Source organism: Chelmon rostratus, chromosome 16 (genome assembly GCF_017976325.1).
Source record: "Chelmon rostratus isolate fCheRos1 chromosome 16, fCheRos1.pri, whole genome shotgun sequence".
In the NCBI taxonomy this organism is placed as follows: Eukaryota; Metazoa; Chordata; class Actinopteri; order Chaetodontiformes; family Chaetodontidae; genus Chelmon; species Chelmon rostratus.
Window position 1 is genome coordinate 8,043,613 of NC_055673.1, and position 107,854 is coordinate 8,151,466.

The window sequence follows — 107,854 nt, forward strand, 5'->3', positions numbered from 1 at the left end:
TGCGAATGTTGAGGCGTGAAATTCCTGATTTATGGAAAACGCCGTCAGTCATTAGTGCACCACAGCTCCTCAGTGAGCAGCATGCCTGAAGCTCACTGACCTTTCACGACTGTAACTGTGTGCAGAATGGATTCAATGCAGCAGCAGGAGTTCATCGCATCTTTCATTGTGCACATGCAGCAATAAAGCATTCTGGTGACAGTATGGCATTGTTCCTGAGCTTGGTTGTCACTGAGACCATGCTTTCTTAAACATCTCTTTGAGAAAGTGTTATTAATTAGCACAGTAAACCAATCTATGTTTAATATGGAATACTGTGGTCTGACTGTTTGTGCATATAGAACGTATTTGTGAATCGAATAAGCTAGAATTGTTTGGGAGTGAGATGTATCTATTAACCACGCCTGAACTTCTACCTGTATTTCAAACAGGTACTGTACAGCAGTGGTACAGTATGCCAGCACAATAAAGACATGAAACCACTCATGGTGCACATTTTATTTTTGTCAAATCACAAAAAAGTCAGCATAAAATTGTGAAAAAGGTGATTTTTTTGTTTCATTTTTACATTCATGGTTTCCCGACCTAGCAAAGAAACAAAACATGTACAAACAGGTTTCTTTAGCACAACTCTGATTAAGTGCAAAATATCTAAAAAGAATGCTGGCATCACATAAAGCCAAGCACATTTTGTCCTTTTTCCTCTTACATGCAACTGTTGACTATTTTTATACCATGACACATTTTATAACAATGAGCCATTATCACGAGAAAATGCATTCAATCTCTTCTATTCAAACTTTTGAGTTTTCAGTTGCATCAGAGCCATTTCCTTCTGCACCGTGGCTTCCAGTAAGAGCATCTTTCCACCTGCTCTTCCCTCCAAGTCTTCCCCAGAGAAGGGGCTCTCAGCTGGGGTCAGTTAATGCTGATCATCCCCCTCTACTTCCACACCTCCGAAACTTTCCCTCCTCAGTCTTTGGATCTCTGTGTTGAGCCCCAGTAGTGTCTGAGCCAGCTGGAGGTCCTGTGAGCGCATCTCCAGCTGCATGACAACAGTAAAAGAACTGAATCAGCACGTTGGAGGCAGCATGTATACACTACACAAGGTGCATTACTGCATTAATGAACTGACATCAACAACAGATTAATCAGAGTCATATCTGGAGATGTCAACTGCTGTAAACTGTTGTAAACTATAGAGAAAAAGCATTAAATGTGAACTTACCAGTTCAGACCTCAGCCAGGTTATTGCTCCATCTATCTGCGCCCTCCGCAGCTCTTCGTTGGCTTGGTAACTCCTGCCGATGCTGACTGGTCTGACAGTGGAGCCAGACTCTTGAGGATCTTCTCTGGACTCTCCTGTGGTCCTGAAGGCATGAATCAGTTTGTTTTTAATGTTCTCCAGAACCATGGTGGACAGAGTGTCCTCGCTGTGGCTGTCTCGGTCCATGCCGGGAGGGTGTGAATGTGTGCCCCCCTCACGTGTTGCCTCCCAGCACTTTCTTTGACAGACTTTGTACACTCTCTTGTAAAACTTTGGGAATCTTCTCTTCTTCAGATCTGCACTTTACAGATCCTCTCCGAACTGGTCTTCCTCCTTCCTCCTGTGAGTGCAGAACAAGTGTGTGTGCTTCTGCTCTGCAGCTGCACTCATCCCTTTTGCCTGCCTGGTGTTGAACTGGCTTGTTTTGTCATCGTTACTATGGAGAAACTGCCCTCCGCCTGCATGCCCTCCTCCTCCTCCTCCTCGTTTCGGTAACCTTAATAAGAATGGTGGAAGATCTCGGACAAAGACTATTGTTGCCTCCAAAAAGCACTGAAAAGACCCCCCCAACCACCGCCACCACACCCTCCCCCCTTTTCTTCCCCCTGTCTTTCTTTCTTTTTCCCAGTCAGTCCCGCCCCCATACAATTCCAGTGTGAGAAATGTGTTGTGAGTGAGCTCTCATTTGGACAAAGTGTAAACCTCTGTGTGTGTGTGTGTGTGTGTGTGTGTACTTCTATTACTCATGTTGCGGGGACATAAATCTGTTTACACAGTCACATTGTGGGGGCTTGCTTTCTTATGGGGACAAAACATAAATCCCCATAACGTAAATCATTACTTTTAATGTTAAGACAGGGTTTAAGATCAGGTCAGTGTTATACTTGCCTAACACTGCACAAATTCACACCCTCCCGGCATGGACCGAGACATAACTACTATAGTAGTTATGGTTACGGGTGAGTAAGTGTCCAAGAAGTCTATGTATGTCCCCAAAAGTGATGGAAGCCAGTCCTCTAGCCAGTCCTCACTTCCAGACAGACCTTCAAATGGCTGTTTGAGGATCCAGACTTGGTTTTAAGGGTTAAATTGAATCAGGTTTAGGGTAATGGTTGGGGTTAGGGTACGGAGCCAGGGAATGCAGTGTCCTCACAACGATGGAAGTACAAGTGTGTGTGCCCGCATGTACCGCGCACACAAAATCCATCAAACCCCCGGCGGACTTCTTCAGTGCGTCTCCCTAAATAAGACCTGCTTGTCAGCTTAGGAGACAGACAGGTTGGGCGAGGAGGGAGACACAGCCTCAGTGTTAGCCGATTCAGAGGCACAAAGGCCAGCCTACGGTGAAATATAACCAGGCCTTTTGTGCCAAAGTTAAGTCCATTCCCTGTGGGGTTTGTGGGATGGTTTTTTGGCTGCAGTGAGCGTTTTTTTTTCCCTGACTTCTGCACAGAGATGAGACAGGGGTCCAGTATTTCGCCCTGCCTGACTTATGGGCCTGGCTGTGAGAAGTGAGAGGGCACATTTGGAGGGGACATCACACCCAGTCAATGCTTTCAAGCGTTTCCCCAAGGTAATTCTTCACTTTGAGGAAATGTTTTGCTTGTTTTCAGTGCTATGTCATAGGAAACAAAGAGAAGTGGTGTGTGTGTGTGTGTTAGTGTGTGTGAGACCTTGCGATGTCCAACAGCCTATAAAAAAACTCTCAGCCAAGTTCTGCTCCACACATCGGCCGTTAAATAAATGGCTTTGATTTGCAATCCTGTCATACAGCGGCGTGTAAAGACGGATGGATGAGGTTGTGGAGAGAGAGAGCACTTGTCAGAGCTCATAAGATGTGAGCTATGGCTCCATCTGTGCAGAGGTCCGTGGAGCGTGAGAAGAAGTCGGAGGGATCGGGCCGTCAGTCTTGAAGGTCAAGGAAGCAGGGCGATGCGTGACAACAGCAACAGCGACAAACAAGCTGCCAAATACTCACACTGAGCCTCAGGTGGAGGGATGGCCTTATGTTTCCTAAATATTATGTTTGCATTTACTAAATTGTCTCCTTGTTTATGTTAGGATGGCAAACAAAATCACTGCCTGGATTATGATCAGAGGAAATGTTTTTTTGAGTGAATCAACCACACAGAAGCTGCAGGGAGGTGGTCAGGAACTCGAGTCCAGTCTGTGGTTCGGTTTGGGAAACTAGGAAATATTGAGATTTTGGTTAAAAGTTAATAAACATGTTGTGATTCCAGTTACTGTGGACGTTTTGGGATGTCTAAACAGTGGTGAAGCAGTACTCAGATCCTTTACTTAAGTAAAAGTAGAAATACAGTAGTCTGAAAATCAACAAAATGTACTCACTAATTATGCATAATTGTCTCCTTTCAAAGTATTATAATGTAATGCAATATACTATTTTTCTGTTTTTATTGGCAACATGAGTATTTTAATGCTGCAGTCAGAGAATGTGGAGCCAATTTTATACACTTTGTGTACAACTGGGTAGATTAGTAGAATAGTACTGCACCATATCATATAGAAGCACATCTGTTATATATGTAAACAGTAACTTCTATGTCAAAAAATGTAGTGGAGTAAAAAGTATGACATACAAAATATAGAGGACAAGTACAGTATAAAGTAGCATATAAATGGAAATACTCAAGTAACGTACAAGTATGTCAAAATTGTATTTAAGTATAGTACTTAACAGAGTAAATGTACTTGGCTACATTCCACCACTCGCCTACACGTATGAGAGGAAAACATCAAGGAAGCTCATAGAACAGTGGAAACATGGGATGCATCCACGTTCTGAGCAGGGAGGAGTTCAGCTCAAGGGTTAGATGAGACAAACGGACTTGAAACCATTTCTGTTGAGTCCACAGGTGTATGCTTGTTCTCAAATCACGGAATTAGTTTACAAAAAAGAGGAAATTTATTCATAGGTTAAGAGGGGTTAAGATAAAAGATTGCATTTGCTAAATAATATTGTGAAAAGGTGATTGTGATCCCATGCCTAAGAATAAAGTCCAAGTGGAGTCACAAGTCACTGGTGTTAAAGTTAAGATGGAAGTCTTGATTTTGTCCTGTCAAGCCTAAAGTCATCAGGTTAATCAGATTTATTTATCCAGTCTGCCTAAAGTCCAAGTCATGTGACTCAAATCCACAGCTCATTGTTAACTCAATTTGTGAGTGATGTAGAGATAAATCCAATCACAATACACACAAGGTCATTCCCAGCTCTATCACAACATTTAGACAAATATTTTTTCCCATTTTATATAGATATATAAAATAAATAGATTCAGCCTGAAGTATAACACAAAACTCATCTTTATTTCCATTTGGGGAAGCACAAGGTCAGATTCCAGGGATGTTTGATGAAAAATAAGCTTCCTCTCCACTGAAACTATTGTAATTACACAAATGGAAAATAATGCAGTATGGTAAATCAAACTTTTAAACATTAGGTAACTATTATTGTCTCAAAAGGAATTATTTTAGCCGGCTTTGCTGCCCCCTGGTGGTACTTTCAACTATTTGCAGAACGTCACAAGAACAGTTCTTGCAGTTGCTTGTTTTTAATCATGTGATGTACACACTCCAAGTTGTCATAAAGCTATTTTTCTCTCCTTTAGATGGGCAGTCAGTTCAATCAGTCCACTATTAATAGGACTGCTGGAGGGTAGCGAGGCAGAGGGAGTACAGAGGACAGAGTTTAAAAGAAACTGTGTCTGTTCTGAGGAAAATATAACAATTTAACGCAAGCACAGCAATTTATACTCCACTGCATTAAGTAGTGGAATAAAAAGTCCTCCATTTAAAACCTTGCTTAAGTAAAAGCATGTAAGTAGTATGAAGTATGAAAAGTAAAAATACTCATTGTGCAGTAAAATGGTCCCTGTCAGTGTGTTACTATTACACATGATGTTTTTGGATGAATATTACTGCTGCGTGTATGAACTGTGCTATACAAATAAAGTTTAAAATTAGTGGTATTATTATCATATGTTTGTAGTGTTGCTGTCCTGTGAGAACACATATCTCCAAAAAGAGTAATGAGCTCAGCAAAAAAACTGTCTGTTTTCAGCTTTGTGACAATGCATTTTTTGGATAATGCAAGGCTTTTAAGTAGTTTATTTATCTTACGACCTGAGAGAATTTTCTTAACCCATAGAGGAAAACTTAATCCTTTTGTTTATCATCATTATAAATCTAATTGAGAGTCACCAAATTCGGAGATATGTGGTTTTCACAGTTCACAGGAAGGGTGTGAAAAAGTGGAATCAGAAAAGTAACTAGTAATTTAAGCTGTCAGACAAATGTAGTGGAGTAAAAAGTGCAGTATTTGCCTTTTGGAGTGCACGTATGAAGTTGCATAAAACGGAAATACTTAAAGTACTTCAAATTTGTACTTGTGTTTGTACAGTACTTGAGTAAAAGTACTCAGTGACTTTCCATCACTTGCACAAAGGTAAACAGATGAGTGCGCACAGGTGCACGGCTCAGCATCCCTCCCTCTCTCCCTCATCAGCACCACTCTGCATCCTGCCACAGTTTAAGTAACAATACCACAGTTTCTTCGTTTAAGAAAAGGACAGAAGTACTAGCATCAAAATGTGCTTAAAGTAAAAGTCATTCATTCAGTCATTATGCAGAATGGCCAGTTTTAGAATCATGTGTATCATATTATTGGATTATAGTGATTAAAGCATTAACATGTACATTACCTTAATATTGTAGCTGGTAAAGATGGACCCTGTCAGTGTGTTACTATTACACATGATGTTTTTGGATTAATATTACTGCTGCGTGTATGAACTGTGCTATACAAATAAAGTTTAAAATTAGTGGTATTATTATCATATGTTTGTAGTGTTGCAAACAGTAAAAGTGCTCAGTGACTTTCCATCACTTGCACACAGGTAAACAGATGAGTGCGCACAGGTGCACGGCTCAGCATCCCTCCCTCTCTCCCTCATCAGCACCACTCTGCATCCTGCAGGTTTCCGGCCCGTCCAGGGGGGCAGAGGCAGGACGCCATCTTGTTTGTTTTAGTCGGAGGAGGGGTGGAGGCGAAACAGCCGCCACCGGCAGCGACACCACGGGAAGACGCGAGGGAAGCACGAAACGTGTGAGCGGTGAGTCGCGCAGGTTTATGTGCGATGTGAACGCGTGACTGTGTGAGTTAAACGTGTCGGGGTAACGTGTTCGCGGTGTTTTGACTGACGGCGGCTAACGCTAGCTCGGCTGCAGTATCACCTGTTGGGAGCATCTAACGGTTGATGCGGTTTAATGTCACTGTAACGTGTGCGGGGATCTAAAGGTCACCTCCTGTCAGCCGCACTAACGTTCAGGAAATCCTGCCTGACGTACAGAAAACACCGCAGGTTTACCTGTGGGCAACGTTACTGAACCAGTATGTTTTGTAGTGGGAGTTACGCAGTAATATGTGCGGTGTAGCAGGAGCAGGTACATGAACGATAGCTTCAGTGCTACAGGTATAGCTGCCTGTTATGCTGAAGTACCTGGCAGGTATTTCACAGTAGTGGAAAGTAATTAAGTACTCAATTACTGCACTTTAGTACAAATTTCATTTGACTTGAACGTTTCTTCTCATGTCACTTTGTACTTAGTTACTGTACAAAAGATGTAAAAGTACAGGTGACATGAGAAGAAACGTTCAAGTCAAATGCTTCTTCACAATTTTGGGTTTCGTGAGGGGCCTGAGGGCTGCCATGGTGACCGCCGATGTAAATCCAAAAGGGACTCCGGCAACGGCGGAAGGGAAGAAAAGGACTTCCGTGACACTAATGATCAAAGCATTAACGTGTACATTACCTTAATATTGTAGCTGGTAAAGATGGAGCTAATTTTAACTACTTATACTCAAGACAGCTTAATCTATGATAATATATTACAATTTCTTAGTTGATTGTTGTTATTATAGTTTGTATTCATCTGAACTGATGTTAATGTGCATCTCTAATATGTATATTGAATTGTATACTTGCTTGTTAACGAATTTCACATTTTTGTATGTTGCACTGACTAAAAACATTTAGATTTTGCTAAATATTATTTCAAATTGATTAATTAGGAGTGATGTTCAAACTCTGAGTTTTCATCCATGTTGGCTTAAAAGTTGAGCTTGACAGTTTTTACTTTGAAAGCAGTTGACAAATCACTTTCATCTCAAACTCATTACTTATTCACTTAATTAATTATTTTGACTAGTGTGCAGATAGTGTGCAGCACAGTACTGAGATGATGGGACCCTCACCAATATCGGCAGGGCTATGTGGTCCTGATGGGATTTGTTGCTATACCAGACAATGGTTTGGAAAAGTATTAAGTAATCTGCTTGTGCCCTGCTATGAACTGCTGTCAGTACTCTTATTTAGCGAGACAGCCATAACTGCGTCCTCAGAGCATCTGCAGAAGCTTAGACAACACACTGAATGTGTCCTTATAAGCTTTGTTTATCTCTTCAGAGTTGTGATTTCAATCATATATAGTATGTTGTGTTTCTCCCTTTGTGTTTTTCCTCTCTCCAGGCCTGACGTCTCCCCCTTTCCCCTGTGATGAGAAGGCGCTGAGACGATGTTTTATGCCCACTTTGTCCTCAGCAAACGTGGGCCGCTGGCCAAAATCTGGCTGGCGGCCCACTGGGACAAGAAACTGACCAAAGCACATGTGTTTGAGTGCAATCTGGAGAGCAGCGTGGAGAGCATCATCTCACCCAAGGTAATGTCTCAGGGTCTTACTTTCACAGGAAATTATGATTTTAATCGTTTTTTGTGTTGATCTACAACCTGTCATCCTGTACATGCAAACTTCTGTTTATGCATTTTGGAGACCTGATTTTCTATTTCAGACTCAACACTCAAAATCTGATTAAAAAAAGTTCATATATAACAAAGTTCTGGCTGCCTCTTTTGATATTAGTTGATGTATTTACAAAGTTGACCCCAGAACTGATGTATTTTAAACATTTACTGTTGTAAATCACATCTAACAACATATCACATGATGTGTCATCTACATTTGAAAGAATAGGAATGTAGCACTGACATTTACTTACTGATATTTACTACTTTACTTACTCAAGATTACAAAGAGTGTTTTGTATAATTTGGTGCCGAAATGCTTTTATTGATTTTGTCTAACAGAGTATTATTCTCAATTTTTGGTGTTCATTAAGTAAAAGTACCAAGTAGTTGCTTATATTGCAATTGCTTTAATTTCATATCTTTCTAACTTTAATATTTTGAGTTTTGTTCCTGCTGGTTAGACTTAAGTAGGCAATTTTTATGCATAATTTTGGACCTTTGTTATTGTGATGGCCATTTGTCGCTGGTTTTAGAGTATTGGCACAAAGGTTTATTCCGCAGTGTCATTACTGATGTCTGCACACCCTTTTTTAATCATGATTTTTACAGGTGAAAATGGCTTTACGAACATCAGGACATCTGCTGCTGGGGGTGGTGAGGATCTACCACAGGAAGGCCAAGTACCTGCTGGCAGACTGTAACGAGGCCTTCATCAAGATCAAGATGGCGTTTAGACCAGGTCGGGGACAAAATGTAACTTATACATCAAAACTGGACTCCCTAAAACCACCAGCAATGACTGAGTCGCTGCTTTACTCTAGCTGTTCATGTTACATGCAGTGTCAGAGATTGAGAAAGACAGTATGCAGCTTTGTTAATGTAATAGCTTTATCTGTGTCAGTACACTTTAAACAGACACAAACACAGGCACACGTGCCATTATTTGATATTTTCTACAGTATAATTAAGACATTGTACAGCTAGCAAGGTCTTCTGATGTGCATTGGCTGTTAAAGAAACAGAGAGAAAACGTATGTATGTATGTACACTAAATACTCATACTGACTCTTTGACCTTCCCTCTATGTACGCAAAAATATTCCAGTTATGTTCAGATAGGCAGTCGAAATTATATATTGTTAAATTGTTGTCAGCAGTGTGCCCCCTTTGTTTTCTCTATTTCTTCCACCCATCTTAGGATCTTTCTTAAAACTGTAACTCTTTTCTTTAATTCTGGTGTTTCAGGTGTGGTGGATCTTCCAGAGGAGAACAGAGAGGCGGCCTACAATGCTATCACACTGCCTGAGGAGTTCCATGATTTTGATCAGCCACTTCCAGACCTAGAGTGAGTCCTCTGTGTGTCCAGACTGTTTCAGGGCTTCAGGTGTAACCAACAGATATCCGTTATCTGGATTCTACATTCATATGCAAATATCTGTCAACAGAGATTAATATATTTTAGCAGCATTTCATCTTTTCCACTGCTCGCAAAAAATGACACTTGAAGAGACGTGCTGTAAATACAAATAGATATGTGACTGCGTGGTGTGTTTTGCACAGTGATATTGACGTTGCTCAGCAGTTCAACTTGAACCAGAGTAGAGTGGAGGAGATCACCATGAGAGAGGAGGTGGGCAACCTCAACCTGCTGCAGGACAATGACTTCGGTGGGCATCCTTCTTCTCGGCTTGCATGCTTTTGTTCAGTAATATTATGCTTCAGTCATATTTTTAAAGATTTAGGACAGTTTGAACACAAACACGGAATACTTCGTGTTGTTCGTGGACAGTGTTACTCCTTCCACTTGCCCACATCCCTCGCTACATACTGTAAAGACGCATTTCTGTTGTGCAGCTGACTTCGGTATGGACGACCGGGAGATGATGCGGGAGGAGAGTGCGTTCGAGGTGGACATCATGGGAGCGTCCGCTTCCAACCTGCTGCTGGAGGCCGAGGGTGGAACTAACCAGATGGCTGACAAGACTAACCACCTGGAGTATGATGACCAGTACAAGGACGACTTCGGAGACAACCCAATGGAGAGCAACGAGGGAGGCATGCTGGGTAGGATCCTGTCAGTGATGTAGGCATGACATGTACTGTGAACTTTTTCAAAAACATTTTGATTTCCGACAAGCTGTTAATTGATGTGAATTATCTCGATTGTAATAACTGAATGACTTTATCTCCCCGTGTAGTGGACAAGCTGCTGAGTAACGAGGATGGAGGCGGCATCTTTGACGACCCTCCAGCCATCACAGAGAGTGTGATGATGCCTCAGGACCACGGAGACGATGACGACGACTTTGACGCTCTCTCGGGTCAGTTCCACAGTTAATCTCAGCATTAGAGCCTGAAACGAAGTGCTGCTGTTGTGTTTCAATAGCTTTGGTTCTTTACAATTGGAAATATAACACAGTTTCCTACATATCATGAAGTCTATATCCAGCCTTGTTATTGTGTGTTGTTAGCGGGTGCCCCAGATAGTCCAGACTCAGGCCCAACAGAGCCCCTACCAGCCATGGCAGACCAGGCAGAACAGACCACCCTGGTTCACAATGAGGAAGAAACCTTCGCTCTGGAGCCTATCGACATCACAGGTAATGCAGCTGGATTCAGCGGACAGATTCAGCATTCCTCGATCCTGTTATTTCCATTTTTGTGTGGAAACCTCAGTCTGAATTTCCTTCACAGCACCATTAGCATGCACAGTTCCACTTCATTTTTAATGGGCTTCCTTCTCCTTTCCATGAACAAGATCATGTCTTGAACATAGATCTGTAATAAAAGTACCATACCAGATAGCATTGGCATTGGTGGCAGAGGGTTAGAAAAATTAGAGACAAGCAGCAGATAGAAAAAGCTAACATGAACCTATTGAAAATGATGAATTTGGTTAATAGTTGAAGTGCACAGTACAGAGCTACATATTGTTGTCGACGCAGGAACAATGTGTTTATATAAAAATACCATTTTGCTGCAAATATCAGGGCTATTTTGGTTTACTGAGCTGATTCATCTCTGTCTCCCTATGGCATGTGCAGTGAAGGAGACCAAGGCAAAGCGTAAGAGGAAGCTGATTGTGGACAGCGTGAAGGAGCTGGACAGTAAAACCATCCGTGCACAGCTGTCTGATTACTCTGACATTGTCACCACACTCGACCTGGCACCCCCCACCAAGAAGCTGATGATGTGGAAGGAGACCGGCGGAGTCGAGAAGCTTTTCTCTCTCCCTGCTCAGCCTCTCTGGAACGCTAGGCTGCTTAAGGTACTGTAGAGATGCAAAGTTATTCTGGGATAATTGTACAAAGTTACACTGTGGTAAGAATTTAACTACTGTGTCTTCCTGCGTGTTCTCTCTATCTGTCTCTTTGCTTTGTCTAATTTGCTCTCTCTAGATGTTTACAAGGTGTCTGACACCACTGGTACCAGACGAGCTTAGGAAGAGGAGGAAAGGTGGAGAGGCTGACAGTCTGGTTGAATTCCTCAAGGACCTGGAGAACCCGGAGGTGCCCAGAGAGGAAACAACAGCACACCAGCAGAGAGACATCATGGGTAAGAAACGGGTGTTTGTGTACATTATGTTTGAGTCATTTGTGGAAATCATAATAAAAACCAGTGTTTCCCACGCCATTATATTGGTATATTTATCGTATTAGCTGTTATTAGCTCTCTTTTTAGCTATCCTTGAATGAAAATGTGTATCATGCACCCCATTTTGTCCATGTGAGTTTTTCTAATATGTTCAGAACGCCCTTCTCTTTTCTAGACCAGACCATCATGGAGGAGGCCAATGCTCTGCAGACTTCAGCTGTGGAAGGCAGCAGGACCACGCTGGACGAGTCGGTCATGCCGCCGCCGTCCTCCCAACGTGGCCTCAAACGCAAAGCCCAGGACACAGAACCAGCCCTGCCTGTGAGTCCAGGCGTCTCACAGAGAAACACTCGTCACCCACCCTTTTCTGTATCGGATGTCACCCCATATTTAGATGTCAGGACTCCAATAACTACTCTTTTTGTTCTTGTTTTATTCTCTCTCTGTCCACTCTTTTCTGTAGATGGGAGCTTTGGAACAGCAGCAACAGCCACAAGAGCCGCAGGGGTCCAGAGGCTCTAATGTGTCCCAGCAGCTGGAGCCGTCCAATGTGGATCTTCCCCCAGAGGAAACCACTAACATCAGCCAGCTGATAGAGTTGGACCTGCTTGGTGACAAGGACAAGAAAAAGAATGATGACGACTCTGATGAAGAGGTGAGATAAAGATCCACTTGTACTGCACACTTCTACTTGTGTGATTTTGTTTGCTGTTTTTTTAGTTTTTCACATCTGTTTGATTTATTTATTCAGAGTAAGCGAACAGAGAATGAGCACAGACACATTTTGTTTAGGACTTTACAGTAGGTAGCCTGTATTAGTATTTATAACTGTGTTTTTGTGTGTCAGGAGGAGGCACAGGGAGGAGATCAGGACCAGGAGGAGAGGAGGTGGAACAAAAGAACCCAGCAGATGCTCCATGGCCTCCAGGTATGTGTTTGTTCACATCTTATTTGGTGAAGCAGAAGAATAAGATGCATCTTATTGCTACAACTTAGAGGAGTTTATGTTTTGATCACTCCCAAAATAATTTTTATATCAGCTAAAATAAACAAACTGCAACACCTTGAACTATGGGTTTGCCATCAGATCCAGAATAAGCAGATATTTACATCACTTTTGTGTTTCTATGGCTTAAACAGTGCAAGAGACTGGATTTCTGTATGCGGTGTTGTATTTGCACAGAGATATGTTGCATAACTTTGACTGTTACAGCTTTAGCTTATCACCTGCTGCTTGAAGTCAGAGCAGCAGGTGACGAACAACACATGCAGCGATACAGTAGTTAATATTAATAGTAGAGGACACAGCCCCCTGTCAATAGATGCACCAAAGCCACTTGGATGAGTTAAAATACATTTTTGAATGTAAAACACCTTCCCATCCTCACTCTCTCTCCCATGTTGCCACAGAGGGTGATGACCAAAACAGGTGCCCAGTCGGTCAGCCTGCTGGATCTGTGCAGGAACAACAACAAGAAGCAGGCAGCTGCTAAGTTCTACAGCTTCCTGGTTCTGAAGAAGCAGCAGGCGGTGGAGCTCGTCCAGGAGGAGCCGTACAGCGACATCATCGCTACGCCCGGACCTCGCTTCCACATCATCTAGAAAACTCTACTCTGTACTCTCTGCAACACAACAGTCTGTCTGGTAATTTTCTTTGTTGCTGTTGAGTTTATCGACTTCATGTTGTGTATAATGTGGAGTTTTATGTTCTGTCTGCAATATCTTAATACCAAGCAGTCGTGGGAGGACAGAGGTCTGAATGACATGGTTGAATTCAAGGTTTTTTCCTTGAAAAAATTCAAAAACAACAGACACTTTTCCTGTTTATTATTTATCATTTATTGGACGTTTTATTATTAAGACCCATCTTACAACTAAGTAAGTATTAAGTAACTTAAAAAAAGTGAGTTTGGAGTTTCTGTATTCTCATTTTTGGACTTTTTCCATGCAGATGTCAGTAACAAAGCATGATAAAACACTGTTGTGTTACATCGGCACCAAAGTTAAAAGGGATCTATTTTTAAGATGTTTACAGTGGGAGACAACTGTGTGTTTACACATTGAGAACTCAATCAACCATGTTACTCTGAGGCTCATCTGTCCCACTACTGCAAGAAAAAGTTCTCATCTGACGGTTCTCGTATACACTGACTTTAGCCAAAAGGAGCATGCACTATATCCAGTCTCTGCAAGAGGACATTTAAGGTTACTACAGTAGTGATGTGCGGACTCAACCAGCAGTTAATCATTATACAACCGTAGTGTCCCATTTTAAGCATTACAAACTCCAAACTTGTTGTTTTTGAAAATGCTTTGCTTGCATTATGGACCGTTTCCACTTCACAGTCAGCAAAACTAAAGTTGTGTATCAAATCCATACTGCACATTCATATTCAAGCAGGATTTGAGTTTGTAGTGTGCTGAGCTCAAACTGGAAAAGTGACAAAGTATGCACAAAACAATTAGCATGCTTACTAAAAAGCACCGACTAAAGGAATACCAAGTTATCACATGGGATATTGGAATCGGGGTTATATCTAAGAGTAATGATGAGAACAGGTATCATCTGTATAGTGACTTCTTTTATTTAAACTGCAAAAGCTATATAAGATTAGTACATACTAATAAGTTAATTAGTCTGGACTGTGGAATTGGGACACAGCTTATAAAAAGAGATTCAGAATTTTAACCTATAGATGATGTAAACATCAGTGGTCAGCCATACTTGCATGTTCTGTCCTGAAATATTTTATATGGGTGGACTTCCTCCAGAAACCATTTTTTATTTCTGTGACTTCTAGCAGTGTCAATCCAGTAGACTCTCTGTTCAGTGTTCATTTATTGATGGAATGAGTGGATAAGATAATCAAGTGAGGTCTCAATGGACATATTTGATGTCAATGTCGTGGTTTGGACTCTAAACTACAGGCTGAATTTAGCAGATATCAAAAATCACACAACATACAGTAAAAACAAGCAGACCACCAAGCCGCTGTGACCACACTTCTTCCTCGTGCTTCTGCAAAGACACCTGAATGCATCATATGTATATCATGTCTGAGTGCATCTTAAAATTTAAACTATGTGCCTGTAAACCTGCTTTTTTATTTTATATAAAAGCTGAGGCAAATCTCAATTTAAAAAATGTTGAAGTATTGGTATGTTTGTGAACAGTTTCGGTCCCCTGCCTGTAAGTCCTGAGTGCTGGAAACTGTTACAGAATTTTTCAAAATAAAACAAATACGATAACCAGTATTTTCAAATGGTATTTTGTGTAATAAACACTGATTTATTCTATGTGGTAACATCAGGACTGCATCAGACCAGAAGTGAATGTGCACATTTAAATTATTTTGGATTGAGGTTATATTAATCCTGAACATCTTTGACATGTTCAAATATGTATGCAAGAAACAAAATGGCGAAGTCTCTGTCTTCCGGCTGTACTATGTATTTGTAACAGCAGGAGTGGACGTGTTGTCTCTGTGTTTCTTGTGTCGACTTCTTTTCCTCTTCTCCCCCTGCTCCGTCTTCTTCGGTGGTGTCGGAACGCCTTTCTTCTTCTTCTTCAGGCAGCTCAGAGGGTTAGGATGGCTCTGTTTCCTCTTCCTCTTCTTCCCCCGCCTCTCTCCGTCCTTGTGGGCAATGCCCTGCTCCTCCTTCAGGCTACGGATGCTCTGCTGCTGGGCCGGGCTGACCAGCTCTCCCAGCTGGACGGCCTGGACGTGGTCCAGGGACGTCTGGCAGGGCTTGTCCAGCACAATGGTGTTGGAGATGATGTAGAGCAGAGGAACGCCAGGAATCTTCTTCAGGCCTGCGGTGACTGTGTGGTCCTGGAGAACATGCAGATACACCAGGAGATTTATGTAAGGGGACACCAGATTTATACACAAGTCCTAAGGAACTTCCCCTTCTTTGCAAATAATTATATGACAATTCCTTATCTGATATTTAATTGGCTTCCCAGATGGGTAACCACTGCTGTAAATACCACTGCTGAAGCAAAACAAATAAACATCCACAAGCTGAAGATTTACAGATATGGACCCTCAACACAGTCCCAAGATCCCTATTCTTAAACTTAATTTCTCTCTATCTGAATGCCATTATTCTGAAAATGATGGCTCAAAGTACCACAAGTTTCATTTAGTTTATTTCTTACCAGACTGTGCTGAAAGTGCAAGCTTTAAGATCAAAATTAATTTAAATAATGCTTTATTAAGGGACCACGTGCTGCAGAGGTCAACATGTTAAGCTTACACACACTCATTTGGCAGTTTATTAGGTAAACTTATGTAAATTAATAACTAGGTATACTGTAATACAGCATCCCAGCAATAAATCCTCCCTTCATGTAGGTTATAATGTTCAGTTTTTGCTGAAGCTTCTACAGAGGTGCGGATTCAGCTGTATGGTCATTATGGAGCCTGTGTATTTCCACCACCAGCCTCTAAAATGACCATACAGCTGAATCAGCACCTCTCTACATACAGTTGTCTCGTTTCATATTTCCTCTGCGTGTTTACCTGCGTAGCAACAAAGTAGTGGTGTGGGTTCGTCTCCTCCAGCATGGACAGCAGACACTCTGAGGCCGGGACAGGGCTCTTGAAGTGCGGACATCTCCTCACCTGATACCGCTGCAGGATGATTTTGGCTCCGTACAGCTCTTTTCCCAGAGTCTCCAGTTCTTTCAGCGCGCAGCTGAGGATGAACACGGGTAAATAGTGAGATATTAGACAAGACAAAGTGTTTGCATTTTAACCTGGACGTACAGTTAAAGACATGTCCTCACTTTGTCGTGCACAGCTGCACCTCCCCCATCAGGTATTTGGGCATTTGCTCTTTGATCTGAATCTTGTTTTTCAAAGCCGCCTGGCAGAAAGTGCCGTCGATGAGGATCTGGAAGGGTTCCCTGAAGCTGAAGTTGTATTTGTAGAAACTTATGGTTTTCTTGGCTTGTTTCTGTCGCTTGATCTTCATGGTGGCTGGCAGGTAAAGTCAAAAGAATGGCTGTTTTTTTCTTTTTATCGTCCTCGGAAAATACGAACAACCGTTAGTTACGCACGTTAAAATGTCCGTTGAAGCCGGTTCTTCTGGCTAGATCCTTGATTCGTTATATGGAGGACTTTCATACAAATTTTCAAATGACTGTTTCCATACAGTTCAGCATGGACATTTCTAGTATACACAACATGCTTGCAGTACCTACTTCTTATGACTCCGGGTGGAAACAATGTATACAACGAAGGTTCCGGCTGTTATAGAGAATCTCCGACCGTTTCTTTCGGCAAAGAAATGCAACCTGTAGCCACAAATAACCGTTTTAAAATACTGAATATGATATTTAGGCTATGTTTTTTTAAATTAACATGATAAAAACTTAAGTATCTTTCAAAGCTATGTTGTGATGTTGTGAATTATTGAAGCCCATTTTCAAAGTTATGGAATGGAAATTATGAGCTGCTTAATAATCAAAATTATATAGTACATTAGAATTGTGAGACAACTCAGAATTATAAGATAGTAAGTCACAAATATGAGTTACAAAGTACAGTTTGCCAAGTACATATATCTCATAATTTGATTTAAAATAAGAATTTCATCTGATCATCTCATAACTCGTACTTACTGTAACATATCAGAATTTTGACCTCAATATTTGATTGAACACAACAATACAACACACACAAGTAAACACACCTCTAACATGGTCAGCATAGTAGGATGCACGACTGAAGCACAGTATCAACTAACACCATAAGGGCCTCAGAGGATAGATAGCAAAACAATAGCTAGGTAACCATATGAACACTGAAACAGGGTTTGCTTGCTGTAATAATTTCTTCTGTTCATATTGGCCATTGAAAGAGCCCCTACTATCATGGTCTGTTGGTCTTTACAGAAATACATTCCAAAGTTAATTTGACACGAATATGAGGCTTCAGCAGTAAGAGTTCATCAGATCAAGTGCTTATCTTCCAAGTTACTGTGTTTTTGCATGAATAAGAAATTGATTTGGGAACAGATCTCTTCACAAATAATTACAGCAAGCAAAGCTTGTTTTAATGTTCATATGGGCACCTGACTTTTGTTTGAGGACAGTCTTAAAAAATTGTGAACCTATCCTTTAAGGTGGGTTCTTCTTTATTACCTGATCCAAATACCCTGTCTTGAGAGAGTCCTTGTGTCAGAATATAAACATAGCACAAAAAGTAAGGAAATTTGTGTTTGGTAGATTATGGCATTCTTGTAACAATGACTCATGGCAATAAATCTTATGCCACTGGAAAGTCTGTTTATTTCCCTTTTAAATGCTACCACAATTGTAAGGAACATGCATTTGTGGGATGAGCTTCTGGTACCCCCCAGATGGAGACCTATTCTCACTAGAAAAACTAGATTTGCCATCATTAGAGGCAATCTCAATGCAGAGAGATATTAAGATGAGATTTTGCAACCAGTGGCATCCCATGTCTCCACAGTCTGGGACCAAACTCTATCCTCCAAGATGACAACGCTCGCCCCCCACAGAGCGAGGTTTATCAGAGACTACCTCCAGAATTTGGGAGTGGACAGGATGGAATGGCCTGCCATCAGTCCTGTCATCAACCCCAGTGAACATTTGTGGGATCAGCTTGGGTGTGCTGTTGGGCGTGGTTGTCGCCAACAACCATGTTGGCTGACTTGCAGCAAATGCTGGTTGAAGAATTGGATGCCATCCCACAGCAGTGTGTGACCAGGGGGAGTTGCCAGGCTGTTGTGGCTGTGTACGGTTCTCCCACACGCTACTGAGGCTCCTGTTTGTTAAATGAATAAACTGTTAAATTGCCAATATGTTTTGTTTCTTCAGACTTTAATCAACCAATCCACCAAACAATACGAAACAAGAGTCAATAGCAGAATAACATGTTTGGCACTGACAGAGAAGATTTGGCACAACCCACACACTCAGCTCTGCTGCTCATCCCACAAATGCATATTCCTTACAAATGTAGCTGCATTTACAAGGGAAATAAACAGACTTTCCAGTGGTAGATTTATTGCCATGAAGCAGTGTTACAACAATGAAATAACCTACCAAACACAATTTTCCTTACTTTTTGTGCTATGTTTATTTTTATGAATTGGATTATTCCAAATGTTTGCTTCCTGAATGAATTATTAGTTGTGTTATTGAATTCAGGTTAAGACTACCTGTGACATTTTTTTTTTTTTTTTTGCCTACAGGGGATATGACAATATGACCATGAATTTAAGAAGGTAGTAAACTGTAATTCTAATTGCATTTTATTTTATTAAATTAGTTGATTATGCTCGTCTTAATAGCTTTATTACGGAATGTGGCTTTCTTGTTTTTTAGCTATAGTTTTCTGTATATCTATTTCAACTGTATTATTATTATTATTATTATTATTATTATTATTATTATTATTATTATTATTATTATTATTATTAGGGGGTGGGTGTTTATATTCCGCCCGCCCCTCGCCTCTGTTTTTCCCGGAAACGGAAGTGCTCATTCAGGTAGAGCGACAGCAGCAGCCTCGGTCCGTTGACACTTGTCGTCGCCTCTGACTCACGGCTAACGTTAGCTCGGCTCGGGCCCGTGTGGGTTGGGTTGGTGCGTTACCTTCCTATCTTGTACAGAAAGTATTATGGCGGCCGCGGATCCCCGGTCCTCGAGTGACGGCGGGCCGGCCAGCAGAGGAGGATTCCCGGCCGGGGAGAGCAGCAACGACCGCGACGGACCGGGCGGCAGCAGCAGCGGCGGCAGCGGGGAGGGCGAACGGGAGCGGGACCGCGCCACCTTCGAGTGCAACATTTGTTTGGACACTGCCAGGGACGCTGTCATCAGTATGTGCGGCCACTTGTTCTGGTACGAGACGAGGCGGGAGGAAGGGGGGGTTGTTTTGATGTGTGGAGACGGTTGTTGTTGTTTCGGTTCAGCCCACCGAACCGGAGTGTAGTTTCTCTGTCTGTGCGGCCTCTATTTACCGTCATTTTGACTTCTTTCACGGCGGTATCACGCCCAGCAGTTCAGCACCAGTCGGCTGCCTCCGCATTGTGTTGAAGATGACAGCGGCCAAGATGGCTTGCTAGATGTTACTGAAGAGGGTGTTGGTTTGCTGTCAGCGCTGTTGTAGCCGTAAATGAAGTGTGCCTGAACTCCAACCCTCATTATAAACCGTTTTTCTACTGTCTGATGGGTCGGATCAAAGCCGATCACTACATTTGCATACTGCACATGTGATCTGCTCTGATCTTGTGAGGAGTTAAGCGGTCCGGGCTGATCATATCATACGGTTTGTTGTAGGTCGGAGGTCACGGTAGCAGCCGGTGATCACACGCCCTGCACTCATACACTGTGACACATTAACTTCCAAAGTCTGCTGATGTTTTGCAGCTTTGAGATCTGGGCCAGACTGACAGCAGCACTGGTGCAAACATGCCACTTAACTTGGGCTCGGGGAACTTGTGGGGGTCATTTTCTCCACTTTTCTGACAAAACACAACTAAACAAAAACGATTAATTGAGAAAATAATAATCAAGTTAATCAATAATGAAAATAACTTATTTGTAGGTCTGGCAATACAATATTATGTGCTACAAATGAAACTTATGATTTATTTCCTTTATTTCCTCATTGCAGTTGTGTTGGTATCTGTGTGTGTGTCAGCCAATGAGTAAAGAAAAGGTACAGAAATGATGCATTTGAGGTGCTTCAGAAACTGTATATTTAGTCTACCGGACAGATGTTCATACTTGTAAAATGTCCTGCTCTGAATCCTGAAGGTTGCACTTCTCGTCTCCTTTTCCCGTCTTGGTTTTAATCAGGGCTCAACCTTCAGACGACTTTGTGTTGGAAACCTGTATTTTCACACAGTGACGTCACGTTCGAGGCTCATTCATGAGCTGTGCGTTGACTGGCGGCCGTGCTCGCTCGCAGGTCGAGGCCAGAGTGAGATTAGAGCCAGGAGTGTGGGCTCGCAGTCCGACCTAAAGGGCATTAAAACCAGCAGTGAAGGCACACAGGAGAAAGTGGAACTTCTCTTTACCTGCGTTTGTGCTTTAAATGATAATGATCTGTGTAGGCGTGCACGTGTTTTGGCTACAGGAACTTCGTAAGCAGTGATTAGAGATGGGATCTCCTCGTCAGCAGTGAGGTTTTTACCGAGAAAATGACGCCGACAAAATGTTTTGAGCTGCTCAAGACTATCATAGACAAGATGTCACATTCAGTCACCTAAAGCAGGGGTTTTAACTGCATTTAGAGGTTATTGTTACACACCCAGCCTGCAAACTAATAACTTATTTTGTCCTTTTTTAGAAAATTATAGTTCAATTGCAGCAAAATTAAAGCAAAAATCATCATTTGGTCTTTTCATATTGAATTCTTGAGCAGCTTTTGTTGTTTGGTTTTTTAATCCTCTGCCTGTTTTTATTTTTTTGTCCTTCTCGCTCTTTTGTTTTTTCCTCTGCGGTTTAAGGTCGGACCATTTCTTTTACATTGCAGCTGCAGTTCAGTCTTTCTGCCACACCTTGTTCACTGCAGCGGCGACACACTTCCAGGCTGCGTGTTTGCCAGCCCGCCGCTTAGTCCGCCGAATGATTCGCGTTTCCCGGCTTCACTCTCCTCCACCATCGCCGTGATGTCATCTTCCAAAAAGTTCGCTTTTCCCCTTTGATCCACGGCTCCTCCTGAATAAATCCTCACTCGTGCTGGCGTTATGTAAGAGGAAATCTCAAGGCAGGCGCTGGCAATTTTAGTTGATTTGAGATTTATAGATCACAGGTGCGGAAGTTACAACCTGATTAAGCAAGTTTTTTTTATGCCCAACACAGAATCGAACATAATCACACCATAAACATTTTAATAAATGAGGCCCGGGACACCAGAGTCTCTCTTTCTGAACCTAAAGTAAAGGCTGACCTGGTGGACAGACAGTTTTGAGAGGTGGACAGTTGATGTTGTGGGGAATATGAGCGACTTTCTTTAGCAAACATGCAGAGCAGTAAGCCAGGCATGAAGGAAATGAAGTGTTGCTCAGCTCTGCAGTGTGTTTTATTTAAATTAAGTGTTAAAGAAAAATCAATACTTCATTCTTTTAAGTGCACCTGTAAACACTTTACGTAAAATTTCCACCCAGTCCAGTTACATGCACAGTTGCCACACAACCATGCATTGCAGCTTCTGTGTTGTGTTATGGGCCTGATGTAACTCGGTTGCCATGTTACCCCCCCCCCAGCCTCGTCTCTCTAGCCTTCTGTGTAACGTGATGAAACTGTGATGATGAAACCGTCAGCAAGGATGAAAGGTGTTGACGCCAGATCACCTGCTGCAACTTCAAATCACAATTGCACCTTAATTGCGATGTGTCTCATTTCTATTAGAAATTCTTAAATAGATGCAGTTTTAAATCACAGTCCGTCACATCCACTTTGTGTGTTGGATGGGTTAGCAGCCCTGCTAGCACGCTGTGCAGAGTCCAGAGGGGTGATTTGTGTGAAAGAGGCGTTAATGCCACTTAAATACTTTGAGGTTAATTAGCGACATCTTTGCAGCCTGTGAGCGAGAGTCCACTCGAGTAGACTCGCTGCAGCGCCAGTGAATTTCTCCACCGGGACTGAATGAGAGCTCGTCATGATCGAATCAGAAATAGAGAAACGTGAGCATCACGGCATGTTAACACCATCCAGCAAGTCTCTGACTGCAGGGTTTAGGAAAAGGAGCCCAGGTTGAAGTCTAAGTGTGCTCAGTGAGGGTGTTTGATTTGTAAAACCTACAAGATACAGTAATCTAAGTAAGTCTTAAAGCCCTACATATGAAGTGGTTTAACGTGGGGTGGCGTACGTACGTCCGTTGTGAGCAGAGTGATTTTATTTTCTTAAATTATTTAACTGGAATCATTTTTAGAGGATTAAAAAGCTAAAACTGTCTGATATTCCACAAGAAAGAAACAAAATCAGATCAGGGAAAAGTCAGAAAACTACATAGTTTTGTTTTTTTCCCTCTTTCCTGACCTGTTAATCACCCTGACCCCCCCAGGTTTGGAACCACTGATTTGAACAAAATAATGCACGTTTTCAGACTAATGTTGTTTTTAGCGTCTTGGCCAGACTTCATCAGATTTTTCAGATCATCAGATCGAAATAATCTCAAAGTCTACTTTCAAGCTTTTTTTTTTTTTTTAGTGCTTCAGACAAGGACTACAACGATTATCTGCCAATTTATATTCTAGATTGGACTGGAAAATGCTCATCATATCGTCAAATCGTGTCAAATCACTGACCAACGATTTAAATCTGTAAAATATTCAGTTTACCATCACAGAAGCAGCAAATCCTCACAGCTGAGAGGCTGAAACTAAAACCCTTGTTTGCCTTTTTTATTTTGAGCAAAACTGTCAAACAGTCTGTGCTGTCGGCGTCTCCAGTGTGAGGATTTGCTGCTTTTCTCTGCTTTATAGGCCTGTAAACCGAATATTTCTGGGTTTTAGACTGTTGGTTAGACGAACAAGACAATTAAAGAAGTCCAAGAGATTAATCTATTAATCCAAAAGTGATGATCAGACAGTAGTTACTGTACATGCAGCTGGATTCTTCCATCCAGAACAACCAACAACAGTGTTTACTGCAACGTTCCAGCAGTGTGTGTGTAAACACCTCGTGAAGATCAGAGCAGAGCAACTAGGCTGCAATCCAGTATAGGCTTATGTTCTTGTTCTCATTTAATGGTCCAAAAATAAGATTCTGTGTCAGTATAAAGGTACCTTATCGAAGAACCCGCCCCCTGTTGAATTCATACTCCAGTCTATTTGTTGGCACCAGAAAATTGCGGTGTCCACACCTATCGTAAGAAACGAGGAAATGCATATGGTTCTTTCAACAAACAGCCAATGCTGACAGTAGCGTTACGCAATTCGCTATTGCTAAATAGCCAACGTTAGCATTACCGGCTGTTTTGCTCACCAGTCTAGAAGAAACATTGCAAGTTCAGCATCAAACGGCGTCCGCTTACTCGCCAAGAGCTGTGTGCAGTGGTGAAAAATCAGCGCCAGTGTTAACTCTTGTCTGTGAAGGCCGTCAGTCGTCCCGCTCATGGTTATCAAAGGAGGGTTGAATCCAGGGCAGCTGGAAAATGTTTCCAGGTATTTCGCCTCTGTGGGGTCGTTATCACGGCCACTGATACCACCTGGTCGTTCGTGCTCCTGGCTGTGGAACTGGAGTCACTTGAGGCCAGCTGTGAATGACAGATGTTGCATGCTAATTTACGTAGATCTCTCTGCAAAACAACACACAGACGTCTTTGACATAAGTTCAGAATTGTTTCATATCTGATAATTTTAAGTAAATTCTGAATGTCTAAGGTGAAATTCTTACATGTGGCTCCTTTAAAGGCTCCAGTGGGATCACATAATAGAGTCTGTGCAAACACCCTCCAGTGGAAATTAAGCAGTTATTGTCAAGTCACAAGAGCTCAGATGTGCGTGTGGCCACATGTTAAATCGGAGTTGAATAGGTTGTTATGTTAACTTGGGCCTTTCGCTTTGTTCAGCTGTTTGTATCCACAGGAATTCCTTTCTCAGCAGCAACCTGATAGCTGGTATTACTCTAATACTGTACACACTGAGCCGTGCCATGAACCATCAGCCGTGTGTGTAAAAGCCTGCGGATTGACGCATGGTCATGTTTTGCTGTATGGTTTGTTTGGCTCAGCTGGTTAGTTCGGTCGCGTTCATGTTGAGGCGTTTGGTCGGGCCCACCCGAGGAGCTGAGGTTTCGAATGTTTTGTTTAGAACTGTAAGTGTCGAAACAGGTCCTGCCTGTTCCTCTGCGTGATCTGAGCTGAGGAATGTCTGACAGATGCATTTATACAGAAGAGAAACTTTACGGAAACAGAAAAATAGCAGCATATGTTTCTACATAGGATGCATTTTCTGCATCGGCATATGCCTCAAACAGCTTTCTCAGTCAAAAACATCCCTTCAGGACAGGAACATGTCGTCTTAGCTAATGGAAAGAGCTCTGCTTGCCTCATGGAAACCCTAAATTTAGAGATTTCCTGTAGTGGATGAACTGCTGCATCTGCAGCGTGCTTTAATTAAGTGAGGTCTTAGGGCAAAACTAAGCTCTGAAAACATTCTACATTTCTAATGCACCGTAGACTATGGTGCAGGATTAAGTTATTGAAAGCTTTCATATTTGCAGATTAGTTTGGTAAAATTAAAAACCACAAGGCAGACACTGCATAAACTCTGTGTAAAAGGGTAAACTAAGAAAAGACGAGTCAGAGAACTTTACTGTAGGTACTTTTGAACTGATGAAATATGTATTAAATCCCTGGCTGAAGTTGCTGAGGAGTAGATGAAGCTTGTGGTCGTATCAGGGTTGGAAGGGGGCTTGTAAAAGGCTTCGTTGGCACAAGGGAGAACATTTCATTGCACACTGATTTCTGTTTGCAGTCTAGAGCTACAAGTTGTAAGAGGAAAACATTTTCACCACTGTGTCATTGTCCATTTCCTGAAAAACTGGTGTGGCGTTTCCCCCCCAAAATCTTGCATCCTGCACTCCCACAACGCGGCGGCAGGTCGGCCTGGCCAGCAGCCACCCGGGCAAGACTCTGCTCACTGCCGACAACAGATGGAGCCAATTAATACTAACGACGGGGAGCAGGGATGAGTTTAATCAGCCACCTCGTTAGTAGCAGGTTGTTCTAGCCGGGTGGGCTTCCTAAGGTGGAATATTCACAGTTAGCAAAGAAAAATCTGACCAGTTTGACAAAACACACTGTAGGCATCACATTCACTCAATCCAGCGAAATGGATTTGATCCATGTAATAAATCGGCTTCAGGAACGCTGGCGCTGTTACTGAAGCAAGCAGCTGGCATCATAAGAGCAAGGAGCTGTTGTGAGAATGCAAATTAATCTCTCTTTTCTTCCTGTCTCCACAGCTGGCCGTGTCTTCATCAAGTGAGTATTTCCTCTGTCATGCCATCCTTTGCTTTGTGATACTTGTTAAAGTCCCTGCAGGTGTTTTCGGTGTACCGACTGATTGCACTTGTGCTTCGGTTGAAGTTGGGACAACTGTGAGGTCATCAGACTCGACGTATGAATAAATGGTGGATGAAATGAGTATTTGGTCGACAAAATGTTAATCAGCAGGTTTTAATGTCAGATTTATTGTCATTTAGCTTGCAAAAAAGGCCCAAAATTCACAGCTTCCATGTTTTCTCTGCTCTATGCTCCTGTAGTTTAAACATCTGGATTTTGGACCGTTGGGCAGTCGATTGGCAGGAAAATCATCTGCAGCTATTTTGCTCAAATTAATCGTTTGTGTCGCTTTCCCTTTCCTCTCTTTAATGTGACTGGACATCTGGGTTTTTGGGGGTCTGACGTCGCTTCCAACTCTGGAAATATGCTCATTTTCATCTAGTTTCTGACATTGTTTGAATTGAGAAGCCATCAGTAGATTAATCGATAACAGTAATTGTTCATTTTATCCCCAGAAAGATTGAAAGCATCAGGTTTGTTTCTGGGAAATTGAATATGACTGAAAATAACTGTCTTTTGTGTCAGTTCCTGAGAGTCTAAACCTCATTCGCTTCCATCGAAGCACATAAACCTGACAGATTCAAGAATGTGTTCTTGCTTGTTGGTGTGTGAGCTGCTGCCAGCTCACGCGGTTTCATTCCTCCAAACGTAGCTGCTGAACTGCCGCCTGCAACCTGGAATCTAGTTGATGCGTGATGCGTTGTGAGCACAGACACGGTCTCATCAGCCCGTTTCATACAGCACCACACAGCCAGACGGCAGCAAAGCTCTCACTGTGCAAGCTAACACGCCGCTTTGCTGCACGGCGCCGGCCCGTGTGGCCTGTCAAACGGGGTCTGCGCACGCCCACGCAGCCCTGAGGGGACGCATGCGAAAAACACCTGCGCGAGTGGGCCGATGCCGAGCAGGGCATTAAACGTGGCCTCCGGCACTCAGCGAGTTCACCTAATCGCCGTGATGTAACGTCGTCGTGGAAACTACACCTGTCAGTTGACTTAGTGCAGCTTAAACATGCTAATGCACTTAATGCCTCTGTTTACTGCAGCTCTTTAACATGCAGGGCTGCACATTGCTCTCAGTATAGCAGCATAAGCACTACATAGATTCAGTTTTTGTTTTTATTGTGAATGTGCTGCTGAGCAAGGAATCAATGTGATGTTCTTCAGGTAACATTTGCTACGTTAAATCGAGTTTTAGACTGTTGCAGCACTTTTCTTACTGTATTATTTGGCTTTTTGTTATTTAGACAGCACGGCTTGGTTTGCCTCAGGAACACAACAGAGCCTGATGTGTATCATTAACATTTTCCATCTTTCGTCCTCCTCCCAGTGGCTGGAGACCCGGCCCAGCAGGCAGCAGTGTCCCGTCTGTAAAGCGGGCATCAGCAGAGAGAAAGTCATCCCGCTGTACGGCCGAGGGAGCTCCAGCCAAGAGGACCCCAGGTACCGCGGCAGCGTTTGCAGCTGTGTGTGAATGTTGTGCCGTAGCCTTGTGGTGGCCTTCTGACTGACTTTCTGTCGCTGTTCAGGTTGAAAACTCCCCCTCGGCCTCAGGGACAGAGAACAGAGCCGGAGAGTCGAGGCGGGGTGAGCGACTCGACCCTTTTCTCGTTGCTCATGAGCACAACCTTCTCTTTTATGCTCATCTGCTGTTTAAACTCCGTTCTCCTTCACAGATGTTCCAGGGTTTCGGGGACACCGGCTTTCACATGTCTTTCGGCATCGGCGCCTTCCCCTTCGGCTTCTTCACCACAGTCTTCAACACCAACGACCCCTTTCACAGAACAGGTAAACGCACGAAACAGACTCGAACGTTTTCTTAGTGGATGAAATCAATCTTAGGAGACACAATTTGCAACCAGACCTGAACAAATCATGTCTCCACAGTTTGACTACAAAATCAGCCCTTGAGGGTCTGATTGCCCCTGAAGGTCCCATGTTGTCTGTGCAAATTTGTGGCCATTTAATTAACAGTTTGTTAATGTGCACCATTAAAGCACAGTTCTAAACTGAAAGGGTAACCGTGCTAAGGTTGCTCCTGCATTTGTACCCGATTTTAAGGCCCTGTCTTGTGGAGGTTTGCTGTGTCAAAATCTAGTTTTCGTGTATGAAAACTACATGAAAAAGTCTGCTCCCTAGCAACAAGAAGAGATGTAGAAGTCTCATCCCATTGGATGAATTTAAACTTCACATTTTGGTCCTTTATAGATTGTTTGTGCTTGCAAGTCTTTTCTCTGTTCTAATTTCCTCTGCAGTGATCAGCTCTCTCTCACAAAAGAGACATTACCTATTAAAATAAAAAGTAGAGTAACACCATAAGTCTTCTAGATGATATTACATGATACATATCGGCACAGCAAACCTGGAGCAGGGTAGCACATAAAGAAATACCGGTGGCTCATGGGACTTTGAACAGGGGCATCAAAGTTTTGTTTACGTCCTTGTTGACGTCCAGATTCACACAAATACAAAATGCACGTCTGACTCGATTGTCAGGATCCCCACAGAGAAGCTATCACTCATTCTGGCAGCGGTTAGACAAATAACCCGACCTCAAAGCTCTGCAGCTGAGCCCCTTTACCTGCTGCTGCCTTTACCTGCAGCTTAATACTGGGACAGTTACAAACCTCCACACAGGTCTCTGGTTAAACTCTTCCAGCTAATCAGAATCAGTTCATCAATCAGTTTTCTGCGGCCATGGTGTTAATGTCATTAAATTCATGTATTTGATAAATAATTCTGGGGCTTTTTGTGGCTGCTTGTGGCCGTGATCGGAATGTTCTGGTCATTAGTGGGTAAGAGCTCCATCTAAACACAGCTGTTGCCTTCAGGCGACATCATTACAGCACAGATGCAAACACACTGTCCCCTGAGACACTGGTGTAATAACTTTCCCCATCTGTCCCGCCCCCGCCAGACCAGTATGCAGGTGATCACCAAGGCAACGGTAACCTCAACAACGGCAATAACAACTGGCAAGACTCCCTCTTCCTGTTTGTGGCCATCTTCTTCTTCTTCTGGCTGCTGAGCGTGTGATGGAGACCGGACGGGATGGATGGATGGATGGATGGACGAGTGGATCGATGACTGGGAGGGAGGAGCACAAAAAAAAGCAAAAAAAAAAAGAAACCCTTACACACTTAACTCGAGCCACAGACACACACTCATTCTACATCCCCGAGCAGGTACTAACTTGGGAGAGAAAGCAAATCTTTATTTTTTTGTGTTTGATTCCGAAACGAGAAATACAGGAAGTAGTTTTTTTCTCCTCCTGGCAAAGGCAGATTCGCTTTAAGAAAGTCAGCCCCAACCACCTGCTTCTTTGATTTTGTTTATGCAAGAAACGCTCGCTGGAAAGAAGCGTAATCCCAGAATAAGTCACGTTAGCCCTCCCTGTCTCCATGCACCTGTAGATGTACGCACACAGACAACTAAAGGTGGACACTGAAAGATTAAGGGGCTCACTGCTGGGGTTCGGAGACAGTATTAAGGGATCAGGGTGAGCTTTGTAAAGGATCTTTATTTTATTTTATGTGTCGAGCTGCAGAAAGAGTCGGGTGGAGGATAATTCGGGGCTGTGAGTAGTTATGTTTTGGTTTCTCACATTCCTCTTGAAGGAGTCACTGGTGTATTCTTTAAACAGAGAGCTGGAGGCATGTTGTGGAGAGTTTAAGTGGGGTTAAAAACGGGGAAGCGAGGGAAGGGTGTGAGATAAGGTGGTGTTTGCTATGGCAACTCTTTCTTACTCCAACAGGCCAAAGAATAGCGGATCAGTCACGTAAGGTGTCGGGGTGAAAAGCATGTTCCTGTTTACAGTTTCCTCATGAAATGAGCTAAGTACTCCTAGAATTTGCGGCTTCCTCTTGAAAGCAGACAGACAGATAGCACAGATGGATGCATTTTTTTAATATACATTTGTCTTAAAAACTGCCATTGCACTGTGAAGTCATTTGTAGACGGAGCTGTCCTTAAGATTGGTGTGTGTGTGTGCTGGTGTTGAACCGCTTGTCGCGTCTTTCCCCACAAAGCTTTACAAACACGTGTGCGCCGTTTAAAGGGCCAGTTTGGGAGATTTCCGCATTAACACGAGCAACTCTAGAGTGAAAAATCCAATCTGACGCACGCGGTTTGTTAATTACAGAGCCAATTTGTCAAGAAGAGAGAGAGTCCGGCAAATAAAGTTGCTCGTTAAGATACATCGACAGGAAGTAGAATTGATGCAGCGCAACCAATCAGAAGAGCCCTTTCAGTGCAGCAGCACATGAAGGGGTTCCAGGAATGACAAGCAGCAACTCAATAAACTTTCTGTCAGTTGTTTTTCCCCCCTGACTGTATGTGTCTGTCTGAGTGAGTGTGTTCTACATTATATATTTGTATATATGAATATTGTAAATGCTGTTTTTACGTCTTTTCTGAGTGGACGACCAGCCATGGAGAGCGAGAGAGGACGAGATGGCCTCAATGTGCTTTTGTAAAGCGACGAGAGATCTGGTTCCTGGTTTTCAGAAATCCCTTCCCTTTTACTAACTCGAGAAGAAAAAAAAAAAACGCTTGCAGCCCAAGTTCGTAACTCTTCTGCCAACCTCTCTCATTAATTTAAATAAATATAACGAGTGCAAAAAGAAGTTTGTCCTTCCCTGCTTATGTGAACTGATATGTGCTGGCATGTATGGTTTGGCTAATTTTCTGATGGTGCACATTAAAGATCTGACTTTTACTGTAAAAAGTAACACAGTCATCTATTATCTGACAACTGTGAAGCAAAAAGTGCTAAAAAAGACTGAGATTCAGCCTCATCTCAATTGGGAAATGTTAGCGTTGACCTAAAAAGGGTATCAAAATATCAAAATCAATGCTGCCGAACCAGAGATACCATCTTTTTATACCTTATCCAAACAGAGTGACTACATTACCCACAGTGCAACTGGACTGCTGACCATTGGTTGGCTAGCTAGGCTACATTAGCTGCAGCTAATGTAGCCTCAAGCAGAGAGGAGGAGCAGGCCTCAGAGGTCTGATAAATGCCTCTATTTCTAGACCTTTTTCATCTTCCAAATGTAGTCCAGCACCAAGAGAGGAGGCAGTTTGTCAGATGTCACGCAGCCTTTTTCACATGTTCAGCGCAAACGTTACTCCACAACATTAGTAAACAGACTTTCAGTGTGCAAAATCACAGCCTGTTTCCCTTTCCAACCTGTGTTCAGCTGAACTAGCAGATCTAATGAGTCAGGTTTTTGGCACTTTGTTAGTTAAACATTGACTCCAGGGTGGGAGATGAAACTCTGCGTCCTCTGCTCAATGGACAAGATGGCTGCCAGGGCTCTCCATTTCTTCCATAGCTGTCTGTTGGAGCTACACTTTATTTCAAGGCTTATGTGACACTAAAACAAGTGATAGAGGTCCTGATATGCAAGGCTTCTGACTTTAAACTAAACCTGGAGACATTGTGCAAAACCAGATGGTTTAGGAGATTAAAGCTTGATTAAAACATTGACTCGTTTTGTGTCGTCATTATCTAGATTTTATCAAAGGACTGGATTCTCGTTGGGTTGATCAACAGAAAATTCATTGGCAATTATTTGGATAATCATTTAGTCATTTTGTGTTGAACGTTTACTGGTTCTAGCTTCTCAAATGTGGCTTCATATGATAGCAAACTAAATATCTTTAGGTTTTGTCGTGTTAGTCGGACAAAACGTCAGGCTGGATTGGCCATAGTTCATTGTTTTCTGGTGTTTCACTGACCAAAACATAAAACTAATTGTTGACCCAGTGGGTATAAGAGGGAGTATGAGAGAAGAAGTATGCAAGTCCTAAATAACAATTATGGAAAACTACCTTTTATTTAAACATTAATCCCCTCAAATAGCTCAACAGGTTACCAGCAGTTTAACATGAAACTCAGCGAGTCATTTGTGCACATTACTTGAACGTGATGAGTTCACATGACTGTAGGTCCTTCAAGGCAAAATAAATCACTCAGGCTTTTCTGTGGATTGATGCATCACAGTTGGCTTGTCACACTGGAAAAACTGAGAGATCAGCGTGAAGAATTTTCTGCTGCATTGAAAATGTTTTCACAGGATTGAATAAAAAAAGATAGCAGTAGGACAGCCAGCAGAATGAAAGCTGACTTCCTGTGTGTCTGGAGAGGCTGGTTTTAAATGTGAGAGCTGATCTCCAGCTCAGGTGCTGGATCATCTAAACCAACATGGCTGCTCACAGGTGGAGGGGACTGTACACAAGGATGAGAAACTGAAAAGGGTTGATGGCATCCAAACACAGTAGACTGCAAACACCGGGTCATGTACAGTCACATTTAAAACTTTATTACATTATATTCAATATAATCAACAATGTGGTCATAAAAATGTTTAGTTATAAAACAACCTTTTTTATACAAATAATATCTAAAAATATGACGTTTAAGAATATTTATTTTGCAATTGTTGCAATTTGTTTTGTTCCCTCTGAAGAAATCACATTATAGGAGTCCTCTACAAAAGATTCTCAGCTAAAATAGAAAAGAAACCTTAATCTTCACATGCATTAAAAGTCATTCAACTGGATTAGGTGTCACGTGTTAAATCAGTCTAAAACTCCGAAACAGAAATGTTGTGCAGCGTTAATGCCGAGCCGTATGAACAGAAAGAAAACAGCCGGTATGAGCTAAATCAAACATTTTAACAAACGTAGAAACGTGTCATGTAGGATGCAAATCTGGACTCACATGCGCAGTCCTTCCATGTGTACAGTCATTAATACTACATATGCACATACACAAAATAAAAAAAAAATATATTTAAAAAGTGCAAAATCAGCAAAATTGTTTTGGTAAACTTCTTCTGGAAAAAGATGCAAATAAAGATATCCTAAAAACCTGTGACTCAGTGTTTGCGCAGGTTTATGAGCTGAGAGGTAAAAGGACCTTCAGTCCGTCCCTCTATCTCTTCTTGGTGCTTTGTTGGATTTGTTGAGGATTTTCATCAGGTTTTTGGACATAAAGTATGGCTTCTGTAGAGATCCGTCATTGCGCTCCAAGTCCTCCACTGTGAGGATGAAAGACACTGTTCAAAGTGATGTTCCTGTGTGTACTGTAGTGTTATTCAATGCAAAATTATCCCGGTTTTAGCTTTTTAGCATGAAACTAAAATGTTAACTAGAAATTATTTGAGGACACAGCATACGCATGTTCCACAAGCTTTCCCTACAAAAATATAAATTCTCCATCTTGGTCGTCTCCATGCAAAAGATGCATGTGGGGAAAGATGTAGTTATCAGTCCACGGTGACTTTTATTTTACCCAGTGTCCCCAGGTTTATAACGCTTATAAGAGTGTGAATACAATCAGCACTGAGTAAAGTGTAAACATCTACTCACAGAAGCAGAGGAAGAGCGTGTCGACACACATGTTGTACACACTGAAGAATCCATGAGCGATGAGGTAGCTGCCGAACACCACCGTCTGCACAGCGAGACAAACATTTAGAATAAACGCCAGTGAGTGGGCATATGTGGATGACTGCTATCAGGAGCAGAGAAGGATGACTTGTAACTCACAATGATTGGCATCCAGTAGTAGTTGAGGGCTTCGGAGCGGAAGGTGGTGCCTGGTAGCAGTATTCGACCAGAGAAGAAAAAGAAGGACAATATGCCTGGAAAAAGATTCAGATTTCAGGGTCTCTTGTCTCTCCTGATGCATTCATGTAAATGCTTATTGGGCTTCATTGGAAGAATGCATCTTTATTTGTTTTCTTTAATGTTCTCTTTAGTGTCTCTTGTTCTAGTATAGTATAATTATTACTATTGTCAAAGATTAGAGTTCTCACTATTGCACATGTATAATTGATGAATTTCATTAATGTCAAAGTATATTTAAAAAAAGAGAGAATTCAGTGTTGGACAAAAATAACCAGAAATACTTCACATCGTCTCTAAATGTGAGGGAATGTTTGATTTTATGTAACCTAATACAAGAAAACCTTCCTAATCCAGCTATAAGCTAATTAAAGCTGACAGTATTACTATTACTGACATTATTAACTAATAAAAATACAGAAATCTCTGAGAACTCTCTTAATTAAATATTGGCTAAAATACTTTTTTCAGGAGATTTCAGAAGGCTGTTAAACTGTTGAGTTTCATTGTTCCTTAATTGTGTAAATCCCTGCTAGATAATAAAACCCATGTAAATATTAGCATTGTGTCCAAATTCAAACCTGCACTGATCAATATTTTTACACTAATGATGATTTTGTGGTAGATCTAATATGAAACTCCGTTGCTCATAGTGATAAGGTATCACCTGACTCTGCGGCCCTCCTCATCTCTACAGAGCATTTTACTGTCTTTCAGCTCATTGTTTTGTCTTTTTACATCTCGTAGATTTACTGATTTAGTTCTGTGTCTTCACTGCTCTCATCAATCATATTCTCAGCCAAGAGTTCCCACTGTACACAACCTGCCTGGCAACAAAAGCCTAACAACTTGCTGGTGAGCACAGTGGATCATTTATCGTATTTTCCCATAAACAGAGCTAAAAGGAGAGTGAATACTGGACATATAATCACTAGGTGGCCAGGAAAATAACTCCAAATGAATGCTAATGTTGCTCCGTATCTCTATTTTCTATCAATTAAACCCACCACATATATTTACTGTGAATGTATATAGTCAACCAGTCCTTACCAACTCCTCCGACCACCAGGAGCTTCCCAAAGAACAAGAGGAGGTCTGTCACTTTATCGAGCACCACCACTCTGAGGAGGACACGCAGTCAGACAAACAGGACACTCCTCACTCGCACATATTCAACATTATGCACAGGTCAGACAACATGTCCCCAGCAAGCATTGTAAAGACTGAAACTCCTTCAGAGAAGAAAACACGACTTCAGCACAAACCTTACTACATTCCTCATGAGCAGCAAGAAAGCATTTTTGGCCGAGACGCAGAAGTTTTTCCCGTAAATGGCAATCTGTTGAGAAAAAAATTAAACATCAGTTTAGTGAATGTGACTCTATAAACTGATGGTAAAAATTGACATGTGATGCTCTGTAGGATTTTAATGGAGTCAGCAGAAAAAGTCTATTTATAGCAAAGCACATTTTCCCCTTCCGATGGTACTTTGTACGATGTAACATGAGAGCTACACTAATGTTAATTATTACTAAGATAGGAGGGACTGACAACTGTACAGTAATGTGTTGTTCTCACCATGATGTAAGCGTTCCTGTTGAGGAACTTGATGAACTTCTCCAGACACCAGAAGCAGCACTTCAAGCAGCATAATAAGAACCGAGCACATGGATTCTGCGCCGCTGCAGATGAGAAGCAGTTTAAACAGCCTGCCATTTATTTGATGCCATTCACTTCTAACGCTGTTGCTTTGACAAATTACGTGTTTCCACTCGTACGCAGCCTGCGCGTTTTAGTATACAATGAACCAAGGAGACAGAACTGGAGGTAAAGTAAAGAGAAAGAAAAGTTGTAACTGGGTTCAATCTCAAGCCTGCAGAGTCACAAATAAAACTGAATCAGCACTGAAGAAAATGTAATTTGGTCCATTTTCATTATTAATTAGGGCTTCAGATGTTCTATTCACACTGAAGCACAAAAATAAACCAAGCAGATTTAACGCAGACAGTGAATTGAAGATCAGCTTTACCTCTTGTTTTGTGGTCGATATACTCCAGAATGATCCTCACTAGCTGCACCAGGGTCAGGATCAAAGCTCCAAATGCCAAGGAGCCCACATGGTACCTGAAATGATCATGTCTCACTGCTTATTTATGTATTTAAAACTATGTAACATCAAGTGAATCCCAAACATTAGTCAAATGACAGATGTCTATCATTCTCAATGGGGCTGGTGAACTTTGATGTGTAGGTCTACTACATCCTCTAGGGGCCAGAGGGGGAACTGCAGCCAGCACATATGTCCTCTAATGTTCTCTATTCTGAGGGGTCAAACAGTTTATCCAAACTACTCTTCATATTTAGGTAAAAAATCAGGACATAATGTAAATTGTAACTTGAAATACTGGACAAAAAAAATCCAGAAATGGCATCCTGAGAGACTGCAGGCATTTTGAACACCTTTGTTAAGGGAATTTAATCGATGTGACAGCAGCTCATTAACCTACCTGAGTGAGCGTATGAAGCTCGCAGAGAGGGGAAACATGGGGATGTCGTCTGGCTTGGTGAAGGCCCAGTAGTAGGAGGCGAAGGCCCCCGCCAGCGTGCACTGCCCCAAGGCGATGACGAAGTTCACGCACCAGAGGAAAGCCACAACGTTGTAGATCTGCAGGTTGAAGAGGTTCCTCTGGAAGAGACCCTCGTCGTTGTATTTGATGAAGATGCAGCTGGCTAAGGGGCAGCTTGAGTATTCTGATGAGTTGAAGTCCTGAGAGGAGACGGAAAGATGAGTGGATAAATGGAGAAAACAGTGGAGTGAACAATGTCTGACTTTTTATCCTACTCATCATATCTGACATTGTCACTGTGACTGGAAATGTTATATTTACCTTTTCTAGATGGATCATTCAGTTTTACAAGAGAAGCACTTTTATATTACTAAATTACAGTTGTGTCCTGATGATCTGACAGCCGAATTCCTTCTACTGGAATTTGCCAAAATATGTGAGAAGGTTTCAGCGTAAAACTCTGATTCCAAAAAGTTGAGATGTTGTGTAGAAGGTAAATAAAAACACAATGCAATCATTTGCAAAGAAAACATTTTCCTTTTTCCCAACTTGATTGAAACATGTTGCTGCATCAGATTCAGAATAAGCCACTTTTTGGAATCAGGGTTGTCAGTCACAGTTCTTACCTGAGGGTCACAGTCCACAGAGCCATTGATGCTCTTGCAGTCGCTGGCAGTGGAGTTGAGAGCCACCACTCTGTAGATCGGGTTTCCTGAAGTGGCCAAATATCTACATACATTAGTTAAAGAGAAGAACCGATTGCAGAAGTGACTGTAGAATAAAACTGAGCACACAATGGATGACTGAGTCACCTCAGAAACATTTTAACAATACCGGCATATGGTGCACAGTGTGATTAACAGCCTGCACGCAATCATACACATTACACACAGGTATGCATAAAATGAAAGGATACAAAGCAGTGGTACCCCAGTAAGCAACACACACCACCAGGAGAACAAAGGTGACCAGAGGGTACAGCAGAGAGGACATCATGTGACTGATCGCCCTGTGGAATATGGACACACACAGCATCAGGTTATGAATAATCGAACCAACCTTTAAATAAATTCTGTTTAAGATTCAAGTTAATTAGAAGTAAGAAACTCTGTGAACGGTGTTTTAAATGATGACTCACTTGCTGGACTCCTGGATGAGGGCGACGGCTATGAGGATTCTGGTCCGCAGGAAGATGACGGTCAGGAGAATGATCCCCTCCACCACAGATATGATTATTACTGAGGGGGGAGGACAAGAGGAGTGTGAAAAGAAGGCTTTTATGCATCCCCCCATGTCATACATAGCCATTACACATCATACTCACACACACACATGCCTCACCACACAGTCAACACACACACACACCCAGATCACTACACATTTTGCACATGCACTCTTCCCATAAACAACAACACACTGCTCCATATACCCATAACATAATATTAATAAAGTTATTAGTTCTTACTGTGGAAATCGTCTACATAATCTATTTCATTTATTTTTTGTTTTTATTAATTTCTATTATCTATCTATCTACAGTTATATAACTTAAAGATGTGAACTCAAAAAGAGAAACAAACAAACATCTGCAGCGAACTATAACCCTTAAATGTGGGTCATCTTTTATCAGAATCATTTTACAATGTCACGAATCAAGCGGTGTTTGTAAACATGACACGTGACTACTGCGTATGCCAACAACAGTTTTACTGCATTTATATCTGGACGTGGATGTTTTATCACGTGGCATTTATGACATCACTGGTTGTTTCAGTTTACACCCCTCATTTCCTCTGTGCTGATATTTTCCTGAGTAAAAGCTGCTTGTCTGAACCATCGCCAATACAGTCTGATCTCATCTGACCTAATTAGCTTTAGCTGGCACACTATCCCTGCAAAATGCTAACCACCACCAAGCAAGGTTAAAAGATAAAAACAATATCTCCACGCCGTGAAAAATATTTGATGAGGGTGAAACAGCACAAAGTCAAATACGTTGAAGAGCATTTTCATCAGACTCACAGAAGGCCAGCCAGGTCTCTTGGACTTGCAGGTAAGCCTTGAAGTTGGTGGTGAAACCAATGTCAGATATGGTAGCAGAGGCTTGCTTGTGGTTGTCATACTCCCAGTAGCAGTGCCAAATCCCTGCAAAATGACAAATGAACCGACCTTGTTGACTTTGATTGTGTTCAGAACCAATACCTAAAACTATAACTTTTGAGCTCCAGTTGCTCATAAGAGCATTTAAACACAAGACTAGCACCACTTTGTCGCTGATGAGGAAACACATCTGAATCTGCTTAACTCTGTGCCCGTTTCCCCACAGCACTCAGCATTCATGACCTGACTTCTAATAGGGACGGTTATTTACCCAGTCTATGTAATTACACTTGCAGACTTTCTGTTCAACTGAATTTCCAAGTTAGAGTGGAATGGAAGAAAAAAAATACACGTTAACGTTTCAAAAAAATCTATTTTAGAGGAAAAGTTGCTGCATATGAAGAATGTCATATAGGATGAAGGGCAGGATAGAAACATATCTCCTCAAGTGGAGCTTATATATTTCTTCTATATAAAAACAGTGTAAAAACTAGGTGGAAGCACACTGTTTTTGATTACTATGTGAGCCACTGTTTATGCAAGTTGACCCCTCCGTTTCCGTATTGTGTAGGGGTGGGAATGGGAAGGATTGAGTCAGTTTGAAATAGGGTGTTATCATATCATATGTAATCTACTTTGCAACTGATGTTTTTATTACAAAATAAAACTTGCAAGTCATAAAAATATCTATTTCAGGGTTTGCAAACCTGTTCGAGTGAGCCACCCAGAAAATTTCCACTAATGTAAAACACTGTTTGCCTAAAAACTACTCCAGGTGAGTGTTTACCATATGCCCCAGCACCCAGGACTCCGACGATGAGCACCCACACCATGACTGGAGCAGTGAACCTCAACAGCAGCAGGAACAGCATACTGACCACCATGGCTATTAACAGACCACTGTGAGGGGAGAGAGGTGGGCAGGAAACAAACAATCAGAGAATAAATATTAAATATCAATATTTCATTGTAAGACACCTGAGACATATAAAATGTCCTATAAAATACTTCATAACAACTGAGACGGGACTCGATTCACAATTTGATCTCCACAGTAATAGTAGCTGTACGGTATGTCTGCCAACAGGTGGCTGTGTGTGTGTGTGTGTGTGTGTGTGTGTGTGTGTGTGTGTGTGTGTGTGTATGTGCTGTAGTCTGCAAGGCAACTCACACGAGGATCCATGGCCAGGCGGATGCAAAATCCTCAAAGATTTGGATGCCGATCTCTCTGGCGTTGAAGCCATTCACAATGTCCCTGATGAAGACAAAGGCGAGGACGAGCTGTGTTAGTTCCCCTTTCAAGCAGTAAAAGTGAAATGCAAAGGGTCAGGTAAACAAACACGGTGAAGAAGCAAAGAAAAAACTGTTTGTAGAACAAACAAACAAACTACTATATGAAGTTTTTCTCTCTACTACATCTCTATTGAGACACAAATACAGCAAGACTAAAAAGACAGAGATAACCCCAGGCACTCAGCGTAGAGAGAGAGAGGGAGGGAGTTCTGCAGCTGGGAAGAAATCTACTACACATTAATGCTCTAACTCTGCAAGTCCCAAGAGAGCGTTTCACATGACATCTAAAGCCGCTGTGTGCAACAACGAGAGCGACTACAACCAGCTGCTACACTAAGTGTCGACACAAAAACTCACGAAACCACCGACCCTGTGCTGATGATGAGGAGGAGACAGAGACAGGGTTATTAAACTGTGTGTGTCTTCATATGTGCAGTTATCTGTGATTTAAGAGCAGTCACTTTGTTTTAATTCAACATGTGAGGAGGTCAGGAACCCCCTGTATCTTACTCAGTGCCATTCTTGATGATGTTGGCTGTGTCATTGATTGACGGGGGTAAGCCTGGAACATCGGAAAAATATTCAGGGATCCCGGCCAGTCTTGTGACATCAGGCAAACATCTCCCCAGCACTAAAAGTAGAGAAAATAATCAAACCAGCTTGAAATGGATTGAATTCTAATTTATTAGATCTCTCATTTGCTTTCCAGCCATTTTTCTGCACGGCGAATGTATCACCAGACCAAAATGAAAATAAATACAGCAAAGTTTACATCTCCACTCACCAGAGGTTGTGGGTACGTAGAAGAAAGGACACAGCTCCTTGTCCACAATTTCTTGAACACTCTGGAAAAAAAGGTCATGTGGTTAAAAAATAAGTTACATGTGAATGGATCAAAGTGTCAGGCTGCTTTTGCTGATTACGAACAAAATGAGACTGACCAGATTCGTTGTTTGCAGGTTTATGGATGGCACACAGAGGCTTTGATTGAAAACATTTGCAGGCTTTCCATTTCGAAAACTGCCTATTCCCACAGCCCAGAAATCATCAGGGCAGGTTTCCACGCACACCTACAGGTAGTGGAAAAAGACCCTTATTTCTGGGACACTGGGTGAGTACAGTAAATGGTCCAGTATCATTAGAAACAATAAAATCAAGCAAAAAATCTTTACCTGTGTGGTTGGACACTGAAAGCCATTAAGAGCAGTTGCCATAACATTAACAGATGAGGCACATTTGAGAACGTCATAGTAAAGCACACTGGGTAGGCCTCTGAGAGAGGGAAGACAGAAAGTTACTTTGACTTTGTATCAGCCAAATGCACATTTAGACATAATATGAAAAAGGCGAGGGATAGAGAGAGACTGGATTACTCATTTGGTCCGATGCCACAGAACCATCCAGTTGAGTTTCTTGGATAAAGAACATGTCTAGGATCTCCATAGAGCCAAGCTGAAACAAATAGACATCAAAACAGAGATAAGAAGGAAAGCCAATGACGTAAAAATATAATGGCAAGTTAGTCACACTCCATTATATCCATTTTGGCTTGGCACTGACAAACTGTACTACTGCATGACGGCATTTTTTTAACTTAAAACAAAAACTGCCCTTTCATTCTGTTTGGGAGGGATGTGAAAAAGAGACTCTACTGATTTAATGTAATTTACGATCTGCTTATTCTGAATCTGATGCAGCAACATGTTTCAAACAAGTTGGGACAGGAGCAACAAAAGACTGGGAAAGTTGTGGACAATCCAAAAACACCTGTTTGGAACATTCCACAGGTAAACAGGTTGATTGGTAACAGGTGATAGTATCATGATTGGGTATGAAAGTAGCATCTAGTCGCTCACAAGCGAGGATGGAGGGAGGTTCACCACTTTGTGAACACGTGATAGAATAAAGGACGTCACTACATGGGCTCTGCACTCTGTTTTTATTTATGTTTACACAGTGTCCCAACTTTTTGGGAATTAGGGTTATCCTTTGTCAACATGCTAACCAAAAGTTTTAACAGTCCTATATTCAGACTGGATCACAAATTACCAATAATGCTAATCAGGTCATAGAATTTGGTGTATTAAAGGATTATTTCAGTCCAGCCACAAGAGGGCCTCGTCTATCTGACAGAATGAACATCTCTCGTGCTCCATTGAGTTTAGTTTGAATGCACTTACTGTGACAGTTGCTGTCATCATGATTGCGGTGTAATTTAAAATGTCATATATTGTACTGCTAATAGACCGTACACACAGGCTAGAGGTGGACTACTTTGACTATTACTACTGTTTCTTCTATACAGTGTATTTAGAAGTAGAATATTTGCTTAATCTGGAGTAAATGCAGCCCTTTATGTATCAATACAGCCAGTAGATTTTCTTCTAATCCAGCTCAGCCAAACAATCTGAACTGCCTCCAATGAAGTAAACAGCTGATTATTTGGGACGCACTCAGTCAATGACACACATGTGGTGAATGCATTGCCTATCGGGACTCTCTGTTGACTGTAGATAAGAGAACTGACCCAGAGTGTCGGAATGAGTTTAATGACATGGCAATCTGGTAGGACGTTCACATGGAAACCAGCTGTTCATATTCACTTATTTTAACAAGATAATAATAATACTCAACTTGTAAAGTGTACCTTTTCTTGATGAATCAAAGTATAGGGATAAAGAATTACAAAATATGAACTCAGGAAAAGGAAGGAGAGAAAAAACTGAAGATAAATGTAAACTTTAAGAAATAATAACTCTTTTTTTATCCTCCATTAACTGTATTGTATGATTGCAGGGTATAAGGGAATAACAGAGATTTACTACAAAAGGAGTGAACAAACAGAATTAAATTGAGGGATTTGGGGTTGTGACTCTGACAAGCACCCAGTGAAGGGATAAAGGAAGCCATAGTGTGAGGTAAAAGACACCCACAAACAGTCATTTTCTAGGGTTTTAATGCAACAACCTTATTTTGAAACAGACGGCTGTGACACCTTTGTCACTGACTCACTTTGGGATCATAACAAGGCATTGAAAACCCTTCTGTTACCATGGTATTATGTTGATCATCTGTCAAGACGTTGCAGCTAAACTTGGTTAATGGAAGAGTTACAGTACTTGTGTGGCTGCAGGTTTATGTTGCAACCAATCAAGAAGTCACCTAATTATCAGCTGAAGACTGAGATCAGCTGATTTAATAAGTCCAGCCTGGTGTGCTCCTCCTTAGTTGGAATGAAAACCTGCAGCCACACAAATAGTCTGGACATGGCTGCTTTAAAGGAACAGTCTGACATTTTGCGAGTACACTGGCATTTTGCCGACAATAAGATGAGAAGACTGACACCACTCTCATGCTGCCGCTCTCAAGATGAAACCAGCAGTTGATTAGCTTATCCCAGCAAAAAAGAAAAAAAAAAGACCAGAATTGGGGGAAACAGCTAACCTGGCTCTTTCCAAAGGTAACAAAGTCCGCCCACCAGCACCTCTAAAGCTCACTGATTAACATGTCATATGTCATTTGTTTAATCCTTAACAATCACTGATTATCAGCGAGTACAGGACAGATTCAAAGGCCTGTGTTTGTGTTATTAGGTTAGGTTATTCTCACCTAAAATCCCAACTGCTAAGTAGCCAAGGATGACGACCATAAACAGGACACAGCAGATTATATCAGTGCACCCTCTGATGAAGAAGAGAGAGACAGCAGTTTAAAGTGAGCGGGCTGAGCTTTGCATTTGCCCTGGGGGAGACAAATGTGATTCCAACAGTCAACAAAAACTTAGCAAACAAAATGTCAGCTTTAAAAAACACCCACATAGTACACATCACAAACCCTCCAGCTAAACTGAGGATTTGGAGATTACAGGATATAGGTGGTGGGAAGTAGCCAGCAGACAAAGGGACAGATTCACCTTTTCTTTATGGGTCCTTTGAATGTTGGATCAAACTGAGCAGGTTCTCCTGGGAAAAGAAAACAGGAAATCAGTTCATGTCAATAGTAAAATGATCCCATCCATACAATAACCTTTTCCAACCAGCCCACACATCATCATGTAACATTAAACAGGGCCTCCCGCGTTTCATTTCCTTGACCTATTATCAAGGACACATTTGCTTATCACTCGCTTTTATAATGGCACCCTCAATTCCACCTCAAGGAAATGCACTGCTGATAAAATCTGTGTGTACTGTACTTGCAGAAATATGTGGATAAAAAAAATGACTATTAAGGGGAACGGCTAATTTTGTTCATTTTGACCAGTGATCACTTTGATTTTACGTTTCCGGGTTAGAAACAGGATAAAGTTTCATTTACCTACTTTAAGATATATATTTGTGTCCCTATAAAAGCAGGACAGTGTTGTTTCTAAGCAATGAATGTGGACACTTCTAAAAGTTAATAAATGATGGTGAACAAGGAAAAATGTTCAGAGACAAGAGAAGGAAGTTTATATTTTTATGGGTTAGTTGTTCATAGGTGCTAGAACACTATAACACAGACAACTGTATAACTGTTACAGGAAAGAAATGTCTCATTGCTTCCTGGAGCAGAGAGAAAGAATGCCAGCAAGAGCAAACAATGAAATCCACTGGACGTCATTTATCTCACATAACAAGCGGCTTTCCATATTACCTAAACATACTTCATATTAGTTTATGTTGGTGACATATTAGTTCCTTCATGTGCAATCACAGAGCAAAGAGAAAGGGGTACAGTGTCGACACGAGCAGCTCAGGATTATTTGAATGCAATTTGCATTCAGAGCTGCATGACTCAGGGAGCGAGTCAGGGAGATGTTTCATCATTTCAAAGTTGTAGTGAACAGTCTGAAACTTGTTTGTGGAGATCCCAACGGAAAACATTCCTATGAGAGTCAGATCTATGAGCCTCAATCAGCCTCCACTGCATTATCCTGTCGGGCAGGAAAAACACACCCGACTGCTTGGAGTATCTGACCATATGAAGACGATGACAGCTTTTGGTGTCGGGTTGAAAAAAGCACAAACAACAACAAATCTACATTTCTGTGCTCCAACACCTATTTACGTGAAAACTAGTTGTGGTAAAAGGTTGTGACCATGCGCCTGATGGATCTTCAGGCCGACGTGATGAAGAATGTGCAGGTGTTCCTTTGGTTATTTGTGCAAATACTAACATGCTGTGTTCATTTGTCAGGTCTCCAGTGGACATTTAGCCAAGCAGCTCACCACAGTCATAGCAGCTCGAGCAAAAATATCTCTGCTGACTAATTTGAATAGGAGCGTAGACTGTGTCAACACTGTGGACTGTTGATAGTAACTATTCATTCTAGTAAGATTCAGTCTAGTAGACAAAGTACCAAAAAACTATCACAGAGACCACAGAGCAGTGCTACAGTACAATCCCTCAAATGAACTCTGCTGGATGCAGCAACACAGATCAAATCTGAATCTCCTCTTAGATGAGAAGAGTTTTCTAAACAAACTCTGATGATAAAGTAATATTTGATATAGATTTAAACAACAAGTGTGAGAATATCACTGGACACACATCAGTATCCACGTCGGCATTGTGCTACTCATCAGCTGTTTCATTCTCATTTATGGAATACTGAGAAAAATGACTCGAGCAGCAATATCGAGTTTCCTCAACAAAGAAACCTGTTCACTGGCCTCTTGTGATGCCATAAGTGTCAGATTTCAGCTCTGCTTCCAGACTGCCGTACTGTTGTGTGTTTAGAGTAAACGGCAACATGGAAAATGGCTCACTGTGACTATGTGTGACAAATATAAAAGAGGTTTTCCATTTTTATGCTCTTGTAAAAAGCTGGAGGAAAGCTTTAAACGTTTAAACCTTGAACCCCAGACAGGCTGGCACAAGACTTCATTATAGCTTTGATTTGCAAAATCCAAAAAGACGACAGGTGCGAGGGGTCACCAGTCGCCCTTGGCTGAAGAGCAGCCTAAAGAGTGACAGCTCTCTAATTTTTCTTTACTTTGCCCAAGATGGGTAACACAATGAATCAAAACATGAATTTGTCATTTGGGGATGAAAAGATGCCACAAGTAATCAAAATAGATATTGTAAAGACTGTGACTGTATGGTTTATTGTACGAACCTCACCCACCTTTATATTTTACTGCAAAAAGAGGTTAATTGGTAACCTGAAGTATACACAGGACTATCCCACAGGACAAGAGATATGATTACAAAGTAGTGTGAACTAAGAGGGAAGGGGCGGTTGTATCTAAAAGTGTGATGAATACCCTTATGATTAAACATGTCAGCAGTCATGACAGCAGCAGAAATGATTGATCCGTAAAAAATATTCATAGTCAATAAAATGTCAGAAAAGAGTGAAAAATTAATGTTGTAATTTTCCAGAGCCCAAGATAGGGTCTTCACATTGATTGTTTCTGTGTGTGTGTGACCAAAAGTCAAAGACCAAACATATCCAGAAACAAACGTGTGTTCAATAATTAAACTGAGCTCCTTGAGATCTGGAAAATATATTTGGTGTTGTGTTACACATGGACCCTCTTTCTTTGATCCTAGGTTACCCCAATCAAGATTCTATTGTGGATGTTGACTCTACAAGACTGTGTAATATTCTTACATATGCAGCAAGGAAGAACATCTTTCTGTCTTGGATACTTGACAAACCCCCCTCTAAATCAAACTGGCATAAGATAATTATGGAATGTTTTCTCCTTGAGTACCTGACCTGCTTGCTTCACTCGTCAGAAGGACAGTTTATGAATATTTGGACTCCATATCTTCGTTTTTCCAACTCCACAGTGGCTTCAGTACTCTCGAGTGCTGTCCTTGGCTAGCCTTTGGCTCCTTTCCTTCATATTATTACAGCCTGGTAATTTGAAACTTCTAGAATTGTGATCTGGGGTGAATTTTTTTTTTATTTATATATTTATTTTATTTCATTTATTTGACTATTTTATCTGTCTAGTCCTTTTTTCTCACAGGGGAAGCCTTTTCATTGTACTGGTCAGATGTGAGAAGTACATGTGTACAGGCTGTCTAGACCAATGTTGTACTGAGCGCTGTTGATGTTGTTGTATTATTGTAGTTATGTTATTTGTAAAAAACTCAATCAACATATTTGAGAGAAAAAAAACTGAGCTCCTGGTTCCAAAACAAGATGCCCACTCTTTTCAATAGCAGGAGTCCACTTTAAATCAGACAGCTGATTTTTAAACATTTTTTCTTTCATAAATAGATACACAGCTTTTCAAAATGAACCCAGTCAGTGGTTCCCTCACCGTGCACTTTAGCTATATTAACTAGCATGCGATTTTAAATGAAACAGAGTTGTTTTCCCTGTTGCCTCAAGCCACTTTTAACAAATTATCTGGTCAATGATTTGCAGCAACAACCCCTAGCAACTCACTAATTTCCCAACGCTGAGTGTCTACACATTCTGAACAGGAAAAAAACATTGCGTCTGCAATATGCACTTGCTCCAAACAAGAAGAAGAAGCATATTGTACAACAGAATGACCAAACTTCATTGTGCAACAACAGGTAGTGTGAATTAGGAAGCTCATGTCTGTGGTGAGCTGCCTGGCTCATAGGAAAAAGCTCATGTTCAACACTGAGAAGGATTTCTACTTCCTTGTGAAGACTGATACAACAGAACTGTCAGGAAGTAGATTCCCGATTAGAAAACATGGTGATGAGTTTACAAAGAACATGCAATGTCTTTTTTGAGCACAGAGCTTCAGTTGTTACAGTGGTTGCCTCTTTTGTCTTCATCTTATTCTCTGATGTTTTCAGAAGTTATCTGAGGAGACGTAAAATCCGACTGGATATTTACCTCCAGGGAGGGTTTGTTTATTGTAGCCTTGCAAAACCTCCCAGACTGTCAATAGACTTGTGACTCTATCGATACATCAAATACCACAAAGAGTAAACAGGGATGCAGGAGACGGAGGTCTGCTGAGCACATGACACAAGGCTGAAAGCCAAACAGGCACCAGCAGGTGTGAAACGTCTCAGCATCGACGGCGACAATCGTCGCAGAATTTCTCTTTTTAAACTTCCTCTCCTGTGTCTGTCGTTTGCAAAACAGCACAAAATAAGTAATTCAAAGACTCTCTAAGGGCAGCCTGTGCAATATTAGAGCTCTAACTGATCATTAACCTGCAACTATAATGATAAGCAAACAGTGATTTAAGTCATTTTCAATTAAAAATAAGTGAGGATTCTGGTTTTACATGAGTGTAAACTGAATACCTTTGCTTTTGGACTGTTGGTCAACCAAACAAGTATTAGATAAAGTACTTGTAGGATAAGTTGATTAAAGCTGAAACAATTAACTGATCAACTGATGACAGAAAATTAAAGACAATTAAGAAAAGCCAGATACAGGAAACAGTTATCTGTGTCATTTCTTCATGTGGTGACTCACTCAGATTTATCTTGACAAAATCTGATTTTGAAATATTTATTTTTCTATTCTGAGATTCGTCTGAAGCCAACTCAAAGCTCCCTGTTCATTATAAGCATTTCTGTCTTTAGGTCAAGTGTCCGGGATGTTTTGGCTTTAATATGAAAGAAAAAAACAAATCTGATGTAAACACTATCGATGTAAACAGGATGACGACTACTTAACAAATGTAATATGTCACTGTTAAACCTAATGCATCAACTAACGCTGAGCTATCCATGTCAAAAGAATAAATGAATCATTAAAAGCATTCGCAAAAATCAATATTACAAACTTTTCTTGCAAACAAAAATTTGGGAGAGACTCGGTACGAGACACGACCATTAAATATGACGCTAGAAAGTATCTTAGCTGGTTAGTTAGCGTTATTAGCTAGCTTACAGATAATTAGCTTTTAACAGCTAACTAGATTTTAACAGTGAACCCTCTAAGGTAACGGACGATGTCAGCTCACCGTACTCGGAGTCCGGATTTGTCTCTTGTTTCTTGCCCATTTTACGCCTCAACCTCCACTTTTTCGTCCTTAACTTCTAAAACACAACTTCCTCTACTTGAAGTGATTCTAAAACTGTACAAGCAAACGGCTAAAACCAGGTTTAAAGGAGCTCTGCCGCGTCTGAACGCGCACCGTAACTAAGTTCAGAAATCTTTCTTCTTCCTGGCGGCGGTTACTAGGCAGTGACGCCACGAGCGCACCTGCTGAAGGGTGCGCACCTGCGCGTTTCATCAAAGATTGTTTATGTGAAACAGGGATCACTCGCAACCTGATTATAGAACCGTTTTTTTAACTCAAGTATTGCACTTATGTACAAATCTGAGGTACCTGTATATATAGTATATCCATTATATGCACATTAATTAATTGCACATTAATACACCAACAATTATAATCCAGTGATATATTTCTGATTTTGAAATGGGTAACTGCATTCATATTAGTACATGTTGATGTGAATAAATGATTAAGATTTGAAAGTCAAGACTAGTTTAACACTGTTTCATTGCCACTTTTACTTTAGTAAAGATCTGTTAAAATCTAGTTTTTACACTTTTTGTATTTTAGTTTATCTTGCACTAGCATGCATATTTTTAGTTAAATGTGCTTAAAGTTACCAAAACTAATAGCTAACCTGTACACACACAATGTGTGAAGTGGCAAACGTTTAAAAAAAAACACATTTTTTTTTTAAATTGTTGATGAAAAACAACTTTTTTTCTGTAAACTGTATAAATTATGAGCAGGGAATTATTTGACAGAGTGGGACAGCTTCCTTTCATTTCTTCTGATTGTGCCCAGTGCAGCATACCACCCCATCTCCCTTGCTTTGCATTGTGGCCTGTAAATGCTGACTAAACAGTAACGCCAACAGGCAACAGTCTAGATGAGAGCTGCCTTGAATTCACAAGGTAACTCCATGTGGCATGAAATATGTCAAATGTGCTGAACACCTATCACATCATGTTGTAAACCAGTGAAGATTTAAAAGAATTGACACACTTAAAACAAAAGGCCAAAGAATAACACATAATCTAATTTATTACACTAAATGTGTGATAAAGTAAACAATACGTACAAAAATAAAGAAAATAAAGCTACCACAATCATCCATAAACATCGCTATTCCTCAGGTCCTTTTAGGGTCCAGTATGGGCTAATGCTTGACCCATTACTGTACTGTGTAAAAATGCATTGCATTTGTTGGCACAACAGAAAATACATTATGTATGATAGTTAAATGACTGCAGAGTCCGAATGCACAAACCTCATACGTCAAGGCAAAAGGACATTGTGATATACAGTAAACACTGTATGTACAGAATCAAAGACCTTCTGTTTTCATAATACCAACACAGTTTAAAAATATGTTAAGGCCCATGTCCTCTATCATAGGGGAAAAGATCAACTTTAAGGTGGCGAGTTTTGAAAGAACAATAACATTTCAAGTAGAAAAGAAAAATCATGCATCCAACACAGAATTTTTAACATGGTAAACCCCTCAGGATGTATTTCCATTGCCAATGTGCACATGTGAAACTGATGAGGTTAATCCAAAGGCCCCATGGGTGAGTGTTTTAAGAGTTTCCCAGCATGGTCATCCCACAGTCAGCTCCCGATTCTGGACAAGCCTCCAGCCGAGCCAGTCTGCTCTGCTCCAAGGCGATGGCCTCAGCCGAGTGCTTGCATTTCTCTGATCCACACTGACAGGTGAAATACTTGCTTTTAATGTCCCAAAAGCGATCTCCATAGTCGAACCTAATGACAAAGACAAGGCCAGTCAAGGATTTGTATAGTTCTTAATGGATGGAGCTTCAGGCAGATACATAAATAAAACCTTTTCATGTTCATGTTTCAGTGAGAATTAAGAAAAAAAAAACCCACTAACTTAGGGAAAAGAAAAGAGGGAGAATAAGGAAGTGAGTAGGAAATTTAAAAAAGGATGTAAAGGAGGAAAAGAAATAAGCTCGAAGCAGGTGGTTGTAAACGTCTCACCCCAGCTCTTGTCCGCTGAGGATGTCTCTGGAGCTGAAGAAGGCGATGCGGGGGAATCTCAGGTCCTGGTGCAGCATGAACACACGTACTGGGATGAGGTTTGGGTCACACAGGTGGTTGATGAAGCGGCTGATGTTGCCATAGTAGCGGGCGTCGATACAATACACCTCACCATCCTTTAAACGAATCACAAGAGTAAAAAGACGCATTGTGTTAAAAACCTTTTGCTAACAAACAGATCACAATATCTGACACGTAGCATTTTACAAACGCCGTCAGATTTATTGGAATACTGGAGTTTTATTGTCTTCATATGTAAAATAAATTCACATTTTTTATGATCTTTATGTTTGGCTTGTTCTACCTTTAGTTTCACTGATACAGCATGACTCCACATTGTTTTTAGCCCTACAAGTGGCAAGGCTCTATGGGTGGATTTCCATGAAATATAGTACAGATATTCATGTCTTCCTCAAGATAATTGTGATCCCTCAACTTTTCCTCTGGCGCCATCTTCAGGTCAAAATGTTAATTTCTCCAATACTTGTGTTTAGGACAAAATACCTGCAAAACTAATGTCATTCCCATCAGTCTCAGCTGCACTTTGTGTTTAGTGCTAATATGCAGATGCTAGCATGCTAACACACATTATACCTGCTTTGCATTTCTGTGTCAGCACGCTGAGGTAGCCAAGTACAGCATCACAGAGATGTAATAGCATGGCTGTAAACTCTTAGTCTTAATGTATTATTTGATAATTCTTATCTAAGAAAAAAAAAGCGTGCATACACACACAAAGTTGCAAATTTGCTATCTTAAGGAAAGACAATGTTTTAATGTGCAGATTTATAAGAACTCCATCAAGAAATTATTAAGGCAAGTTTTTAAACTTCATTCCATCTGTCCAAAGTAACACAATGAAGAAGTATTAAATGTCACCTGATTGAGTGCACTTTGCATAGGAAATGTCACCTGAAAGTCACCTCTTTTTTTAAAAAAAAAGAAGAAACTGAAAAACAAGACGTGTTTTGAAAAGGGTCACCTTGTTGTCCAGGTCAAACAGGTAGGAATCGTCTTCCCGAACATCTGCCTCTGCGTCAGAGATCAGCTCCCCGACATATCTGTGTGGGCAGAGGAGAGAGGCATCATTTGCAACGTCTGACTTCTCATATGAAAGCAAGCTGCTGTGCGCCCGGCGGGCGACTGCTCTTACTCGCAGATGAAGCTTCCCTGGGGAATATCCTGCAGAGCTCGAACTCCCCAGCCCATCTTCTCTGTCCTGTAGAGCTGAAGACGAACTCTGGGGGGGAAAAGAGGAAATTAAAAGGGTTCATTTGAGGGACTGATTTATCATTAACGTTTTGCTAATGTTGATTTTAGCCAGATTTCTTCAGGTCAGTAACTTCACAAGGTGAATTAATTCATTTGCCCATCAGTGAAATCTGTTGTTGTAATAATGTGGTTGAGCAATATAACATTAGATGAATTATACTTAAAGTTCTTACTTGATGCCTGCCTGTACCACCCTGTTCTTGCATGTTCGGTAACACGAACACGCCATGTTGCATTCAAATATAAGTGGAGGTTCAATTTTGTTAAACTCCTGGAGCAGCCGCTGGTCCTGGGAAAATTAAAGAACAAGTTGATTAGTTTCACTCCTTTAATTTCTCTTGTAACTAAATGAATACTAGTCAGAGACCTCATGGATCTCAGTGGCTTTTAAACTAAACCTCATGAAAATTACTCCTAATAATTGCAGCTCACATAGAAACTGATCCCAGTGGGGAAAAAAAATCTCTTTGGTCGTCAGTGAGGGTGACAGGACACACATGAAGCTGATTGATCGATCAACTCTGGAGAATCCAAGCCACTGTGATGTACTGAAATTATTTCAAAAACATCCTTTCCTTCAGTGAAATCTTACAGGTTTTCTGAGCAGATTACATCGATGATGTGGCTGTAAAACAACATTTCCATTTACCTTGTCATACCAGCAGCGGATACTGAGCTGTCCACAGAGGCAGTTACTAGATGAGCAGTCATCAGTGCAGCCACAGTGCTGAAGATAAAGGCATGAGATGTATTGATCATTGCAGAAAATTGTTTGAAAAGAAAGACAAAAGACACAAACTGATTAATATTTTACCTGTAAGTGTGTAATATTGCGGTCTATGTTCATTGCTGAAGTTTCACAGTTTTCTGAAACATATTTGTAGTCTGAGGGACAGCCCTCGTCATCCACTGCGTTCACACACGGGATCGGTACGTTCTCATAGCCCTGTGCCACGTCACTGGAACAAAAAGCAGAAATCATGCAGTTAAACATCAGGAAACAGGAAAAAAAAACACCTGATTAAAAGCCATTTGAAGGCTCCTTTAAAATAACACTGCACCTACCTGCAGATAATTCTTTCAGTCCGAAGCATGCGGTTGGCTATTCCTCTTCTCAGCTTTCTGTTGATCTGGAGAGCCACCCACACCGGAGTGTCGGCCCGAGCGAGGGTGAGAGGCGTGTCTCCTTCCCTGTTCATAATGTCAATGTCTGCACCTCTGGACAGGAACAGCCTGCAGAAGAAAAACAGACATTATCTCCACACAATCCTCAGTGACATACACATTTTGGCAAATTGGGGCCATTAAACATCTGCAGAATTTGCGTCTTCCTGTTTGCAATGTGCCCACAGATGGACAGACTGGACTACTTTGATAATGAAGAGATGTTAAAAATGTGGTGATTCTATGGCAAGTTCTGGTATCTTTTTTCCTCTGATTTCTAAGTGGATGGGTGCTATGGCTCCAAGTTAAAAGGATACACAACTCATACATTAAATGAGGCTACAGCTTGTGGCTGACTCACGTAACACATTCCAAGTAGCCCTCTCTGGCGGCGATGTGAAGTGGCGTGTCTCCGTGCATGTTAACTGCGGCGAGTGAGCAGCCAGAGTTCAACACCAGCTCTGCTATGTCCACATTCCCAGCATACGCCGCCCAGTGGAGACACACATTCAGCTCCTGGAGGGAAAGAGGGACTGTTTAAAGTAATGACCTGAAATATCTCTGTGCAAAAACATCTGTTTTGTCTTTGTCCAGCTAAAGAAATACAGTGGGAAAACAACTAGCAAAAAGACAATTTTTCATGCAACACGTTCTGCAAACTCCAGCGCTGGCTAGCAGAAAAGTACTTTATCATTAATGGTGACGTCTGCTCCTCTGTTCAGCAGCGCTTTTATCACGTCTACATGTTTGTGCTCTGCAGCCCAGATGACCGGCGTCCAGCCACCGCTGTCCTGAAAACAAAACAACAAGAAGAATCAGAGTAAGGCCCCACTGGCCTCTCATCAGTTGGTGTGATCCACCTCCGGGAGACAAGTTCAATGCACTTTGCTTAAATGATCAGATATCTGCTACATAAATATAAGAGAATGGTAATGTGGTTGATTATGGGAAGACCTTAAGAAAGTGATGTATTTTGATGAGTAATCACACAAAGTCTGTTATGTGACGGCCCTATAATGCTGACATTCTGGCTCTTCCATTACCTGTGCGTTCACATCAACCTGCCCCGTTTCCAAAAGCATGCTCACAATTTCCAGGTTTCCCAGCTTGGCTGCGTGATGGAGGCCAGTATATCCATCCTCCTCCTGAGGAACAAGAACATAAACAAAGACTGAAATCCATATCGACAAACAGCTGGAAGTTCACATTAAGTTGTCATTTTAGGCAGCGGCAGACACTCACAGTATGATAGACACAGGCGCCGTTCTGGATCAGGTAGTGAGCCACCTCGATGTGGTTGTTGATGATGGCTTCCAACAGAGGGGTCCTCGTGTCTTTGTCCTTGGCATCCACTTGAGCGCCAGCCTGTCAAAATAAATACAAAATGATGGCAGCTGTGTTTTAAGCTACACTTTGTTTTAAATAAAATCAGCAATGCAAGGGTTTTAGATCCGTTTTATCTTCCGCTGCACACTTTTTAACCATGATTGTTCACATTACTTTGAAAATGAACCAGCTGTGAACACTGACATGTCACCGTGTTGCTATGGCGAACTTGTTCGCAAAGAGTTGCTTATTTACGCATCTGGCAATTATGGAGCATTCATCTGGAGTCGTATTTAGGCTCACCTGACGAATGTATGTCAGTATCTTCAGACAAATATCTTGCTCTTTAGCAGCTAAATGCTCCAAAAAACAAAAAATGATACTGCGAGAACTGCGATAGTGAACTAAACAATAAAATTGTGGCCAAACCGAAGCTGAGGTGATCATTCCTGGTAGGTTCGTCACTATGAGCGGCCCCTTTCATATTGTCTTCATTATCACTTGATATATTTCTATCAGCTACAGCCACTTTACAGCATGTGTACTAATAACAAGACAGAACAATGGACTGAGGCGGATATTTTGCACAGCAAACTTTTTCTTCTGCATTGTGGCCTCTGCATTTTAGGTCACTAAAATGAAGATGCTTTTAAAATGTGGTCTAAAGTACAGACTCTTCAAAACTTAGGCTTCTGTGTATAAGTGTGTACACGTAAATCATCTGTTTTGAAAAATATCTGTACACATGTGGTCAAAACTTGCATTTCTCACCTGTACAAGCATGTAGCAGACTTCTAGCAGACCTCTCTGAGCTGCAGCGTGTAGAGCAGATCGCCTGTTCTGAGAGTCTGGCTGGTACGTTGGATCTATGCCCTCCACTGAGACACAGAGACAAACGGACACACAGCTTTAACACAAAAATCTGTACAAATTTATGATGATCTCTTGAGATCAGAAGCCAAGAGAACATGCAAAAATGATCATTATCTCTCATAAAAAATATATACACAAAACTCTTTACACCTGGCATTTACATGTGGCGTGGATGATCCGATCACAAGTGGTGACATGTACAGGCTATTCCAACTGTTGAGGTTGGCAGGACAAAATAATTTTGAGCTGTCTGCGCACTATTACGAAAACAAGCACCACGTCCTGCACTGATGAGGTATGTTCCTGTTGCGTCCCTGTCAGAGTCACATCAGGACGTCACCTTGGCAAGTGGTTTGATCTGATGACAACGCATCTTGGTGGTTGTTTACACTTGTATTTATCGCTGTCCACTTGTGATCGCATCATCCAAGATGTATGTTAATGCGAGCTGTGAACAGGGTCACTGTCATAAATGAAAAGTCCAAAGCATTTCTGCCACTCACTCAACATGAGCAGAACTCGCTGCACCTCTCCTTGCTTGGCAGCAGGATAAAGCTGGCGAGGGTGGAACCTCAGTTTCTTCTTCCTGGAAATCAAAAACAATTTGATCTAAACTTGTCTGATGTCCTCTTGTCTGCTGAAAGCTATGTAATTGCCCTTGGAAGAGCTAAAGCAAACAAAACTGGAACTATCTTGTCTTGTTCAGAGAAGTTTAGTGTAACATGCAATTTTAACCACTGTTTACTCCTTTAACCTGCTGTGACCGAAAATAATAAAACCTAAATCTGAACTCTGACCTCTCAGTGTCCTGTGTGAGAATGGCCTTCTGCAGCGCCGCTCTGCTGGGCCCAGGTGGTAGTGCGCTGGGGCTGATGGGTTTCCCATTTGGCATACAGAGGGAGGGTCCCACGCTGTCCACTCCCTCCTCTGCTGGGGGGACGGTGGCCACGGTTGCTGCAGAGGCTACAGGCTGTGGAGGCTGCTGCTGCTGCTCCACTGCTACTGTTACCAAGCCATGACTCCGCATTCGTGCGCTGGAAGAAGACGTGAAGAGGAGCAAAGGTAAGAAAAAATAAAATTTTGGTTTAATGGAGGCAATAATTCTCTCACACGTCATCTCATCTTACCTGACCGGTCTTTCAGGCATCTTCCCGTCCTTCATCCCTCCCGTTGAGGCCGTGAGGGAGGGCGCCGTGGGGGCAGACGGCGGCAGAGACGGAGTGGTGGTGGAGGAGGCCGACATGGTGATGACGGTGGTCGCGGAGGCTGTGGCCGAGCTGAAGGAGGGGATGGTGACCTCCTGGGCCTCGGAGGCATCTTCACCGCAGTGGGGACAGAAAAGCATGCCGCCGTCGTTTGCTCTGCTGCGCCCGCCGCCCAGCACCGTCACACAACCCCGGTGGAAACGGTGAGCGATGCGCTGGTCTGGGCAGCACTCAAGAAACGTGCCCTGAAAGAGGAGAAGATGGTAGGATATAGATGAGGAGAATAAAGTAGGATATCAATGAGAAGAAAATAGGATATAGAGGAGAAAGAGACAATTAAGACTATATCAAGGAGGAGAAAGAGGAAAATAAGGAGAAAGGAGAGGAAAGTAAGATACTGAGGAGGACAACAGGAAGAGAAAAGTAGGATATCAAGGTGAAGAATGAGGAGAAGACAATGGGATATAGAGTAGGAGAAAGAAGAAGAGATGGGTGATATAGAGGAGGGAAAAAGAAGAGAGTAAAGTAAAATATTGAGGAAGAGAATGCAGGATTACCAAGGAGAAAGAAAGTAGGATTACTAAGGAGGAGAAAGAGGGGGAGAAGAAAACAGGAACTGGAGGGGGAGGAAGAGAAGGTAAGATATGAACAGGACAGAGGACATGACAAGTAGGATATAGAGGAGGAGAATAGGAAGATCAAAGTAACATAAACACTCACCGCTATGCAGAAGTATCCACACCCAGGACAGCAGTGGTGTTTGACCATGTGTGAGCGATGGACGTCACAGAGCACCATGAGGGGCACCCGACTGGACGGCCGCATGGTCTCCCCTTTTATGGTCCGATTGGTACAAGCCCTCAGCTGACAAACAGAGCAGGAGAGACAGGAGTGAGAGATGTGGCTTAAAGGAAAGTTATCTGTGAGCTTTATGAACACACACAGTCCTGCAAATCAAGTCAGAAAACAAACATATCTGGTGCTGAGTGGTGAAATCATAATTACCGTGCTTTAAGTAATCTTGACTCCTACTTTTGAGCAATTATAATAAACCCACACACGTTTTATTCCACAATTCAGCAGTGCAAAGCTAAATTGTCACCATTTCGAATACCTGTAAATAACCATTATCATTGCACATGATGGTGCTTATTTGAAGTGGCCACATGTACAGTGAGCACCTGCAGAGTCGACACAAACGCCTCACACAAACCTCTCCGTTGATGCTCTCAGTGGCCATACACTGTCTGCTGACGCGGTGGCTGGTGCTGTCGACTCGAGGAGCCTCCATCCTGCAGCTGCACAGGGGGAGCTCCTCCAGCCGCTCTGTGTCTCCTGCATCGCTTCCTTCTGTGGGAGAAATGTGAGTGTTTATGATGTTAGCGTCAGGCCCCTGGCCATTTCACATCGAAGGAGATAAACTATTGACGGTCAGCAACCCTGAATGTGATTTTTTTTTTTTTTCATTGTGAAAAAAATGTTTCTTTAGTGAATCTACTCATTGTCCTAAAACCTCTCTGTATTTGTTTCATAATACCACCATTATGCAGAAAACAGATGAGGGCAGGACAGATTTTAAACCATTCAGATGACAGTGACACACAGTAAACCCACCATGATGTGGAGAAAGTGTCAGACTATCAGCAGCAGCGATGTCTAGAGCACCCAAGGGAACCTCTGTGTAATCAGCGGGCCTTCCTGCTGAGGACAAACGGCAGACTATAAGCACCGGCCATGAGAGACACATGCCAGAAAACTATGCAGTTCAATAGAGGTACAAATGCTTGGATACAAAGCACTTTTGTTACGGAAACGTTGCAAAGACAACCTCTCTAATAAAATAACTGCATGCCCCCTCAAATCAATATTTAGGTACTTTTGGCAGCAATTACAGCCTTGAGTTTTTGTGGGCAGGTGTGTACCAGCTTTGCACATCTGGAAACAGCATTTTGCCTCTGTTCTGCTTTGCAAGAGTGAACAGTTTTCCCTTCCTTCCACAAATCTTTGATTCTCAACCTCTTTTTGATGATTGCCCTAACTGTACTCCGAGAGATATTCAGTGCTTTGGAAGTGTTCTTGTATTCGACCCCTGATCGGCGCTCTTCAATAATCGTGTCACAAATTTGTTGGGAGTGTTCCTTTGTCTTCATGATGTGCTTCGCTTTGTTTTGTTGGCAGGAAATTGCCAAAGCTGTGGTTGGAGCCTCCAGACAGGAGGAGGATTTGAGCTTAAGTCACTTGTCACACATTGATTAGACACAGGTGATTTTCATTCACCTTATTATGACGCTTGCCACTATTTGACCTCAAGTGGCTGCACCAGTGATGATTGAGGTCGGTCATAGTGAAGGTGGGGTGAAAGCTTGCATAATGTGTTTTATGATTTTGATGTACATGCAGAGATTTGTTTCCGCCTTGACATTAAAGACACATTTCTGTTGATCGAAAAATTCTAACTACATCGAACATGATTAAGCGTTGTTAATCATTATTGTTGATGCCTTTTAGAAAACCCACCAGGTAATGTCACTCACCTCCGGCTGTCTCCGCCACACCAGCTGTGTTTCTGTCTTTGTCCTGGTCTGACTGTGGCAATGAAGACTCCTCGCCCTCATTCCTGCTCTGGGTGGCTCTCTGTGTTTCAGACTCTGAACTCTGCAAGAAGAAATGCTCTCTGAATATAAAAACGTGACATCTGTGAAGGGTGGAAATTCCGGCCGGTTTTATTTTTTTGACTTAATTAAATTTCCATCAAAACAACATCGAGAGTAACTGACTATTATACAGTTGTGCTCATATGTTTACACACCCTGGCAGAATTTGTACAATGCACACCTTTCTTGTCAAGGTGCTGTTTGGCATACTGTAAGCGGGCTGTTTTGTGACATTGGCACAGTAACAGCTTATTCTGGCAACTCGACAGTGCTGCCCATTTTTGTTTAAGTACCTCCTAACTGGTCATCTTGAACAGCTACAACTTTTTTTTCCTTTTTTTTTTTAACAGAGAAACCTGTATTTCAGCTGACGTTTCTTGTGGGTTTTTCGTTGAATCTCGACAAATTTTCCTGATGGTTGTGTCTTGGTATTAATAGAACCCCTATTATTCCGCTTCTTCATCAGAATTTGAACACTACAGATTGGCATTTTCAAATCTCTGGATATCTTTGTATGTCCCTTTCCTGATTCTCGCAGATCCTTTGACATTTCTTATGCTTTCCCATATGGCTCAGTATCCAGCAAAGTTAGTGACGTAAAAGTGTCACTGATTATTTAGGCACAGATACTAATTCCAATCAAACAAATAAGAGATGTGGAAACTTACCCTGAACAGCCATTTAAACCTGTGTGTGTCAACTCATGTGTATACTGTTAGGCCTGTTGTTCTTCAGCAGATACATGATGCTCAAATTAAAAAGCTATGCAGACTGATGGTGACTTGCCTATTGCCTTAACCAGATTTGGGGTTCCAAATGAAAACTGAAGCATGATTCTGCAACTCAGCTCTTTTGTCTCATATTTATTCATTTTGATGGATAGTTAATCAGAAATTTACCAAATTTTTAAGAACCTTGTTTTCAGTTTTGGAAATTGTAAGACCTGTCAATCATCTATTATACCACCTGTATTTTGAAGCAAGTACAGGATGATACAACAGTTATGGACTAGCATTGTCAGGCTAGCAAGCTACAGCAACATCTACAGGTGTGAAGTGTTATAACGTGAAGTAGAACATTAGTGTGGCTGTGTAAGGTAAGAAAGTAATTATAAAGCAAGTAAAATAGATTGAATCACTCACATGATCTGACATGTTCACTGACCCCTCTATGTCTTTAGTGTGCTGCCTTGCTTCTGCCCCACCACCTTCAAACTAGAGCAGAAACAAAAAGAATTTCACAACAGGATAATGGCATGCAGAACATGCTATCGCATTAATGTGCATTTGTTGACAATGAGTGGTCACTTTAACTGGACAATAAGTAAATCTAAACCTCACACCTTTTCTGAATTGCGCACGGACGGACTGGAACTTTGAATTTTTTCCTCCTCTGACTTCCCCATGCTGTCGTTGTTTTTCTCTGGCGGTATCTTGGTAACAGGCTCCACCTTTTTATGGAATAACTTGTCTACCTGAGTTTTGAAAGAAATTAGAAAAGACAACAGCAATAGATATCAATAAATGGGACCTCATTAGATAAGTAAAATGTCAATTATTTACCTGCAAAAACATCATCTTACCACAGTTTGAGCGCTGGCTGTACCATTCTCAGACTTTGCAGGTGTGCTGTCAGATAAATGACCCAGTTTTCTCCTCTTTGCAACTATTGGAAACATAAAAGTGCAACATAAGCCACAACACATTGAGTTTTAGCTTAAACAAGACACTCTCATTCAGTTCTATTCATAGCAATCTGATTATTCTACACAAACATTAGCTAGCATGAGTACTGTACAGCCACTAACCAGTTTCAGAGTCAGATGAAAGGCAGGCAGAGGACCCTGAAGGTGTCGCAGGTGCAACAGGTGCCTCAACGTGGCTCACCTGTGAAACAAGTCAGTAAGCCACACAAATGGTCATGATAAGGTTAAAACAAAGAACTCACTTGCTACACATTTGTTATTATTTGTGGCAAATGGAAACACTGACTACTTGCTGGAAATTATATAGGCTCACCTGTGCTGGTGGAGGCCTGTTCATGGTTTTGCGGGCCCGGTGGATCTTGGGTGGGGCAGGAGAGACAGAAGGAGATGAGGAAGCTGTGGCAGAAGAGGAAGAGGACGAAGGAGCAGGTGGCAGGATGGATTTACTGCTACCAGGCCCAGAAACACTCATCTTTGCTCGGCCAGGGGACAACGTTGAAGACGTAGAAGGAGAGGAGGACAACGAAGAGGAGGACATTGACGGAAGGGACTTTGCTGCGTGTCCTGTAAGAGGGAGGTATGAGCAGTTACTGTGAATTGCTTGAAAAAATATTTAAAAGCATTTGAGAGTGATCAAGGAACATAAAGCCCTGCAGAAAAACAATATCAACGTGTTTATCTTCCTCAGCGGAGTGAAGTCTGCAGGAAATTACAAAATTATTCAAAATTTTGAGAAATATTAGCATATACTCGATTGAGAAACAGTGCAAAGACCTCATCAACTTCAGTGATTTTTGTAAACATATGTTTATTCTGAATTTGATGCAGCAACATGCTACAAACAAGTTGGGACAGGAGCAACAAAAGACTGGGATGGAGCGAGGTTTGCCATGATTGGATAAAGGAGATTACTACATGGGCTCAGGAACACTTTGTAAAACTTGTTGGTAAACAAAGTTTGTTTGCAAATGACTGCATTCTGTCTTGTTAATGTTTTACACAGCACTCCAACTTTTTTGTAATTGGGGTCGTACTTGCACTTTCAATGTTTTGCTTTACTCATATTTCGATATTCAAAAACTTAATACATCATTTCCTGCTGAATTTATGCTTCAGGGTCACCACCAACTCAAACAAACAGTCTCCACTTCAGCAACACTGATGAAAGCTGACTGCATCAGAGTCTTACCTGCAGCAAACTTGTTTGGAGAGGAGGCAGGGGACCACTTCTCTCCCTCCTCTCCAGCTCTGGATGTGTCCTTCCCAGGCTGCTGCGATAACAACATCAGCGGCAGACCACCCATGGGCTCTGTCTTCTTGGCAACAGCAGCTGAGGTGGAGGCGGCATTATCTGGTAGTTTAGAGTTCTCGATGAGTCTTTACAAGCATTACTAACAAAGTCACACAGTAGTGCCGTCTCCCTAAAAAGCACATATGTCCCTAATGCATCATCTGTGCAAATGAGATGTAAACATACCTTCCTTTACTTGACTTGGTCCAGCTAATGTCTCTGCTGGTGTTTCTGAGTCATTTCCTTCAGGCGGCTCCTGGCAAAGAAATGACAAATAGCAGGAAATGTCAGAAAATATTACTCTATCCTTTTAAAAAGCAATTATTATACAGGATTAGCAAAAACTGGATCTATGTATTTATTCACTGAAGTTCACATATGTGCAGCGACAAAAATGCGAAACAATTTAGTTATTGGAGTTGTGTAATGGTGAACTTTAGCATTATACAATGTATAACCACTTTAGCATACTTACTTAGTGGGTCAGGTTTTAGTTTTGGGTGTATTTATAGGTGAATACCACTGGACAAATTTGTCATTTGTTTTTCCAGTGCAAATCAACATGACTGACAACATACTGAAGATATAATTAACTGTGTAGGGTTTCATCACATGAAATGGAGTACCTCGACTCATCTAACCTTAAATGATATTACATCCAGTCACCAGAAACATGGCACTAAATACTTCTGAGTCCGTAAAAGTAAGTTTAACGAGCATGTGGTTACAGCTGCCGAAATTCTGTGTTTACGTGAATAATTTCCGCGTCCTACACTCATAATAAACCTGTAAACCAATGGCTGATCTTCTCTGATGTTACGTCAAGTGCCGCCATCAGTCAATCAACCCATTCAAGCCTTTTACCCAAACCAAAGCAAGACCCTTCTGCCACAACAGTGCAAATTAAAAGCAGTCTATATTTTGCACATTAACTGCTCTAAGTGCTCCCTTCTCGTTGTGATTAGCTTATTATTTTAACAGTCTGCACAACGGACAGTTTCTCTTTTTGCTTTGAAAACCGGTCTAAACTCAGCAAATAATACAAAAATCTTACACAGTCATAAGAGCAACGCAAGTCGATAGCTGTACAGTGTTGGAAAGAACCAAGGAATCGAGAAAATAATTAAAACTCTAACAACATTAGAGCAATTTACAAGACAAAACTGTTACACAGGCTAACGTGGCTAGCAGTGCAGAACAGCTTACAACAAAGAGCTCTTCAGTCGACAAATAAAGACATTTTGCATCGTGGGAGACTTCAGCTTTAGTGGCATGGTTTTGCTACGTATGCTAACGCATTTACAAGTGGTTAAACGGACGTCAATTTCGTTAGCATGCATTTTTGTGGTGCAGTGTATTTGCTACCTTTGTCGATGCTTCAGATGCCGACATGTTTCCCGATGACCACCAACGTATGTGAACGTGCTGCGTCACCGCCAGAACCACGCCCCCCGTGTCCGTTTATTTGTGAAGCGCTGATCAGAAGTCAGTGAGCGTACTCTGATTTTACGGCTAACTGCGAGGAGAACCCTCCCACTGAAACCGATTCAAAGTCAGTTTGGTGGCGAAAGACCAACGGTTTGTATTTGTTGTCACGAGATGCGCTTCCTCCCAAAGAGGCCAAAAAGTAAATAGGAATCGAGGTATTAGCTAGTGGCAATGGGCATGAGGAACGAAATACTGCCGGCTAACTAACGTCGCCTTAGTCAACGATTGTCCAGTCGAAACAAACCGGTGTTTGTTATTTTGGAAAGCCAAAAGGACGTTCAACAAAAGGGAAAGGGGAACGTGAGTGACACCAAAGTTTTACGATTAATGGGAAGCTTTTGTTTGTTTCTGTGGTTGGTCACTAGCTGCTGCCACCAAGCTAACTAGTAGCTAACGTTAGCTAACGTCCAGAGTGGTTTAACGTAACATTAGGCCAAAAGGAAAGGAGGAAAACAATTATGTTATGATCTATGTCAGCCCATTATGGTAGCCACACCAGTCGAATAGCAACCTGATTTTATTAGCCTTTCCCGCAATCGAAACAGGTAATATTATCTGTAAAATTTAAGTACGTTACTATAACACGCAGTAATAGATTCGTGATACAGATAAGATGGTGTCTCTTCTTGGTCTTAAAACTGCATGTCAAGTGATACAATCCTGTAAACCTACTTTAGGATACTTTACTGTTCAACCTGAATTGAATGGCTAATTATTGTTTCTTTTTGTTTAGCCATCATATCTATATCACTGCTGCTTTTTCTCAGAGGGCCCATCACTTAGTAGCTAGTGAAGATTTTATTGCCAACGATATATCCATTAATAATCGGTGTATAATTATCTTAATGTCTTCATTATTACCGTGACATTGGCTCAATTAGTCTGTGATATTTGTCTTTTGCCGGTTTTGTCCATCTCGACCTGAATCCACACGTTGGGCTATTTGATTTAGATGCTAGATGATTTATCAGTGCTTGGATGTGTTTTGTCGATATTGAAACGGTGGGTGCTACAGCAAGATCTATAAATTCATTATCGACAATTACTTGCACAATTAAGAAATTTCCGAAATAGTGAAAAATTACTATTACAATTTCTGTTGTGTGTTGTGTCGAATGTCTGACAACTTGTTCAAAACCCAAAGATGCCAAGAAAAACTTGTTTATAATCCTACTATTTGCCTCAAGTATCAGACTAGAGTGGCTGCATTCCAAGTTCTGCTTCAGTGCAATCTTGAGCTCTTGTGGAACTAGACAGGAGCACAAAGTGTCTGATCTCAGATACCTGTGTTTCAGATCATGTGACCAAGATGTATCAGGTAGTCAACACACTGTTTGTGGCTTTTATTTGTCTCACCATTTTGCATTTTGTGCCTGCCTTTTTGATAATCTCATTTAAAAAGCACCTCATGGAGTTATTCGTATTGAATACTTCTCCAGTTCACTTCAGACAAGATGGAGATGCTTTGTTTCCGGTTACCGGGCCACGGGGACACAACCTTGAAGCACATGAATTCACTGAGGTCCCGCCAGCACTTCTGTGACATCACCATTGTGGCCAGCGACAATCAGACATTCAGGGGACATAAGGTGGTGTTGGCTGCTTGCTCGCCCTTCTTACGGGACCAGTTCCTCCTCAACCCCTCCTCCAAACTTCAGGTAGGCAGATGTCAACACACAAAACATCCTACAGTCAGGGCTGTCATTGTGTCTCTGCTGAGTAAAAACGGACGTCCTTATTTGTTTATCCAGGTGTCGATGCTGTACAGCTCCACAGTGGTGTGTGATCTGCTTCAGTCATGTTACACTGGCATCCTGCAGTTTAACCCTGAGGAGATTGTCAACTACCTGACCGCTGCCAGCTATCTACAGATGGAGCATATTGTGGAGCGCTGCCGAGGAGCACTGAAGAAGTACATGCAGCTAAAGAACCCCAGTCGACCAAAGGTTAGTAATCCAAAACAATCATAAATGGTTATCATCGTTTTTTCTAATTAATGCATATGTTGTGCAATTATGGAAAAGTATTTACCCCTGCTTGATTTTCTTGACTTCATTTATAGACTGCATCTGTCTTTCATTTTTCCAGTAACACGTAAATCAATCAAAGCCTTGAATGTAAAAAACAAACTTGAGTGTTTTTTTTTCAGTTTTATCCTAACCATGGGTAAGTACTTATCTCCTCGTTTTTGTATGGTGCCATATGCGTCATTTTCAATTGCACACCTATTACCACTTTTTTCTGCATTTTGGACATACATTAACATGTTCTCAGCTCTTTCATAGCTTGCAGTGATGCTTTTTTCCTAGTTTTCTAGCAATCCCATAACCTGTTTTTTCCCATTTTGTCCTTCAAAAGGAGCCGAGACAGGCTCAACCAGTGATTGTCAGTGGAAGCATTCATTCTGTTGGATCTGCATCTCCTCCCACGGGCCGACCCTCCCCTGTGCACCCACACAGTCCCGTGTTACGCTCAGGAGAGGAGAACAACAGCGATATGTCTGCTCAGGGCAGCAGTCAACACCAGGGTGACAGTCCCATGCTGGATGAGCCATCTATTAAGGTTTGTTTGTGAAAGAAAAACCTGAGACCAGGGTACATTTTTTTTGTAATCTACATTGAATTTACAAATCTACCACAATCAGGAAAGAATGATAATAATAATAATTTCTATGGTACTTTTATAAAAGGAAGTGCTACAGACTGTGTACATGCTAAAAATTCTAAAATAATTAGATTAGAGGAAGAATTTAGATGTTTAACACAGAGCAAAATAGTAAAACATTTAGGATACAAAGAATATACATAGAACATACAAAAATTAAACCAAAACTGAATAAAAAAATTACAAGTTACAAGTTCAGAAATGGCTTCCTGATGGAAGTGAATTGTAAGAGGTGATTTAGAAGAGACTGAAGAGTTGTGTGCACTGATCCATTTAATTTCTGTTGTTGGGTAATATTTATTTCTGCATGTCATTCGACATTGAGATCGTGGGTGAGTATAAATACCTGGATGTTCACCTCAACAACAAACTGGACTGCACAAAGTCTTAAGATAAGATAAGATAAAACTTTATTTATCCCCAGTCGGGGAAATTTGGGCATTACAGCAGCACTGAAAGCAGTGGGAAGGGAAAAAAATAGCAGCAGAGGTAGAGAACATTTGAAAAAAACAAAATAAAAAGTAGACTATATATGTACATATTATACAAGCAAATTGACTATATAAAAGAAAAAAAAATGTAGAAAAAAATGCATATAAGAAATATGTAAAAAGTGTGTATTGCCCCAGTAGCTGTGGGGGAAAAAAAGCAATGTAAGCTGCCTTCCGATTAAAAATAACAATAAATAGTGTTACTACTATTGCACAGAATAATAAAGTATACAAAACAGTAAATGCTATGTAATATTGCACAAAAGTATGCATATGAGCGTAATTTGTCAAACAACATCAACACAGTCTTATGTTAAGTGGTGCTGGAGTAGAATAATCTGACAGCTGATGGAATGAAGGACCTGCGGTAGCGTTCCTTCTTACACACTGGATGCAAGAGTCTGTTACTAAAGGAGCTGCTAAGGGCCCCCACTGTGTCATGCAGGGGGTGGGAAGGGTTGTCAATGATGGATGTCACCTTGGCTAACATCCTCCTCTCACCTACATCCTCAGTGGTGTCCAGAGGGCTGTCCAGGACAGAGCCAGCTCTCCTGACCAGTTTATTAAGTCTCTTTCTGCCCCTCTCAGAGCTTCTGCAGCCCCAGCAGACCACTGCGTAAAAGACTGCAGATGCAGTCCTATGGATCCTATTGAGCTGTTTCCTCCTTCCTTTGTCCTTGCAGGATTTTCATATGTCAAAAATGGCAACGAGCATTTTGAACTTAACGCAGTCTACGTTTCTATTACAGGTTAATGCATCAGATGAGGACGAAGAAGCCAGACAGGAGGACTACGATGTGTTCAGAGTGTACATCTCTGAAGAAGAGCAGATGAACAGAGACAGGGAAGAGGAGAGAGGAGCTCCCTCCGATGGACCCCAAGATGCCTGTTACCCAGAGACAGAGGGTGTTGTGATTGGAGGAGAAAGCATTGAAAGTGACTTAAATCCAACAGATGAAGATCTCGGTACTGGGGGACATGTTTTCAGGCGCAGGCTGCCTGACCCTAAAATTGGCCAGGGCAGAGGTAGAGGCAGGGGGCGGGGTTTTAAGAGGAGAAGGTGGGTGTCATCACAGGAGAAAAGACCTCAAGTCATAGATCACCAACAGGATTTGTGGTGTCTGGCAACTGCAGGGATAGGAGGGAGTTTCGGGCTGGACTACAACCCCGATGGGCTTAAGGCTGGAGGTTACTACTCAGTTGAACTACCACGGTTAGACTTCGGCATGGGCGACACTCAGGGAGAAAAGGTCTCACCCGTGGCTGCCAGTGGTCTGACCCAGTACGCCCTGGATGATTCCAGCTGTGGTGCTGGTGAGGGGAGTTCAGGGTTGACAACTGCTGGAACCAACGAGGGAGGGGATGAGTCTGTGGCAGTGGTGGGATCCACTTCAAGCGTAGCTGGGCCCGTAATCTGCGAGCACTGTGGCATGACGTTCCCCTCGGCCCACTCCCTAGCCATCCACTCCCGCTCCACTCATCTGCTGTATGCCTGCCCCTGCTGCGGCAAACACTTCCACCACTCCGCCAACCTCACCCGACACATGGCCGTGCACCGAGGCGCAGGCAAAACCCACCAGTGCCCCCTGTGCTATAAGACTTTCACCCAGAAATCCACACTGATAGACCACATGAACCTCCACAGTGGCGAGCGACCGCACCGCTGCGCATACTGCCACGCCCGCTTTGCCCACAAGCCCGCCTTACGACGCCACCTGAAGGAACAGCACGGAAAAACAACGGGGCAGAACTCCCTACATGAGCAGGAGGAGAGGGAGAGAGCGAGGGGAGCTGCTGGAGAAATACGAGAGGAAGAGCACGAATGTCTGGTAACCGAACAAGTGTCATAGGCCAAAGACAGTTAAGTGTCTAAACATCTAAAGCTCAAGCTTACTGCTGTCCGGGGGCGGGGCAGTCTGTGGGGTCACCTTCCCCATGTGGACATTAAGCAAGTGCTAGAAACTGACTATGAGGCCTTTAAAAACTCAGACTATATATGGGTAACATTTGCATTAAAAAGTGATGGACATGGGTAAAAATGACAGAGACAGCACAGTCTCTTACAGTAAGGAAAGAGGCCTCTTTTCACAGCATACACTTTGATTTGTCATAGTAGAAAAAGTAAAGGCACTATAGATGACATTAACGGTGGCTCAGCTCTATTCAAGTGTCCCAGTAAGCCGTGAGAGTGTGCCAGCATGACCGATACCAGGACCCTTAAACTGAAGCAGCTAAATAGAATCCAGCCACTGTTAATTTGATTATTTACACCCGTGCTTCTCCTGCTGTGACTTGTGGAAGTGTCCTCAGTGACAAAGCCTGTGATTTTCATGTCTCTTAAAATAGTTCGGTAAGTTCGACTCAGAACTTTAATCTTAAACTTGAATATATGTAATACATGTAGTACGATGACAGGTCACGGTTCAAAGAAAAGATGACGTGTAAATAACATAATTGGAAAGTCTATTTCTTACACTTTAGTCATCTTTATAATAGTCCGCCCACACAAGTGTTTTTTTTTTCGGGGGCATTTTTGCCTTTATTGGACAGTTTTAACAGCTAAAAGGCAGACTGGAAACATGGGGAGGGAGCGGTGGGTGTAACATGCAACAACGGTTTATCGAGATGCTTCTGCAGACATCTGTCTCACACTCCTGTTAGTTTTGTTGCAAATGTTCAGGGCTATTACCGTTATAAGTAAATGGTACAGTATTATTATATAATTTGATGAAATCACAAGATTCACTCCATGGCTCCACCTGGCTTCAACCTACCTGAAGGTCTAATCTGCCACTCATTGTGGGGTCTTCATCACATCATCAAAGCAACCTGTTGATTTAAAAAATGTGTAAAATATTGGAAGAGCTAACGTAACTTGTTAACACTTACAAAAGTTACCCGACTCAACTTTTGTGGGATCGACTGCCCTTCCAGTGTTGGAGAAGTATGTCTCAGGTCATCCATGCGTTTCTGTTACTACACCTTGACGTACATAGATACACACATACACACACTCATCAATCTGTCTTTCTCATTGTCTTTGTTCAGGGTTTTCCAGGTGCCAGAGGAATGTTCATTATAGATTTAAAATCATTACCATGCTGACACATGGCGCCAGGCAGATAGTAGCTCCCTATTGTGTAAATGCTGTTTTCGGAGGCAGCATACAAAGAAATGTCATTTCTGTGAGCAAATAGTAGACTAGCACACATGAGAATTCTGTCAGAGCGTATGTCGCAAAAATTTTCAAATGTGTCAATAACCCAACTAATAGAAGACAGTGTAAACATAAGGTCCAAAAGGATTCTGTATTATTCTGATATTGCATATTTCCTGCACATTTTAATCTCAAATGCTCTTCATAAACTCAGCATCCTGACTGAAACATTTCCATTGACTCTTTGGACCCATCTTCACAGTGACAGATAATCTAAACTTTGATTTTATTAATAGCTTTAATTATTTACACATGGTTTACACTTAAGTGTACTTATTTGTGTATGTTTCTTGACCATAAAATGTCTGTATTTTATGTCTCTATTCATGTGTTTAGGAAATACTCATATCTAGATGAACTGTACTTTATTTCTTGCAATAGCAACATGAATATATATGCTTTATATATGTGTGTTTGTCCAATCCTTGTATTACCGACTTTCAAACTGTCTTTAAGTCTGGTTTGTTGAGACATTTGAAGATACCTGGAACATACTCCAAGAGGTATAATTCATATGTCTCTTGTTTAAAATGTATGTGGAAATAAGTGTGGATTTGTTTTTCCCCAGTTTCCACATAATTTGTGATGTTTTGGACTTGGTATTTAGAGCTAATTAACTATTAAATTAATCACAAGCTATTTTGATAATCGATTGTTTTTTTTTTTTTAAGAAAGTTTAATACTGACTAGCAACGCTTACAACCTATAACTACACTGTTTACAGTAACAGTGATCACAGTAGCTGTGAATATCTCCCGCATCTGCATTGTTGAGGTTTTGATTATGATACATTACGACTTACATACTTTTCCCACTTGATGTCTTGTTGATAGAAGGCTCATGGAAATCACACTCAGGGTAACAATGTATGGATACTGTTTATTGTGCTCCACAAAACAGTATCTCTAGTTAATGAGAAAAGCTGCCACACACAGCATCACATAGCAATGTGAACTACAGTGATCTAATCCAGAAGATAACTAATTTACTATTTATCCTGCAAACAGACACTTAAAGCAGCCCATGAACATGTTATCATTAAAGCAAAAGCATGAAAAGCTACATGAAAAAATAAACTTTTTTTTTTCCCCAATCACAAGAAATCTTCACTGTACACCACTTGGTTCCTCTTGTCCCTGTAGGAGCCTTTAGTGCTGTTCTGCACAGCTGTGAAAGAATGAAGACATTTGTGAAGGTTAGTCCAGGCTGTGCAGACAAAGAGCGTCTGAGTGTCTAAAACTAACAATCAGAGTGCTGTATTTACCCAGTGAAGCCCACACAGATTTGCCGGTGGCAGCATCCAGCATGGGCTGCTTCCTGGCGATGCTGACTTTGATGTGAACGTCTCCCACCGTGCTTCCATTCAACTGGCAGACAAAAACAGCGAGGTGAGTGCTAGTCTGCTGTGTACACAGCTGATATGAGCAAGGCATCCCCACAACCTTAAGGTGTCTCCTAGTAAACTGAAAGAATGACTAGATTTCATTAATATTTGATTTATTAGACATAATAAAATACAAATTTACTTGAGCACAAAAGGTCCTAGTTGACCATGGGAATATAATTCCTTTTTTTTATTACAATCATTATCTTTTTGCTAGTTTGAACATATTTGGCAATCTCTACATATATCTACACTTGACAGAAAATTATTTAAGTATTTTCAGTTTCTTGTTTTCAATATACATGAAATGAGATTAAACCCACATCTATGTTGCACTACACATGCTGTAACACACTTTCAATCTATTCATGAATATTCTGTTTCATATTTCTTTACTGGGTCCTGCTTATGTTTGTTGTTTTGGAAGTTGCAGCAGGAAGAAATCATTTGTTTAACTGTCAGGTTTTTTTGACTATATGAATAAGAATATGCATAGTAATATTTGTGAGAAAGAACATAGTTAAACTTGTCCGATTTTAATATCATGTGGTTGTTTTGTCTGTAAGTGTCTTATCAGTTGTAATGTTTTTATGCGGACCCCATGAAGTGTAGCTGATGTTCTGCATCAGCTAACGGGGAACCAGATAAAATCCTAAATCCTTCTTGCGTTGGATTATACCAACCTCCGCCACTGCCTGGTCTGCAGACTCCATCTTCTCAAATGTGATAAATGCACAACTTGAAAGAGAAACAGGAAATACAAAATCAGAATGTAAACACAGAATAAAACAGAAGCAGGAAAAGACAGCTGGCTATGTTTTTGTGTAACCGTTCCATACTTGCGTGGGTTGTCCATGGAGAGGTCGATGATGTTTCCATGTTGAGAGAACGCCGAGCGAAGGCTGTCCTCAACGAGTCCGGAGCCGTAAACATACACCGTATTCCCTTTTCGCACCCCTCGCCGCTCTGGGTATGAATCTGACCCTGAGAATGACAACATGGGAAAAAAATCATTTATGTGCCCTGGGATGCCATTTGACAACCACCACACTACGTCCACATTATGAGATATCTGCAGACATCTCTACCTTCCCTATGTCGGATTTTTTTCTTGTTTAATTGTATAGCCTCCCTCCATAACAGCAGAATTTGGTTACTCACGTCTGAACGGTCCATCTCTGTCTCTGTCCCGTTCCCTGTCGCGGTCTCGATCCCTCTCTCTGCTTCGATCTCTGTCTCGCTCTCTGTCCCGTTCTCTGTCTCTTTCCCTGCCTCTGTCTCTGTCTCTATCCCTGTCCCGGTCTCTTTCTCTGTCTCTGTCCCGCTCTCTATCCATCTCTCGGTCGCGGTCTCGCTCTCTGTCTCTGTCCATTTCGCGGCTGGATGACACGGCACCTCCATCGTCCTCGTCCCGGTAGCGGTCACTTGAGCTGACAAAGCTGCAGGGCCACATGGGGGAAATTATGTTACGCCCACAGTTTCTCATTGTCAGTATATTAAACAGATTTTACTTAAACATGATGGTTTTCGGACATTACCTCTCATACAGAGATTTCCTGTGGGCTCTCTTCCCAGACTAGGAGAAGCACAAATATGATAATATCAGGATAAGCTTTTGTTTTCTGCTCAAGTGCAACACAGGTCACTTCTTGATATGCTTTTATAAACATTTATAATATGGGACATTTGCCTTTTTAATGCTACCACTGGGAGCTGCCATTGACAGAAATTCTACAAAAGGGAATTTAACTCTGAATAGAAAATAACTGGCATGAATGTGTCACAATGCAATGGCAACTGGCCGTGACAGCCTCTGTATTTTTTCCATTAATACTCATAAGTTGAGGAACTGCTTATTTCTTAGGGTTGTTTGAAGCCATGTTTTATCATATCTTATACCCATTATACCTCAGGTTGTTCTTCATCTGTAGACACACTCCTCTGGAATGGTAAGAAAGCAGGAACTGGGCCTTTCTCTGGGTCCTGTGGCAGACAAAGACCAACAATTAAAAAAAAAATCAATCAACAAAGCAAGAAAACAGCTAAGCTTAAACAAGACTGTCTACGAAATAACAGCTCACCTTCAGTTTTATTTCCAGCATTCGAGAGCGTTTAAAGCCCGAGTTCTTGTTCTCTGATTTGATGGCACTGATGGCGCCTGACTTGATCAGCATCTTTGCTTGCTCTGTTGCTGTTGCGGTGTCAATGACAGGCTGGTCTGACAAAGCTATGATGAAGCAAAGTGGAAAGAAGTGACAAGTATAGCCAGTGTTTAAGTAGATTAAGGTAGTTTGATTGGCAGTTAAGAAAATACATGCTACTTTTGCAGTAATAGAAAAAGAGGCTTGCAGAAGCCTGAATATTTTAAATAGTAAAGTATACAAATATGCAGGGAGGTCATTTGTATATTATCCAGTTCTTTGTTGCATGTAGTTAGAATGGTTATTATTTACATTCATTCAAAATCGTACAATATTAACTCTTGTCAGTGTGTTTTCATTTGCTTTTAAATTCCTGTGACATTGACATATTTGTTCATAAGTTTCAGACTCTCAACAGGTGTCATGTGATTAAAGCGACTGAGCAAATGAATGAATTCAATTATACATACTGGGGATGTTATAACACACACATAAATACACATATATATATATACACACACACACACACACACAGTAAACAAATGGTGTATTTTACTTAGCTGTTAGCATACAAGTACATCACTGCACATGGAGTCCGATGCACTTACTCCGTTTCAGGCCACTCTGGTTTGTCTGATTGGTTGAACTCTGCTTCTTCAAGGCAAGCAGCGCCTTTTTCTGCACAACCAGTGAACAAAGTTTAATGTTAAAATAATAGCAACATCGCGACTAATTTCGGTGTGGTCCTCCAACGTTACACACTCTATAACCGTGGATAAAACGGGTGATTTGAGAGCAAGTTTCCAGCTACTCACCTTTTTCTTGAGTTTCGCATATTTCTTTTGCAGTGCCTCCTCTTCCTCCGTTAGCGAACTCGGAAACACCACCATGACGGCAAAAGCTACAAGACAGACAATTGCATGAACAGATGGTGATAAATATAGCTGTAGTAACACATCTGGCGTTGACAAGTTTGCATATGTGTTTTCAACTAGTTCACCCCCGCTAGCCAAGGTAAGCTAATGAGGTGGCTAGCCACAAACCAAAACATGACTTCCTTTCTTAGTAAATACAAGCGTAGCTAATTCAGACCACCCTACAAATGTAAACTACAAGCCTGCCCGAATAATTAGACATGTATGATCTGTTAAAACTACTTAATATAAAAGTTATTAGCTTTTGTCTGACAAATCCATTCACTTACCAATTCAAACGGTGGTGTTCCCCTAGTTCAACAGATACGCCGACGCGTAAATATGACGTCGCAGCTGCTGGCAACGTTTGTTTTTTTTTGCGATAAAACTGTTAGCAAAAAAACATTTAGCAAAGCACACAAACCGATATATATCTGAAATATAACAGCCCATTATATATTACAGACATATTTGTGAAAATTGGTGACACGTTTACAGTTTAGCTTTTATTTTTTTTCCTTTTGTAGCTAGATTAGATTAGTTTAGTAGCCACTTCCGCTTTGGCAACTTCCGAGGCGACAGCAGTAACTACTAGTTAGTGGCAACTTTTAGCTTTCTCTGGCGAGTGGGACCATGGACAGAATAAGTAAGTTGTGTCTTATTAAATGTCAAGTCATCTTATAAATGTATAATTTAAACGCGTTTCATCCTGCTAACACACCTCGCTTTTTTTAGCTTGTGTGATGATGTGGCTAATAGTGTAAGTTAGCCAGCTTGCTGTCAATCAGTGCTCCACTCTGCAGCCTCATGGGTTATAGATTTAATATTTAGCTAATCATTCAATGATTGTAAAAATGCCTGTTTACTCTTTCTTGAACGCTTACAGACAATTAAAGAATTAAAGTTAGCGTTAGCATTCATAGGGCGCATCTTCGTGGCTGCACCCTGCTTGGACGTGGACTAGCAGTTGGACTTTTTGTGTTTCTTTAGTCCATTCAGTCTCTTTATGTCTATTGTTGTTTCTCCCTCATCTTTGCAGATGTGCCCCCCGCGGGCCCCATGGACCTGCCGCTGTCCCTGCTGGAGATCGGATGCTCTGGCAGGTTTGAGCTCATCACACATCCCCTCCCCGGCCAGCCTTTACCTCCACAGAGCACGGTCAGTGTGGCGCAGGATGACTGTGTGTATTCACCCCTGTACTGCACTTAAGTTTGCTTTTGACGCACATGAGTGTTTCCATTTTCTGCTGCTTCATACTTGTGCTCAACAACATGTCAGAGGGAAATATTGTACTTTTTACTACATTTATCTGACAGCTGTAGTTACTAATCCAAAACATATAGTAAGCCCATAAAATATTATATATTAAAGGATTCAGCTATCCAACATTATGCAAAGCATCTTAATTTGCTTAATTATGGCTAATAATGTGAAAATGCTGCTTACACAGATGCATTTTCTCTGTTTACAATGTAATTTTACTTTTAATTCTTTGATAGTACTTCTGTATGTTTGCTTACATAAGTTTTTCAGTGCAGAAAGTATCGGTATCCATATCAGACTTTTAGTGTTATATTTCACATTGTTGCATTGTTTTTCTTTGCATCTGAATACTTCTTCCACCACTGCTGAGTTTTTCTACCGACAGTCAAAACTATACATTACTGATATACTTATTAATATCATCAAATAACCAATATGTGTCTGTACATTTGTGATTAGAAATAAATGTGTTTGCATGTTAGCAAATGACTTTAACATGTACACCACTTTGGATGTGCATTTGTAAGTTCACAAATGTATTATTTTAGTTTGAATTTTATTGTTTTGTGACAGAAAGAGTAGAGATAGAGTTTTGCAGATAGAGTACAGTGCTACTTTACCAGATAGTCGACAATCATGGGGGAATTAATGTGGGATTTGATGGTTACATGGTGTGCATCTGCCGACTCAGATGATCTGATCTTATCTTTCCCTCCACAGCTCCCCCATGGGCTTCCTCCCACCAGCCTGAGCCTGGAGACAGAAGTAGAGAAGCAGTTTTTACAGGACCCTTCCTGGCTTCCTATACACGACACAGACTTTGCCTTCCAGAAGTTTCTCAAGTATGTGTTCCAGTAAACAATGTTATTATTGCTAGTTAGATAATAAACAGTATTTTGAGAACATGCGCTTTAGGGTCTGTCAAGGATTCTGTTTCTTGGTATCGTAGACAATAATGTAATGTAACTGTAACTTAAAGTGTATAATTGATTTTTGTACACATTAATTAGCAGATGATAGACTTTATTAACCCCTTTACTCAATTTTAATTCTCTGCTTTTCTAGAAACAATAAGATGTTGTCTTAGAGGGGAATTAATCAAAGTAGCCAGTGTATGAAATAATAATTAGACATCATCTTCTCAGTTTTAACCATTAATCTTTGATATTTCGTGTTTCAATTTGATTCTGAAAGCCGAGGAACACTATGAAAGTTGTTAACTGCAAGGCAATTAGAACATATAATTTAAAATAATGTGCAGTATCTGGTGTTCAAACATCACGTAACAGAACTGTGACTAATGCTGAGCAGATAAAGATAAGATTTTCAACAAATTACGAGAATTACTTTCAATCAGACATTTTAAATGACTTTTTAGCATTTCATGTAGGATTTTTTAAATAACCGTTGTGTTGTCATTTTCACCAGAGTGACTCAGAGAGAAGTTAATGTAAACTCTCTCCTCAACTGCACTCCATCTCCACTTCACTCGGGTCTCTCTGTGGTCAGAGATCCAACCACAGGGATGCTGCTGGACTTCACAGAGGTAGCCCACAAACACACTGGCCCTCTTCCCACTGTACTGTGATTATTTGGATTCTGGGGAATTTTTGACTATTTTCTGATAAATAAATCGAGAAATTAATTGATAGATTAAGCGATAATGATAGTTGCAGCCCTGTTTCAAACACTGTCACAGAAATTGAATGGTCTCTTCCTGAGAAGACGATGTTTTGGTATAACTCTATTCCCTTTTTCATACTCAAGAATTTATCCATGTCAGTTCAAGGGAAAGCACCTGTTGTGTCACATTATACAAAGTAAAGATTAATTTAGAAACTTTTGGGTCTGTTTTTGTCATAAACCCACCTTCAGGTGTTACTGGAAAACACTGGCCTGTCAGCAAAGAACTCGCTTTCATTTCAACGCCAACCCGGACCTCCTTCAGAGAGCCTTCGAGGAAGCAACACCAACTTCCCCTTCCTCCCCGGTGAGATATGTTTGTTTCAAAGATTTTGTCCTTTATAATTTACATGGTCTTCCTTTAGGTCAGACGTTCGCAAGTGACAAATGTATATACAACATTTGTTCACAGGAGGAATGGAGGAGCTTAGTCTGGACCAAATCAAGACGAAATCAGAGCTGGAGGAGGACGTAGACTTTGAGAAAGGTGATTTTTATATATTTTGACTTGCAGTGTTGTAAAAGGATGGTGAGGCTTCTGCTGCTATTTCAGCACCTTCTGGTTTCATTTGTCATTTTTCTCCTCATAGATTTACTCAGAGTCCCACCTGGACTCAAAGCTGGGATGGACTTCACTGACAACGGTTAAACATCACACTTTCCTATTGAAAAGACTCCACAGGTGTTAAATGATAATCATCTAATTATTTTCTCTTTCTGTATTCCGAAGATGCCAAAGTGGCAAAGGCAGAGGTCAACCTCATGTCCCTCCTGTCCACACTGGATGACATCACTGATTTTCAACCTGAGGTAGAGGAGAAAGAGGAAAGCAAAGGAAGTGAAGAAGCTCCAAAGTTACCCAGAACAAACAGCCTTGAAGACCTGGGGATCAAGGTACTGCAGTGTGTTTGCTTGGTTTTGGTTCCACTGGAGAAATGGAGGAGAGTTGCAATTCAATTATGTGTAATATTGCTTAAATTGAACAATGCTGAAAAGATATCTGGATACATGGAGGAATTGTAGCTATGATTTTTAGGGTTATTGAATGCACATCATCACAGACTAACTGTTCAGATTGCAAAGGTGACATTTGGTCATAAGTGCACCAAAAAAGATGTAAATGCATTCCATAAAACGTTGAAGATCAAACACTATATGTCCAGAGGCTGAGCATACATGCTGAGGGCAGCTTTGTGTATTTTTTACTTAAAGAGACTACAGGGAGTTTTTAACTGGTTATAAAACAGTGTTAATACAATATTGATACTAGGAGAAGACTTTTCTTAAGAGAATTTTTGACGTTCTTTGTTTCACCAGCATCATATTACAGTTATTGGTCTTCTTCAGGGTATTTATGACACTAGCCGTCAGAAACACTACCGCCTTTGTCCACATGTGGCGCCAAAACCAACACAAAATGAAAGTTCCTCGCAGTTGCTTTTAAATAATCAAATTTCTCAGGGTGTGTCCACTTGATGTTCATTCTTGGATGTTCGCATGATGCAATTCACAGCTGAAAGTGTTATGCATAAATATGTGTGTGATATGACTCATGGTACGCTCTTCTGGCAGTTTTTAATCACTGCAGGCTGGTTAATTTTGCAAACTGACATCAGTCATAATGCAATGCATTCCTACCTTTTCCAAACCTCAGTAATACTGCAGTAGATACAACTTTAACTCCAGTCTGGTTTTCCTCCCCTTTCTTCAGGATGCTGTGTCATCTTCGTCTCCCTCAGAGAAAGGAAAAGATGAGAAAGCAAAGCCTAAAGAGAACCCAGAAGAAAATAAGAAATGGGCCATTCCTGTCAACGTAACTTCACCCTGTGATGATTTCTATAAACGCGTCCCCAACCCAGCTTTCAAGGTGCGTGTTCTAGAAATCAGTTAGCCAAAATATGATATAATGTCTGTTTGTTCTTTTGTATATGTGCAGTCTTCAAAATGTCACACTTCCCTCCCTATTTATTTGCTGCCTCTGTGTTTCTCGGTATGATGAATCATCTCATGAAAATCCTGTTGCTTATTGGCTGAGCATCCTGCGATAACTGATCTGTGTCCCTGCCCTCCTCTGCTCCAGTGGCCGTTTGATCTGGATGTTTTCCAGAAACAGGCTGTGCTGCGGCTGGAGGCTCACGACTCTGTGTTTGTAGCCGCACACACGTCAGCTGGCAAAACAGTGGTGGCCGAATACGCCATCGCCCTCTCCCAGAAACACATGACAAGGTGCGTAATTGTTGGTACAAATCAATTTCCCCGCTATGTGTCCAGGTGCAGCGGGCTAAACGCGCTTCCTGTAAAGGCTGAAGTCAGCAGGTTGTCTTTTGAAGTTTTTACTGGAAGCAACTGTGAGATCGGTGTTAAATAAAACAGTAATTCAGTGAGAACTTAAGATGAGACGACTGAGCCTTTCAAGGATGCCCCTTTCATACCCAATCATGATACTATCACCTGTTTACCTGTGGAATAATCAGGTGTTTTTGGAGCATTCCACAACTTTCCCAGTCTTTTATTGCTCCTGTCCCAACTGGTTTGAGAGATGTTGCTGCATCAAATTCAGAATAAGCAGATATTTACAAAAATCAAGCTGATGAGTTAAAACATTTAATATATTGTCTGAGTAGATTCCAACCTTTTTGAATCAGGCTCATACATCAACACTTATGATAAAAGCCCACAGATAAAATAACAAGGACAGTTAGAGATAAAAGATTTCATCAGTATTTGCTTGCTCATGGATGTCAGTAAAATGTCTGAACTGCTGTGGCGTTCTGCCAGCAGGGTTACTATCGCAACAGAATGTTCAGCTGAAAGTCAGCCAATAAAATTAAAGTATGCGTAGACGTTTTGTGTGGGTTCAGCATCAGGCGATCCTAGTTAAAATTAGTCTCTATACTTTTTGTGTGTCTCTGCTGCAAGGTTGTGGGAAGAGGCTTTAATGGGGACTCTGCAGTGGGAGGTGCATACACATATAGTGAGTTTTATACAAGTTTAAGTGAAAACGTTTTTGAGAAAATTCCATTCATAAAGTCACATTCTAATATAACACAGGCTGCATGAATATATTGTTACGCACATCAGACAATTCCGCACAAATTACAAACAGCCAAGGTGTAGTTTAACATGTCCAAAAGGCTGTCGCATACAGCACACAGGAACATATCTGAAAACACACAATATTTAACAGCACACATTATTTAAACCTGTGGCTCTGTGACAGGGCGGGACCGAATCACCGCAGCAAAGCAAGAAGTTTATTGATTTTCAGGGGGTGTTGCATTGCTCTTTAAGATCACCCTGTTTCATTTAAAGCACTGAAGTAAATGTGTCTCCACAGTGCTTCTGAGAATATTTGGATATCTCAGCATAAGCAGCATATTGTTGTAGTTGAGTGGATGTCAGTCGTTTTTAAAGGTGAGGAAAAAGCATTTTTTAGTTTAATCCGGTTTGTTTCGAAAGAGATTTAAAGATCTTGGGGAATTTTCTGGACTCAGAGGAGCAGGCAATCATGCAACATGTCCAAAACCTTGTGAATGGACTAATTAGAAATGCGATGTGAGGCCTGTGTGCTCGCACCTGCAGGGGAAGTGCGCTTCACTGCTCGACACATCTTAAACTTCAGCAACAGCTTGCTTTCTTTCAAGGTCTGATGAAGGCATGAAAAACCTCAGCTCATTAAAATCAAGTCTAGGCTGTGCGTCTGTCACTCTGAAGCGTTTCTGCTGCCTCTGCATGTCGTTATACCCGTTTCCTACGTAGTGTTTGAAGGAGGACTCCCAATTATCTTAACAGTATCTACATTTCCTTCGTCTTTTGTGTTTATTTTCTGCATGTGCATATATTCTGACTGTCTCTTGAATCTGGTGTTTTGGCAGGACCATCTACACCTCTCCCATCAAAGCCCTGTCCAATCAGAAGTTCAGGGACTTTAAGAACACCTTTGGAGATGTTGGACTCCTGACAGGCGACGTCCAGATCAGTCCTGAATCTTCATGTCTCATCATGACCACTGAGATCCTCAGGTACTCGGCCCGTTTGAAACGAATATTAAATTCATGTTTTTGATGAAAAAGAAAAAGAGCTGAAAGATATCTTGCTCTTGCGCTCTTTCAGGTCCATGCTTTACAACGGGTCAGAGGTCATCAGAGACCTGGAGTGGGTGATCTTTGACGAGGTCCACTACATCAACGACGCCGAGGTCAGGAGCTGCTTTCTGTGTCTCTCATTCGGCTAATTGACTGCTGGAAGTCGATATTAACGGGTTTTCCTCTCCTCTGCCGTCCCTTTGTTTTTCCTCAGAGAGGGGTTGTGTGGGAGGAGGTTTTGATTATGCTTCCCGATCACGTCAGTATCATTCTGCTCAGCGCCACAGTGCCAAACGCTCTGGAGTTTAGCGAGTGGATCGGGTAGGTGCGCCACATCGGCTGAGTATTAGAGAGCCTCTTGTGGTGGCGTTTGACAAAATAGCTTTTAATATTAATTGCATTTTTGGTATCTTTTCCCACTCTCCCGCATCAATTTTTTATTCCTAGTCGTATAAAGAAGAGGCACATTTACGTGATCAGCACAATGAAGAGACCTGTGCCTTTGGAGCATTACCTGTACACTGGAAACAGCACCAAGACTCAGAAAGAGATGTTCCTGCTGGTGGATGCTGTGGGCAACTTCCTCACTAAAGGGTACAGCTTTCGTCTCCTCAGCAGCAGTGTGCTACTTCTGCAGATGGTTGTTATTTTAGTCACAGTGAAAGATATTAAAGTGGTTTCTCACAGAGGGAGTTTGTTGTTCAGGTACTATGCAGCTGTTGACGCCAAGAAGGAGCGCACCAGCAAGCACGCCCAATCATTTGGCACGAAGCACACTCCTCACAACACCACAGCTAGTCAGGTAATTCCCTTCCCTTCTCCTCTGTCACCTCACTTCTTTTTGACGTTGCTCTAACAACACCCTCGCGCTTCATGCTCCTCCAGGACCGAGCGGTGTGGCTCACCCTCCTGCACTTCCTGTCCCAGCGGCAGCAGACGCCGGTGGTTGCGTTCACCTTCTCTCGGACGCGCTGCGACGAGAACGCCCGCTCGCTGGACTCCATGGACCTGACCACCTCCATCGAGAAGGCCGAGATCCACTCGTTCTTCCAGAAGAGCCTGAGCCGGCTCCGAGGAGGAGACCGACAGCTGCCTCAGGTAAAGGACGGCCTGCGCTGCCTTTAAATTTTCTCCCGTCAGGGTTTTATTATGGGCAGCAGAGAAAGACAGCTCCCCAAGGTCCAATGTATTGATCACAAGGGAAGGCTAGGAAAAAGATTGACTGTTTTGGCAGCGTGTAAACTGCACTGGCAACTAATGTGTTGTTGGCTACAATTGAAACTGAAAATGGTGAGAATGTTCTCACTCTTCTAATCGTTTTTCAGAGCTCTAAAAACACACCTACACTACCTGCTCAGCACCAGGTGTCATACAGACCAGGTTTATGACTAGCTGGTGGACACGAAAACAGAGCTTAAAGAAGAAAGGAATATTGACATTGACAGTTTCAAGTTTGTGTTTTGCAATCACGTCCTTGGTACAAGCAAGTGTCTATACGGACAAGCAGTTTGGTGACTTTTGAGCAGATAATTTCCTGTGAATATTGTACCAGAGATGAGTTTTGCTGCTAGTTTTAGGAACCTTTTATTCGATTCTCTGTCTGTACTATAGATTTTTTTTAACATACTTAATAGGCTCTTTTTTTTTTGATAAATTTAGTGTTTTTCTCCCTGATGCTTGGCTGTCGTTCTAGTGATTTAAAGCGTAGGAAGCATTGATAAAACAACAGATAACACAAGCGCCAATGAAACTTTTACACCTTAGAAATACATCAAAACAGATAAAACTCATCATAACAGTCTTTTAAACAAACAAAACCACTCGTCCATTTCAAGTCAGAGTGAAAAGGCATGCATGGCCCTTTGTGACGAGGGCTGACACATGTACCTGAATGCAGCGTAGCCTCAAAGTTGTATCAACAATCAAATATGTGACGCTCGCTTAAAAATGCCATGTTTAGATCTTGCTCATGAGGGACCTGTTGAAGAGGGGAATAGCCGTCCATCACAGCGGGATCCTGCCAATACTGAAGGAGGTCACTGAGATGCTCTTCTCTCGAGGTCTCGTGAAGGTGAGCCGGACGAGAGAAGATATCAAATACCAGCGTTTTTTAAAATTACAACTGCGCTATCAAAATGCAGATCACATGTCGGCCCACAGATGGTTAAAACAAAACTTCTGCACCTTCCTTTCATCTCCCAGGTGCTGTTCGCCACCGAGACATTTGCAATGGGAGTGAACATGCCTGCCAGGACCGTGGTGTTCGACAGCATCAGGAAACACGACGGGACCGGCTTTAGAAATCTGCTGCCAGGTTTGGTGCTCTCCGTCTCCGCGCCGCGTTTCCTCTCTTTCATCTGAGGCAGCATTTATTATGCTCTTTCATCTCTGAGGGTGAATCGCAGTTGAAGAAAACCGCAGTATTTTGATATCTCTTTTATGTTTCGAACCGCACTCGCAGGTGAGTACATTCAGATGGCGGGCAGGGCAGGCAGGAGAGGCCTGGACGCCACGGGCACCGTCATCATTCTGTGTAAAGCCGGAGTTCACGAGATGGCGGATCTGCATGCCATGATGCTGGTGAGGCCCTCCATGTTTCAGTGCCTGCCACATTTATGTATATTTTGCTCTGTATTAAATCTGTTTCTGCAGGTTTCTGGTCAATGTTGCAAGATCTGTATAATCTCTTAAAGCAGAGCTCAGCCTCCTGTTTATTTGGGCCGTGTTTCAAGGAAGATGTAGCTGGGTTATTCATTTAACATTTAATTACACAGTTGAGTGGGTTATTTTAATTTGCTTTCCCTCTGTGCCAGTTGGGAGAGGAGTGTTTGGATTTCAATGCCACTTTATTTCTGGTAGGATCTTTATCTCCCTGACTAAAATGTACACATGTGCAGATGTGTAAATTATGTTTTCTGCTGCACTCTTTCCGGTCATTGTAAAGTCAAAAATCGGCAAGCCATCCCAGAAAATGACCAAAACCAACAATGAATTGATTTTAAGTGTTGCCTGTGTATTCCTCTGTGTCAGTTTTAGGACATTATTTTGCCCTTTTTCTAAATAGGAAACTGCATGTTTCTGACTGTTTTGAAAGATTTATGTCCTCAGCAGGAACAAATGGGGCTGAGAGCCACAGACCGGCTACAGAGGCCGGAAAGTATTGAGAGACAGACGAACACATTGTTGGTTTTGGTCTTTTTGGGTGATTTGTTGACAATAAGAAAACCCATGGAATAACTCCAGCCTCCTCCTTTAACTCCAGGTTGCTTGACTGGAGCTGCTCAGCTGTTAGAGCCAGTTGACAGAAATATAATAGAAATATAATCTTCAATTATTTTAATTTTAAGACAGGGAGAAAATGCTAAATATTCTCGAGTTTGTCATTTTGTCTAAATGTCATATCTTTGGAATTGGAATATTTTTTGGTGTTGGATTGTTGGTTGGATAAAAAAACATTTTTAACATTTTGACTATTAACTATCGCTCCTTCACTTGCTAATGAGTTTGTGCAGATTTTCTTTATTGATGTTCTACATCAAACAATCTGCGCACTAATAAATGGGGATATTGAATGAAACTGTGTTGCCTGGAGACAACGTACCTATCATGGCTATATATAGGAAAGTCTTACCTTTTAGTCTTGCACTGACTTTCCTTTGAATGACTCATCCTCTCGGCCTGGCTCAGGGTAAACCGACCATCCTCCAGTCCCAGTTCAGACTCACCTACACTATGATCCTCAACCTGCTGCGAGTCGAAGCCCTCCGTGTGACCGACATGATGAGGAGGAGCTTCTCTGAAAATCACAGGGACACTCAGGTAACATAGACCAGCAGAACATAACAGGTTTGATACCAAATGCTACGCTGCACATGCAAGGTTTATCATGGAACATGAAAACAATACACGCAGTTAAAAGAAGGAATAAAAATTCAGTTTTTCTGTTTTGTTTTGTTTTTTCTTCTTTTTTTGGTTTTCCTGTTTTGTTTGCTTTTTGAAGGAAATGTTAGAAGAGGCTGTTAAATCTAGTCTTCAGCACCCTCTAAACTTTCTACCCCCTACCCGAACAAGTGTCTGTATCCAATCCCTACTTTCATCTTTGACTCTACCTCTTTATTTTCTACCCCCTACCCGAACCAGGGTTTGTATTCCCATCCCGCTTTTATTGGTGCAGTTGGTGAGAGGCAGGGGTAGATGATGGTAGTGCGGCACTTGGCAGTTACATGTGGCATCTAGGCCTGTGGTAGCATTGTAGCAGCTAACAATAGCTAAAGCGGTGGTAGTATGATAGTATCTTAGCAGCTAGCATCGGCATCTAGCAGTTAACATTAACAGTATAGGTGAATCTAGCTGTATTGTCTTCTTCTGTTCTTCTTAGCTGTTAGCGGTTAGCATTAGCATTAGCTAAATGGTAGCATCAGTACTGTATTGTCTTCTTCTGTTCTTCTTAGCAGTTAGCATTAGCATTAGCTAAATGGTAGCATCGGTACTGGCCAATACCTGGAGCATCTCCTAAACAGGCCTGGGTCAGTTGAACGTGGCAGTCCTGTGTGGATTGTGTAGGAGCAGTGTGGACTGGCACTAGGGGGGGTGACTCTGGGACGCCGGAGTTCACCGCCTAGCCTCCTGGAGGTGTCGTGGGACTAAGTAGGCGAAACACCGTTGTGACCCCCAGAGACGTGTTAGGAATCACTGCTCTTTGGCATGCATAGAGGCAGATTAGGGGTCCAAGGTTCTTCACTGAGAATGAATCTTCTTTTTGAGCACAAGTATCTTGTGTTTAAATACAGGTACAGGTACAGGTTTTCTGTACAGTTTCAGTTTTGTGTCATATTCATTACTCTTCCTTCTCCTCTTCCTCCTGCTTGTAGGCCCACGAGAAGAGGATTGGCCACCTGAAGCAGACGTTGTCCTCCCTGCCTTCTCTGGACACAGAAGGCCAGCTGTCCGACCTGTTGCCTTACTACCACACCATGACAGAGCTGCGAACCACCACGGAGGCCCTGCAGGTATAAAACGCACACGTATGCTCAACAAAGATCAAACTCATCCCGCCTTAATCCTGCTGCATTTCCTCCCTGCTGTCTCTGGTCTCAGCGTGCTATTCTGGAGTCTGTCAACGGGCTGAAAGCTCTGTCTGTGGGCCGAGTCGTGGTGGTGAACAAGCAACAGCATCTCAACGCCCTGGGAGTTATTCTACAGGTAGGTGTGTGTGTGTGTGTGTGTTCGTGTGTGTTTGAACAGTAGCAGAAGATGAAGACATAAACACTCAGCAGGCCTGTCTTAGCTGCTGTCTAAAATCCTGCAAATTGAACACATGTTGCAGGGCGGCCTGCTGTGCTGAGCCTGAAATGACATTTATTTATTTTGACGGTACACTTAAAGGTAACATTCTGTCTTCAGCTTGTGCAAAATAAAACATAGCACGGATGTTCTGCATTAAGCATTTCCATCTGTTATTGGTTTATGTATTTTTAATTAATCTTTATTTAACTCTCTAGTGTTGGAAGCATCTTGTGCAAGGGAGTCTTGGCATGCAATGGCTGCATTAAACAACAAAACAATACAAAATCAGGAAACCAATAAAACAAGACATAAAGGCGCTATATGTAGGAACTGCTGCTCAATATACTCTTTTCTGTAGCTGTCTTTTTGCTGTAGCTACTAGCTGCTGTTAGCTCAGTTAGCAGGCAGCTAGCCCTGTAGAACACGGCCGAATCAGGACCAAACGCAGCCCCAGAGAACCAAAGGAGGCCAGTCTGACGACAGGGACCACAGTGCTGAGCCCTGGGCAGACAGTAAGAGGTTGTAGCTGTTGTTTTGGCCAGATTTTCACAGGGATCACTCAGTAATCAGGCAGAACAGCTAGAACTCTGGATTCCTGTTAGTGGCGCCCCTGTTATTTACTTTTCAAGATTTATCTTTAAAGAAATAGATAAGGAACATATTGGTACATACAGGTCAGCAGGTGAAATAATCAGACATTTATACAGAATCGTGAGGGCCGTGTGAGTCTGGAGCCTATCCCAGAATGCACTGGGCACACCAACGCAAACATCTGCTGGCGGTTTAGAGTTTTGATATCACTCAACCTGCCTGCCATCAGACTGCGGAGGAAAACCGGACAAACAGATCGAGGAAACGTTTAAACTCCGAACAGAAATGGCAAGTTGGGTTCAAGCCGTGTTGCTTTGAGGCAGCAGCACTTGTTCCTACCCCTGTCTTCTCTCCACAACAGGTGTCCAATGACTCTGTAAATCGCACCTTCACATCTCTCATCATCTGCGAGAAGGGCAATGAGGAAGGGGAAGGAAAAGACAACAGCAGCAATGCTTTCCCTCACCTCTACAACAAAGCTCTCTTCATACCTGAAGGTTGGTGGACAAACAGACTGATACTGACACACGAACTCTGTTTTCTCTCATTATTTCTACACATTTATCAAAACCACCCACACACATTTAAAATCCCATAATTTTGCTTTCTAAGCGTGTCTGACATCCCACCATGTGTTTTTGTCAGGCCCTTGCAGCCACACGGTTCAGAAGTTGAAGCTTCAGGACATCTCAGCCATCACAGTGAAAACCCTCAAAGTGATTCCAGACAGGATCATCGACAACTACAACAAGAGGCAACAGCCACGATTCAGGTTTGTGATTGAGCTTGGATCCTGTAAAGACGATGCCTCGCAGTGTGCAATACGTGTTCTCAGGGTGCCTCAGACCCCATAATCACCTCCCAGAAACCACATTTAACCTTTGCGGTTCTGTTACTGTTACTGCATATTTGAGAAGCTTAATTTAAAGGTGTCATAAAAATTAAGAATCTGATTAATAGTTGATAGGTCGCAGGTGGACGAAATTATACGTCATTAAAGAGGAAAATATTAATCACATGTTTGAACATGTTTTAAGCTTAATTTTTCATCTCCACGTGAAGAGAGACGCCAAGCGCATTTACGCACGAGGCACAGCAGCCTATCTTCATTGATTATTTAAGTTGTTGGAGTAAAGCAGCCATCATCTAGATAAATCCTGAACTCCATCAGAGCAGAAGCTGAAAGTTTAATTCTGTTTCATCTGTCTTGTCAAGATTATAACAACATTATACAGTTTTTAGTTTTGCTGCTTAAATTGCTGCCGGCGACATTACTGTGTATAACCCTGTGTCGCCTTCCAATGAGCTCTTTATATCTACTGAGGGAGCAGGTCCTCATCCACAGAGTCCGCCATATTTCTGCAGTAGCCCATAACAGACAAAACAAACGCTGACTCTAGAGAGCTTTTGGTGTGTTTTTAGCAGCAACCATATTGGAGGGTGAGGCGAGGGGACTTCAGGTGGTTGAAATCTGGCACCCCACTAAATCCTGCACACTGGACCTTTAAAGAAAACACTCATATCAATACAACTGGAAAACAAATCATCTGGAAAGCTCACGCTGCTCGACATAATTTAAAGGGCAGTAATGTCCCTGCAGGTGCGGGTCTCTAATTCGGAGAAAATAATTTGTTTGGGTGGGTGGCAGGTGGATGATTTATACGCACCTATCACTGGCGTCAGTGAAGGCAGTGAAGAAGAACACTGCCTGCGAGTAGCAGACAATGCAGGATTCAAGTTTTTTTACAAATTTAGCTTTGCAAATGTTTTACAGAGAGGAGATGCATCAAAACGTTTGCTAGACTGCAAGGATACACACTGTTATGTGTTATTGTACAGCTAATGGGATTGAATGGCTGGCAGGCCTTCTGTGAACTGGAAAATATCAATAAATGTAAACGTAATGCTAAACTAACTCGTAACTCTGTGGAAGTAATTCCACCTGTAAGCTTGTCGGCGGGTGTTTCACACACTTGTGCCTTATGAGGACCGGTGTTATAACAAAGGGTTAATGAGGTTTTTCTCCTTTCTGCCTTGTAAGGCTGTGTGTTTGCCTGTTTTTGGCGTCATGCTCTATCACCACAGATTTCTTTTTTGTTCATCATGTATATTATATCCAAAAAACTTTTATTTATGCTATGTAATTATGTTACTGTTTACTTTTTTATAAAAATTCTCCCTTACTGTCCACTTTTTGCCCCCCTCTGGCCCTTCAGGCTCGACCCTCCTGGCCAAGCCATCTCCACGGCGACCCAGGAGCTCCTGCGGTTGGCCGAGGCCAGCCCCGACGGCATACCGAGCCTCGACCCCGTGAACGACCTCCAGCTGAAGAGCGTGGACGTGGTGGAGGACTCCATGAGGCTGCGCGTGCTGCAAGACAGCCTCAGAGAGTTCAACTGCATCCACTCGCCCACGTTCGCAGAGCAGGTGTGTGTCTGTCTGTGTGCGTGCGTGCGTGCGTGCGTGCGTGCGTGCGTGCGTGTGTGTGTGTTACTGGTTGATGTGTTTAATCACTGAGGCAGTCCTTGACAAAAGAGCTCTCTGTAAGTTGTTTGTGGGAGTTATTTTAATTTTTGAGCTGTTGCAGATAAATGAAAGTTTTTTTTTGACTGTTTGTTAATAAAGACATCTAATAATTCTTTTGTGCAGCAATTGCATATTTATGCAGCTGATTAACATCACACCCTTACATAAGACACTTGCAGTTGTCCCCTTTTGATGCCTCCTCTCATTTCTTTCTTTTCATTCCAGCATCAGCTTCCTTTTATCCCGCCATCGTTCCTCCTCTAGTTTCACAATAATAGCATCAAACTCCGCCACAAGATTTTTGCTTTTGTGTTGTGTATCCTGTCTTCCTGGCAGCCTCGCAGAGGAGATAAGATGCGAGAATCGAAACCGGCTGTTTCTATAATTACCCGTATAGGCTCATAGCTGCAGCTCATTGCTGTCTCACAGGCACAGCGTGCCATTCAAGCCATCTCGCGCACGCAAGCGCTCTCGCTGCCCGGCAAGATAACAAGATCTCACTTGCATTGTCACTGTGTCCTCTCATCAACGTATTCACACTTCCTGTCTTTATGCAGCATTGTCGGTATTACAAAGCAGCGGTTAATGCAGTATGCTCTGCAATGCAAGCTGTTAGTGTACAGTAATTGGCCTCGGTGGGTTTAGGGAACAAATTCGGAAAGCGAATCCTCTGTGCTGTCAATGAGAGTACAACACGCAGCATTTTCCTCTCTGTCACAATGCTGTGTTGGTTTCTTTTTTGGTTGCACTGAAATCAGGTCAAGTGCTGCACAACTGCTGTTGTATACTCAAGTAACCACGGGGTGTGTGTGTGTGTGTGTGTGTGTGTGTGTGTGTCTGTGTGTGTGTGTGTTTCAGTTTGCTCGGGTTAAGGAGAGGATGAGCGTGCAGGAGGAGCTGGACAGGCTGCTGTTCCTGGTGTCGGACCAGTCTCTGTCTCTGCTACCCGAGTACCACCAGAGGATCAAGGTTTGGATCTGACGTTTGACTCGCCGTCCTGACCCGTTTCTGTCAGGGCGATTTTATTTTTCAGAATGAGGTCACTTCAGTCCTACATAGTTAGATTTATTCATTTAAAGAGAAACCTCTGACCTGAGTCATGTCTCTGAGAAGGCTAATTCTCATTTGACTTATGTTTTAAAGGATTCACATTTACATTTAGGCCTGTAGCTCATCCCTGCTTATACACATGACAGCCTCATGAAGTCGCGTGTCAGTTTCTTAAACCCTGGTCTGGACTCCAGGTGAGGCCTGCAAATCGCATCAATTTTCATTGATTAATTTAGCATCAGAATATCTGAAACATCCTCATCCTAAATTCCCACAGACCAAGATAATGTCTTTAAATTACTTGCTTTGTCTGATCAACTGGTGACGTTTGTTGCAGCTCTCTTCATCACCAATCTGCTGTTTCTAATAAAAAAAAATCCTTAAAGATTAATAATAAGAAAAAACAAAAACATTTCAAAATCTGAAGATATTCAATTTACAATCAAGCTGGAACTAGCCAATATTTAGCATTTTTGCTTAAAAAAAGACTTAAATTAAATATCGATTTTCAAAATTGTTGCTGTACTAGAAGCCTGAACTGACCAGGGCTGCAACTAACAATTATTTCCGCTGTTAATTAATCTGCTGATTATTTTCTCGATCAATCGATTACTTGTTTCGTCTGTAAAATGTCAGAAAATGGTGAAAACTGTCATTCAGTTTTTCTCAAAGCTCAAGATGACGTTCTCAAATGTTCTTCTGGTAACTGTCATAGAGAAAATATCCACATTTAAGGGGCTGGATTCAGAGAATTTGGACAGTTTCTTCTTAAAAAGTTACTCAAACCAATTAATTGATTAATTGCATCTCTAAAATTTAACCCCCACAGTTAAAAGTAATTGTAATTGTTTTTTGTCAGTGAGTATGAGTAAGTCCATGTTGCAGAAGGGATATGATTCAGTCAGGCGACAGTGACTTCAGCCTATAAACGTTTTCCCATTTTTAATTGAGCGCCGTCAGATTCAGCTCTGTTGATCCTGAACAAATGCACTCAGAGGTCCGTTTCCCCGCCGGTCCGCCTCAGGTGCTGCAGTCCCTCCAGTACGTTGACAGCAGCGGGGCGGTGCAGCTGAAAGGCCGCGTGGCCTGTCAGATCAGCAGCCACGAGCTGCTGCTGACCGAGCTGCTGTTCGAGAACGTCCTGAGCCCGCTGGCGCCCGAGGAGAGCGCCGCCCTGCTGTCCTGCTTGGTCTTCACACAGAACACGCAGGTGGAGCCGCATATTACCAACACGCTGCAGGAGGTAAGGAGGGTTTTTTTTTTGTTCGTTTGAGCAGGTTTATTCTGGCTTGCATCTCATGAAAAGCTCAGATATTAAAGCGACAGTGGGCGCGCGTGTGCTGACATACTGTACAGGCTTTGCCTCCTCCATGGGTGACTCACACACACTCACTCACGTTATATTACATTGTTCTTGTGCGGATCTGATGCATGACATCCTCGCCCTGCAGAAAGGACAACAAGGGCACTTCACCTGACTCCCCCCAGTCACTCACTCACTCTTTAATTCGCTGTTACGACTGTCTCTGTGTCCGTGTGTGGTCTGAACTGCCCCTGATACACGAAAGTGCTTTATGAGCGCCTGAATTAGTGATGACCCAAGCTCTGTAGACCTACGACAGCTGAGCAGACACACCACGCCACGAATCCGTGAAACAGGTTTTCTGGACGTAAATGACAAAGCCAGCAATGTTAACGCCAAGAGGCCAGAGAGTGATGCATTTAAGGGCTGCCTCTAAAACTAAAATCTCTGCTTTTCAGGCTAAACTCACTCTTTCTTGTCTGCTCATGCACAGCCGTCCCTCTCTCTCTCTCTTTCAGGGCATCGATCGGGTGCTGTCAGTGGCCCAGCGTATCGGAGAGCTGCAGAGGGATTGTGGGATACCACAGACAGCTGAGGAGTTCGTTGGCCAGTTCAAGTTTGGCCTGACAGAAGTGGTGTACTGCTGGGCCAGAGGCATGGTGAGGTTCAGCTCTTGTACTGTCGCACTTGATTTTGAGCCTGGTGTTCACATGCCGTCTGTATCCAGATGAGAAAAAATCTGTTAAAGGGGAACTCCATGTTATCTCAACTATATTTGACCTCAAAATTCATTCAGATTTGGCTTAACTGTCCTTAAATGAAACAAGTTCTTCCCCTGTGAAGAAAGGCAGACTTTTTTGTGCTGAAAGAAAATTTAAAACACATATTTGAACACCACAAATTCTCTTAAATCACCAGTAGTTGCCACTCAGGGATGAATACTGCATAAAGCCCATTGTTTTGAGCCACAGTCCACATTTATCCTACCATATGATTATGCTTTTATTATTAGCTTGAATGGTTTTATTACAGAATGTGTAGTTCCCCTCTGGATGTGTGCTACTGTACTTACTGTACCTGCTTGCATTGCATCGTCCACCACCTCACGTCTCACCCCGTCCCTCCTCTGTCTCACTCCCGCCGTCCCATCGCAGCCGTTTGCGGAGATCGCCCAGCTGACAGACGTCCAGGAGGGCACGGTGGTGCGCTGCATCCAGCGCCTGGACGAGGTGCTGAAGGAGGTGCGGCAGGCCGCCCGCATCGTGGGAGACTCCGTCCTGGGGAGCAAGATGGAGAAGGCCTCGCTGGCCATCCGCAGGGACATCGTCTTCACCGCCTCCCTGTACACCCACTGAGAGGTGGAGGGCGAACGGCGCCTGCAGCCAAGTGTTTCTTTGTGCGAAAGGTGTGAGAAAGATGGAGATGTACGGGGGAGGTAAAGAGACGCTATATGTGCCTACAAAACATGTTTACATGAAAATTCCTGAACAGGAAGACGGGAATGATTTTAACAAACAGACCAAACTGTGCGGGAGTGAACATGACATCTGTAATTTATTGTACAGTAATAAAATCTGTATCCCAGAAACATGATGCACTGTCCTTCTTTTCTCAGATATTTGCAGAAATTCAAATTATTCGGCTGCATGCATCACTGACAGTCTATTCCCCTGCCTCCTCATTGGGGGGTATCATCTGAGGACAGCTTGTGTGAGAGGGAAAACTGAGGTGGTGAAACGTCACGCGAGGAAAGACGCGCGTGGCTCTCTGTCGAGCTGTGATGGGATGTTCCAGAGCGGTGCACGAGCGCTCCCCCAGTCCGGGCTGTCGCTTTAAGACAACGATAGCTTTGTGTCTGATTAATTCAATGTACGGTGACGCGTTAGTGGAGAAACCTTATTAGACATCCAGCCACACAGAGAGGCAGAGGAGGGGAGGGACACTGCGCAGACCTGTGCGCTGGGAGACAACTGCCTTTACTTTTTAATACTAATAATAATAATAAAGACAGCTGAAGTTATAATTAGTAACTGGGTGTTCTGAAAGATGAAGACATCTTGAGGATGGGTTGCGCACGTTTGGAGTAAAAGTCTGCATCATCGCGCGCGAAAGGAGCGATTTTTCCCCCCCTTCAGCACCAGTTAAAGCACATCCGATCAAAGGAAGACAGCAGATCGGAAAGCATGTCGTCGGAAAAACACGGTGAGCGGATTTTAATTGTGTGCAACGTGTCGTATTTGAACCGGCAGCCTCGTTGAGCCACTTCTCAGCCCCCGCAGAGGTGTGAGAATGTGGTTTTTATCTGGGGGTCCGTTTGATCCGCGGACACATATCAGGCTGATGGGATCGGTTTTTTTTTTTTTTTATTTCTGTCATCTGCATCTCCATCCGCAGCTGATCCGCGCCGCGCTGCCTCTGTAGGATGATGCACCGCTGTGTGGGTGCAGCCTGCGGGGAACAACACCAGGGCCTCACATTACAGCCACGGTGCTCAATAGAGAGTTTAAAGCGACGTTATCAGACTTTATGTGATTATATTTTTACCTCAGTGTTTGGTCAGGATTTTGATTATTTCCTGATTAAAAACTGAAAGGGTTCCTGTGTTGATTGCATGTAAGAATGCCTCATTTTATGCTGGGGTTACTGTTATTTTTCCTTTGCTCTGTGTGTCTCATTATCATCATTACGCACAGGCCTACGTGCATCTCTCCTGACATAAGTGTGGGTGTCCTTTGCGCGTGCACGGCTTCACTTGCGCGCCTGTTAACAGCCTTAATTAATAATCCTCAATGTCTGGCGCACAAAAAACAACCTTTTGTCTGGTCTTTCCGGCCTTTTCTTCCATTCTTTTAGGATGTTAAAGCGCCAACTACTGATGGAGCTCAAACCCTTGGAGAGCCGCAGCTGCACAGTTAAACACCAAGGAATAAAGGTCATAATGAAACGCATGAAGTTGCCACTGATACTATAAATTGCAGCCTGCACAGGAGGCTGCAGCCTGCAGGTTTGGGCTGTAGACGTGGCTGTTGTGCGTTCGTCAGCTGTAACGCAGAGATGAACAGTAACTTAACAGCAGCAGCGGACCTGTGATGTTATTAATGAGGGTGCAGAACATTGTTCAGCAGGTGAAACATTGCAGGGAAATCACACCTTGCAAACACACTGAGTGGGAATGATTTTGTACCATGTAAATGCAGCAGTGCTCAGTGTTATTACTTTAAATTAACAATCTTTAAATATAATTTCAAAGTCAGGACACCAGCAGTGTTAATTCTAACTATCCCCCAAAGGGCCCTTGTAGAGCTAAATACAGACATTAATGCCTTAACTTAAATATTTTCTACAACATTTCTGCTGGTTAACATCAACAAGATGTCTCTAATCCTGCTCTTTATTATGTAATTATTCATAACAAGGGAGATATTTTTTTGCATTGAAAGCCTCAATTATGTAAGTATTATCAGCATAATTTACTCAAAGTATCAGAAGTACACATTGCGCAGCAAAATTGTGCCTGTCAGTGTTTTACTATTACACACAATGGTTTTGGATTATTATTACTGCTGCAGTCATGTGTACGTTGCAGTTTTCTGCTGCTGTTTAAGGTTGAGCTCTTTTGAACTACTTCATATCCCGTTGGCTCGTTTAATCTGCAGCAACGCATCATATTCTACAAGATCATCATTTGTTTATGGTGTTGCTGTCCTGTGAGAACTACTTATCTCTGCAAAGCTCAGAAAAGAAGTCTGTTTTGAGCTTTGAGACGATGCAGAATTTTCTCAGTCTGTAAAGGAACAATTGACCCTTCAGTTTATCAGAAACATTCAAAATCACCAAATTTGGAGATATGCGATTTTCACTGGACAGGAAGAGTATGAAGGAGTGTAATCTGAAAAGTAACTAAAGCTGTAAGACAAATGTAGTGGAGTAAAAAGTACAATGTTAACAGTGGAAGTTAAAGCTGGATAAAGTGGAAGAACAGTTCAGGTTCCCTCAAAAAATTACATTTAGTTACATCAAACCACAGAAGACGAGCACATATCAACATACAGGTGACATTACCTTTAGGTGACATCATTGATATCTTTATTTTGAAACAAATTAAAGTGTTGCAATTTGACAGAAATCATCACAAACTTTGACTGGTAATTTATGAAAACTCATTAATGTGTAATGACGTTATGGTTAGAGCTGGATCAACAGATGCCACTTCTGAAGGCAAGACACTTCAGGTCGACCTGGTAAAAACTGATAGATATCACCATGAAACTTCCCCAGCTGATTACTTACATTAAGACAAACATTTTTTGAAATTTTAGGTTTAAATTCTAAATAATTTTGCGCTAATTTACATTTCCAGAAAAAACATCTGAAGGGAAATAAAACCTAAATGTGTATTTTGGACCTTTTCTTTCCACCATAGTCTGAAAGAAGGCATGTTTTGGAGGCAAAAATCGCCCAAATTGACAAGTGCATGACTAAAACAGTGTTTTTGCCTGTAATGTCTCCCCTTCACGTGTTAAAATAGAGACATGTGAAAGGTTCTGAAATGTGCAGCTGAGTATAACCCAGCTGTTTTAGTCTTAAAAGCATTAAAGAGAGGAGAAATTAAATATTAAATTAATTTTGCTACTTATTAATGAGACCTTGATCCATCCTTCCATTTAACTGAGCAGTTACACAAAGTACCACAGACCTACAGCTTGTGAATCAGCTGCCATCCACCTCTCTGACTTTTCTTCCGTTTAGTTGTGTCTTGACAGATTTTTAAATGGACAAACACGGACACATTTTTCTGTCCACCGAGCTGCTCGTCACGCCGCGTCACGACCTTTTAAAGGTGTCCCTTCCCTCGCGCTCGCTCCTCTCCCCTCCGTCTCTTTCTGGTCCGCTTCCTGCTTGTGACAGGGTTTGGGGTCTGTTACGTAAAGCCGGTCCCCGAGCACAAGTCGTCATCCCTCATCACTCACACGGCTCTGCTCCCTCCCGTCCGCCCTATCAAACCCTTACTCCTCCGTCCTCACCTCCATCCATCTCCATCTCTCTTCCTCATGTCCCTGTCAAAGTGGATTACCGCACCCTCGGACGCTTCCCCAGCGTGAAAACACGACACCCTGTCAAGTCTTTCTCAATGTTAAGCAAACACAAAGGGAGCAGAGGTGCGAGCGGGAAATGTTCAGACGCCTGAAAGCAGACGGATGCTTCAGGCAGGCAGACCATCAGAGGAAGCTCTTCATCTCAGAAATGCCACATTTCTGACAGCCAGTAAACACTGGTTTTGAAATTAGAGGGAGAGAAAAATGTCTTTCTTCTCCAGAGGTCAAAATGTCAATCACTGTCATCATTAGCACAAAGACTGCACATGTTTTCTGTCTCTGTGGTCTGTGTAATTGTTTCTCCCTCCACAACAGTGAGATAAAATGTGCTGTAACGGTGCTAATGGTTAGATAACAGCCCCTCAGTCTTGCATCTGTTTCTTTTAGTGTTCTTCCTCTGCTTTTCTATTTGTGACTCCTCTCCTACCTGCTTTTTTCTTATCTTTCCTCCCTCGTCTGCTTCGTCTTCATCTCTCAGGTCTCGATGACTCTGGCCGTCAGACCATGCAGCCTCCTCCGTACCTCCCTGGCCCGCAGGACCCGAACGTGCCCCAGCACCCCAACATGCAGCCTGCGCCGGGCACCCAACCCAACTACCCTCCTCCGCCTCCTCCCCCGGGCTCAGAGGGATATCTCCAAGAAACCCAGTTCCACTGCGGCACGCTGGGACCCCAGGGCGCACCGCAGGGCTACACGGTCCAGACCCAGGCCCCTGGAGGCACCATGCCTCACCCCCCTGTAGGATACCTCCATCCGGGCTACCCGCTACAGCTGCAGCCCTGCACAGCTTACGTACCCGTCTACCCCATGGCATCGGTGAGTCAGACACAAGTAAAGTGCTTTTTAAAGATTTCACAGGTCTGGCATCAGGCTGCTGCAGAATTACACCAGACTCTGTTCAAAATTCAATGCATTTAATCTTTCCATCTCTTATCACGGGTAATAGTTGTTATGCTTTCCATCCTTCACATTTACAGTTTCAATCGATGAAAATGTATTTTGGTAACACTTTACTTTAGGAAACATAGTTTACTAACATTTTACTCGGAAGTTAGGAAGGGTGAATAAAGACCATGTTCTGTTTCCTCAGCTTATAAGACGTGTTGATTTCTAGAGAAATGTCCTTAATAGAAGCTTGCTGCTACTCCATTAATTAAGTGGACATTTACCAAACAGTCTCTATAATTTGTACAAAATTCATTCTATCTAGGGTACTACTATTAGAAAATTCTGAGAAAAATTGCCTTCATTTTCTGCCTTCTAAATTATACATTTGTACAAGTTGGCATGTTGTTACATATCACAGGCATGAAATTTGACAGCAGCCAGAGCTCTCGGCTCATTATTCATGATGAGAGTTAAAATGTTTGCGGCAGTGTTCGACACAGCTTACTTGGTTGCTGTTGATTTTATTCACTCACTGTTTGTTATTTTTGTTTATTTGCAGACAGATATGTGAGCATGCAGTAGAATATTCAGTGAACTGACTGATCGCTCACATCATGCATTTTCACTCATTTGCATTATTTGACGACTGGCTTTTATAAAAGCTACATTTACATTGCATCAGAATAATTTGTGCTTTCTACTTGTGAACTAATGCAGAGTTTAACCTCTCCCGAAATCTAAAAACTGCCTTGGTGGTCTAGGGGTTACGGCACTGCCTGCATGTTACCACCCACCTCTCTCTCCCTTCATTTCCTGTCATCTCTCTGTCGTCTGTCCATAAAATTTGAGAAGGGAACATGAGTCTTTGTTCACAGTTCATAAAAATATACAACCTGCGACGAGGGCTCTGAGAAGGCAACGCTTTTATGAAGGGTCGCAACAACCCAATCGTCGGAATAAATGTTGCCATTATACGTTTCTGCAAAGCAGATTTGTTCAAGCTTTATGTTTCTTTATGTTCTTTATGCTCAGTTCTATGTTGTGTGAATGCTGTGGTTAAGGCCTGGTTAGGTTAAGGCACAAAAACCACTTGGTTAGAGTTAGAAAAGGTCATGTTTTCGCTTAATATACCTGTGTTTGTTGCCACAAGCATGGCTGGAAAATGTCCCGACATCACAAACACATTTTAAACTGTGGTCTTCTGTTTGGCAGTCTCACTAGTTTTCACACCACCACCACCGTCACCTCGACTCAGCTCAAATACATATACCGGTAATCTGAAGTACATCTATTGTAGAAATGTTGTTATGATGCTTATTACATGTACAAAAATGCATCCTTGCAATGCCAACATTTTATTCTGACGACTGGGCTGATCACACGAAGCAGGTTGTGAATCAGTGCTCGAGATCACAGATGCCAATTTTGTCACCTTAATTTATTCATTCATTTTGTACACACAGTACTTAACATGTTTGCACAGTAACGGATAAAACCATTCACATGAAGTCAACTGAAAGTGGTGAAATTAGGCTTCCAAGTGTGACAGTGAGTCACTGAATAGCTGCAGCAACAACTGCATTTGTGCTCCCGCAAGTCTCACCACCAAGTGCACTGAATTGTAAGCGAGAGCTGAGGTTAAATCCTCTTCACTTCATTAGGTTCTTTTAATAACATAAATATTTGATATCAGTGCGGCGTATCCTTTGTGTTTGTGTCGCTGCAGGAATGCAGGAGCGAGAGTCGGCGCGGCTTCATGCTCCTCTCACAGGCTAGCCGCAATCTCACAAATAAATCATAGCTTTTTTTAGACGTTTCCTGCCTCGCTGCTGCTAAAGCCGAGCCGCGCACGACTCTTTATTGCATGACAATGCAATGCTGTCCTCTTTGACTGTGTCACCTTGTTCCTGTGTCTTCTGAGTGGAAAGTGCTTTGTAAGCTGCTCTACTGCTTTAGAAAGCCAGTACTCACTCTCTGTCTTCTTCTCTCCCTCTGCTCAGGGTCAGCCCTACATGCCGGCCGGGGGAGGCCACCCAGGGATCCCACCGGGCCAGATTCATCCCATGCAAATGCCAGCCAGCATTACCCTAATGGACCGCCGGCCACCACACGACTACCTGCCCATCGCTGTGCTCACCACCGTCTGCTGCTTCTGGCCGACAGGCATCATTGCGATCATCAAAGCAGTGCAGGTTAATGCCGCATCTTTTGATCTTCGAGGTTTATTAACATAATGGCGCCTTCGCCGAGGACTTTGCAGTGTAATTGCATCCTAAAGTCATTTTACCCATCACTTTATGTTCAGAAATGTACTTGCCTTTTAGAAGGGCACTGTGATAAGTATGCAGACAAGTAAGATACTATGAATCACGCTTATTTTAGTCACACTAAGAGTCTTTTGGAAAAAGCTTATAGTCACAATGGTTTTTAGCCATTCTAGCTGCATGGCTTCAGGGATGGCAAGGTGTTCGGTTCAGCACTTTGGTCCAGACTGACAGCTCAAGAGCTACTGGATTAGATGGTTGACATTCAGGATCCCCAGAGGATGAATCACCTGACTTTTTCTCCCATGTCGCCATGAGGTGGAAGTTTGTGTTTCTGAGTGAAAAGTCTCAACAGCTTTCGGATAAATCGCCGTAAAATTTGGTCCACGCAATCGCTTTTAATGCAAAATTTCTTTTTGTCCAAATATCTGCGAGGCAAAACACGTTCCCATCAGCCTCAGCTGCAGGTCTGCTTTGTCTTCAGTGCTAGTTTGCAAATGTTAGCATGAACGTATTAAAGTAAGATGGAAGACATGATTAACAGCATTGTCACTGTGAGCATGTTATCATGCTTACATTAGCATTTAGCTCAAAGCATCGTGGAAGTCTCACAGAGCTGCTAGCATGGATGTGTTAATCACATAGATTCTTGCTGGTGTTAGTACAACTTTTTTTTTCCCAACAAAATGCGTTTTATGAGTAACAAAATGATTTTCATGCTCAAAATTAGCTTAGAGTTTGATTCCGCTGAATTATGTGGCCCCTTCCTAACCGTTAGAAATCGGCAAGACTCAGTTCGGTCTGTTATGTATGTTAACCCTGTTTTTTTTAGTAAGTTTGAATTATGTAAAATCAGAACAAAATGGTCAAGCAGCAGAAGGCCGCTGCCGCTAAAAACCATACTTCCAGCGATGTCATCCACTGTATACGACCTCTGCATTAAAAGGCCCAGTTTGCTCTTTTACCTTTCGTGAGGCCTTCTAACGAACACATTAAATTGAGCGTGACGCTGGAAATGCAAAGCCTCAGTCTGGTGGCTCTCAGATCTCATGATGCCTGTTGTTCCACACTGTTACGGCGGGCCGTGCTGACCAACATGCACACGACAGACCACATTACGTAACTGCACCATTGTCGGTGCAACGGGATAGAATGGATTTTTTCCCCTGGGCCTGCTCAGCTGGCTTTGAGTTGAGTTGAGCTGACAAGGCATGGACCCACCGGTCTGAGCTGTATATGTTGTTATGGTGTGTTAATGTTGTGTGGAGTGGCCTCTTTCTGCACATTCAGGCTGTGCTGCAGTGAAATCGATCCATTCATGGTGTTTTAGACTCTTTCCTGCTCCCACTCGTGCATCTTCTGGTTATATAAGGTTTATTCTAATTTCTCCTCTCTCCCACACACCCATCCCCTCCCTCGTGCATCACTTAGGTGCGCACGGCGATAGCCAGAGGGGACATGGTGACGGCGGAAATAGCCTCCCGCGAGGCGCGCAACTTCTCCTTCATCAGCCTGGCTGTCGGCATCGCCTCCATTGTGCTGTGCACCATCCTCACCGTGGTAGTCATCATCGCCTCGCAGCACCACGACGACGACTGGGAGCCGTAACTCCACGCAGTGTCAGACAGATGGGAAATCACGGCATATATTAGCTAGCTAACTACTCTCAATCCTTTGGAGGAAATAGGAGCACTGAACATGCACACAAACTGCTACTGCATTGCTGGCCCTCTGTGTACAGCTACACACACACACACACACACACACACACACACATACAATCAACTCTGACCTAACCTGCTGCCATCAAACACACACACCAACGACCAAAAGCAACCAATCACAGCTCATGTTCAAACCCCAAATACAAGCAGCTGTCAAATGGGGTCCAGTATTGCTGTTAGCACAGCGAACGCTTAACATTTATACTCAGATATGAGCTGCAAGAGGAAAACAAAGTTCCTTGCATTAACAATTCATTTGACACTGATTAATTCATACGGATGGTGCGGTTAGATGAGAGGATAGGTCACAGTGTGTTTCAGTTTTACATATTCCAGCAAAATCTCCTAAATGGGTCCACACAGAGTTATTTTTAGGATAGCTAAATGCACATTTTAGTCTTACAAGTACAAGTATACACGTGTTTTCTTCTTTAAAAACAAAAAAAAAGTGCCATGTACATGAACAGTGTTGATTAACAGAGTAGTATTAACGCCGATGCACTCGGACAAGAGACTGTCAAAGTGTTAGAGGGGGTGATCAATACACATTTAACACACCAAATGGAGGCTGGACTGACAGAGTGTCTAATGTAACCAAACACAGAGTATTTATTTGAGATTGGTTGTTTGTTTGTTACGTGGACATTTGAGATGATACATAACTTATGAACTACATGTTTGTTAATTTATTTGAAATCTATTATTTATTAATTTATTCAATATCTACCCATGCATTGACTGTGTCCGCTCTAATTTACAGTATATCACAAGTTTAATGCAGCTATGTGACACTTTGAAATTGGCTTAAATTTGATATCCGATGGCGATGATTTTGCACTTTTTAGTGGCCCGATGACACAGCTGCTTACATTCATAGTTCTTATAGTGCATGATGAATATAAATTTAAGCTAATGTGCAAGAATAGCTTGTCTCCCAGCTGTTGGTGGGAACATCTCCTGAACTGTAAAAATGTGTGGTACAGTATTTTTCAAAATGTCAAACAAGCTACTGTCTAAACAAGAAGAGGAGACAATTTAGATGATAAGTATTTCAATCTTAGGTTCGTAAATATTGTTTCTGCAGGTATTTTAGAAGTGTTTTGGCCTATTTTGTGCTGCACATCTCTTGCTATTTAACCAATCAGACATTGTATATGAAACTTCAGTGCAACGTTAGACTTATGAGGCAACATAACCCTGCATGTCATCCTCAGTTTGTTTCCATTTGTCTTAAATATTGCGACTAGAAGTGCAGCTGTGAGCTCCCGTGACGTTGTTTCACTGTGGGAACGCAATGAGTCAGGGTCAACCCAACATGGTTTCCATAATGTAGCGTAGCTCTGAGCAGCAGGAGTGCTGCTGTTTGTAAGAGCTGTAACATTACAGTATGAACTATCATGTGACATTATGGGAGAACTGAAAATGAATGTTTTCAATAGGAGAGAGGGAAAATATTACTGCCTATACTGTATTGTAGCACTTTCTGCTCTATGAATTCTTTCCTTTCCCTTTCTCTCTCTTTTTGTCTTTCTCCACATGAGTTATTGGACCTAATAATATTTCCTCCCTCCTTTCCTGTGTTGGTCCCTGTGATGATGATATTTTTAAAAGAATTATACAGAGAGATTTTAAAAATTATGAAACTTGTGTTTGTTGAAAATGAACACGAATAGAGACTATAAATACAGTTCTGTAGTTTATATATATTATTATTATTCATATAATTATTACATTTGATTATCACTAATGTATAATATTAAGTACAGTTAACACATCTGGGCCTGCATTTATCAAACTTTATCAAAATTAAAAAGCTAACTTAGCAATAAAAAAGAAGAAGAATGAGACACATTTATCAAGTGACTTATTCCTATTTATAGAGATTCACTTTTAAGAAAAGCTCTCCAGTGATCATGTAACTTATTACATTTATGTTCAGAGCAGGACCAGCCAATCAGAGACAAGGACTAAGGCAAATGCCTTATTGTTTAATTTTTTTAAAAAGCAAACAATGCTGTAATTTCACTTAGTGATCAGTTATTCGAACATAACAGATACGAGTTATTTTTAAAGTTGGTTTTACAGCAGCTTAAAGCAGGAGCTAAAAATAATAGGCTAAACTACTGTGTGCCTCAGATGACGTATTATTCATAAAAACTAATGTTATTTAGAGCAATGACTCCAAAACATGTCTCAGAAATCGCCTATTTCTGTGTTGCAGACATCAAAGATGTGTTCTTAACCAACTTAATGCTCTTAAATTTAAGAGCAATTTACATCATAAGGTTGCTAATAGATAGCTTTTATTCTTAGAGCAATACTTTTAGAGAGTTAGATGAAAAGATTGATACCACTCATGTCTGTGCACTAAGCCACAGCCAGGAGAGTTAGCTTAGCTTAGCACACAGACTGGAAACGGGGGAACAGCTAGCATGACTCCGCCCAAAGATGATAAAATCTGCTTTGCAGCGCCCCTTAATTGTTGTTTATACACTTTTGTCTTTATAGGTATTCAAAAAAGAGAAATAATATGTTCATTTGTGAGTTTTAGATGTGCTCGTAGGTCTGTTTTATTACATTTGGACGAAGCCAAGCTAGCTGTTTACCCCTGTTGCTGAGTTAAGCTAACTAGCTTCTTGTTGTTGTTTCATATTTACGACGATATGAGAGTGGAATCAATCTTCTCTGCTCGCTCTCGGCATAAATAAGCGTACTTCTCAAAATGTCAAACCATTTCTTTCAGTCAGAGAGCAAAAGTGACGGCTTTTTCCTTTTAAAGAGCAGATAGATTTGATAAATACAGGCCCTTATACGACTGACAGTGATATTTCAGTGTGTAAAGAGTAGATGAAGCACAGTCTTGTTTAGTGTTATTATTGTACAGAAGGCTCTGGCAGTGAGTGTGTGTCTACTGAATAGAGTCACTCCCAGCATATCTAGTTAATACAGAGTTCATAGGCTGCATCTCCCTGTGTGCTTTCTGATAGGACTCTTCTGCTCTCAGCAACATGAATCCTAGCTGCTCACTACATGGCCGGGAGACGTGTTCCTCACTTTCTCTTCATTTCTTCTGTTTTTGAGCTTGTAAATGCGATGGGTTGCCTGTTCAAAGAGCCAAAAATGACCTGTGTACATGTGGTTCTCTTGGGGTTTTATTACTATGATTATGTTCATGGCTGTGTTGCACACGCACTGGTTGTTTTCTGACTTCAGTTGTTTGAGTAATGAATAAAAGAATAATTTCGGGTCGTGGACGATACAGCGGCGGCGGCAGCGTCTCATTCTTCAGGTCTGTTTTCCGCCTCTCAGTCTCTCCATCCTCTCAGTCTCTCTGTGGCCTTTCCTCTCTCCCCTCATCACTAAGGTGCTATTTATAGTTGCCCTGGTTTTCTCCCTCTATGTCTCTCTTTTTCCTCCCTCTGTCAGAACATGAACTACAGTATCTCTCACTATCACTGTCTTGTCTTTAATCACTTGAGGTCTTGCAGGTTTGGGTTTTACAGCTGCTCATTTTTCTGCATTATGGTGGCAATTGTTTCTTGCATCATCTGCATGCCACATAAAAATGATCACGCCTTCCAATGCAGGCAGCTTATAATGTTCAAACCCAAATTTAAGCACGCTACAACATTTTGTACAAATAAATCCTAATGACCGGCTGGCTCTTTCTGTTTGCCACCATGAGACTGACAGGTGTTGGTTTGAGTGAAATGTCTCAACAACTGTTGGACGGATTTCTGTGAAATTTGGTACAAAAATTTCCCTTAAGGATTAATTACAATAAATTAAATTAAATACAAGCATGCTAACACTAAGATAGCAAATGCGGTAAACACATGAAAGTGCCAAAAGAATTCCCTCAATGCCTGCTAAACATCAGCATGCAAGCATTGTTGTTGTGAGCATGTTAGCTTGCTGATGTTAGCAATTAGCTCAAAGCACCACTGTAAGCAAGCACAGAGCTGCTAGCATGGCTCAACTCTTAGCCTTGTTTAACATTAGGGTTGCAGTTGTTTCCTTGCCTCACCTTCACTGTATTTGTGTCACATGAGGATGAATATATCTTCCCATTCTAGCTTACATAGTATTTAAAATTCTTAATTGGACATTTAAAATTGTCATTTTAATGAAAATTTAAAATTAAATTATATCTCTTGTTCCTCTCTCCTATTTTTGCTGCGGTTTCATCCAGTCATTATGATTTGAAGTAAAATCCTGAAAACCTGCAATCACTATTTTGGGTTTTATTAGTTTGTTTGTTTGCTGTTGTTATTGTTTTGGCCACTTGTGGGCAGCAAAAACAAGGTGTCAGCATTGCATTGACATATCATCACCTTTTAAGTTGATCTTGTCAAGCTTGTCAGCAAACAGCTTCAGTTCAGGCGCAATATTGTCATCCACTATGAGTCATACATCTGCCCACCTGATGGATTTAAGTCCAATATTCACTCTATTTTAGCTCTCCTTTTGGTCTCCACCAACTCCTGAGGGAAATACCGTCCTTGTTAGCAGTTAAATGCTTCACTATGTTCACTAGCTAGTACTAATTGTATCTGACATTTGTGCTGAGCAGGTAGTTTACAGTGATTAAATGAGTCTTCACTGAAAAAGCTGCTTGTGGCTGTAAGCTACAGAGCTAAAATTCATTGTAAAGCTCCTTAAACCTGAGGTGAGCTGCAGATTCACAAGGTTCATCACTGTGAGCGACCTCTTTCACACTGTCACACTGTTTTCTCATTGTTATTTGATGCATTATTCTGAAATTATTGATTATAACCGCTTTGAATGATGTAAGTGAAAAGGTGAAGTATGGACCCAGACAGGCCGATGAAAAGAGAGGGAAAAACCAAAGGTGGGAGCTGAGCCAGGCAGTGTGTGCAGGATCACAGATGGCCATTTAGCCTCCTGAGGAGACCCAGCATCTCTGAGATCGTTTAACTTGGCCTCACGCTGCACGCCTCTCCCCTCCATCACACAGTCCCAGCTTCCCCAGGGTCGGCCACGCTGGCTGTCTCGCTGTGTGCGTTTGTGTCATCCTGCGGCTCTCTCGCTGGGCTGTCATCTCAGCCGCAGCATCAGGACTGATGGGTAATGGCTGGTAATGTGTAATAATGCTGAGCAATAAACCCGGCATCCTGCAAACAGGAACGCATTGATATCTAATCCACCCACACACATAAAACCAAAGGTGTGAGACCGCAAAAACAAACACACACATGGCTTTGTGCTGCTGACAATTCAGACAATGTAGCCAGGAAACTAAAGCCAGTGATTCGCGTTAAAGGTGGAGTCAGCAATTGTGGAGAGAGACTGTTGATGTTGTTTGTGTTGGGGGATCCAGCATGTTAGCATGTGCCAGATTTACCGTCCCATCTCCCCTTACCCTTCCCCCTGTCCTGTGCACCAGCACAAAGCCCCCCAGTTGCTGATTGGCTAGAATTGTGTTGTGTGGCCCAGTCTGAGCCACTTTGTTTGTTTGCCATTAAAGAGCCAGGGCTGTGTACACACAGAACAGACAGCTAGCGGACTGTGAGGAGATATTACTGATAAAAAGGGTGTTGGATTACAATCTCTGACTGTACTTCAAACCCATGCTTCCACTGTCTGTCTCTACATGTCACTCTCAATCCTCCAAACAGTGATGGAAGAAGAATCTGATGATTTACTTGAGGTAAAGCACCAGCATAACCATGCAAAAATATTATAACTAAAAGTTCTGCATTCAAACTCCAGTGGTGGAGAGAAGCCTTGCCCAGGTCGCTGGCCTTCACTGGATTACATGAAACATTGCACTCTGTGTGATTGTGTGTATGTGACAATAAAACCTGGTTTGATTCTGATTTGAAGTACAGTCAAACTTACTTAACTGAAAGTAGAGGTATCATTATTAAAATGTACTGACAGTAAAAGTATCCAGTCTGCAGAAAACTGGTCCCTGTCACTGAAAGATTATTATATATTATGTTCTAAAGTT

At 42.0% G+C, this 107,854-nt stretch overlaps 9 protein-coding genes across 11 annotated transcripts; 5 read left to right on the plus strand and 4 right to left on the minus strand.

Moving 5' to 3' along the window:
- The first annotated feature begins 7,861 nt into the window (after window positions 1-7,861).
- LOC121619865 (double-strand-break repair protein rad21 homolog A-like) lies at window positions 7,862-13,286 on the plus strand. Its single transcript, XM_041955794.1, has 13 exons — window positions 7,862-8,005; window positions 8,701-8,830; window positions 9,336-9,435; window positions 9,651-9,757; window positions 9,945-10,154; window positions 10,289-10,411; window positions 10,562-10,690; window positions 11,135-11,358; window positions 11,489-11,645; window positions 11,860-12,005; window positions 12,175-12,339; window positions 12,532-12,612; window positions 13,095-13,286. The coding sequence occupies exons 1-13, from the start codon at window positions 7,862-7,864 to the stop codon at window positions 13,284-13,286; spliced, it is 1,908 nt and encodes a 635-aa protein (XP_041811728.1).
- A 314-nt stretch (window positions 13,287-13,600) lies between these two features.
- utp23 (UTP23 small subunit processome component) lies at window positions 13,601-16,883 on the minus strand. The gene is made up of 3 exons (XM_041955701.1): window positions 16,477-16,883; window positions 16,211-16,385; window positions 13,601-15,517 (listed from the first exon to the last, which is right to left on the minus strand). The coding sequence occupies exons 1-3, from the start codon at window positions 16,662-16,664 to the stop codon at window positions 15,131-15,133; spliced, it is 750 nt and encodes a 249-aa protein (XP_041811635.1). The 5' UTR covers window positions 16,665-16,883; the 3' UTR covers window positions 13,601-15,130.
- Window positions 16,884-19,204: 2,321 nt separating this feature from the next.
- Window positions 19,205-30,323, plus strand: rnf5 (ring finger protein 5). The gene is made up of 6 exons (XM_041954679.1): window positions 19,205-19,560; window positions 25,639-25,657; window positions 27,068-27,180; window positions 27,267-27,324; window positions 27,414-27,525; window positions 28,655-30,323. Exons 1-6 carry the CDS (start codon window positions 19,340-19,342, stop codon window positions 28,771-28,773), a joined length of 642 nt encoding a protein of 213 aa, XP_041810613.1. The 5' UTR covers window positions 19,205-19,339; the 3' UTR covers window positions 28,774-30,323.
- Window positions 30,324-32,049: 1,726 nt separating this feature from the next.
- slc44a4 (solute carrier family 44 member 4) lies at window positions 32,050-48,423 on the minus strand. 2 transcript variants are annotated; one of them, XM_041954677.1, is made up of 23 exons: window positions 48,236-48,423; window positions 43,249-43,297; window positions 42,945-43,018; window positions 40,709-40,787; window positions 40,508-40,607; window positions 40,277-40,405; window positions 40,120-40,180; window positions 39,846-39,966; window positions 39,705-39,710; window positions 39,214-39,297; window positions 38,830-38,942; window positions 37,965-38,087; window positions 37,081-37,180; window positions 36,859-36,951; window positions 36,569-36,671; window positions 35,883-36,142; window positions 35,405-35,499; window positions 34,954-35,057; window positions 34,641-34,714; window positions 34,426-34,496; window positions 33,298-33,392; window positions 33,118-33,202; window positions 32,050-32,786 (listed from the first exon to the last, which is right to left on the minus strand). In XM_041954677.1, exons 1-23 carry the CDS (start codon window positions 48,273-48,275, stop codon window positions 32,668-32,670), a joined length of 2,178 nt encoding a protein of 725 aa, XP_041810611.1. In that variant the 5' UTR covers window positions 48,276-48,423; the 3' UTR covers window positions 32,050-32,667. The 2 variants fall into 2 exon arrangements, with proteins under 2 accessions (XP_041810611.1, XP_041810612.1); XM_041954678.1 differs by lacking the exon at window positions 39,705-39,710.
- Window positions 48,424-49,291: 868 nt separating this feature from the next.
- ehmt2 (euchromatic histone-lysine N-methyltransferase 2) lies at window positions 49,292-63,223 on the minus strand. Of its 2 annotated transcripts, none has more exons than XM_041954955.1 (28): window positions 63,188-63,223; window positions 62,009-62,078; window positions 61,721-61,882; window positions 60,845-61,095; window positions 60,634-60,712; window positions 60,409-60,491; window positions 60,169-60,300; window positions 59,969-60,040; window positions 58,707-58,827; window positions 57,787-57,870; window positions 57,386-57,522; window positions 56,893-57,036; window positions 56,095-56,417; window positions 55,765-56,001; window positions 55,471-55,553; window positions 54,866-54,972; window positions 54,011-54,133; window positions 53,812-53,913; window positions 53,455-53,559; window positions 53,130-53,284; window positions 52,670-52,837; window positions 52,419-52,563; window positions 52,254-52,331; window positions 51,778-51,893; window positions 51,486-51,572; window positions 51,315-51,393; window positions 50,273-50,448; window positions 49,292-50,035 (listed from the first exon to the last, which is right to left on the minus strand). In XM_041954955.1, exons 1-28 carry the CDS (start codon window positions 63,212-63,214, stop codon window positions 49,855-49,857), a joined length of 3,627 nt encoding a protein of 1,208 aa, XP_041810889.1. In that variant the 5' UTR covers window positions 63,215-63,223; the 3' UTR covers window positions 49,292-49,854. The 2 variants fall into 2 exon arrangements, with proteins under 2 accessions (XP_041810889.1, XP_041810888.1); XM_041954954.1 differs by having other exon boundaries at window positions 57,787-57,873.
- A 129-nt stretch (window positions 63,224-63,352) lies between these two features.
- Window positions 63,353-70,744, plus strand: LOC121619770 (zinc finger and BTB domain-containing protein 12-like). The gene is made up of 5 exons (XM_041955654.1): window positions 63,353-63,610; window positions 64,750-64,968; window positions 65,062-65,256; window positions 65,669-65,872; window positions 67,215-70,744. The coding sequence occupies exons 2-5, from the start codon at window positions 64,765-64,767 to the stop codon at window positions 68,313-68,315; spliced, it is 1,704 nt and encodes a 567-aa protein (XP_041811588.1). The 5' UTR covers window positions 63,353-63,610; window positions 64,750-64,764; the 3' UTR covers window positions 68,316-70,744.
- nelfe (negative elongation factor complex member E) lies at window positions 70,542-74,455 on the minus strand. Its single transcript, XM_041955655.1, has 11 exons — window positions 74,412-74,455; window positions 74,023-74,108; window positions 73,816-73,885; window positions 73,148-73,293; window positions 72,975-73,049; window positions 72,605-72,642; window positions 72,228-72,505; window positions 71,906-72,050; window positions 71,750-71,804; window positions 70,947-71,049; window positions 70,542-70,849 (listed from the first exon to the last, which is right to left on the minus strand). The coding sequence occupies exons 2-11, from the start codon at window positions 74,095-74,097 to the stop codon at window positions 70,776-70,778; spliced, it is 1,059 nt and encodes a 352-aa protein (XP_041811589.1). The 5' UTR covers window positions 74,098-74,108; window positions 74,412-74,455; the 3' UTR covers window positions 70,542-70,775.
- Window positions 74,456-74,681: 226 nt separating this feature from the next.
- On the plus strand, window positions 74,682-93,488 carry skiv2l (SKI2 homolog, superkiller viralicidic activity 2-like). The gene is made up of 29 exons (XM_041955026.1): window positions 74,682-74,767; window positions 75,161-75,279; window positions 76,105-76,226; window positions 76,813-76,930; window positions 77,260-77,374; window positions 77,480-77,554; window positions 77,658-77,711; window positions 77,798-77,961; window positions 78,779-78,934; window positions 79,148-79,293; window positions 80,943-81,089; window positions 81,181-81,265; window positions 81,367-81,473; window positions 81,600-81,746; window positions 81,858-81,954; window positions 82,038-82,250; window positions 83,113-83,223; window positions 83,355-83,466; window positions 83,614-83,732; window positions 84,840-84,971; window positions 86,024-86,161; window positions 86,250-86,354; window positions 87,391-87,526; window positions 87,675-87,801; window positions 89,246-89,456; window positions 90,414-90,524; window positions 91,630-91,848; window positions 92,427-92,567; window positions 93,063-93,488. The coding sequence occupies exons 1-29, from the start codon at window positions 74,755-74,757 to the stop codon at window positions 93,261-93,263; spliced, it is 3,741 nt and encodes a 1,246-aa protein (XP_041810960.1). The 5' UTR covers window positions 74,682-74,754; the 3' UTR covers window positions 93,264-93,488.
- A 603-nt stretch (window positions 93,489-94,091) lies between these two features.
- Window positions 94,092-101,764, plus strand: prrt1 (proline-rich transmembrane protein 1). The gene is made up of 4 exons (XM_041956076.1): window positions 94,092-94,110; window positions 97,483-97,820; window positions 99,893-100,084; window positions 101,588-101,764. The coding sequence occupies exons 1-4, from the start codon at window positions 94,092-94,094 to the stop codon at window positions 101,762-101,764; spliced, it is 726 nt and encodes a 241-aa protein (XP_041812010.1).
- Window positions 101,765-107,854: the final 6,090 nt, after the last annotated feature.

What these genes read in the sequence shown, in the direction of transcription:
- slc44a4 (XM_041954677.1), bottom strand. Translation starts at nt 48,275, where the DNA reads ATGGGCAAGAAACAAGAGACAAATCCGGACTCCGAGTACG. An exon ending in GCCTGGCCATGGATCCTCGT is followed by an intron (nt 38,943 to 39,213) that starts GTGAGTTGCCTT and finishes CTCCCCTCACAG; the next exon opens with TGGTCTGTTAATAGCCATGG. An exon ending in ACAGGAACGCTTACATCATG is followed by an intron (nt 34,715 to 34,953) that starts GTGAGAACAACA and finishes TTTTCTCAACAG; the next exon opens with ATTGCCATTTACGGGAAAAA.
- ehmt2 (XM_041954954.1), bottom strand. Translation starts at nt 63,214, where the DNA reads ATGTCGGCATCTGAAGCATCGACAAAG. An exon ending in GTGGATACTTCTGCATAGCG is followed by an intron (nt 56,418 to 56,892) that starts GTGAGTGTTTAT and finishes CTCCTCTTTCAG; the next exon opens with GGCACGTTTCTTGAGTGCTG. An exon ending in CAGGGAAGCTTCATCTGCGA is followed by an intron (nt 51,394 to 51,485) that starts GTAAGAGCAGTC and finishes CTGCCCACACAG; the next exon opens with ATATGTCGGGGAGCTGATCT.
- rnf5 (XM_041954679.1), top strand. Translation starts at nt 19,340, where the DNA reads ATGGCGGCCGCGGATCCCCGGTCCTCGAGTGACGGCGGGCCGGCCAGC. An exon ending in TCCAGCCAAGAGGACCCCAG is followed by an intron (nt 27,181 to 27,266) that starts GTACCGCGGCAG and finishes GTCGCTGTTCAG; the next exon opens with GTTGAAAACTCCCCCTCGGC. An exon ending in AGCCGGAGAGTCGAGGCGGG is followed by an intron (nt 27,325 to 27,413) that starts GTGAGCGACTCG and finishes TCTCCTTCACAG; the next exon opens with ATGTTCCAGGGTTTCGGGGA.
- LOC121619770 (XM_041955654.1), top strand. Translation starts at nt 64,765, where the DNA reads ATGGAGATGCTTTGTTTCCGGTTACCGGGCCACGGGGACACAACCTTG. An exon ending in ACCCCTCCTCCAAACTTCAG is followed by an intron (nt 64,969 to 65,061) that starts GTAGGCAGATGT and finishes TTGTTTATCCAG; the next exon opens with GTGTCGATGCTGTACAGCTC. An exon ending in TGGATGAGCCATCTATTAAG is followed by an intron (nt 65,873 to 67,214) that starts GTTTGTTTGTGA and finishes TTTCTATTACAG; the next exon opens with GTTAATGCATCAGATGAGGA.
- nelfe (XM_041955655.1), bottom strand. Translation starts at nt 74,097, where the DNA reads ATGGTGGTGTTTCCGAGTTCGCTAACGGAGGAAGAGGAGGCACTGCAA. An exon ending in ATGCGAAACTCAAGAAAAAG is followed by an intron (nt 73,886 to 74,022) that starts GTGAGTAGCTGG and finishes CTGGTTGTGCAG; the next exon opens with AAAAAGGCGCTGCTTGCCTT. An exon ending in TCCATGGACAACCCACGCAA is followed by an intron (nt 71,805 to 71,905) that starts GTATGGAACGGT and finishes TTCTCTTTCAAG; the next exon opens with TTGTGCATTTATCACATTTG.
- prrt1 (XM_041956076.1), top strand. An exon ending in CCGTCTACCCCATGGCATCG is followed by an intron (nt 97,821 to 99,892) that starts GTGAGTCAGACA and finishes CCCTCTGCTCAG; the next exon opens with GGTCAGCCCTACATGCCGGC. An exon ending in CGATCATCAAAGCAGTGCAG is followed by an intron (nt 100,085 to 101,587) that starts GTTAATGCCGCA and finishes TGCATCACTTAG; the next exon opens with GTGCGCACGGCGATAGCCAG.
- skiv2l (XM_041955026.1), top strand. An exon ending in TCCCCAACCCAGCTTTCAAG is followed by an intron (nt 78,935 to 79,147) that starts GTGCGTGTTCTA and finishes CCTCTGCTCCAG; the next exon opens with TGGCCGTTTGATCTGGATGT. An exon ending in AAAATCACAGGGACACTCAG is followed by an intron (nt 84,972 to 86,023) that starts GTAACATAGACC and finishes TCCTGCTTGTAG; the next exon opens with GCCCACGAGAAGAGGATTGG.
- utp23 (XM_041955701.1), bottom strand. Translation starts at nt 16,664, where the DNA reads ATGAAGATCAAGCGACAGAAACAAGCCAAGAAAACCATAAGTTTCTAC. An exon ending in GTGCAGCTGTGCACGACAAA is followed by an intron (nt 16,386 to 16,476) that starts GTGAGGACATGT and finishes GTTCATCCTCAG; the next exon opens with CTGCGCGCTGAAAGAACTGG. An exon ending in ACTACTTTGTTGCTACGCAG is followed by an intron (nt 15,518 to 16,210) that starts GTAAACACGCAG and finishes CATGTTCTCCAG; the next exon opens with GACCACACAGTCACCGCAGG.
- LOC121619865 (XM_041955794.1), top strand. Translation starts at nt 7,862, where the DNA reads ATGTTTTATGCCCACTTTGTCCTCAGCAAACGTGGGCCGCTGGCCAAA. An exon ending in CAGCCACTTCCAGACCTAGA is followed by an intron (nt 9,436 to 9,650) that starts GTGAGTCCTCTG and finishes TGTTTTGCACAG; the next exon opens with TGATATTGACGTTGCTCAGC. An exon ending in AGATGCTCCATGGCCTCCAG is followed by an intron (nt 12,613 to 13,094) that starts GTATGTGTTTGT and finishes ATGTTGCCACAG; the next exon opens with AGGGTGATGACCAAAACAGG.